A 115879-nucleotide genomic window follows, 5' to 3' on the forward strand; every position below is an offset into this window, starting at 1 on the left:
TTATCACGGCACAGAGAGAGAGACAGAGAGAGAGGGAGAGAGAGAGAGAGAGAGAGAAATAGAGAGAGAAAGAGAGGCAGAGAGAGAGAGAGAGAGAGAGAGAGAGAGAGAGAAATAGAGAGAGAGAGTAATAATCATCAGGAGGTCTTAAGTAGGGCAGAGAGTTGACCTAAATTGAAAGAGAAATCTCCTGCTAGTCTCCAGCTTAAACAGCATCCCTGAAGACCAAATTGAATGTGCTGAGGGAGAGAAGAAAGAGAGAGAAAGAGAGAGAGAGAGAGAGAGAGAGAGAGAGAGAGAGAGAGAGAGAGAGAGAGAGAGAGAGAGAGAGAGAGAGAGAGAGAGAGAGAGAGAGAGAGAGAGAGAGAGAGAGAGAGAGAGAAAGAGAGAGAGAGAGAGAAGGAAGGAAGGAAAGAAAGAGAGAGTGACTGGTGATAGACAACTATGAGAAAAGGAGAGACAGTGTGAAACAGAGGTGCATGCATTTGAGATGCTTTGGGTGGGAACTAAGGAGTCCAGGAGTTACATTGAGTTAGAGACTGGTCACTACAGCTTTAGAAGAGATGCAGAAATCAATGTCCACCCACAACAGGTAGTGGGCTCTGTCATGGAGCTCCATGATGGAGCACTGGAACAGGTAGTGGGCTCTGTCATGGAGCTTGGGGACAAAGAGTGGGTTCTGTGGTGGAACAATAGCATGCCCTGTGATGGAACTATGTGACAGAGCAATAGTAGGCCCTCTGTGACAGAGCAATAGTAGGCCCTCTGTGACAGAGCAATAGTAGGTCCTCTGTGACAGAGCAATAGTAGGCCCTCTATGACAGAGCAATAGTAGGCCCTCTGTGACAGAGAAATAGTAGGTCCTCTGTGACAGAGCAATAGTAGGCCCTCTGTGACAGAGAAATAGTAGGTCCTCTGTGACAGAGCAATAGTATGCCATCTGTGACAGAGCAATAGTAGTTCCTCTGTGACAGAGCAATAGTAGGCCCTCTGTGGCAGAGCAATAGTATGCCATCTGTGGCAGAGCAATAGTAGGCCCTCTGTGACAGAGCAATAGTAGGCCCTCTGTGGCAGAGCAATAGTATGCCATCTGTGGCAGAGCAATAGTAGGCCCTCTGTGACAGGGCAATAGTAGGCCCTCTGTGACAGAGCAATAGTAGGTCCTCTGTGACAGAGCAATAGTAGGTCCTCTGTGACAGAGCAATAGTAGGCCCTCTGTGGCAGAGCAATAGTATGCCATCTGTGGCAGAGCAATAGTAGGCCCTCTGTGACAGAGCAATAGTAGGCCCTCTGTGACAGAGCAATAGTAGGCCCTCTGTGACAGGGCAATAGTATGCCATCTGTGACAGAGCAATAGTAGGCCCTCTGTGACAGGGCAATAGTAGGCCCTCTGTGACAGGGCAATAGTAGGCCCTCTGTGACAGAGCAATAGTAGGCCCTCTGTGACAGGGCAATAGTAGGCCCTCTGTGACAGGGCAATAGTAGGCCCTCTGTGACAGGGCAATAGTAGGCCCTCTGTGACAGAGCAATAGTAGGCCCTCTGTGACAGGGCAATAGTAGGCCCTCTGTGACAGGGCAATAGTAGGCCCTCTGTGACAGGGCAATAGTAGGCCCTCTCATGGAGCAAAGGAACAAAGTGATAGCTGCCCTTGTGTTAGAGCCCTGAAACCATTATGCCATCCGAGATTGGAAAATGAGAAAAGATTTTCCACTATGAGGGTGAACGGCCTTCAGTTTGATAAAAAAAAAAAATCTAATTGTCTGTATTTCTGCCATGTTTTTTCCTCAGGCACAGTAAATGGCATAGCAACAAGACAATTGCAAAGAGCATACAGTATCTGTTCTCAGCACATCGACAGCAAATATCGTAGATTAATCCTTTATTATTTCAAATCTGCTGTAGGGATTCCATGATTGCAGCAACAATGCAATAGACACAACCCATTGGACACAGATGTCAATTCAATGTCTATTCCACGTTGGTTCAACGAAATTTTAATGAAATGACATGGGAACAATGTTGATTCAACCAGTGTGTGCCCATTGGGAGGGTACTGGGTCTAAATCATGCATTCATATTTCAGATGGATTTCAAGGGGGTTATTCTGTCAGGGCCAATACATGATTCCTTGGCTCCAGTATCTGATGCAGTCATGTGCAACAATTGAGTCCTGTCGACATCTTGGAGGAACAAGAAAAACCATGAATGCAATAATGTACAACATAAAAACCCAATCTACAGTACATGGAGCTCCATTGGACACGACTCTTCTTCACCACATTGTATGCTTTCTTTTTTCTCTCCCTAGCAGAGCACACACACACACACATACACACACACACACACACACACTCACACACACACACACACACAAACAAACACACAGACACTGGTGTCCTATTTAACTGTCACCAGCAGCCTCTGAATCTGTGCAGAGAAGTACCGCAACTTTGCTGTCTCAGCCGCGTTGCCATGGTAATCCCGGAGAGGCGAGAGCTCTAGTCCCTGTTCTCCAGATAGAAGAGAGCCTGCGTTACCAATCAATGCTTTTTGTCAAAAGATGGGCATGAGTGTGCAGCATTGTGGACTAGACATTATTAAAAAGCCAAGACAATCGTGTTGTTTGTAGTTCAAGATGGAGGAGCTGTCAGTATCTCTGTGTTGCTATGTGTGCTATGAGAGAAACAGTCATCCCTGTATCCGCCTGATCCGTCTATGTCGTATTACTCCCCAACTCTATGAGGTTTTCAAAATCAGAGGCGGGGAGGGAAGAGAGGGAAGAGAGGGAGGAGAGAAAACAATCCAAGAGCTGTAATGTGCTCTCTGGCCCTGAGGTGCAAAAACAAAATGAAAACCCAAGTCCAATATCTCTCCCGAGGGGGATATGTTTTTTTATTTCTGCATTTTTGATGAGCCTCTGCGAAGTACTGTATAATGGTGGAGCCTAGGGAGGTATATAGACAGAAGGATATTGAGGCATAGACAAGTCATAAAAGCATGATAGTGATGGCTAGATCAAGGCCAGGGGCGTCGATATGACAAACTACTCTAATTAAGTTGTTTCATTCACTGCTTTTATGTGTCTGGGGCATTCCTTTGAATGTTGAATGAATGGTTGATAAGACACTGTAGGGCTTCACTTACTCTATCTTTCTCTCTATCTACCTCACTCTCTCTAGTTTTTTATTTATTTATTTCAATTAATCTCACTTCTCAGGGCTACTCTCTTTCTCTTTGTCTCTTTGTCTCTCTCTTTGTCTCTCTCTTTGTCTCTCTCTTTGTCTCTCTCTTTGTCTCTCTCTTTGTCTCTCTCTCTCTCTCTCTCTCTCTCTCTCTCTCTCTCTCTCTCTCTCTCTCTCTCTCTCTCTCTCTCTCTCTCTCTCTCTCTCTCTCTCTCTCTCTCTCTCTCTCTCTCTCTCTCTCTCTATTTATTTAAATCCATCTCTCTTCCCTTTCTGGGGTATTCCCAAATGGAGCACTAAGGCAAATTTTCCAATTAGTCGACATGTTGGGACTGCTAATGTGGGTGGGACTGCTAATGCACCCAATTATTTATTTATTTCTCTTTATATTTATTTATTTACATATTTATTTATTTCTCTCTATATTTAGCCACCCACAACATCTGAGCCAAACAAATGTGGTCAGGAAAATCTAGCCACTCATTTCTCAATGAGACCTCTCTTCCCAGTCAGAGAGTTGGCACTGATATTGAAATACTATGCTCCGCTGACAAAATACTGTTCCAATATATCTATTGTCCTCTTCAAGGTAATTTGATGGAGGTCGGCCACACATACACAAAACATAGAATGTTAGCCTAACAAAATATCTCAGCATTCACTGTCAGTATCATATAACTTGTTGCATAACGCTTGCTTGCGAATAATGTATCATTTTGTCATTGCTATGTGATTAGTAGGAACATAAATGTACAGGGAAATGGTGAGAACCAACTTTCTATTGAAGCCAATGCACAAGTGGGATATTTCTCTCTCACACATGACACACTGTAATATAATCAATTTACTACAGTGTGGGGGATGCAGTTGTGACCTTGCCATTGCACTTATGAGCTGCTGAACAGTTGAGTGAAATCATCAGAGCTCTGCAATAGGGGTAATTCTATGGGTGCGACCTGGCTGCAACACGGAACCATTAAAATAATTTTCCCTGTCAGAGAGTTGAAGACACTGTACTGGAAGGTCTTCAGGTTCAACTCTATGGTCGTTAATTACTCACTGGCTTTCAACAGAGTTTTATGTTAGCACACGTGTTGCTCTGAATTTAAAGGTGCGGATTAAGTCTATCCTTGACTAAAAACCAATGGAGGATCTCCAATAAAATAGATTTTTGGTCCAGGATTAGGTTTATGAGCCCAGGAAACCCCAAATGGTCCAAATGCCATTCAATATGTTAGGATAAAGCAAGTTATCTTTGTGAATAGGTTTTTACAGCCGTATTTAAGTAATGTTTGTCCTTGATAGATTTTTACTGTTAATTTTAAATTATGCTGCAACTTTGATGCACTTCTGCATCATCTGTTCAGTTTGTCTCTCCCCTCAGTTTAGCTCTTACTCAGCTCTTGTTTAAGCTAAGTATCTTTTATTTATTTGTATTATATTGTTTTATCCTTTTTTAGTTGTTTCTCTCAGTGTCCTTGGGTTTCCTTGGGTTTCTTGAAAGGCGCTTTAAATCCCATATATTATTGTTTGTTAGTTTGTTTATTTGGATCCCCATTAGCTTTTGCAGAAGCAGCAGCTACTCTTCCTGGGGTCCACAAAAAACACAAAAGATGACAAGTAACAAAAAACTGATTGACAAGGAAAGTCACACAAATGTAAAATACAACAATATACAAACAATAAAACAACAAACATTATGTGTGTGTTAATGTGTCTGTGTGTGCGTGTGTTTGTGTGTGTGGCCCCTCACAGTCCCTGACCTTCCATGAGATGTTTAATCCGTTTTTTAAATGTAATTTTGCTGTTTGCTTGGGTAATTGGAGATGGGAATTACATGCGATCATGAATTCGTTTTGAACTTGGGGACTGTGAAGAGACCCCTGGTGGCATTTCTTGTGGGGTATGTATGGGTGTCTGAGCTGAATGTTATTTGATTATGCAGACAATCTGGAATGTTCTATCACAGTAATATTTCTCATAAAAACTAGAAGAGAAGCAGTTAATCTCTCCTCAACCCTCAACCAGGAAATACTTGCATGCATGTTGTTGATATTAATTATGTATGTGCAGTTAAGGGCAAGGTGTGCTGCTCTGTTTTGAGCCAGCTGCAGCTTTGCTAGGTCTTTCTTTGCTGCACTTGACCATATTCCCGGACAGTAATCAAGATGGGACAAGACCAGAGACTGAACAACTAGTACTGTTGATTTTTGTGTCAAAAAATACAGAACATCTTTTTATAACAGAAATACCCCACCCCATCTTCACAACAACTTTGTCAATATGACTTGACCATGATAATTGACAATCCAATGTTATACCTAGGTGTTTAGCTTCCTCAACTTGCTCAACGGTCACACCCTTTATGCACAACTCCAATTGAGGTTTAGCTCTTAGAGAATGTTTAGAACCAAATACAATGCTTTTAGTTTTAGATGTATTAAAGACCAGTTTATTATTAAGCACCCATTCTGATACTGACTGTAACTCCTTACTTAGAATTTCAGTGAGCTCACTGGCTTTGGGTGCTGACATGTAGAGTGTGGAATCCTCCGCATACATACATAGTCATTATAGCTTCTTGTATGACCAGGATTTTCATAGCTAGGGGATACACAAATCCTTCCTCCTTCCTTTGTTTCTCATTCCCACTGAAATACATGAGAGGGTTTCATGGCTCCTTGGTTCCTTATTTGGTCATCATCACACTTCTGCTCCTCTCTGTTATTCCCCTCTCAGTGTGAGGTCATCACACAGACATGACGGAGAATATGATCCTTCCACTTCCAAGATGGCTCCCCTCTTGGCGGACGTGTGGCATCTCTCAACCCCCAATCCACAATACAAATCTACAGAAGGCAGCTGTCTGCTGACCCCAAATACATTCCACTCTGCATGCATATACACAGACACAGAAACAGACACACATACATACACACACATACACACACATACACACCACAAACGCACACACACACACACCCTACGTCATTGCCTGAACTTGCCTGACACTTTATGTGGAGCCAGTTCAGCCTCAGAGTCCACACCTCTGCTGTTTAGTGAGGTCTATCAGAGATAAGGGCCTCAGAGTCCAGTCCTCTGTTGTTTAGTGAGGTCTATCAGAGATAAGGGCCTCAGAGTCCAGTCCTCTGTTGTTTAGCCTCAGACTGAGTCAGTAATGAAGTGGCACACTATCAGACATCAATTAAGCTCATCTCTGTCTGGCTGGAGAGAGAGAGAGAGAGAGAGAGAGAGAGAGAGAGAGAGAGAGAGAGAGAGAGAGAGAGAGAGAGAGAGAGAGAGAGAGAGAGAGAGAGAGAGAGAGAGAGAGAGAGAGAGAGAGAGAGAGAGAGAGAGAGAGAGAGAGCTATAGCCTCAGATAATACAATTTAGTGCTAGAGAGGTCAAAAAGTATATTACTATACAGCTATTATACTGTAAGAAGTCATCCATCTATTACATGCCTACCTGTGTGGTATGAATCAGTCATGATACTAATTTTGTCAAAGATAGGGGTGTTATGGGTGCTATAACCGAGATGTTTCATTACTAGTGTCTATCTTCAGTATCGGTGGAATAAAACAACAATCGTTATAAGCAATTGTTGTGACAAACAGCTTTTCTGTTGCCCTGAAGCACCCCCCATAGACTTCAGTTCTACACAAAATAAATGGAAAACTATTCCTATTGAGATCACTATTATAGAGCTATCATGTCTTATTCTGGCAGAGATATTCATGGGGGCTTATTCTCTCTAAGACGAAGAAGATGGTTGGTCTAGAGAATGTAGGTCAGGCCATGAGAGAGAGATCCTGTGAATGAGAAGAGGAGACGAGAAAGAAGGAAAAGTTAACTGATCTTCAATTAACGCTAATATAGCCATTACAATAATTGTTCCTGGTCCCTTTGTGGGGTAAATTACTGAGTCTTTGTCTGTTCTTGTTCCCACTGGTTATTCCACTCAGAGAATAGAGAGAGAATGTCAACCATTTTGATTTTGAGTACAGTACAATGATACATGCTGCCCAGAAGCAGTAAGACCTTTCTTTATTGCCCTTAAGTAATAAATAAAAAAAACTCAACAACTATGAAACAACAGTGTTACTACATAGTATAACAACAATATCAAATATTATCTAGAAATCTATCACCGGTGACAATACAGGCTAGGAAAGATGACAAGTGAAATGTGACCACACATCAATGTCAAATGTACTGTATATATCGAGTGACATGTCCTGGCGATTGCAGCCATAAGACACCAGTGACGACATAATGCGCTCCGCTTAATGTACGGTTCAGTGCTCGGCCAAGTTTTACATGAATTTAACACAAATACTCCCACGGCTATAGAATATCTTCTGCCCGCAGTAATGTAACGTGACTCTCTCAACAGCCCCTCACAAACTGATACCTCAGCTGAATTTCATCCCACAGGGCAAACTGAAGGTTTGATGCTCAAGCTTCAGTACATATAAGGCTGGCAGAGATTCAAACACTACCCTGTGGAGAGCTGCTTCTGGGGATCTGTGGGGCGAAGCTGCATAGGTACAGTTTGAAGTGAAAGTGAAGTTCTGTCCCAAAGCAGGAGTGCTAGAATAATACTGTAAGAGGAAAAAGAGAATCTAAGTGATAGGGGTAAGTGAGTAGTAGCAGTTTCCCACACTGTCACTATAAATAGGTATGTAGGTGTTACTACTAACCCTGACTTCATCCCAGTCAAACTGCATGGCTAGGTTGGAAGTAGGAAAAGTTAGTAAAACTAAAGAAATGGCTTATGGGCTGACTATAAACAGCTAGGTCAGCATTTGTGTTCAGTAATCAGGTGATCTCCACAGGATGAGCTCCATAGCAGGAGTTCCACAGGGGGAGGTGTATCGGTGGAAGCCCCATGGAGAGGCACCCCTGGGCAGGTAGCCGAGGCTGGAGGTGATGGAGATGACAGGGGATTGATTGAACAGCGCAGCACCCTGGTGCTCTGCAGGATCTGAGCTCTTATTCACTGATAGGCTTCATTCATTAAGACCCAGGAGCACAGGAGCAGAATACTGAAGACCTTAGCAGAGCGAGGTTGGTGTGGTGTGGTGTGGTGTGTGTGTGTGTGTGTGTGTGTGTGTGTGTGTGTGTGTGTGTGTGTGTGTGTGTGTGTGTGTGTGTGTGTGTGTGTGTGTGTGTGTGTGTGTGTGTGTGTGAGAGAGAGAGAGAGATAGAGAGTGAGAGAGAGAGAGCACGAGAGAAAGAGAGAGAGAGAGAGAGAGAGAGAGAGAGAGAGAGAGAGAGAGAGAGAGAGAGAGAGAGAGAGAGAGAGAGAGAGAGAGAGAGAGAGTTTGTGTCAGACGATCTTATGGGTAATCAACACTCATATGCAAGTATGCAATAAATCCTCAATAGCATTGAGGAAAATTGGCTACGTAGCAAACAGCATGTTGCTTGGGAATATTTCATGTATAGCTAAATGAATGTTTTCAAACATCATGTTTTCAAACACCATCTTTCCACAATAAGCACAACACTATCAAAGCCACATTAAACCTCCCTTAGATGTGAACGCGATTAAAGACAATCCTACATAGATCTAAGTCACTGAGCAGAAGCAGGTCTCAGGAGGACCAGTGTGTTTCGATACTCTCCGTCAGCTCAGCCAGGCATTACTTCTACATCAGTCACACACACACACACACTGATGTGCTAAACTGACATTTTGGGCAAACGTTTTAAACATGTCTTGACCTGCTGTACTAGATGGTTTTCTCAAGCTCAAAGAACCTAGGCCTGAATTTGCAAAGAGTCTTAGAGTAGGAGTGCTGATCTAAGATCAGTTTTATGTTCTAGATTTAATGTAACGTAACGCTATATGGACAAAGGGGGACCTGATTCTAGATCAGCAACATTGTTTTCGCAATGGAGTATTTGTTTCTTGACTTATGAATTTGATTTTGAACTGTATTTTGACAGTTTCTTTATCTATTCCGTACAATTGATCTTACACACAGTACTGTAGTACAAACAGGCCTATTTTTCTTCCTTTGCATATGCAAAATATATTTCCTGTTTGTTTGCATGTTTACTGTATGTGTGCTTACAGTATGCGGTTTGACATGTATTGAGTCATGTTGAAATATAGAACAAACATTTTTCCATTTGTGTTCCTTTCTTGTTTGAGTACACAAACAATATACAGTATAATAACAAGATCTTAGTCTTTACACTGAAATAGGTTCTGATAGTAATGTTTTGAATATGTCACATTAGTGTGATCTTGGTTGTCACTAAGTTAGATTCATTTGATGTGTGTGTGTGTCTCATTTGTACACAGAGTTTCATTTTGAGCAGGGAGTACATGATTTCGATTGCTGTGTTTCATTTTGCAAGATGTCTGTGAGGTTTGGGGAAATTGTGTTTTGTGTTTTGTGTTTTGTGTTTTGTGTTTTGTGTTTTGAGTACCTGAGATGTAGTTTCAGCAAACGTGTGTTAACAATTTGGAAAAACTGTAATTAAAACCTAGAGTCGATGTCCACGACCATGTGAAAATCTAATTAGCATTATACAAAAATCTCCATCAAAATCTGTCTGTTTAAACTAGAGATATCTGGTCTCAATCCACCACAAGGCCTTCCGCATCTGCGGTGGAAGGTGACCGAGCTACAGTGGTGCTTGTCAGACCATGAGACATCCCGAAAATCGGTCTTCTCACGAAAATGTCTGTAGGGTCCGAACAATTTGGCCTACAAATCTAATATGACCCCTCTATGGAAAGATGAAAAGCCTTACAAGACGCGTCTGAAAGTACGCAAATGTATGCACTCACTAACTGTAAATCGCTCTAAGAGCATCTGCTAAATGACTAAAATGTAAAATGTAAGGTTGTCCGGTATCAGTATATATGGAAGTACTTTCGTCACAAAACAAATTGGTTAAATATGGGTCAAAAATAATAATAATAATACATTCCTGATCTTTCTTATATCTGTCAGATTTACATTAATTTTTTTACTATCTGTTTTTCCATGTATGAATCTGTTATTCAATGCGTTTCTATGGGCTAATAGCAGTAAGGCCAAATTCAATGTTTCATCAAATAAATGTGTCATATTCTTTTATACCTAAAGGGGTCCTAAAATTCTAAATCAAATACCTAAATGATCCTTGGTATGACCATTTTATAACAATTCCATATGTTAGCTTAGTAGAACCCCGGCTTAGACTCTTAAGGATTAAGACATGAAAGCAAATTCAGTAGCTATACATTGCATGACTGCCTGTACCTCCAATGTTCTGACATACAGTGCATTCGGAAAGTATTCAGACCCCTTCCCTTTTTCCACATTTTGTTATGTTACAGCCTTATTCGAAAATATATTAAATTAAATGTTTTCCTCATCAATCTACACACAATACCCCATAATGACAAAGCGAAAACATTTTTTTCCAATTTATTTACATAAGTATTCAAACCCTTTGCTATGAGACTCGAAATTGAGCTCAGGTACATCCTGTTTCCATTGATCATCCTTGAGATCTTTCTACAACTTGATTGTAGTCCACCTGTGGTAAATTCAACTGATTTGACATGATTTGGAAAGGCACACACTTGTCTATATAATGTCCCACAGTTGACAGTGTATGTCAGAGAAAAACCAAGCCATGAGGTCAAAGGAATTGTCTGTAGAGCTCGGAGACAGGATTGTCGAGGCACAGATCTGGGGAAGGGTACCAAAAAATTTCTGAAGCATTGAAGGTCCCCAAGAACACAGTGGCCTCCATCATTCTTAAATGGAAGAAGTTTGGAACCACCAAGATTCTTCCTAGAGCTGGCCGCCCGGCCAAACTAAGCAATCGGGGGAGAAGGGCCTTGGTCAGGGAGGTGACCAAGAACTCGGTGGTCACTCTAACAGAGCTCCAGAGTTCCTCTGTGGAGATGGGAGAACCTTCCAGAAGGACAACCATCTCTGCAGTACTCCACCAATCAGGCCTTTATGGTAGAATGGCCAGACAGAAGCCACTCCTTAGTTAAAGGCACATGACAGCCCACTTGGAGTTTGCTAAAAGGCACCTAAAGGACTCTAACCATGAGAAACAAGATTCTCTGTTCTGATGAAACCAAGATTGAACTTTTTGGCCTGAATTCCAAGCGTCATGTATGGAGGAAACATGGCACAATCCCTACGGTGAAGCATGGTGGTGGCAGCATCATGCTGTGGGGATGTTTTTCAGCGGCAGGGACTGTGAGACTAATCAGGATAGAGGGAAAGATGAACGGAGCAAAGTACAGAGAGATCCTTGATGAAAACCTGCTCCAGAGCGCTCATGACCTAAGACTGGGGCGAAGGTTCACCTTCCAACATTACAACGACCCTAAGCACACAGCCAAGACAATGCAGGAGTGGCTTCGGGACAAGTCTCTGAATGTCCTTGAGTGGCCCAGCCAGAGCCCGGACTTGAACCCGATCTAACATCTGTGGAGATATCTGAAAATAGCTGTGCAGCGACACTCCCCATCCAACCTGACAGAGCTTAAGAGGATCTACAGAGAAGAATGGGAGAAACTCTCCAAATACAGGTGTGCCAAGCTTGTAGCGTCATACCCAAGAAGACTCAAGGCTGTAATCGCTGCCAAAGGTGCTTCAACACAGTACTAAGTAAAGGGTCTGAATACTTATGCAAATTTGATATTTCCATTTCTTTTTTTATACATTTGCAAACATTTCTAAAAACCTGTAGATTGATGAGAGAAAAAAAAACAATTTAATCCATTTTAAAATAAGGCTGTAACGTAACAAAATGTGTAAAAAGTCAAGGGGTCTGAATACTTTCAGAATGCACTGTAGAACATATAGCAAAGCATAGCATCATCTCTCCTGTGTCTTCTCCACTGATGTAGAAAGAACTTTCTATTCAACAGCCAGATTATCCTCCCGAAACAGCTTTTCAATGAGGAAATCTCTCCTCTCATTTCTTCACCAGCCAACCCACCGTGTTATACAGCGATACCAGTGGTCTATTCAGGAGAGTACAGTGTAACAGACCATTCAAATAGAAATGTATTGTATAGAAAATGCATTATTCTCTGTCATATACAACAATGAATTGTGTCAGCTTTATACATTGCATTTCTATCTGCATCGCTCCAACAGGTTGCACTACACTGAATAATCCCTATGTGTAGACTTGCCATAGTTCACAGTCTGATGTTATATAACACTGTGCGTGTGTGAGTGTATAAATTGAAGGGGTGCTTACAGCTGAATGCTGTTTTTTCTTTTGTATTTTTCAGAGTTTTTGTGGGTCTCTCCACAGAAAGCTGCTTGACACACAGTGGAGGGCTGCGGAACATGCGCTCCTCGATTGCCCATGTAGACATTTACCATGGCAACCATGCCATGGAGACAGTGTAAACTCAGCAGGTTGGAGCGGTCAACTCAAAGAGCTCACAAACACACATACACACACACACTGCGTGCACAAAAACACACACACAATTACACACACACCCACATCTGGACCAATCAGTCATTCAGATATCAAGGGTGTGTGTGCGTGCGATTGTGCGTGTGTGAGTTTGCGTGGGTAGGTAAGTACGTGCATGTGAGACATTCGAGAGAGGGAGAGTGCGTGACTATTCAATACAGTATGCATATATCTGCGTGAGTAAGTGGTTCTGAGTTGATTCGAAGTCAGATTAATGTTCTCCACAGCAGAGAACACAGTATGAGCACAATATCTGTATGGGGTCTGTGCAGGGGTGTACTGGCCATCTGGCATTTCATGCAAATGCCAGATGGGCTGGTCCATTTTTAGCCCAGTGGGCCTGTCTCACTTGGGTATTTTGTGCAAAATGATAATTATCTGGCAAATAATGGGGGCCTCAAAGGAAAAAATGGGCCGGTGTGGGGGCCTCAAGGAAAAAAATGGCCTGGTGTGTTAGAAATGCCAGGGCCGATTTCTGGTCCCAGCCCACCCCTGGGTCTGTGGTTGCCTGGTGGTTAATATTCAACCTCCAGGCAATCCCAAACGAACCCCACACTCTAATCCCAGGGGTTAATCCCATTTGATTTCAGTTTGACTGAACCCAGAACAGTCAACAACAAGGGTGAGACAGTGTCAGAATTCACAAGCTGATCCACAGACAGACAGAGAGGGAGGATGTTCAGTAGCTGTAGCTATCAGGCTGCCAACAATCTGTCTCCCCTGATAGATTCTGTTGTCCTTTTCAAATCGGTTAGGATTGCTATTATGACACAAAATAAGAGTGGTATGCTGTACACTCTTAGAATAAAAGGGTTCTTTGTTTGTCCCAATAGCAGAACCCCTTTTGGTTCCAGGTAGAACACTTGGTGGTGAGAAAGGTTCCACTTAGAACCTTTTAGAGACGAAAGGGTTCCACGTAGAACCTTGTATTAGTGAAAGGGTTCCACTGAACCACATTTTTTTATTTGCAGAGGGTTCTCCTATGGGCACAATTGAAGACCCCTAAATGGTTCTATGTAGCACCTTCTTTTTTAAGAGTGTAGCCCAGGGTTATTCAATTTTTGGCCTGCAGGGCCAAAGTGCTGTTGGTATTCTTTTAGTAGTTCATTAATTGATTCATGTTCTGATTGGCCACCGAGTCCACTCCCCTAGTCTCCCAGTTCTGATTAACTTCCTGATTAGAAATAGAGAAAACCAGGAGTGTTTCTTCCCCTACTCTATTCATTCACCAATGCTGAGTGGATTTGTGACAGACACTTTGAGAGGTCTTCTGCCTCTGTTGCCTCTTCCTCTCTGGTGTCACTCAAAAGAAAAAACCTCTGGAGATGTGACCTGCCATCCCATATTCATCACTGGATTAGTCTCTCGTTCCAGTTTTAGATGAGATGTATCATACTGCCACCTGCTGGTTCTAAAGTTTCACCAATATCTGATCAGCAGTGTTTATAATCATTAAGGGATACCACAAGCAATTTGAGAGAATTGGAAAAAGGAATTGAAATTGGGGAAGAAATGCTACTTTTCTCTTTAGGGCCACCATATTTATACACATTTTGTTGATGTCTTTTATTTTACTTCCTAATGATTCCTGGTCATCTGTCTTTGCCCTGCTGTAAACCACTTGACATTCTAATTTACATCATGGACATATTTTCATGAATAATTCTGAATCTGCACTTTCACATCAACGTCAATGCAGCAGATCACTCTCATCTATCCCATAGACATATCATTGGTGTAGCCTATCCACGCTCTGTGTTGAGGTGTACTGAGATCATGTTGTCTAGATATGACCTGAAAAATCCCTGAATGTTCTGAGTGTTGAAAGCCATGGCATATGGGGGTATAGTGAGATACCCAACGAGCTGATGGATTATTTTCTCATCACTCATCTTGAAAAAACGTATACTAAAAACTTGGAAATCAATCCGCCATCATTAACACATTAAATATTGAAATAGCATGGGCGACCGAGAAAAACAAATTGGTACAATTTAAGGCCATGTGGCAAACAATAATGCAGGCAGTAAGGATGGGGGTGTGAGCATGCGGGTCTGGGAAGATGAGATGTAGTCGTTGTTTGTGTGCATCTGTAAGTTGTTGTTCATATGTGTATGTCTGTATCTGGTGTGAAAAATAAAAAATTAAAAAATTATAATAGTAATATATGAACGTGTTGAAAACCAGGTAGGTGAGAAGATTGTGTTTGCTTCTGAAGGTGACCGCAGCCAAAACTTGTGGCCCATTTGGCAAAGTAGGAAGCTTCAGGGTATGCTTTGAACTTGGAACAAAATGACATCATCATTCATCATTCTCTCTTAATAAGCAATAATATATGGGGGGGCTTATAGTGATTTTAGCGCAGCTGTGATGCGGTTGGTCATAGGTATGCTACAAGGTGCTAGGTCATAGGCTACAGCAGTGTTTCCCAACTAGGGGTCGTGAGCCTGATTTGAAACCACTAGATGAGGTTGTAATGAACATAGCGGTTTCGGTTTTCTTCCTACAAATGTGGATCTATTTTTTTAACCGTTTCATCCACAAAATATTATGACCCCATCACTGAAAGATAAGACTCTCAGGAATACATATATGTCTTCTGTTTCCCTCTACAATGCCCACAAGCCTCACAGAGTGGACAAGACCAGGCACTAAATCAGACTGGGGGGAAAAGAACATCAATGATGATGTTCTTTTCTACACAGAAGATCATACAAAAGTATTGCCTGATGATCTTCTGAACTTTCCAATACCTTTCTGATGCATTTCAGTCACTTCAAACCATACTTCCTTCAGATTGAAATACTGTCAAAACTACTGTCCGACTGCTTTGTAATAAACTGTCATAGCCCCAATTTAAAAAGTAAACATTGCCCATTGATTACATCACTTTCTTTACATGGTGGGGTCGCGAAAAATTTTTGATATCAAAATGGGGTCGCGGCCCAAAAAACTTTACAGTGTTGTAATGATGCAACTCTCAGAAGTCACACGGACCTGTGTCTGACAAAGTAACCAGAAATGTCTCACAGAGTGGCATTCACTCACACGTACAGGGCACACACGCAGAAGAACCTGCTAAAACTGGAGCCAGACACTCATTTGCAAACCATTGATCAATGACAAATTTGCCTCGGCTGCCAGATTGACCGATTAATTAATGGCAAGTCGCTAGAATTCAGTATCCATGACAACACAACAGAGCCCACACTGCACATGAACTTGAGGTCGAAAGACACTTATAGGCAGTATATAAAATGATCTGATATATACAGTAGATGGCCTATAGATAGTAGAATCTGTCTGTTGACTCAACATTTGACTCATTTTCATATGGTTTGTGCGATTTCATACCATTGGGGTTTACTTCTGCTCCTAGCCATGTAATCACATCAGAACTTTGATTGAGGGATGACCTGATTTTGCATGTAAACAGGCAGTCTACAAATCATATTTTTCTGGTTAAACCTAATATTACAAATGTTTTGTCAGACAACTGTTCCTTTCAGTCCAAAATGTTGCTGAATCATCAACAATACAGCGGACTTGCCTGCTAGATGAGGCAACAGAGTGGGTGTCACAGTTCTTACGCAACCCTCCTTATGTACAGTCAGAAAGAGTCTATTAAAAGACCAGCTCCCGGATGCTGGATGTTTTTATGGGAATGACCACACCATGTGGTTGTTTCCCACTAACCTGACACATACCTCTCTCATTAGGTCAGTCATGACACAAGGCTTTATGGTAAGAGTTCTAAGATAGCATTGTGACCTAGAAGCTAGAAGAACCACGGGTCTACCCACTGGTCAATTCAACGTCTATTCCACATTGGTTCAACGTAATTTAATTGAAATTACATGGAAACAACGTTGATTCAACCAGTGTGTGCCCAGTGGGTAGCAATTGTGGTTCTCAATGTTCAGCCCATTTTTACTGATATGAACAGGTCATGAAGTAAAAGATTTATTCAGCAGATATTCAAGCCGAATGGACACATTTGCAACTATGTCATGTAGGCTATTTTATTTGCTCCATCTGATAATCAACTTGTCTTCTAGAGTATAAACCGTCTGCTAAATGGCATATTATTTATTTATTATTATTTATATTATTATAAACCGTGTGGATCCATTCACAATGGCTACAGTTCAAAAGCCTCCGCAGCTTTTCTTCTATGGCAGACCTCTGCTGGCCAATTGATGAAGAGGAGAAATGATCAAACACAAAGCCTTTGTCTGACCACATCCATCTGTCTGGACTGGAGAAGGGTCACAGGAGAGAGAAACAAGGTAACATGCGGAGAGGTAATGGAAGGAAGAGATGGATAGGGAGACACAGGTAGATGATTAAAGAGGAGGATGAGACAGAGAGAGAAATATAAGAGAATTGGAAAAGCAGAGGAGAAACAGAGAAAAGGGTGATAGAGGGTGATAGTCCCGTGTAGCTCAGTTGGTAGAGCATGGTGCTTGCAACGCCAGGGTTGTGGGTTCGATTCCCACGGGGGGCCAGTATGAAAATGTATGCACTCACTAACTGTAAGTTGCTCTGGATAAGAGCGTCTGCTAAATGACTAAAAATAGAGAGAAAGAGAAAAGATTGTTTGGAAGAGGGTGAGAGAGAAAAAACTAAAGAAGAGGAAGAGGGTGAGGATCTTGTAAGAGGTCGGATTTCTTGGGCGTAGTCTTGAATATTGTCTGAGGACTATGGCTTATGGTCTCTCTCAGTCGTGGAGGCAGATAGCCTAGCGGTTAAGTGCGTTGGGCCTGACCTTCTTGCCCTGGGTTGAACTTCTATAGCTAAACCTTGTAATGGTCAGAGGAATGTCCAAGGTTGCCTAAGCTATGTAACCTATAGCTATACCATACACAGGCACAGGAGTTTTTCCTGACAATGTTTCCTGAACAGGAACAACTCTGGACCCTAGTTATATAGACTATTGCAGGCCCAGTAGTTTTTCCTTGTCAGATCACATGATCAGGTAAAACTCCTGGCCCTAGCTATTTGTGTCCCTTCCTTGTGCTGTTGGGTGGCAGGTGGCCTAGCTGTTAAGAGCATTGGTCCAGTAACTGAAAGGTTGCTGGTTTGAATCCCTGAGCCGACTAGGTGAAAAATCTGTCGATTTGCTGTTGAGCAAGGCACCTCACCCTAATTGCTCCTGTAAGTAACTCTGGATAAGAGCGTCTGCTAAATGACTAAAATGTAAAAAATAAATAACATGTAATTGCCTCAGTGTTGAGGCAGGACAGGGAAAGGCGACAGATGCTCTCTCTGGGTGGTGCGACTGTAGCTGTCATTGAAGGGGACAATAAACCTGCTGGCCAACAAAATCCTTTAGATGATATTGGAGCATTTAAAGAACACTGTAATGTGATGGCTGTACTTGGATGACCTTTGTTAGAGTAGTGCAACTTAGAAAATAAATCTACTGCTGTGTGTACAATTATTAAACACATATATGATTTTTGCTTCTGTATGGGATTTGAGTACTCAAATACATTTGACACTCAAATCCCACAAGAAGCCTTTTGAGGAGTAGGAATTCTGTTAGATATACTGTTATAACTCAATCTCCTCTATGTGTTTTTGTGTATGTGTGTGTGTGTGTGTGTGTGTGTGTGTGTATGTATGTGTGTGCGTGCATGCGTGTGTGTATGTATGTGTGTGCGTGCATGCGTGTGTCACTTCCAGTGTGTTCTGACCGCTACTGACGTGTTCCTGTTCATTAGAGGCTGCACTGAGAATGTCCCATGCCACCGAGGGTGTAATTTTTTAATGGGAGCGCAAACAAACGCAACACCATGTGGGAATGTCTCCCACCTGGGTGTGTTCTGGTGCAGTCTGTGAGCTGTCCCAAGCTGAGGTGATTTGTGGATGCATTATTGTTTGACCAGGTCTATTCTGTACCTATGAGCTCACTGTTGGACGTTCCACTGAGATGAGAGAAAGAGGCCTACAGCATAGCCCAAAAATGCATTCATAGAAATTCTCAAACAGAAATAAACACACTGAGCTTAGAGGAGAAAACAGGCAGAGAGAAGCCACAAGTGCAAAACCTTATAACATGACTCACACAGACAGACAAGGGTATTTGGAGACGTGTGTTGTTGCCATAGCTACACTCCCACTTCCCACACCTGTCCCCTCATGCCTGCATGAGGGATGTGCTTAGAGCGCGTGTCAGTTATTTATGGAATCTTTAACGACTTGGCCGTAAACATGCATGTGCTATGGGTGTTCAGGACACTGTCTGTCCCAGGGTGGAAGTGGTTAACAAAAAACTCCAAAACATTCCCTGGAATAAATTCAGATATGGAATACATTTGAAATAAAACATTGGGGGTTGCAGTATCACATTTACGCACAGAATGACTGTTGGTAAAAACTATTGTTCGATAGAAATAACATGACTGTGATGGATGACTACTTTAGGTTTCTAATTCTTCTAGGTTCTAGGTCAATGTCTGTCCATGTTTGTCAAGGAGGACCAAAGCAAAGACAGCTGTGCACATTTAGAGAAAAGGCCAATTTGGAACTTTACAAGGAAAGCAAAGAGGAGCTTTGTTTCACAGTGAGATGATGAGAGCAAGCACATGGCTTTCTCAAAGCTTCAGTTAAAGGGTAGGAAGCAGTTTTTAGTCACCAATGTAACAACACAGTGTGGTCAGACTCAGTATCTTAGTTGTAGTCACTATCTGGTTACCTATAAGTACAAACATACTTATTTACGGAAAACATCTAAACTTCCCACAGTGCACTATTTCTCAACGTCATATGGAGGGCCTACTCTGTGCTATCATATGTATCATATATATCATATGCTAGTTCATATACTAGCTCGGTAGCTGGCTCAAGCTGGCTAACGTTAGCCACACCTCATGCTATTCACAAACTTTGTGGCTCTGTTATCTAGTGGGAACCCGTTAGCACAGCAGGCTCTGGTGCTTTCTTGCCGTGGGCTCAAAATGAAAGAGAAAATCGTCTGTTCTCCTTTTTTGTTATGTCAACTTTTCGGCATGTTCTCTGTGAAGTAGGCTACGGGAGTTTTGTAACTTTTTCCACATTGGCTTAGTGCTAGCGCGCTAGCTGACTGACATCTGGAATCTATCTATTTTGGACTTTGGCCTGGTGAAGCACCCGCCTACCCCTTACTTTGGTAGCTAACTCAGCCTGCACTCTTTCAAAAGTTTTACCATCAGATGGGCCCCAACCATCAATCTGTAAGTCTCTGCTTGTCTTTGCTTATAATCTGCAGTTATGTTTTAGTTGTGTTGTGTTAGTTGTGTTCTAGCTGGTCTCCAGTAGTTGGGCTCTAGCTTGCCGATCATAACCGTGGTGGTTGGCTAGGCTCACTAGACTAATAGCTAGTTGGCTAAACAACTAATGTTAGCTGGCTGGCTAGCTTTCTGGCTAAAAACTGCATATAGCTAACATTCTTTGATAAGTGGTTAGATGCCGTTATTTATTTCCAAAACTTTGGTTTACTTTAATGTAGCTGTAAGCTAGGTGTTGATAGCAACTGGCTGACTCATTCAGTGCTAACATTATGTTAGCAGGCTGGTAGGGCTAAAGTTAGCAGGCTAGTAGGGCTGACGTTATCAGGCTAGTTGGCTATAAACCTTGCAAGTTGATTTGTAAGAATACATTTGTAAGTTGGCTGAAAGTGTAATTAAAACCAGTAGTCATGAATGCAAACGATTTTGTTTAATTTGAAGTTATTTCTGTTGGAGTTTAAATTATAGGGAATAGGCTGGCTTGCCGGGTCCTCCATGTTACATCACACCCTTGAAAAGTCATGACTTCGGCATTCTTCGGAATACTGATCAGTTTTATGTAATAACTCCAAAAATAGAAAAGTGAGGTGTAACTTTGTATTGGGACTTTTGATACATATACTAATGCAAATCCATATGTTACATGTGGTTATGTTTATGCTACCTACCTTTTAAGCCTGCCAGTCAGTGAGAGGTGTTACTTCCCACTGGGCAAAAACTGGTTGAATCAACATTTTTCCATGTAATTTCAACCCAAAAAATCAATGTGATGACTTTGAATCAAGGTGGAAAACTGATCGCATTTTTTTGTTTATTTTTAGGAACTTTGAGGGTAAATCCAATGACATGGTGACATTTTTGGTTGATTTAACGTTGAATTCACGTAAGTCGACAATTCAACAAAATGTGAATCAAAACTTGACGTTGAACTGACGTCTGTGCCCAGTGGGTTTCAACACTTGCCCTGTTGCTATTGGTGTAAAGGCAAGCTGCCAATCATGCCTAACCATGGTTCTGGTCAAGCCACCCACACTGTACATTACTGTCGTGTTGTGCGGGACAGAGCGCTGTCCACTGTCCACCAATAGTGAACTTGGGTCACGAAGGCATTTATAATCCATATCCAGCACTTGTTCACGCACAACTGGTGAGTGTTCTTGCCATTTTCTCAAACCGTTTTTGTTTGGCAATGTTGTAAAATAAGGTTAATAGCCTAACCACCGATCAAGCAACATTATGGACTAAACTTAAAAATCCTGTTGCTGCTGTGTATTTTGTCAAATTAAGATCCTGCATATATAACTATGCAATACGTTATAACTTTGTATAGGTTTTAACCTGAGTTCGTTATATTGAAATAGTTTCAGCATAAATTCACTCTCATATGTTCAATTGCTGTTTTAGCGTGCCTATATAAAACAATTGGACAGGGGCACTGCGGGGTCTCCAATAATCTCTTAATGCTTAATTTAAACCGCTTCAGTTTTTACTGTCAGTGTTCCTCTTCTAACATGCGAAAGCATGGGGATTTAATGTCATCTTATAGGAACTTTTACTTGGCACACTGTTGTTTCACTCATGCGAGAGCTGCACACTCACAGTCGACTATTTCTCAGTCCAATGTTTGTGCAGTGCACTCAAGCGCTTGTTCTCCCTTTGTTTGATTAATTGTGTGTATAGGCTATTCTAATTTAGGACTTTGGAAAAGTACCAAAATAGGTCTAGAATATTATATTATTGACAAATGCTTTGCATGAGCCCTAATCAGTCATTTTTACCATTGGAATGAAATACACACCAATGAAATAATAGAATAAAGCATAAAGAAAATTAAGGAAGAGTTGTATACTACAAATATGCATACTGTTTCACCATCCTACTGTACATGTGCCCTTTTGAAAACCATGTGTCCATGCATTTATTGTTGTGGAAGCAGATGCCCCAACAGATTTGCTGCCTGGCTAAGTCACCACAGTGATCAGCTTAGGGCAGGCAGTTTAGCGAGAACCTCCTTCCACTAGAACTGTCTGTCTGCCTGAGGAGGGATTGGAGCTGACCATCACAGCTTAGAGCTGCCACTCTTCAAATGGGGACATACTGAAACATATCCGATTGATCTGGGCAGATGGTGCTGAGGAAGAAGTAGCCTATAATATGTCTATAAAGTAAAGAAAAGAGTCTGCATACTGCAATGCTCTGTATGTGCCCAAGTGTGATGTATCAGGCCAGCTAAACAATGCATTGTTGCTTAGGTCTTTCATCAGGTCTCAAACCTTCTCAGAAGTGATGAACTAAGGGTCAAAGCGGTGTCTAGCCTAATTAGGCTGTGTTTACACAGGCAGCCCAATTCTGAGCTTTTTTTCACTAATTGATTTTTTGACCAATCAGATCAGCTCTGAAAAAGATCTGATTTGAAAAGATCTGATGTGATTAGTCAGAGAAATGCAGCCTTTGTCACACGTGGGAGGACATATGGCACAGTTCATAATGCTGACCAGGGTTGGGATCAGTGAGTCCCATTTCAATTATTTATATGCAGGAGATTAATTGAAATTCCTCTTCAAGAATTGAAAAGTGCCATTCATTTTCAATGAGTATTTTTCTAATGTATTCTTGTTTAAAATCCTATTTAGACTTTTCATTTTAACCAGGAAAATATTATTGAATTGGAATTTCATTGTTTATACAGAGCTGTGTGATGATGTCACTTTGTAATCATGATATACATAACTGGCCCTATGCCACATGGCAATATTTCATCACAAGGGCTTTATGTCAATAACATTTAATAGCTACATGTATTACAACCATAACAGCTGCCCAAATGTTTCTACATCACCCAATTTCATCCTACAATATCAGAGTAGTGTATCTCCCATGCCCTCATAGGAGAACCAACAAAATAGAATAGCATGTAAATGAAGAACAAGAACTATACTTTAGTTCTAAACAGTTCTACCACCTGTTTGCTTATCTCTGTTTTGAAGAGCGAGGCAGACACATGCTTTGCCGCAGAGTGCAGCACTTGTCTATTGCTGTTATGACCTCCTATTTTTAGACACTCCTTGAGTTTACAGTGTTTTCAGAAAGTATTCATACCCCTTGACTTATTCCACATGTTGTTGTGTTACAGCCTGAATTAAAAATGGATTAAATGTTTGTAAAAAATCTCACCTATACCCCATACTGACAAAGTGAAGGTTTACACATTTCTTGGAAATTAAATACAGAAATATCTCATTTACTTAAGTATTCACACCCCTGAGTCAATATTTTGTAGAATCATCTCTGGCAGCGATTACAGCTGTGAGTCTTTCTGGGTAAGTCTCTAAGAGCTTTCCATACCTGGATTGTGTAACATTTGCCCATTATTATTTTCAAAATTCTTTAAGATCTGTCAAATGAGTTGTTGATCTTTGCTAGACAATCATTTTCAGGTCTTGCCATAGGTTTTCAAGCAGATTTAAGTCAAAACTGTAACTCGGCCACTCATGAACATTCACTGTGTTCTTGGTAAGCAACTCCAGTGTAGATTTGGCCTTGTTTTTTAGGTTATTGTCCTGCTGAAAGGTGAATTCATCTCCCAGTGTCTGGTGGAAAGCAGACTGAATCAGGTTTTTCTCTAGGACGTTCTCTGTGCTTAGCTCCATTCCATTAATTTTTTTATCCTGAAACACTCCCAAGTCCTTAACAATTACAAGCATACCCATAACATGATGCAGCCACCACTATGCTTGAAAATATGGAGAGTGGTACTCAGTAATGTGTTGTATTGGATTTGCCCCAAACATAACACTTTGTATTCAGGACAAAAAGTTAATTGCTTTGCCACATGTTTTGCAGTATTACTTTAGTGCCTTGTTGCAAACAGGATGCATGTTGTGGAATATTTGTATTCTGTACAGGCTTCCTTCTTTTCACTCTGTCAATTAGGTTAGTATTGTGGAGTAACTACAATGTTGTTGATCCATCCTAATTTTTCTCCTATCACAGCCATTAAACTCTGTAACTGTTTTAAAGTCACCATTGGCCTCATGGTGACATCCCAGAGCGGTTTCCTTCCTCTCCGGCAACTGAGTTAGGAAGGGTGCCTGTATCTTTGTAGTGACTGGGTGTATTGATACACCATACAAAGTGTAATTAACTTCATCATGCTCAAAGGGATATATTTTTTACCCATCTACCAATAGGTGCCCTTCTTTGCAAGGCATTAGAAAACCTCCCTGGTCTTTATGGTTGAATCTGTATTTGAAATTCCCTGCACGACTGAGGGACCTCACATATAATTGTATGTGTGGGGTACAGAGATGAGGTAGTCATTCAAAAATGTCCATTTGTATTTGTGTTTGTATTTATTATGGATCCCCATTAGCACTTCCTGGGGTCCAACAAAATTAAGGCAGTTCATACAATTTTAAAAACATTACAATACATTCACAGATTCCACAACACACTGTGTGCCCTCAGGCCCCTACTCCACCACTACCACATATCTACAGTACAAAAATCCATGTGTACGTGTGTGTATAGTGCGTATGTTATCGTGTGTGTGTATGCATGTGGCTGTGCCTATGTATGTTTTTTTTAAATCTGTTTTTTAAAATCTAATTTTACTGCTTGCATCAGTTACTTGATGTGGAATAGAGTTCCATGTAGTCATGGCTCTATGTTTTATTTATTTTTATTTATTTATTTATTTAACCTTTATTTAACCAGGTAAGCCAGTTGAGAACAAGTTCTCATTTACAACTGCGACCTGGCCAAGATAAAGCAAAGCAGTGCGATAAAAACAACAACACAGAGTTACATATGGGGTAAACAAAACAAACAAAAAAATACAACAGAAAATATATATACAGTGTGTGCAAATGTAGCAAGTTATGGAGATAAGGCAATAAATAGACCATAGTGCAAAATAATTACAATTTTGTATTAACACTGGAATGATAGATGTGCAAGAGATTATGTGCAAATAGAGATACTGGGGTGCAAATGAGCAAAATAAATAACAATATGGGAATGAGGTAGTTGGGTGGGCTAATTTCAGATGGGCTGTGTACAGGTGCAGTGATCGGTAAGGTGCTCTGACAACTGATGCTTAAAGTTAGTGAGGGAGATAAGAGTCTCCAGCTTCAGAGATTTTTGCAGTTCGTTCCAGTCATTGGCAACTAGTACTGTGCATATCCTATAGTATGTTCTGGACTGTGAAGAGACCTCTGGTGGCATGTCTTGTGGGGTATGTACGGGTGACCGAGCTGTGCGCAGGTGCACCCAACATGTCAATACCTCTCATAAACACAAGTAGAGCTGAAGTCAATCTCTCCTCCACTTTGAGCCAGGAGAGATCAACATGCACATTATTAATATTAGCTCTCTGTGTACATCCAAGGGCCAGCCGTGCTGCCCTGTTCTGAGCCAATTGCAATTTTCCTAAGTCCTTTTTTGTGGCACCTGACCACACGACTGAACAGTAGTCCAGGTATGACAAAGCTAGGGCCTGCAGGACCTGCCTTGTTGATAGTGCTGTTAAGAAGGTAGAGCAGAGCTTTATTATGGACATACTTTTCCCCATCTTAGCTACTGTTGTATCAATATGACAGTTTACAATCCAGGGTTACTCCAAGCACTTTAGTCACCTCAACTTGCTCAATTTCCACATTATTTATTACAAGATTTAGTTGAGGTTTAGGGTTTAGTGAATGATTTGTTCCAAATACAATGCTTTTAGTTTTAGAAATATTTCGGACTAACTTATACCTTGCCACCCACTCTGAAACTAACTGCAGTTCTTTGTTATGTGACTTGTTAAGCACATTTTTACTCCTGAACTTATTTAGGCTTGCCATAACAAAGTGATTGAATACTTATTGACTCTAGACATTTCAGCTTTTCATGTTTTATTAATTTGTTACAATTTCGAAAAACATAATCCCACTTTGACATTATGGGGTATTGTGTGTAGGCCAGTGACCAAGAATATCAACTTAATCCATTTTAAATTCAGGCTGTAACACAACAAAATTTGGTCAAGGGGTGTGTGTGTCTACTGTCTGTAGTTAGGGTGTATATTGTAGTTTAGGTTGCAAAATAGAAACTTTCCCCAAATTCCCCAGTTTAAAAAAATATTAAAATAAAAATTCCAGTGTGAGGATTACCAGAATCAGGAGGGAATGAGCAGTTATGTACAGAACATTTTAGCAATAACTGGAAGGGCCCATACTCTCCTCACCTATCAGACTGCTATCTCTTTCAGGTTCCTACCTCTTTGTGAAGAGCAGATGTGGAGGCTGCTGCTGAGTCATCCCATTAAGGGGGCTGTCTGAGGAATTAGCTAGTCTAGAATATCTGTGGAGCATGGTGAGAGACAGGAAGTCTGCGGTAGGGCTCGCATTTCGTGGAAAGATGTAAGAAGAGACCAGGGAGATGCTGGCATGCCCTTTCAGGGCCATATGTCATCACTGTCACCACACACAGAAGCACACCCCTGAAGTGCCCTAGAGTCCATATGTTTTTGCACTTTATGAGTTTTGTAAGTATGCGTATCGGCATTCCTGTTGGAGACTCTTGCCTTGTAGGTCAGTACATTTCTGGAATAAGATATTAGGGGCCTGAATGCCATGCTCTCTCAGACCAACAATTACAGTTGAGTGTGTTAGTGGCTAGACCAGACTCTTGTTTCAGATCTGGTCAGGTAGACTTGAGTGTGAAACCCCTCAGCTATGACTAAGTCATCTGTCATCTGTGACATGGTGGAACTCAAACCCTCTTGTTCCTGGTCAAATTTTTCAAGTCACTTTTTCAAAGTGTGTCAATCACCACTGGCACTATTCCTGGTTCAACGGTTAAAGGGGTAGTTCACATAAAAAGGTGAACTAACCCTTTAACCTTCCCTCTCAATGGATTATAAAGCTCTATTCACTGGATGACTGGTTTCTGTGTCAACACATCACTTTTTAGCTGCTGTTTTTATTCCAGAGTTTCCTTCTCATCACCACTGTTTTTTATTTCTTCATTTTTCTTTGGTCCAGGGTCAGTATGGAAGAGGCAGACCTGGTCAAGGAGCGGCTCCAAGCCATAACGGTAAACTGACATCGAGTCCTGGTTCTCTTACAGCAAATAAACTACTGAATAATACCTGTGTCAAGTACTTTAAGGTTCACAACTTTCTTTTTTAAATACTTTATCTGCAGGATAAGAGGAAAGTCCAAGAGGACATTGCTCATAAAAAGTTGGAGATTGACAAGGAGAAACTAAAGCTTCAGCACTTAAAGGTACAGTTCGGTAATTTGACCATCAATGAAGTGATAACATTACAGTTTATCTTACTGCCATATTGTCAAACCACATTGTTTCAACAACATTTGCTTAATTCGTAACTATCAAATGACAGTGAGAATACCAAGTATCAAAGCTTGCTGACAGTTTTTTGTGTGCAAAAATAACATGTCAGACATGACAGTTAAGACATAATGCTGTGTCACCCTGTCTTATTGTGAACAGAAAAAGTCATTGAGAGAACAATGGCTCATGGATGGAGCAGCAATGCAGAGCCCACAGCAGAGAGACACCTTGAGAGGAGATCAACAACAAACTAAGCTCCTCCAGAACAGCATTCACAGGTACAGTAAGCCAGGACAACTGATACTCCATTTGTGCATGTCTAAACTGATCTACAGTATGTTTACATTACTGGTTTAACATGGCTGCCTGATGGAATATAGACCTTGTTATGTTGAGATATGTTTTAACAAATGTTTCATCTTGGATGCTTCATTTGTTAAAACCTTACCCATATAAAACATTGGTACCACTTACGGTGAAGTTTTCGCTTTTAAATGGGGACACCTGTTTTATTTATTTGATTTCTATGCTCAACGGACAAGCACTGCATCACGTTGCATGCATGAACACCCTGGCAACATGTATTGGACTGTTTGTGGTGAAGGGCAGTCCATCAACTGTCCAGTTAGACCTACATTTGTCCGTAGATTGGTCTAAGTGGCAGTCAGTGCATTTCCTGAAAACCCTAAGGTGCTGGTAATAAGACAGCAGCAGAGTGAGCTTTAGGTTCACCAACTCCCGTAACTGAGATGGAAGTAACAGAGTTATTTTTTTTACCTAACAAAAACCACCTTGGATTTAAACAAACAGTGCATTTTGAAAGTATTTAGACCCCTTCACTTTTTCCACATTTTATAACGTTGCAGCCTTATTCTAAATTAGATTTAAAAAATATATTTTTATCAATCTACACACAATACCCCATAATGACAATGCGAAAACAGGTTTTTAGAATATACCTTATTTACATAAGTATTCAGACCCTTTGCTATGAGACTCGAAATTGAGCTCAGGTGCATCCTGTTTCCATTGATCGTCCTTGAGATGTTTCTACAACTAGATTGGAGTCCACCTGTGGTAAATTAAATTGATTGGACATGAAAAAAGGCACACACCTGTCTATATAAGGTTTCACAGTTGACAGTGGATGTCAGATCAAAAACCAAGCCATGACGTCAAAGAAATTGTCTGTAGAGCTCCCGAGGCAGGATTGTGTCGAGGCACAGATATGGGGAAGGGTAACAAAAATGTCTGCAGCATTGAAGGTCCCCAAGAACACAGTGGCCTCCATCATTCGTAAATGGAAGACGTTTGGAACCACCAAGACTATTCCTAGAGCTGGCCACCCGGCCAAACTGAGCAATCGGGGGAGAGGGCCTTGGTCAGGGAGGTGACCAAGAACCCAATGGTCACTCTGACAGAGCTCCAGAGGTCCTCTGTGGAGATGGGATAACTTTCCAGAAGGACAACCATCTCTGCAGCACTCCACTAATCAGGCATTTATGGTAGAGTGGCCAGACGGAAGCCACTCCTCAGTAAAAGGCACATGACAGCTCGCTTGGAGTTTGCCAAAAGGCACCTAAAGGACTCTCAGACCATGAGAAACAAGATTCTCTGGTCTGATGAAACCTAGATTGAACTCTTTGGCCTGAATGCCAAGCGTCACATCTGGAGGAAACCTGACACCATCCCTACGGTGAAGCATGGTGGTGGCAGCATCATGCTGTGGGGATGTTTTTCAGCGGCAGGGACTGGGAGACTAGTCAGGATCGAGGAGCAGATGAACAGAGCAAAGTACAGAGAGATCCTTGATGAAAACCTGCTCCAGAGCGCTCAGGACCTCAGACTGGGGCGAAGGTTCACCTTCCAACAGGACAACGACCCTAAACACACAGCCAATACAACACAGGAGTGGCTTCGGGACAAGTCTCTGAATGTCCTTGAGTGGCCGAGCCAGAGCCCGAACTCAAACATCTCTGGAGAGACCTGAAAATAGCTGTGCAGCGACGCTCCCCATCTAACCTGACAGAGCTTGAGAGGATCTGCAGAGAAGAATGGGAGAAACTCATTTACATTTACATGTACATTTTAGTCATTTAGCAGACGCTCTTATCCAGAGCGACTTACAGTTAGTGCATAATTTGTTTTTAATTTTAATGTATAATTTATTTATTTTACAAAAAATATATATATATTTGTTTTATTTTTTTCATACTGGCCCCCCATGGGAATCGAACCCACAACCCTGGCTTTGCAAACGCCATGCTCTACCAACTGAGCTACATCCCTGCCGGCCATTCCCTCCCCTACCCTGGACGACGCTGGGCCATGGGTCTCCCGGTCGCGGCCGGCTACGACAGAGCCTGGATTCGAACCAGGATCTCTAGTGGCACAGCTAGCACTGCGATGCAGTGCCTTAGACCACTGCGCCACTCGGGAGACAACTCCCCAAATACAGGTGTGCCAAGCTTGTAGCGTCATACCCAAGAAGACTTGAGGCTGGAATCACTGCCAAAGGTGCTTCAACAAAGTACTGAGTAAAGGGTCTGAATACTTATGTAAATGTAAATTTCCGTTTTTTGATTTTTAATAGATTTGCAAAAATGTCTAAAAAAACAGTTTTTGCTTTGTCATTATGGGGTATTGTTTGTAGATTGATGAGGATTATTATTTTTTAAATCCATTTTAGAATAAGGCTGTAACGTAACAAAATGTGGAAGAAGTCAAGGAGTCTGAATACTTTCTGAATGCACTGTATACAGTAGGTATTTGTCACTATTAAAAGGTGGTATAGTGTTCTGGCCATTTTGTTTCTTTAGTAAGAGTGAGGAACATCCACAAATACACTCATTCTGCCTCCCCCTTCCTGCCTCCACCCATCTCAACGGAATGGACACTTGTTAGTATTTCACAGGGTAGGTGCCAATCTGTTAGGGTCGTACCGCTTTGGGGTATAGCCATTTGGACTGTAGGTGTCAAGTGGCAGGGTTGTGCCATTCTAATGGGGTGATTTGATGCCAGTTGGGTGGGATGGCAAAGCATTGGATGGGGTTGGCAGAGGTAGGATGCCCGGGTGGTTGACCCTGAGTCTGTCTGGTGCCAGCCATGATCAGTTTGCCAAGTTACACCTCTGACAAGATAATAGTCAGAAAAGGAAATCTTCAGAAGATGAGAAAACTGTCAGTCCACTGATCCGTTCCTCATCCCTTCTCTGCCTGTCTATGAGGTGATATTACCTTTGACCCTTTCTGTCTCGGCTTGCAGGATTGAGAAAGAGATTGAGGCTCTGGAGAGGGAAGAGACGATGATATCGAAAAACGAGGGCTTCATACTGAAGAGGCTGAAAGCTATCGAGAAAACCCCTGAGGAGATAATAAAGGTACTTGGACATAACATAATTGATATTGAGATATTTCTGGCTTAGATGTTTTGCTTTGGCCACAATGAGGGTACTGTTAATCTGAGGATTTGTTGATCTGAGTTGTATCTCTAAAAGTGCTGTTTTTATGTTGTCTTACAGGAGGCAAATGAGAATTTCAAAGAAGGTAAGTCCTTTTGCTAGCTTGCTGATTGCGGTTTTCATTTAATGTATTTGATCAAGCATATTACACTATACACATACAGTGGGGAAAAAAAGTATTTAGTCAGCCACCAATTGTGCAAGTTCTCCCACTTAAAAAGATGAGAGAGGCCTGTCATTTTCATCATAGGTACACGTCAACTATGACAGACAAATTGAGAAAACAAATTCCAGAAAATCACATTGTAGGATTTTTAATGAATTTATTTGCAAATTATGGTGGAAAATAAGTATTTGGTCACCTACAAACAAGCAAGATTTCTGGCTCTCACAGACCTGTTACTTCTTCTTTAAGAGGCTCTTCTGTCCTCCACTTGTTACCTGTATTAATGGCACCTGTTTGAACTTGTTATCAGTATAAAAGACACCTGTCCACAACCTCAAACAGTCACACTCCAAACTCCACTATGGCCAAGACCAAAGAGCTGTCAAAGGACACCAGAAACAAAATTGTAGACCTGCACCAGGCTGGGAAGACTGAATCTGCAATAGGTAAGCAGCTTGGTTTGAAGAAATCAACTGTGGGAGCAAATATTAGGAAATGGAAGACATACAAGACCACTGATAATCTCCATCGATCTGGGGCTCCACGCAAGATCTCACCCCGTGGGGTCAAAATGATCACAAGAACGGTGAGCAAAAATCCCAGAACCACACGGGGGGACCTAGTGAATGACCTGCAGAGAGCTGGGACCAAAGTAACAAAGCCTACCATCAGTAACACACTACGCCGCCAGGGACTCAAATCATGCAGTGCCAGACGTGTCCCCATGCTTAAGCCAGTACATGTCCAGGCCCGTCTGAAGTTTGCTAGAGTGCATTTGGATGATCCAGAAGAGGATTGGGAGAATGTCATATGAAACCAAAATAGAACTTTTTGGTAAAAACTCAACTTGTCGTGTTTGGAGGACAAAGAATGCTGAGTTGCATCCAAAGAACACCATACCTACTGTGAAGCATGGGGGTGGAAACATCATGCTTTGGGGCTGTTTTTCTGCAAAGGGACCAGGACGACTGATTCGTGTAAAGGAAAGAATGAAAGGGGCCATGTATCGTGAGATTTTGAGTGAAAACCTCCTTCCATCAGCAAGGGCATTGAAGATGAAACGTGGCTGGGTCTTTCAGCATGACAATGATCCCAAACACACCGCCCGGGCAACGAAGGAGTGGCTTCGTAAGAAGCATTTCAAGGTCCTGGAGTGGCCTAGCCAGTCTCCAGATCTCAACCCCATAGAAAATCTTTGGAGGGAGTTGAAAGTCTGTGTTGCCCAGCGACAGCCCCAAAACATCACTGCTCTAGAGGAGATCTGCATGGAGGAATGGGCCAAAATACCAGCAACAGTGTATGAAAACCTTGTGAAGACATACAGAAAACATTTGACCTGTGTCATTGCCAACAAAGGGTATATAACAAAGTATTGAGAAACTTTTGTTATTGACCAAATACTTATTTTCCACCATAATTTGCAAATAAATTCATAAAAAATCCTACAATGTGATTTTCTGGATTTTTTTTTCTCATTTTGTCTGTCATAGTTGACGTGTACCTATGATGAAATGTACAGGCCTCTCTCATCTTTTTAAGTGGGAGAACTTGCACAATTGGTGGCTGACTAAATACTTTTTTGCCCCACTGTAATTGGAAATACAAAAATAAACATTGCTCCTTTTCTTTCGCAGAGCCAATCCATATCGCCCCAGCTAGTCCAGATGTCCCAAAGTCCTACAAACCTCAAATTTCAAGGAAGCAGTCTAGTAAGGACACACCCAAACAAAGTAAGAAACTTCATAGTAACATTAATTACAACAATAGCATGTACTGTAGATATGACAAAACCCTATTTTTTAAAATCTAACTTCAACCCCTCTCTCTCCATCTCTCCCGTCCTCGTACTCTCTGTCTCTCCTCCTTCTCTCCTCCTCCAGCCATGTTTGCAATGGAGATCAATGTCCAGAAGGACCTCCGTACTGGGGAGAGCCGGGTCCTGTCTACATCCACCGTCACCCCCCAGGAGCTCCAGCAGAGAGGGGTCAAAGTCTATGACGACGGCCGCAAGTCCGTCTACGCCCTGCGGTCTGATGGGTCTCACCTGGGGGATGGCTCTAAAGGAGTGGATGAGCTCAGCCCTATGGAGGTGGAGGAGCTGCTACGAGCAGCCACAGAGCAGAAGAAGTCTCAGAGTGGACCTCGGGAACCAGCACCTGCATTCTCCTCCAACTGTGGCCCTCGTGGCCCCCAGGAGCTCAGCCCTATGGAGGTCGAGGAGCTGCTCCGAAAGGCTACAGTGCAGAAGATGCCTCAAAGCGGGGCTTTCCCACGGGACCATCAGGTTCACCAGGAATCAGTGCCTGCATTCTCCACCACCTCCGGTAGGAGGGCCTCGGCCTCAAACAGGCCCCAACAGAGTCATGCTAAAGTCCTCCATGGAATCAACGGGAACGGGTATCAGCAGGAGTTGTATGAGCATGACGTCCTCTCCAGGAAGGAGCTCCACTACATTGATGGAGTCCACTACTCAGGGCCGAAGAGTCTCTCCTCCTCCCCTCACATTCCAGTCCGCTCTATCATCTGCAGGCAGGACGAGGAGTACTACCAGCCAACCAGTGGGTACAACCAGAACCCTTTCTCCTACGGCGGGGAGTTTCACCCCACCCACAACTCCTACCATAGCCCTAGAGAGAGCCAGCAAGGCGGGATGTTTTACAACTCGTCGGCTAAAAAGGAAACATCTCCGATCTACCAGGAAGACTCACACTTCAGTGTCCTGAACGCCATAGACACGTCTGAGCCTGTCTCTGCGATCTTTATGGGCTACCAAACCGCTGAGGATGATAGTGGACGTGGTCTGGGCTACGAAGGATCCATCCGGGCCGAGCTTGTCGTCATTGGCGATGAGGATGGGGTGGACGAGAGTAACCCTCAGCTTAACTCCTACAACCCGGAAGGATACAACAACTGGGGTTACCATCACTCTCAACCTCAACAGAAATTAATACAGTACATGGCAGAGCCCAACGCTAATTTTAACACTAACTACGTGTCACCGTACACAGCGTCAAAGAAGTTGGTCTACCCTGGTCAACAGACCAAAGAGGCACACTACCCGTATTCAGACGGACAGTTCGACAAGGACAGAACAGTGAAGTACTCAGCCCCAGGTATCAGAAATATTAAAAATATTAAAAAGAGAACGAAGCCATGCTGCTCGCTCATGTAACCAACCTGCAACTGCTGACACTAGCTAACTAACATCACTTCCTTTGCTTTCACTTTTGAGGTCTCTCATTGGCTGGCTAATGTGTTGAACTGGATGCTGGGTAGTTGGGTTCTCTGTCTTAACCATTGTAACACAGACTGACCTGAAACTCTCATTCTAATCACTATCACTGTACACATACATAGTGTATCCATACCAGAGCTTGTTGTGACGCTTCAAATCAAACTCTGCCTCTCTCTAGTGGCTGAGAGGCAGTAATGCTGTAACTTTGGTTTCCGACACAAGGCCAAAATGTGCTTGACTGCTTGTATAATATGTTAAATATTATTTGATATTTTTTATGTTTCTACTTTTGGATAACAACGATAGAATTGACTTTTTTACTGACATATTTTAAATAACTAGTGTGAAGGTACAGTGCAAATCAAATTACGCTCTGATTAAATAATTGTTTTGCACTAACTTAATATTTATTATTTTGAATGTGTGTTTTTTTAGAATCTCTTTTCTACATTGTAATGTTGTTATACCATGGCTGTCCTCTGTATACTTACAGTAATATGCATGATTGCTTGCCCTGTAACTTAAATAACAATTAACTCATTATTGACTGGCTTAATCCTCGTGTAACAATGATCTGTTTGATTATGTGAGTGTGTGCGTACATGAGTGTGTGCATATAACATGCACGTGTGTGTGTGTGAGAAAGCGGTTGCGCTTTTTGAAATAAACATGTAACAATATGCACTGAGTATACAAAACATTAAGAACACCTGCTCTTTCCATGACATAGACTGACCAGGTGAATCCAGGTGAAAGCTATGATCCCTTATTGATGTCACTTATTAAATCCACTTCAATCCGTGTAGATGAAGGAGAGGAGAAAGGTTAAAGAAGGATTTTTAAGCCTTGAGACAATTGAGACATGGATTGTGTATGTGTGCCATTCAGAGGGTGAATGGGCAAGACAAAAGGTTTAAGTGCCTTTGAACGGGATATGGTAGTAGGTGCCAGGCACACCGGTTTGTGTCAAGAACTGTAACGCTGCTGGGTTTTTCACGCTCAACAGTTTACCGTGTGTATCAAGAACAGTCCACCACCCAAAGGACATCCAGCCAACTTGACACAACTGTGGGAAGCATTGGAGTCGACATTGGCCAGCATACCTGTGGAACGCTTTTGACACCTCGTAGAGTCCATGCCCCGACGAATTGAGGCTGTTCTGAGGGCAAAAGGGGGTGCAACTCAATATTAGGAGGGGGTTCCTAATGTTTTGTACACTCAGTGTATTTCTGCTGAACTATTTGTGTGTATTTGTTCAATGTTTGCTTTATCTATCATTAATACATTTCATCGCACCGACACTATGTAGCTAATGAGATTCAGTACAAAGTGGAAGAAAGTGCATGGGAATATGTTAAGGTCTTCAGTAGAACTGTAACTGAAGCTGATGTCAAACAGATGAATAATTTCCTAGACATAACCATCACCGTGTTATTTCTAATCACTTCACATCTGAGGAGTCAAAAGAAGACGGAGAAGACATATGTTTCACCCAACAACACTCTCACCACATCTGACAGTGCTAACGACCTCTCGGTCCAGACATCAATCAGATCATTAGACATGGATGTCTCCCGAACTAAGAGGTTTTTAAAACGAATGTGTCATCCTGTAATATGCGATTGAGATACACTTATATAACTATAATTTGAGTTACATAAATGCCGATGACACATAACTGAGGACATACACCAATCTTAGCTCACCAATCTTCGCTCTCCTGTGGTTGGTTCAGACAGTGTTTTTCCTCACAACTGTGTCTGCTTGGTGAGTAGTTGGAAGGGGGGTGTTACTAAACTTCACAGAAAGGCTTGTCCCATACTTTTGTCATGAGGTTATTTCAGGACACACATTATTACAAACATAACACGACTAATCTGGATGAACCTTAATTAGTCCTAATTGATGTGATATGATATTTACATGGTACACTTTCTCTTACATTCCCTACAGCTTCAAGTACGTGTATGGAGAAACCTGAACAGTTTGTGTAGAAATACGCCATGAAAGACTCATCAGCCCTTCAAGTTCCATGACGAGAAAGGAAGAAAACCAACTTTGCACAACACATTCGACTAACACCAAGCACGCTTCTGTGAGGCCATCAATAGCTAAAACCAGAGCTTTATATTTGGATTCTAAATATAACTCTCAATATAAGGTTCTGTTTAAAACTGTAAAACATATGTTTGCTCATAATGTTTCCTTACACAGAGTATTAGAGCTTAAAATATACAAATTGTCATTTAAAGAAGGAACAACCAGTCTAAAACAGACTTTTGAAATGAATATCTGATTTTAATGCAAAATCTGCAAGTTCCATGTTCCTGAAGATATACAGTGCATTCGGAAATTATTCAGACCCCTTAACTTTTTCCACATTTTGTTACGTTACAGCCTTATTCTAAAATTGATTAAATTATTTTTTTCCCCTCATCAATCTACAGACAATACCCCATAATTTTTTGACATTTTTGCAAATGTATTAAAAAACAAAACTGAAATATCACATTTACATAAGTATTCAGACCCTTTACTCTTTACTGTACTTTGTTGAAGCACCTTTGGCAGCGATTACAACCTCAAGTCTTCTTGGGTATGACGCTACAAGCTTGGCACACCTTTATTTGGGGAGTTTCTCCCATTCTTCTCTGTAGATCCTCTCAAGCTCTGTCATGTTGGATGGGAAGCGTCGCTGCACAGCTATTTTCAGGTCTCTACAGAGATGTTTGATCGGGTTCAAGTCCGGGTTCTGGCTGGGCCACTCAAGGACATTCAGAGACTTGTCCCGAAGCCACTCCTGCATTGTCTTGGCTGTGTGCTTAGGGTTGTTGTCCTGTTGGAAGGGAAACCTTCGCCCCAGTCTGAGGTCCTGAGCACTCTGGAGCAGGTTTTCCCTGACCAAGACCCTTCTCCCCCGATTGCTTAGTTTGGCCGAGCGGCCAGCTCTAGGAAGACTTGGTGGTTCCAAACTTCTTCCATTTAAGAATGATGGAGGCCAATGTGTTCTTGGGGACCTTCAATGCTGCAGAATATTTTTGGTACCCTTCCCCAGATCTGTGGTTGCTGTTTCGGGGCTCTACGCTCAATTCCTTCATCCTCATAGCTTGGTTTTTGCTCTGACATGCACTGCCAACTGTGGGACCTTATATGGACAGCTGTGTGCCTTTCCAAATCATGTCCAATCAATTGAATGTACCACAGGTGGACTCCAATCAAGTTGTAGATACATCTCAAGGATGATCAACGGAAACAGAATGCACCTGAGCTCAATTTCGAGTCTCATAGCAAATTGAATACTTACAGTGGGGAAAAAAAGTATTTAGTCAGCCACCAATTGTGCAAGTTCTCCCACTTAAAAAGATGAGAGAGGCCTGTAATTTTCATCATAGGTACACGTCAACTATGACAGACAAAATGAGATTTTTTTTCTCCAGGAAATCACATTGTAGGATTTTTAATGAATTTATTTGCAAATTATGGTGGAAAATATGTATTTGGTCAATTACAAAAGTTTCTCAATACTTTGTTATATACCCTTTGTTGGCAATGACACAGGTCAAACGTTTTTCTGTAAGTCTTCACAAGGTTTTCACACACTGTTGCTGGTATTTTGGCCCATTCCTCCATGCAGATCTCCTCTAGAGCAGTGATGTTCTCCTGAGTGGCGCAGTGGTCTAAGGCACTGCATCGCAGTGCTAACTGTGCCACTAGAGATCCTGGTTCGAATCCAGGCTCTGTCGCAGCCGGCCGCGACAGGGAGACTCATGGGCGGCGCACAATTGGCCCAGCGTCGTCCAGGGTAGGGGAGGGAATGGCCGGCAGGGATGTAGCTCAGTTGATAGAGCATGGCGTTTGCAACGCCAGGGTTGTGGGTTCGATTCCCACGGGGGGCCAGTATAAAAAAATATGTATTCACTAACTGTAAGTCGCTCTGGATAAGAGCGTCTGCTAAATGACTAAAATGTAAAATGTATGTTTTGGGGCTGTCGCTGGGCAACACGGACTTTCAACTCCCTCCAAAGATTTTCTATGGGGTTGAGATCTGGAGACTGGCTAGGCCACTCCAGGACCTTGAAATGCTTCTTACGAAGCCACTCCTTCGTTGCCCGGGCGGTGTGTTTGGGATCATTGTCATGCTGAAAGACCCAGCCACGTTTCATCTTCAATGCCCTTGCTGATGGAAGGAGGTTTTCACTCAAAATCTCACGATACACGGCCCCATTCATTCTTTCCTTTACACGGATCAGTCGTCCTGGTCCCTTTGCAGAAAAACAGCCCCAAAGCATGATGTTTCCACCCCCATGCTTCACAGTAGGTATGGTGTTCTTTGGATGCAACTCAGCATTATTTGTCCTCCAAACACGACGAGTTGAGTTTTTACCAAAAAGTTATATTTTGGTTTCATCTGACCATATGACATTCTCCCAATCCTCTTCTGGATCATCCAAATGCACTCTAGCAAACTTCAGACGGGCCTGGACATGTACTGGCTTAAGCAGGGGGACACGTCTTGCACTGCAGGATTTGAGTCCCTGGCGGCGTAGTGTGTTACTGATGGTAGGCTTTGTTACTTTGGTCCCAGCTCTCTGCAGGTCATTCACTAGGTCCCCCCGTGTGGTTCTGGGATTTTTGCTCACCGTTCTTGTGATCATTTTGACCCCACGGGGTGAGATCTTGCGTGGAGCCCCAGATCGAGGGAGATTATCAGTGTCTCAGTATGTCTTCCATTTCCTAATAATTGCTCCCACAGTTGATTTCTTAAAACCAAGCTGCTTACCTATTGCAGATTCAGTCTTTCCAGCCTGGTGCAGGTCTACAATTTTGTTTCTGGTGTCCTTTGACAGCTCTTTGGTCTTGGCCATAGTGGAGTTTGGAGTGTGACTGTTTGAGGTTGTGGACAGGTGTCTTTTATACTGATAACAAGTTCAAACAGGTGCCATTAATACAGGTAACGAGTGGAGGACAGAGGAGCCTCTTAAAGAAGAAGTTACAGGTCTGTGAGAGCCAGAAATCTTGCTTGTTTGTAGGTGACCAAATACTTATTTTCCACCATAATTTGCAAATAAATTCATAAAAAATCCTACAATGTGATTTTCTGGATTTTTTTTTCTCAATTTGTCTGTCATAGTTGATGTGTACCTATGATGAAAATTACAGGCCTCTCTGATCTTTTTAAGTGGGAGAACTTGCACAATTGGTGGCTGACTAAATACTTTTTTTCCCCACTGTATGTGCCTTGCAAAAGTATTCATCCCCCTTGGAATTTTTCCTATTTTGTTGCATTACAACCTGTAATTTAAATTGATTTTTATTTGGATCTCATGTAATGGACATACACAAAACAGTCCAAATTGGTGAAGTGAAATGAAAAAAATTACTTGTTTAAAAAAATTCTAAAAAATAAATAACGGAAAAGTTGTGTGTGCATATGTATTCACCCCCTTTGCTATGAAGCCCCTAAATAAGAACTGATGCAATCAATTACCTTCAGAAGTCACATAATTAGTTAAATAAAGTCCACCTGTGTGCAATCTAAGTGTTACATGATCCGTCACATGATCTCAGTATATATACACCTGTTCTGAAAGGCCCCAGAGTCTGCAACACCACTAAGCAAGGGGCAGCACCAAGCAAGCGGCACCATGAAGACCAAGGAGCTCTCCAAACAGGTTAGGGACAACGTTGTGGAGAAGTACAGATCAGGGTTGGGTTATAAAAAAATATCAGAAACTTTGAACATCCCACAGAGCACAATTAAATCCATTATTTAAAAAACGGAAAGAATGTGGCACCACAACAAACCTGCCAAGAGAGGGCCGCCCACCAAAACTCATGGACCAGGCAAGGAGGGCATTAATCAGAGAGGCAACAAAGAGACAAAAGATAACCCTGAAGGAGCTGCAAAGCTCCACAGCGGAGATTGGAGTATCTGTCCATAGGACCACTTTAAGCCGTACACTCCACAGAGCTGCGCTTTACGGAAGAGTGGCCAGGAAAAAGCCATTGCTAAAAGAAAGTAGTTATGCATGCTCAAGTTCTGTTTTTTTGTCTTATTTCTTGTTTGTTTCACAAGAAAAAATATTTTGCATCTTCAAAGTGGTAGGCATGTTGTGTAAATAAAATTATACAAACACCCCAAAAAAACATTTTAATTCCGGGTTGTACGGCAAGAAAATAGGAAAAATGCCAAGGGGGGTGAATACTTTCGCAAGCCACTATAAATAAGGTATTTCCGTTTTATATTTTTAATACATTTGCAAACATTTCTAAAAAACCTGTTTTCACTTTGTCATTATGGGGTATTGTGTGTAGATTGATAAGATGTTTTTGTATTTTTTTTATCCATTTTAGAATAAGGCTGCAACGTAACAAAATGTGGAAAAAGTGAAGGGGTCTGAATACTTTCCGAATGCACTGTAAGTGCCTTTGATGTTTACTGTACTCTCCAGCCTTTGATGCTGCTGTCAGATGTATTTTCCTCATCTACTGTCGGCTACTAGCCAGCACTTTTGATATGCTAATGAACCTTTTTAGAGTGCCTTAATGTAATTTGCTGTTGAAACTGTAACCTGTGTGCATATTTGCAAAAGATAATCATGCTAACTAAATAATTAAAAAGCTAATTGTCACACAACTGTGTGTTAAGCTGTTATACAAAGGAAATGCCAATAAGTAGTTGAAACTGAGATTTTCTTATAATGTCCCTTGATAAAGGCTACATGATATTAACTTTCTTTAAGTGGTGCAGTGGTCTAAGGCACTGCATCGCAGTGCTTGAGGTGTCACTACAGCCCTGGGTTCGATCCCAGGTTGTTCCCCGTGACTGGGAAACTCATGAGGCGGCGCACAATTGTCCGTGTTAGGGGAGGGTTTGGCCGGCCGGGATTTCCTTGTCCCATCGAGCTCTAGCGACTCCTTGTGGCGGGCCGGTTGCCTGCAACCTGACTTCGGTTGCCAGTTGTACAGTTTTTCAACCGACACATTAGCTTCCTGGTTAAGTGAGCAGTGTGTCAAGAAGCATTGCGGCTTGGCAGGGTTGCATTTCGGAGGACGCATGGCTCTCGACCTTCGCCTCTCCCGAGTCCGTACGGGAGTTACAGCGATGGGACAAGACTGTAACTAACTACCAATTGGCTATCACGAAATTGGGGAGAAAAAGGGTAGAAGTAAATAAATATAAAAAAGCATAAAAAAACAAAAATATATATACAGAACAATTTCTTTAAGGCACAAAATAGATATTTGTCGATATCCATTATAAAACACAGAAACCTATATATATATATATATATATATATATATATATATATACTTTCTAGTGCCCCAAATGTCTCTCACTCAAAATATAATTATCTTCACTGACCCTATAGTGTCATGATCGTTACAGGAAGCGGCGGACCAAGGCGCAGCGTGATATGCGTACATTCTTTTATTTCAGTACACAACACGAACCAAAACAACAAAACAAACGATACGTGAAGTCCTGGGTTGAACACAAACCTTCCGGAACAAGATCCCACAATCAACTGTGGCTGCCTAAGTATGGTTCCCAATCAGAGACAACGAGCTACAGCTGCCTCTGATTGGGAACCACCCTGGCCAACATAGATCTAAACGATCTAGAATAAACACACAGAACAACTAAACATAGGAACTAACACCCTGGCTCAACATTAAAGAGTCCCCAGAGCCTGGGCGTGACATATAGAGCATTGTTTCCCAACCCTGGTCCTCCTGTACCCCCAACAGCACACAGTTTCGTTGTAGCCCCGGACAAACACACCTCATTCAATTCATTGAGGGCTTGATGATTAGTTGACAAGTTGAATCAGGTGTGCTTGTCCAGGGTTACAATAAAAATGTGTACTGTTGGGGGTACTCGAGTACCAGGGTTGGAAAACACTGCTATAAAGGAAAGATAAAATGTGATGCCAGAAAAAAATCCATATTCACAGATCTTAGTGATTATTTTACCATTCAAAAGTAATATTTTGTATTTTATTAGGATCCCCATTAGCTGCTACTAATGCAGCAGCTACTCTTCCTGGGGTCCACACAAAACCCGATAGGCAAAAAGAGTAGCTAACAGCTAGCTGTGTAGGAGGCTGCGTGGGGGAGTCTTTGTATTAATTCCCAGCTGTTGGTGCCATGCATGTAACAACAACACATCAAATAGTCAGGTTGTTGTTTTGCATCTTCATTCTGCTGCTGCTCTGAGCCAGTGTGATTAATGAGGATGAAGGAGATTAGAATGTCAAGTTGAGAGATAAAACACGTGCCATATGTGAAAAGTAGTAAGTCCTTTGAAAAGGTTGTGTGTGTGAGTGTGTGTGCGTGTGCGTGCATGCATGTATGCGCTACACTGAGTGTACAAAACATTAGGAACACCAGCTCTTTCCATTACATAGACTGAGTGCACAAAACATTAGGAACACCTGCTCTTTTCGTGACATAGACTGACCAGGTGAAAGCTATGATGACTTATTGTCACTTGTTAAAACCACTTCAATCAGTGTAGATGAAGGGGAGGAGACAGGTTAAAGAAGATTTTTAAGCCTTGAGACAACTGAGACATGGATTGTGTAAGTGTGCCATTCAGAGGGTGAATGGGCAAGACAAAAGATTTAAGTGCCTTTGAACGGGGTATGGTAGTAGGTGCCAGGCGCACCGGTTTGTGTCAAGAACTGCAACGCTGCTGGGTTTTTTCACGCTTAACAGTTTCCCGTGTGTATCAAGAATGGTCCACCACCCAAAGGACATCCAGCCATCTTGACACAACTCTGGGAAGTATTAGAGTCACCATGGGCCAGCATCCCTGTGGAACGCTTTCGACAACTTGTAGAGTCCATGCCCCGACGAATTGAGGCAGTTCTGAGGGCAAAAGGGGGTGTAACTCAATATTATTAATGTTTTGTACAGTCAGTGTATTTACCGTGTGGCTGCCCTAAGTTTGTGATATTCATTGTGTGAGCCTGTGAATGCATGTCACACACAACTGTCACCAAAGCTTCTGTTTTGTGATTGGCTGATTCCTACGCAACCGATTTGTGTCGCTGCCTGCCGCTGTGGTGACTGTGTGAGTGTCAGACAGATGCAGACAGGCACACTCCACTTCATCACTCCACCACTAGACCGGTCCGTGCCCGAATCACCGTGGAAACACCCTGAGAGGTAAGAGGGCAGTAGGACAACATGACGTTTGGTCATCACCTAGATATTCAGCATCAGGCTGATGACCATTAGAGACGGTGACCAAAGTAGGAAGTTCACAAAAATGTACTTTGCACTTGACAGTCTTGTAGAGGTTGTTACCAGTTCATTGAGTTAATACTGCTGGGACAGTGTTCTGGAAGGCAAAAAGAGTGATAAAGATGGAGAGAGTGAGAAAAACGGGGAAAGAGAGATACAGAGAGAAAAGGTGAGAGATGGGGAGTGAAAGATAGAGAGATGGAGGCCAGAGTTTGAGAAAAAGAGGGGCAGAGAGCTCTGCTTAAACATAAGTAGGTTGTGTTTTCGGTATTTGGTTGATTCTGTTCTTACTGAGGCTTCAGTGTGTGGGTGAAGTGGATAGAAACAAATCTCTGCCCCAGTGAGCCAGCTGAGCTGAGGAGAAAATAGAGTGAGGGTGGATTAAACTGTAGAAACACTCACAGCAGCACTGAGCATTCCTGCACACATTGGAGAGGTTGTCAAGTGTACCACTGGATTAAGACTGAGAGTAGTGTTTTTTAAATGAGTTTTATAGGTTTTAATGCTGGATGGAGGGCTAAGAAAAGTTGTTGTGAGTTGAGGAAGCGCTTTTGAAAGCTACTCTGACATACAGTTTCAGGAATTTTGTACAGCTGGAACCCAAAAGGTCAGAGTTTACAGGCCATTCACATTACAAGAGATAGAGATATATACGGGGTATACCATTTTAACTAATTTGGGCCACTAAAACGAACTGTACGTTGTATCGATTTCTTGACGTACGTGGTAGATATGGTGGCTTTTGTTGGGGTTATCCTCTTATTTATTTTTATTTTTTTTATTTAACCTTTATTTTATCAGGGAGTCATACTGAGACCAAGGTCTCTTTTACAGATGAGCCCTGAGTTACATAAATTACAGAAAATACACACATCAAAATATAAATACAAAATGCAAGCAGAAAGAAAGAAAAACACGGTCATAAAAAACAAACATTCATCAGATTAATTTAACACCTTTAATGGTAGGCATACTGCCTCATTTATCACAACATGTCCAAAGTGAACAACTGATCCCAAATTTTGGACACAGAACAGCAGAGGAGCATTAAAAGATTAAATAGCCAGGCCTCCCCTGGCACTCGCATCCACCTCACTTAAAGATCCATCATTTCTCCAGATTTTAATGGCTTTTTAATAGCAGTGAGTTAACTGTGTCTAGGGGTTAGTCTTAAATACATGTGCCCTCACCAAAGGCTTCACTCACTGGCACCACTCAGTTCTGGTTTATCCTTGAAACAACTGAAGCCGATTTCTCCTGGAAATATTTAGATGTTCTAATTGTCCACTTAGTTACAGAATGTTAATACTACAAACCAGACAGCCCAAGCAATGAACTTTGGGGTCAGTCATATTAAATAAATGTATGGACAAACTGACAGCTGATTAACCTATAAGAGTTAAGATAAGGGACAACACTGAAGCCCTTTGTGGAACGGAATTATAATGGACCACAATGAATAATCAGTGAGCTAATAATTTCAGAGCACCAGTGACCTTGGTCATGGAAATCGACAGGGTTCTAAAAAGTGCAGGCAAAATCAAACACTCAATAGCTGGTCTCTGAAAGAGATGGAGCCTGGGGGCGATACCTTGATGCTGCAGTAGCCGATGCATACGCGCCCAACGTATCTATCTGTATGGGGATTGGGGGAGGATGCTGTGAGAGAAGCGCGGGGGGTCGCGGGGGATGCAATGCATTTCAGTGGCGTTTATGCCAATACTTATTGCGTCTGCTCTAGTTAACTTCAGACAAATTTGCCTTTAGGATCGATAATTCCGACCGACACCCACCACACACACCCACATAAACGCGAATCTCTTCCTCCTTCAAATTAAACCGATGAATTACTCGCGACGGGTGGCCGCTTGGTTGAGTTCTCTACCTGTGAATGTAGTTCAAATAATATGTGGCCGCTTCGGTAAGTTGGAGATGATATCCTTCTGGTTGCTCTGTTGGAGGCTGCTGGTAGGTACCAGATATTTTATGCTATCCACGTATGCTGTATCTTTTCGCCACGGCCAGCTTGTTTTGATTGGCAGCATGCTCAAGGCTTGGATGGGTACATAAATCACATGGATTTTGCTCGGCTACGGCAAGTGAGTTTATCTGTCACCATTCTGGGCATTTGCTGGTCGGTGCATGTCTATTTGCTATCTACATCACCCTGCAGAATAGTGGAAATGTCTGTAATTTGCGCAGTGGGCATTTTGCGCGTGACTATTTTATCTGTCGTCCAAAATGTCCTTGGTCCTCAGCCATATGACAGGTGGTTTGCCTTTATAATAATATGCCATTTAGCAGACGCTTTTATCCAAAGCGACTTACAGTCATGTGTGCATACATTTTTACATATGGGTGGTCCCGGGGATCGAACCCACTATCCTGGCGTTACAAGCGCCATGCTCTACCAATTGAGCTACAGAGGACCACATCTTTATGAAAGAAAAGTGTCACTTTAAATTAAGGCATTTTTCACATTATCAGCAAAGCAATTCATTCTCATAAACATATTTGCTCTCTGAGATTACCTATAATTGTATTTTCACATTCTGGCTCCTTTTCCCATTGGTTGGGTATCCTGGGAAAATTGTGAACAGGTTATTCAGAGTACATCACGCAACCATTGATGCAACAAGGGAAGGGGTGTGAGGGACTCTCCTCATACTCAAAAATCAAGTCATCTTTCAGTTGTATTTTCTACCTCCCACATAACAGAACTGAGGGATTTCATCCTGCTGTAACCAGCTGTTGATATAATCATTGCGTCTGCAGATGATCAAAGCAGTAAAGCTATCTTGGCTGTGCAGACAGCAGACTTCATTTTGCAATGATTGAGTAGAAAACAGAACACATTACCTGTAGGATGTGCTGGTCCATCTGCCTACAGCAGACCACGTGGTCATGATATAACAGTACACATGGACAACACAAAGATACATGGCCATGTAGGTGAAATTAGTTGCTGATAGCCTGGCAGGTGAATCCATCCCTAGTTAATTTGACCTTCTGCAAAGCACTCAAATATATTTTCAAAGTGTACTGTACATGTAAACATTCATAATGCTATTCAGTAAAATATTTCTTTATGTGTGTGTAAAGTAAAGCTTCCCACTGGGCACAACCTGGTTGAATCAATGTTTTTTCAACGTAATTTGTCAAGGTATTGTGATGTGGAATCTAAATGAAAAATACATTGGTTTGCAAAAAGTCATCAAAACTATTGTTTTGAGGGTAAAATTTAGTTTAGTTTGTACCTTTGAAACAATGTCAGATCTTCAATGTTAAATCCACTATCAGAAAAAACAACTATAGGCCTAGCAGCACCTCCTACTGGAGAGTAGATGTATCTACAGTGATGCATTTGGTCTCCCATCCAGGGGTTTAACCAAGCCCAGCCCAGCTTTGATATTTGTCACTAACTACTACCAATGTACTACCGTGAGAATGATTATTTAGAGATTTCTTAATAACTAAATATATTCACTATTGCTATCGAAGTCATTCCAAAGGGTAGGGTTAACAGTGCAAATGAAATGTAACCATACTGTATAAGCATTTGCGAAGAAATCAACATCTATTGTTACAATTCAGCCCAGGGTTCAACTAAAAATAGACAATACATATATCCCTAGGGTTTCAAGCTTTAGTTGATGTCAAATTTAATCTTCAAGTTAATAATAAATATGTTGGATTCACATCTCCATTTCAACCAGAAAATCTAAGTTAAAGAACAGGACTAAATCAAATCAAACTTTATTTAAAGTGCATTTAAAGTTTGATTTGATATAGTCCTATTTTTTTACTTCGATTTTTGGTTGCGATGGAGACGTGAATAAAACAAATAAATGATTAATTTGTAGACAAACTGGAATTAAAGTCAGACTAAGCCAGTGGCATAAAATATATATCTCCATCAAATGTTGATATTTGGTTGCGTTGACAACCAAACACAATTCAATCTCACTTTTGCAATAAAGTAAATAGCCTTTTAACTTGTCTACAAGTTAACACATTATATGTTGGATTCACATTTCCAACTAAACCAACAAATAAAAGTTAAAGAATAGGATTAAGCCAGTGGCTCAGATGAAACTATCCAAGCATTAGATACATCTCCTTTAAAATGTTGATATTTGTTTGTGTTGTCAACCTAACACAATTCAATATGACTTTCGTAATACAGGAAATAGCCTAAAGTTAAGGCTATGTAACAGTTTTTATTCAACCTTAAAATGAGCAACTCATACATGGCCACATTTTGAGGTTACTATAACTCTAAAAGTCTTATTATGTAATCATAGAAAGTGTGCATGTTCAAGATAGCATGCAAAGGTAGCAGGTCTGTGGAGATCTTCACAATATAAATATCTGTGCAGATACTTTAACAGATATTGTAATATAATCTAAACTACAATCCAGGTCATTTGGTAGTGCTATTAGATATAGCACAGTGATAAAAAAAATTAAATTAAAAATATGCCATTTAGCAGACGCTTTTATCCAAAGCGACTTACAGTCATGCGTGCATACATTTTTTGTGTATGGGTGGTCCCAGGGATCGAACCCACTACCTTGGCGTTACAAGCGCCGTGCTCTACCAGCGCCGTGCTCTACCAGCTGAGCTACAGAGGACCACGATAACACATTAAGTTGTTGTATAAATACAAAATATCTGACATTGTATTCCCATTTTAACTTTGTTGTGTTTTTAAATGGTTGAAAGTGAAGTGATAACACATTGGGAATTCAACAAACTTCTAGCTGTCTTTTTGGGTGGGTTAATAAAGGTTGAGATCTCATTGATCAACGTCTCAACCAAAAATTAGCCACATTTCTATGTTGAAATCACGTGGTGTGCCCAGTGGGTTAGGCTATGCTACTTTTTAACACATGTCCCTGCTGTATCATTCAAGATAAATCTGGTCCATCTGGCAGATCTAGCCATTACTGGTATTGCAGAGAGCTTACTGTACATTTAATACTGCTCTATGTACATTAAATATGACCCAGAGGATAAAAAATATGAAAAGGCATCTCTCTTACAAGCTGCTCCCAGGAGGGCTTGGATTTTCATATCAGCAAGTTTCTAGGCAACCGTTCCAAAGCTATATTTATACTGTATACAGTACAGCATGTTTGCTAAGAGATTCACACCAAGTGGACTTGATCTCCAGCCAGAAAGCAGTCAGAAACACCAGTAAGATGGGAGGAATAGTTTGTATGGTGGTGCACTGGAGAAGTAAAACTACTACAAGTTAAGCGCTTCCCATTGGAAACTATACAAAGAAACCACTCCAACCATCGGCTTTAGGATTGACACACCATTATGGATGAATGACCAGTACAGGTTGAATTCAGGTCTTAGTACAGTGTTGTGGATGGAGGCTGGGTTGGATGCCCTGAGGGCTCGAATGTACTGATTCCCTGTACTGCAGTACCAGGACCCAATGTTCAAACGCTATGGGGACACAACCGAAATGGCGGAGGCGAGGTATTTCATCCTTACATAATGGATCCAATTTGTTCTTTCAGATGGGTTTATTCTGTTCTCTGCCCAATGCCATTGTCACAGTACGCAGTGCCATATGTGCGCAAACAAACAAACAAACACACACAAACATGTGCAACGCTTTCATTATGTTTTTGTTTATCTTCAGATAAAGCAACTGTCGATTCTTTGCAGATATGTGGTCTCCAAGCTTTCAAACAACTTAGGCAATAAGCACACTATGCAGCTTGACTTGAAAAATAAGTGCTGTCCAACTGGTGGACAGTAGCCTATGCCAACTCCAATGGTGTGAATTAGCAGTGTTGTTGTGTGGGTGTATTCACTATGCAATACATGTTGTCTTAGCAATAGCTAGGTATGTTGATTAGGGATATTGTGTGGGGTGTTTGTGTGCAGGCTGATTTGCACACATCCCCTAATCAAGAAGTCAGTTTTAATCACATGTAAACTGTTATTAAGGGTCACAGAAAATGGTCTGGTCACCATATTTAATGCATACATGTACTGCATGTAGACAGCTTGCATCTCTTACATGAAAACCTCATCCAAATGTTCATCTAAAGACACATACAGTATGTATGAGAACAAGCCCATCTCCCTTCACCTAGACATAAAAATGTATGTATGTTAGCAGCGTGTTCTTTTTGACATCCACGTGTTATCCCTGGCAGAATCACATGCTTGGCTGTGAAACGATCGAAATCATGCTAATTCTCACCCACTTACAGCGATGCCATGCTCGGTTTGAAGCATGTCTCATGGTGTTTTATGCTTTCAAAAGATTTCCTCCCACCCTCTGGGAGTACCAGAGTGAAGATGGCGTTTTGATGAAATGAAAGTGGCGTGGTGAAGCCCTTGTGTGTCTGCTAAATGACTAAAATGTAAATGTTAATATCAAAGAGAACCAAAATGATAACCAGTTACTGTGGTGGGTGTTAAAAGGATAACATTATACCACCTATAAGGAAAAACTATATATTTTTACATGGAACTGAGGGTACTGGCTGGTATAGGTGTTTCTTAATTTGAGATTCAATATCTAAGGAATTCCACTCGCCACCACACTTCATCAAAACTGCCATCGAAGAAAGACAAACATAGAAATACATCATACCAAGACAGTTTCAGTAGGCTATCCATTGATCTATTCAGAATACATCATACCAAGACAGTTTCAGTAGGCTATCCATTGATCTATTCAGAATACATCATACCAAGACAGGTTCAGTAGGATATCCATTGATCTATTCAGAATACATCATACCAAGACAGGTTCAGTAGGATATCCATTGATCTATTCAGAATACATCATACCAAGACAGGTTCAGTAGGATATCCATTGATCTATTCAGAATACATCATACCAAGACAGGTTCAGTAGGCTATCCATTGATCTATTCAGAATACATCATACCAAGACAGGTTCAGTAGGATATCCATTGATCTATTCAGAATACATCATACCAAGACAGGTTCAGTAGGATATCCATTGATCTATTCAGAATACATCATACCAAGACAGGTTCAGTAGGCTATCCATTGATCTATTCAGAATACATCATACCAAGACAGGTTCAGTAGGCTATCCGTTGATCTATTCAGATTCGTTATTTTTTCTCTCCCCCTTATTCTCCCCTTAACGTGTTTTATTTGACTTCCATAGAGAGCCACAGCTGGAGTGAAGAGGATAAAGGGGAATGAAGTGAGAGAGAGCTGCAGTGCCAGCAACACTCCACAAGAACAAGAATCCCACTCTGGGGCCGTAGCCATGGAGACCAGCCAGCTTTCAGAGATGGATGACCGAACAGACAATAAAATGGATTCTGGGGAAACGGAGGACCAGAGACGCCTGCTTAGTGAGAGCGAGGAAGAATGTGACCAAGAACCTTTCGCAGAATACAGAGGAACAAAAGAGAACATAAAAACGTCAGTGGATGAACCAGACGAGGATAATGAAAGTGGAGATGGAAACAGAGAGGAGGGGATTCTCAACTTTGGGACAGGACAAGATGACTTCAGTCTAACAGAGTTACTCAACTCCTCAAGTATATTTGGAAGTGAACCCATTTGTAAGGTGGAAGACCTGCTTGCAGAAGATGACATGGACAACTCTGCTCCATCAGAAATGACGGTGACACAAGAGTCCATCTTGGAGCAGCTTATCCGAGAGGAGGTCTCCTCCGACGTCTCAACGGGGTCCTGTCACGACCTTGACCGAGACGACCTGAGTGACTGTCTCCAGGTAGAAATGGCCATTGTGTCATCTGACAGCGAGACTGACGAACAATGGAGGTCCACTTTTGCATCTACAGTCAACAAGGAGGAAGGGTGTGACGGAAATGCTCAAGATGCTCTCGAGAAGGACAGAGCCACAGGGGAGGCAGAGAATGGGGCCAAGGATGAAACTGCGGATAGTCCTCACAAGCTTGAACAACCCGATTGCCCCACAGAATGCGAGATCCAAGACCAAGATATGTCCTCTGGCCAGTTCCAGGGCTTATCAGAGATTCCAGAGGATGAGGAAGAGGCCAGCCAAGGTGGGACTTGCAAAGTACGTCGTTCTACATCTGCAAGCTCTTCTGCAAGCTCTGACCCTGACAAGAAGGTTCCTCAAGACTACTGTGTGATACAAGAAATGACGAGCAAGAACGTTAGTACAGAGCATGTGGACTTCCAGGGGGCTCGGAAACAGTGGCGCCAAATGGAGGAGCAGACCAAAGGACAGGTCCAGGTCCACCAGCCCACTGTCAGACAGCAGGGGACGTGCCAGGGAGGCCACAGCGCCATGTACACACCCGTCAGGAACATCGACCGACCCAGGAGGGACCCCGAACTCGACAGCCTCGCCCTGGGCGACTTTCATCACACCCAGTTCAGCCCATGTTCAGAAGACTCAGGTCTGGATGACCTCAGCTACAGGTCCCCTTACGAGGACTCAGACAACCCTGTCGAAAGGGAGATACGACAGACCATAGAGCGTGAGGAAAACTTCAGGCGGGAGAGAGGGATCGCGAAACAGGGTCAAGCTGGAGAATCATCTGCGCATCCCAGACCAACTACTCTCTACCCCGGCAAGTACGGGAAAGGTTTTTGCCAGGAGGTGGAGGAGAAACGGAAGATGTTTGACTCTAGTGATCCCGGATGCAGGCCATTGAGGTCTCCCGACGCAAAAAACCCAACCTTCTCCATAGCCACCTCCCCCTCACCCACACCGAGGGGTGCGACCTACCACGAGATGACCGCCCAAAACGTGATCATCCTGGAGCCAGACTCCTACCCCACCAGCCCAAGGCACCGCACCCGAGGATCCCTGCTCTCCCCGGGTCCCAGCCGTTACAGCGAGTGGCCTTTGGAGACGTCAGCCAACGTCATCATTCTGGAGACGTCCAACCTGATCATCCGGAGCGCCTCAGAGTTCTGCCTGAGTTCTGCCTCCTGCCAGGAGACCCAGGAGAGCACATTTGTCAACAACCCCTTCTTCAAGCTGCGCTCGCGGAGCTCCATGTCCCTGGTGGACCAGGAGATTAAGATGGTGAAGCAGAGGGAGGAGGAGTGGAGGAGGCAGAGGAGCCAGATGCACACCAGGGAGAAGTATGACACTGTCGTGGTGTCCCCCAACCTGGAGAACCTGAGCTTTGATACAGCAGGTATGTGCTGATGACTGATGAAGAGCACAGTTAATATGGGAAAGAGTTTGTGGTTTGTAGCTGTGTTATGTTTTCATTGCATCACTAGTGGTCACCACTAGTCCAAATTCATGATGTCTCTAATCATATGAATGTATGAGCATTAATGGTTTCTCTCTCTTCTTCAGAAGTGCCACTGAAATGTGTGTCTTCCCCTTCATCACCATCAAGGACTCGAAAGCTGGACCGCTCTGCCCTGTCATGTGACCATAGGGTATGCCCTATCTTCTCCAATAACAATTAATCAACGAACAGATGCTAGCCTAGTCACCTGATCAAATGTTTGTGCTTTAGTCAACTCCCCTGTGGTGTTCGTTGTCATCCGATTGCCTCACTGAATGTAATCTGAATGCCTCACTAAATAACAATTGCATGTGTTCATGTTTAATTGTGTTCATTACATTTTCTGAAACAGTTTTTTCATTACAAACCATTTTAAACACCATCCATTTTCACCTTGAAACTGGAAACTGCATGCAGTTTTACAGGTGAAACTCTTTCCCCCAGTTCCCAGAATCACTCTCCACAGGACCAAGGAAAAAGAACGCCATGGCTCAGAGATGGGAGGCAAGACTACTTGTCAACCATGAACAAGAGTGAAGAACATCAAACCAGAATAATCCCATTCCATATTACTACAGCTTCCAACTTCCTGAACTTTGCTAGATGTTTCCAGTTCTACTATTGATACAGCTTGAATATACATATTCATTACCGGTACTGTACTTTTAAAGTTATTGTGAAATAAATATGTAATATGTAATTGGTATTGTAAGAGATATGACACAATGTAATGAACATAGATGGACTACCGGATGAGTACGTTACAATATTGTCCAGTTAAGGTCTTTACATATTTTTAAGTACTGTCTTGGTTATACAAAAGAAAGATATTTATGGTATTTTCGTATTGTATTTTCTTCTAAATAGAGTTTTAACTAAAAAGGCTATAAGAATATTATGAGAAATGTGGTAATCCAAAGCAGTAAAAAACAATTATATCGCTGGTCTAAAATAAAGTATGTATGTATATTATGCTTACCTGTATAATTAACTTCATTCAAAATGTTTAATATGATAGCCATTTATAGTATAGGATATTCAAAGCTTGACCTGACATTGCCGTTTTGAGATGCCTTTTTCAACTATATTACTGTTTTTTATGCTTCAAAATGTGATATTTTTGGTTTGCAGCTGGTTTAGTTTTACGTACTAAACTAATCCAAAACTCCAAGGTGAATACTTGAAAGTTTAAATTGCATTCTCGGTTATTTTAAGTGTTAAGTTGTTTCATGGAGATTTCGCTTTTGTTTAGTTTTTGTTATTCTCAATTGATAATTCTGCATCAAAATAAAGTTGTATTGACATTAAGGAAAATAATTGACTTTGTCCTCTTGTTACCTAGACATGTGTGTGCCTGTAAGCATGTATGGTTGTGTGTGTTGATTGGGTTATTGACTGGGAAGTCCTCACTAGCAATAACACCAATAAAATAAAACCACATGTACAGTAGTCACAGGATGGGATAGTTAACTCTACAAATTCATGCATCATTCAATTATACAGTATTATACTACAGAATAAATTCAGTTTTGGAAAGATATCTGACATGCACATAAAAGTTGAACAAAAAGTGATTTATTTTATGCATTTCAATTTACAGCATAAATAGTTACATTAAAATGCTTTTCTCAATCAACCTTTCATATTTTTTTTATCTGAAATTACAAGATCTATATTTAAAGTGGCCTGTATGAATTTAGCTGCATTACATTGAGTATAACAACTTTAAGGAAACACTTGATTCTTGCCTATATGGCATGCAGTACAGAGATTCTCTGTTCAGATTTAGACTAATTATAGTTCTCTTTTCAACAAAATGTGATTTAAATGTGATTTAAAATGTGATAGATTTACAGTACTGAGAAGTTGGGATAATAACATTAGTACAAAATCAATAGTGCAAAAATGCTTTTGGTATGTGTGTGTAAAATTGATAAGCTATCCAGTAAAAATATTTTTTGTTTAAAATATTCCCTACCATTTCCTGTCCCTCGATCCAGAGATTTACATCTGGTTCAGTGCCTTGATCTGTCTGTGGCTGAATCTGAATAAGAATCTGGATCCTTCATCATTCTAACAGCCAGTGAGTTGTCTTGTACCATGAAATGGCCATCCTCACAGTTTTGTCACAATACACCGATGGTGTAAATAAAGCTGACTAGGAATCCGCTATTCCCAATAACAAAGGCAACCATTTTGAACCATGCATCCTGTGAAAAAAGGATGACATTATATTAAATTGTCAAAAGTGCACAATTAAATCATATCCGCATATGATATCCGACAAATAGAAAGTCTCTTTGCACCAATCTGTCAAGACATAATATGAAACTGTTAATGAGTAGCTAACAAACAGCAGCTGATTAGGTTCTGGGGGCCAAGATTATACTTTGCACAATCAGTTACTAGTAAATACCATATATTTATTCATGAACAGTACAGCTTCTTGCAGTATCTAGTCAGACCAAGACGACTTCATCAAAATATCAGGTCCAGGAGAAGAGTTCCATCCTAACTATCCGTCATTGGCTTTAAACCGGAATTCTTACTGGCCCTTACACTTCAAATCACTTCAAAGCTTCACAGAGATAACTCTTAAGTCTGTGCTTATGGCCTTACCCAAGTGCTGCCCTCTGAGTGGTCAGCAAGAATCCCCTGCTGGTCATCAGGGTCACTCGTTGTGGAAACAAGGTCACAACATCACATAACAGGAAATTGGTGCTGAAAAGCTTTTTACCTTTGAATATTGAACAATGACAGCTCTTTCTACAGAATGTGATCAATCAGGTACACAACCTTTAACCTGCTATATATGTTAAAATTAATGGAAAAAGTGCATTGTCTGAAAATAAGGGATAAAATCCTATGACTTACTGGTCATTTTATATATTCAAGCAACAGACCTATCAATCATGAAACAACTCACGTGTTTTAATGTAGCCTTTTTTATGGTGCCCAAGGAACACCCTCAAGAAGAAACCCTGCCAGAACCCCCAGCCGCCAGGGGTGAGGCAGACTGCTGACCCATCCCCAAAAACATGGCCGCCACTGCATCAAAACAGGAAGTGAGCATCACATGAGAAGGGTCGTCACTAGCTTCTATAGCCACAGTCACAAGCCATGCCCATTTCTACAATTTATCTTCTTAAAATTAGATTTTAAACCTAACCTTATGCCTAACACTAACTTTAAATTAAGACCAAAAAGCTCATATTTGTTGCCAATTTTGACTTTGTGGCTGTGGAAACTGACTTTGTGGCTGTGGAATGTGACTTTGACCTGACCAGGAAATTGATGTGCCCAAGTTATAGATAGGACCAAGAGATTTTCCTGTTAAATTCAGGAAAAACTACTGGCTCTAAACAACAATTATTCAATGATGGGAAGTGGTCATAATCAGCTAACTGCGCAGTAACAGTGTCATTTAATATGATAAAATTAGGATAAGGTATGCATTTTAAGTTGACTATCAAATAGAAACAAATATATCTTCTAAAAGAACAGAAGAAGTTCCAGAAGGTGGACTAACCAGCCATAATCTCAGCAACAGTGCCGGCTCCCCAATACATCCAATTAAACACCCACCTCCTGCATAGAGAGAACAGCTAATCAGTGGTAAGAATACAGGTTAATAATAGAAGCACACATTATAACAGCCATGGAGAGGATTTACAGAAAACAACAGCACCCCATTAAACACAGCATCCATCCACACATGACATACACAGGTAATAACCAAACATCCACACCAGCAGTTTAGAGAAACCTTATTTTGCAGCATCAGCATCTTTAGAGTATGATCATGTATGAGATGTAGATGAGAGTTGGGCTTTATCTGGAGGAGTCAGGGGGAGGTCTGAGAGAGGCCATTATGGGCTGAATGAGAGCCAGGGCTGGGGCAGTACAGCCCAGGAGATGACAGGCACAGTAGCGGTGCATGGGTAAATTCACTGTGTTGTGATAATTGCGTTGTTTGCTCTATAACCTTAGTTCATATGCCTTGACACCGTGACAATAAGAAGACACAGTGGCAGAATAAATTCAACCACACCTTTGTTTCATCACAAAACCAGAGAGCAACAGCTGTCTGGTGAAATCCACAAAGCATATGGTATGCAACTAACAGTTAAATGACCTACGGCATGGTCAAGCAAGTTAATGTTTCCGACATTTTCGGACTACTAAACAACTATTGATTTAGAACCACAGAGAGTTACCGCAAGTCGCAAAGAAAACAGAAGTTGCCTCCACTATTCCAGCACCATTTCAACTTTAACATTTCAACATCATCAAATCGCCTATGCTTAGTCTAATACAGTGACAACTAAGATACCAAAAACTATTTAGTCCAATAAATGTAAGCTAGATATGATGTGGCTGTCGATGGTACTGATTTCTGTGTGTGTGTGTGTGTAATTGTGTGTGTGTGAGTGACTGAGTGCAAGTAGAAAAAACATGTTGACTCACCCTACTTGTAGAGAAAAGCCAATGCCATCCTCCTCTCTTTCATGACTCTACATACATACAGTGCACGCCTTTAGATTTTGTTGTCCTAGGCTACCTGGCTAAAATGCTTGCTTGCTTGCTAGCTAGCCTAACTTCCTTTCATGGGCAACGATGTGCCAAGCCAGCTAGTTAACATTAGCCTACTACATCTAGTTACATATTGAACTTCTGTCCTCTCAGGCCAGCGGCACAATGTATGAATTTATGATTAGATCAGAATCGCCATTATAATCATAGGCTAGCATGGAGAATTAAGTAAAACCACAAGTCCAAATCCCTATCTCCATCCATGGCTAATTTAGGAAAGGGACAATTTTAACTAGCTAGCTAGCCACCGGACGACAACAACACAACGAGATGCAACAATTCAAGTTTTTTCTGTAAATGATATGTTGGTTTTGATGTAATGTGATTGGTGTGAAGCCAAATCCAAACTGGCTTCCCTTGCATTCAATACTACAGGTGGAAACAATGTCATACTGTAACTCTGTGTTGTTTTTATTGCACTACTTTGCTTTATCTTGGCCAGGTCGCAGTTGTAAATGAGAACCTGTTCTCAACTGGCTTACCTGGTTAAATAAAGGTGAAATAAATAAAAATAAAAAATACTCTTTTTGACCAGACAGCATCAGATAGATGGCCTACACGTACTGAGACAGAGGGGCGCTGTTTCGCTCCGCTCGGATGCTTTTTCCAATTAAATACATGTGAAATACTTGTGAATTGAAGGAAAATTAGGAAACACAGAGAGACGAAAGATCAATTATTGTTTGGGGGAAGCCTGGCTTCCCTTGGCATCCATGAGTACACGCTACTGGATAGGCAACATACTGTACATAAAACAATGTTTCCACTGACAAGATATGATGCCCTCTGCTGGCAAACCAAAGTTAAAGCAGGGCATAACATAGCAAGAGTGAGGCAGAGTAAGAGGGGGACCTGTATGTTTGCTGTAGCTCACCTTACACTATCCACCTTTGTAGATGAAAGGAAGAGTGAAGGTCACACAGATAAGCAGCACTGTTAACACCATCAACCCTCGATGCACCTGAACAAACACAGGACACATACACTGTATCTTTGATGCTTATCACCTTCAAGCAGTGACATATCAATCCTGAGTGGCGCAGTGGTCTAAGGTACTGCATCGCAGTGCTAACTGTGCCACTAGAGATCCTGGTTCGAATCCAGGCTCTGTCGCAGCCGGCCGCGACCGGGAGACTCATGGGCGGCGCACAATTGGCCCAGCGTTGTCCAGGGTAGGGGAGGGAATGGCCGGCAGGGATGTAGCTCAGTTGATAGAGCATGGCGTTTGCAACGCCAGGGTTGTGGGTTCGATTCCCACGGGGGGCCAGTATAAAAAATAAAATAAAATGTATTCACTAACTGTAAGTCGCTCTGGATAAGAGCGTCTGCTAAATGACTAAAATGTAAATGTATAAGGAGACAGCTTATTGTCCATGGACAGTATATTGCCTGAGCCGTTACGTCTACAGCCTGTACATCTTTAACCTTTTACCACAGATGTTACATTTTACTTAATCAGTTTGTTGTTACATACCTGGAACCTCATTTTCTGACAGAACAGTGTTTTCTCTGGGCAATCAGGTTTGAAGTAGCTGGCTATGAAAGTGCCCGTGATTCCAGCCAACATCCAAGAAATCAACATGAGAGTGCTTGATATTGCAAAATAGATAATGTAAACAACTTTAGAGTACCCTTAATCATTCACAAATCAAGTCAATTAATGCCATATATATCAAATTGTTGACGAAAGTCTAACATTATACATTGAAATGTTTTCACCGACAGTTCTGTGAAGGGTACATTCTTATGTATTTGTTAGCCTGCTATTTTCAGTGTCCAGTCCACTCACTGTGAAATTTCATGAGGAAGGGTGATCGGGAGCCAGTGAGAATCTCTGCTGGGACATTGATGACCTTCTGCCGTGAGGATATGAGGGGTTAGCGGTCATGCCTGTGCACTTCGCCTCAAGACAATAGTCACAGAGGGGGATGAGTTAGCAGCAAGTCACTTACAGAAAGTAGGCTTCTTATACCATCAGTGACATATACTGTGACTAATATGTCAGTGAAGGTGACATACAATGGGTAGACACCATCGTTAGAAATAGGGCCAACAATTCATAAGATGCATGCTGTTGTATGACAGCATGACTGGAAGCCATTTCAGAGGCAGAATTACTAAATCATTTCGCCAACCTTCATCCAAAAAACCTTTAATCTATATTCTCCATTCTTTGACAGTTTATCATTACCGTCATAAACAGGTCATAAAGTGGCCATTGAGGGAAACATTTATTTATTTTCTCTGCAATGTATCTAAATGATAGAACGCCTCAATCTAGATCTCCACATATTCTATTGATACCACAATTTATCTGACATTTACTGTAAATGTAGTCAGTAGCAGATGCTCAGACAGAACAATGAGCCAGATGTTTCACCGGATGTATATATCTGGTTGGAATTTCCACTTACCACCAAATATGGTGATGAGAGGAAGCCCAGTGGCCTGCAGTGGGAGAAGATGGATTTTGGCCGACATTCTGCACATTTTCTAATCAACTAAACATTTTTTGTTCCCAAAACTAGAATATCTTACAAACAGAGTGCACTATGTTTTAAAGACTTTACCTTTTGCCAAAGTTTTTTAAAATTGCATTGTTTAAAAGAAGTGCAAGCGCGAATTGAGTCATTGCACACACGCACTTCACAGTAGGCGTTTCCTAATGGAATATGCAAATACCTGCTAGAACGTGCCAATAGGATCTCGCTAGCTCGTGCTTGGCTCTGCCCACCTCCTTGCTTGTTCTGCCCAGTATGATTACTTTGCTCCCTTTGGAAATGACAGTCTACGGTCTATCTTGGGTTAGTTATAAACATGCGTGGGTGTCATTAAACAATAATGTGACATATATGTTTGATGAGACTTTTCCCCAGGGGCAGTAAGACAAGCCAATCTCAAACCACAAACCCCTTGACCTCATGGAAGAAAGAAAACATTGACATTACATCATTGAGAACTAGGATATAACTAGTAAAGCCAGGAAGCTGAGAAGACCAGATCAAAGTTGTATTTTTATTTTATGTACAAAGAAAGATATGTGTGGAATACAAAATCCACTAACAGATGTAATAAAGGAAACAATTTGAAATGAAGCACATCCTGTAAAGTAATCAGATACATATACAAACAGTTGTGTAAACAGTTATGCAACTGTATGCAATAGTAGAATGACAAGGGAGATAGCCTTAAAAACAGGTTATTGCAAGGGCAGTGTATTCCCAGGTGAATCAGCTACGTGGCCTAATCAGCTAAACAAGATAATGTGAAAGTATAAGAGGGTTTCACTTTCATATCAAAACCACTCAAGACTATATCACAGACCAAAACTACTTGTCCTAAAATGTAATAGCCTTATCACTGCATTTTCAATTTCTGCAATTTTGAGACCTCATCATATTGGAGTGGAAACCGACAAGACCACACAATGAATGTATATATCAGCAGTTCTCCAAGTGGGTTCCGCAGAGGTATTGCAGGGGTTCCACGGCCAGATCTCAAAATGTATATAAAAAAAACAGTTAACAGATTTTGGCCAAGAGATCCATAGAACAAGTTTAGAGAGTGTAATATAATACAATGTAATATTATGAATCAACAATTTATATTCTTAACCCTGGGCAACATGGGCCTGGGAGGCTCACAGGGATATTGGTAGCAACAGTAATCCACCAATTAGTACTGTAATACAAAACTAAGTCAGAAACACATTCATCTTTAACTGTAAACACAGGTTTTCATTTTATGCTGTAGATTTTGATTGTGAGATACCACAGTAAGTTACATGGAAAGATATGTTGAGGAGAGAGAATGCTGAGGGAATCAGACAGAAGACCTGAACTGGGTACTGGATATGGAAATGCACCACATGAAGGCAGTGGTGTAAAGTACTACTTAAGTCATTTTATGGGGTATCTGTACTTTACTACTTATATTTTTGACAACTTTATATTTTACTTCACTACATTCCTAAAGAAAATAAATGTACTTTTTACTCCATACATTTCCCTGACACCCAAAAGTACTCATTACATTTTGAATGCTTAGCAGGACAGAAAAATGGTCCAATTCACACACATTTTCTATTAAGGTATCTTTACTTTTACTCAAGTATGGCAATTGGGTACTTTTTCCACCATTTTATTTGTATTTTATTACAATCAATATTAAAATAGTACAACAAGGATGTATGCTGGCGGGCTTGGGTTACCACAAAACACAGCTCTCAAAAATAAAATAATATGAAAAAAACTTTGACTCAACATATATATACACACTGTGTCATCCTCCGTCGCCCTAGGCTCCCTGCCTACAAGCGATCTCACTCCACACTCAGTTTGGCAAACATGGTTCTTCGCATGTGTTCTGCAAATCTGCATGCTGTCCTACACTGTCAGTGAAAGGTTGCGACGCTCCCTGGGTTGGTAGGGTGGCCATGTCCTCCTCAGCCTTTCTCTTCCTTGGGGAAAGGGTCAGTGTAAGATCTTTATCCTGTGGGACAAGGGCTTTCATTTCCTGCAATAGGCTTTGCAGATGTGAAGACAGGCCAGTCAGGTACTGTTCATCTTGAAGATGATAGGTGAGGTCTGTGATTTCTTTTAGATAGCCTGCACATTGCTTCTGCAACACCTTCAAGTTCTTCTTAGAGGACCTCTTTGGGATAAAGAATATATGTGTTTATCACAAAGGGGTAATTTATTAAACATTTTTATATAATTCTTTAGGTAGGACCGCATGCATATATATACATATACCTCGCCAACAAGTGCGTGTGAGCTATGCTCAGAGAGAGAGGGGAACCTGACGCAGTAGACAACCTCTGCCTTCACAGAGCTGGGTTTTTCACTTAGTGCTGCCTTCAGGTCTTTGGAGGACTCCTTTTTAGAGCGAACAGTACTCTCCTCAATCTAGATAGGAAATAATGTGGTTGTCAAATGTGTACTGTTATGTACAGCGTTAGACTGTCACCTACAGGCCTAAACCTTGATATAGTTCTTCATATTTACCTTAAAACCAGGAAAGCGGATAATGTGGGCAATGTTTATTAAAGCCTTGCAGTCCACCTTCTTCGTATTTTGTTTCCGTCTCTTTAAGGCATGGTCTTCAAGCTATGGAAGGTGGCAAAACATTTAATAATAATTGATTGGACTTATATAGCAATTTGAGACACCCAAAGCGCTTTACAGTGTAGGGGGAACTCACCTCACCCACCACCAATGTACACGTAACTGCCAAAATAAAGGAAACACCAACATAGTGTCTTAATAGGGTGTTGGGCCACCACGAGCCGCCACAGCAGCTTCAATGCGCCTTGGCATAGATTCTACAAGTGTATTGGAGGGACGCAACATCATTTGGTGTTTTGTTGATGGTGGTGAAAAACGCCGTCTCAGGCACCGCTCCAGAATCTCCCATAAGTGTTCAATTGGGTTGAGATCTGGTGACTGAGACACAGCCCCTATGCTCCTTGGAGACCCCTCTTTCAAAGTCACAGATCTCTTCTTCTAGTCATGGTAGCCAAAATAATGGGCAACTGGGTATTTTTATACATGACCCTTAGCATGATGGGATGTTAATTGCTTAATTAACATTTACATTTACATTACATTTACGTCATTTAGCAGACGCTCTTATCCAGAGCGACTTACAAATTGGTGCATTCACCTTAAGATAGCCAGTGGGACAACCACTTTACACATTTTTTTTTTTTTTTAATTTTGAGGGGGTGGGGTGGGTAGAAGGATTACTTTTATACTATCCCAGTTATTCCTTAAAGAGGTACCACACCTGTGTGGAAGCACCTGCTTTCAATATACTTTTTATCCCTCATTTACTCAGTGTCTCCTTTATTTTGGCAGTTACCTGTATCTCACCCACTACCATTTTGAGCCAGACGGCTCACCACACATTAGCTATCATGGTGGAGAGGCGAGGAGATACACTACCAGTCAAAAGTTTGGACACACCTACTCATTCAAGGGTTTTTCTTTATTTTAAAAATGTTTTACATTGTAGAATAATAGTGAAGACATCAAAACTATGAAATAACACATATGGAATCATGTAGTAACCAAAAAAGTTGCCAACAAGTGCTCAGCATATGTGGGAACTCCTTCAAGACTGTTGGAAAAGCATTCCAGGTGAAGCTGGTCGAGAGAATGCCAAGAGTGTGCAAAGCTGTCATCAATGCAAAGGGTGGCTATTTGATGAATCTCAAATATAAAATACTTATTTGGTTACTACATGATTCCATGTGTTATTTCATAGTTTTGATGTCTTCACTATTATTCCCTTGAATGAGTAGGTGTGTCCAAACTTTTGACAGGTACTGTATATGCCAATTAGAAGAATGATTATGGAATGAGGCCCAGTTGGGAATTGGATTTTAGCCAGGGCTACTCTTGCAATAAGTGCCATGGGATCTTTAGTGACCACAGAGGGTCAGGAAACCCATTTAACGTCCAATCTTCTTCAATTTCATTAAGGTACAGTCTATAGTTAGTTAGCCTAGTACACTTCAACATTATCGAAATGAAATTAATGTTGTAAAAGTGTATGGTAGAAATGACAGCGATCAGTCTTTGAACTTACCGCCTTCTTGTTCATTTTAGCAGCATGTTTCTCTTTAGCTTTTACTTGTCGGTCTTTCCCCTGATGGCATTCATATGTGCTTGTGCCCACAACCTGAAATGGAACTCCACTGAATGGGTGACTTTTTACCTCCCAGCTGATCTTCTTTCCTGCCAAAGGGTGTGCATCTGTTGAAGGACAAGAACCTGATATATTACTGTTGGGAAACTAACGTAGGGCGGCAGGCCAGTAACCGAAAGGTCGCTGGTTCGACACCCGAGCCGACTAGGTGAAAAATATGTTGCTGTGCCCTTGAGCAAGGCACTTAACCCTAATTGCTCCCGTAAGTCGCTCTGGATAAGAGCGTCTGTTAAATGCAAAAATAAATAAATATAAAGTAACAAAGTTGCTCTATCCAAGAACTCCTCTGTGCTTGGAATGGAATCCCTTATGCTAGGAACTATTCAAAATGATGCCTGTTCCAGCTGGCTGAGGGGCGTTATTAGATGGGTACTGTTTGGCGTTATTAGATGGGTACTGTTTGGCGTTATTAGATGGGTACTGTTTGGGGTTAATAGATGGGTACTGTTTGGGGTTAATAGATGGGTACTGTTTGGCGTTATTAGATGGGTACTGTTTGGCATAACACAGATCATTTGACCAACCTTAAATTGTCGATACTTCCCATCTTGGAAGATAACCAATGTCTTCTAAACATCCATGTCTAGTTGCAGGGGGTTCGTTTGAATGTATAAAATGATCAGAAGTCTACAACAGCTCAATACATTGGAGGTGCCATTTTTTCGGTTGCATGTAGCTTTTTTGGAAGTACATACCAGCCGTGACGGCAATAAATGACGATAGTAATCTAAACTCCATATTTGGTGAGTATCTAACATATTTTCACATTATTAAACTTGAAAAGCTGCTGAATGCCAAGTTGCATGGCTGCTTCCTGTGCTTAAAGGAGATTCGCCATATCAACGGCTCCTGTAAGGCTAGTCCTTGATCATGACTCTCAGTTCCATTACATTACAGATAAGTCATTGGATGAAGGTGTCTTCCGTACGGGGGAGTTTTGTTAAGAGCACGGCGCTCAATCTGAACATTAACATCTCGCTTGCGGTACAGTTTTGGAAGCATAAGGACCTTATCGTTCATATCAGCGAGAAACAAAATTCCAAAACAAAAGGTTAAATTGATACACACCTTGATAAGGTTAGGGTTAGCGTTCCCACACGGCCATATCTCCATGTTACAGCGCATGTTTACGGAAAACAGACAGAAGACAAGAGGCGACCACCTGTGCTAATTAGCTATCTAACATGCTCGGAACACTTGTGTGTAAGCGTAACTCGGGAAGTGTCGTTTTGTCGGCTGGAGGCACCCATAGCTGTAGGGATCTGTGCAAAACTGCTACAGTATGTGTATCTTTCTATTTGAAGGATTCTTTCTCGCTGATGAAAGATAAGAGCCAGATGTTTCGAAAGGTGTATCGCAAGCGATGATTATTGATGTTTCTAAACGTTAAAACACAGCGTAGGGACTGTAGTTCACATGAGCTAGTTGTGGGCGACGCTATTGGCTGAAAACTGTAGGGCAGGGTTCTTCAATTCCGGTCCTGGAGGGCCGAAACACTTCTGTTTTTTATTTCTACCTGGTAGTTAATTGCACTCACCTGGTGTCCCAGGTCTGAATTAGCCCCTGAATAGAAGGAGAGGATGAAAAACAGAGGTGTTTCGGCCCTCCAGGACCAGAATTGAAGAACCCTTCTGTAGGGAGAAGGCAGAATGCTGCAAGAGTGTCTGTAAGGCCAGATTCTGGTTCTGCTAAACCCCACCTATTTCTACAACTTCTCTTCTGAAAATCTGATTTTAAACCTAACCTTAACCACATTGCTAACCTTAAGACCAAAAATCAATGTATTTTCTTCATGAATCTTTATCATACAGCCAATGTTCTCTTTGTGGCTGTGGTAACTAGTGACAACCTCCATTAACCTGTTACCAAATGGTCATGGCTAGAAGGGATCGAGCTTGTCAAATTAACTTAAAAAGTTTAAATGTTATGCATTTTAGCTAACCTTTTCCGAACGTAATTCTCCTATTCTCCTAACCTGCTGCGTAACTTTTCCTAACCTGCTACGAAAAGTCAAATCTGACGTTAATTTGACCAAAGCTCGATCCCTTCTAGTCTTGACTGTTACAATCAGTTTTGCCAGGTCCAGCTAAAATTTCTAGCCCAATGACCTCTGAAAACCTGCGCACAAGGCCTGATAACTAGCCCCCCAAAACAATTTCGCAGCAAGAGAGGAGTTACCACTTGTCCATGAAACCCTTTTTCCATAAAGTTATTGAGCGAATTAAGAAGGAATATTTACATAAATTTTAACGACGTAGGCTAAGGAGGAAAATTTGGTTTTCCATCAAAATAATAATTCTTGCAAGTTTAAGAATATGTCGCAAAAGAAACCAGCATTCAGGGCTCAAACCACTCAGTTTATAATTGTAAATCAATCATGTTTGTGTATGTGCATAACTATAGATAAATCCGACGGGAGAGTTTGAGTGATGAAAGTTGGACAGAGGAGCTCAATCTCTGTGCAAGAAACACTTAGACGAACTTCCAAAAACGAATGTTTGGCTATTTTCTGGCAACTGTGCCTTCATTGTGTGAAAGATGTTAATACTACAAACCGTTATAAATGGCCTATTTGCGAGATTGACTTGTTATTTCAATAGGCATAGTCTACTGACTCAAATCTGGGTTTATAATTGCAATTCAACTCTGCCATGGTTTGCTGAGCTAGATGCCGGTAGCCTATAGCCCCTGAAAAGGACAACATCTCATTTCAGGGAAAAGTCCACAATGAAACTGACATTAAATGTGGATAATGATACATTCGCGATAGAGCTGTGACCATGATCACAATTTATAACTTCCAATTTAATTAACTAAACATGGCCATTAAGAATTGCATAATAACACAAGGCTACAACAAAAAACGGAATTATAGGCTATTTATTACATCTGTTTGCCAGCTCCAGGTAGGCTACACAAGTGGCACAAATTGATTTGCAATGACTCCAGTGATTTCAACATATTTATTGTACTGAATCAAATGGTAGACTACAGTAGCCTACAATGGCATATAAATTAATAGCCTACTTGACGGCCAACAGATGCAAATGTAGCCTATCATTGCCCACATTTAATGTCATTTTCATTGTGGACATTTGACCATGACAGAAGCACGCGAAGGAGTTCCATATCTCACATTTCAAATTTCCATTCGCCCAGCGCTCCAGACCCCAGAACTGAGCATCAGTAAACACTTTGCTTGATATGGTTAGCCATAAGAAAAGTCGACATTTGAATGCAGTTTACTTTAAACCACCTCTTACAGGATTTATCTAAAGAGCTCTAGTGCGCCTAAAGTCCTTTCCAATGCTTTGTCGCCGTTATATCAGTTCTAGCGCGTTAATATGTTTTATGGAAAAAGGGTGTCTCCATAATGACCAATCCAAATAGCCTACCTACAACTGTTAAAAAGTTGTCACGATGTGCTGCTCTGTCTCCTTGACTCAGCTGCCTCTGCAGCAGTCTCTCAACGCACACACAACCATTCATTCATTCACTCACTCACTCACTCACCGTTCACTGCCTGAGTCAGCAGCAGCAGGTTACAGTTATATATATATATATATAAGAAATGCCATGGCGGCCGCGGCACAATTTAGAAGTAGCCCAAAAACCCGCCACATCGTTTTCAAAGTAGTCCAATTTGGCAAGACTACTGCGAACATGGCAACCCTGGTTACAATCTGCTAGCTAGCGTTAGCTCATTTTAGGAGGTGGAGTAAGTAGTTAGTGTGAAGGAAGAGGCAGTCCTTTACTAAATGACCAGACCAAAAGATACAGACCTAGTTAGCTAACTATTCCCACAGTATGTCTACACCATTTTTTGTTACTGTATACCCCAGTGGTCTGGCGACACCAACTCAGCATACACAGTAAAAGCCACAGTGTTACTAGCTAGCAACGTTAACGTTAAACCATCTTTGATATAACGTTAGCCACTTCGCTCCGGGAGTAAGTAGCCTAGTACATCAGACGGTGATAGGCAACTAGCTTACCCTTTCGCCCAAAACGTTTGTCTTTGCGCAAGATTATGTATTTCAACGACGTTGTCTCTTCTTGTTTTGCTATTTCTTTAGTTATTTGGTCTTCACTATCAAACTCGCTAAATTGCAATGTTGCTGCCATTTTGAAAATGACGGGGTTATCAATGCCTCATCTGATTGGTTGGATGATGGTGCTTCCGACTTTGCAACTTGGACGAATAAAGCAAATCAGTGTGTTGTTTGATTTGATAACACTGAAAATGTTTCCTTATATTATTTTGGGATTTATCATTGGGCACATGGACAGTGAAAATAAATGACAACCATTCCAGTTTCGTTTTTTGTTTATGTGTAGGCTACTCCTGCACAGCAGGTGGTGCTATGCCTATTGACAGTGGACATGCAGCAGGCAAGAATGCCCCGTAGAAGATTGTTTACACTCGTTATATTGTTACCCTACCAAACACCGTCAAGTGTGGACTTTCACGATCATTGTAGCTGGTGTAGTTAAACATAATGGAATATCGAAGCCTTCCTCGTATTGTGGTCATTGCACTGTCTGTGCTGATCTACATTTCTGCTTTAGCAATTAATGCTATGGCAGGCGCTGGAAAGGGTGAGTCTATCATGTAACGTAGCTAACAAAAACAAACAAAAAAGAAGCTAACTCATGTGAATTCAGTGTTGTAATTTACTATGTTTTAACTGTGTAGCGCTTCCTATATGGCTTTTCATACTAAACTGTTGGACAGGAAATAAACATTTTATGGCAGCACAGTTACCCAATGCCATTATTCTGTTATTTATTCTGAAGTAGAAGCATGAAATGTTCCTAGCTTCATGTTTAGCTAGGGAAATGAAGAACCCACCCTATTACACAAAGTCAATGACAACCTTGTCCTCAGGGGAGGATGTCTGGTGCTGGAGACTACATAACTGACACAAACCCTGTAGTTTCCCCATCAGTTACACTGTACTTGTTTTGCAATCTCCTCTCTCCTAGGACCATTCCATTCGAGTACAGGGAACATTTCCAAGAAGTATGAGACCGACATAACTCCGGCCGGATGGACCTTCTCTATCTGGGGGCTCATCTACTCCTGGCTGACTCTCATGCTCATCTATATCATCTCCTTTCTCTACAGAGGGTACAGACACAACTATTCACCTACAGTGGGGGAAAAAAGTATTTAGTCAGCTACCAATTGTGCAAGTTCTCCCACTTAAAAAGATGAGAGAGGCCTGTCATTTTCATCATAGGTACACGTCAACTATGACAGACAAAATGAGATTTTTTTTCTCCAGAAAATCACATTGTAGGATTTTTTATGAATTTATTTGCAAATTATGGTGGAAAATAAGTATTTGGTCAATAACAAAAGTTTCTCAATACTTTTATATGCCCTTTGTTGGTAATGACACAGGTCAAACGTTTTCTGTAAGTCTTCACAAGGTTTTCACACACTGTTGCTGGTATTTTGGCCCATTCCTCCATGCAGATCTCCTCTAGAGCAGTGATGTTTTGGGGCTGTCGCTGGGCAACACAAACTTTCAACTCCCTCCAAAGATTTTCTATGGGGTTGAGATCTGGAGACTGGCTAGGCCACTCCAGGACCTTGAAATGCTTCTTACGAAGCCACTCCTTTGTTGCCCGGGCGGTGTGTTTGGGATCATTGTCATGCTGAAAGACCCAGCCACGTTTCATCTTCAATGCCCTTGCTGATGGAAGGAGGTTTTCACTCAAAATCTCACGATACATGGCCCCATTAATTCTTTCCTTTACACGGATCAGTCGTCCTGGTCCCTTTGCAGAAAAACAGCCCCAAAGCATGATGTTTCCACCCCCATGCTTCACAGTAGGTATGGTGTTCTTTGGATGCAACTCAGCATTCTTTGTCCTCCAAACACGACGAGTTAAGTTTTTACCAAAAAGTTATATTTTGGTTTCATCTGACCATATGACATTCTCCCAATCCACTTCTGGATCATCCAAATGCACTCTAGCAAACTTCAGACGGGCCTGGACATGTACTGGCTTAAGCGTCTGGCACTGCAGGATTTGAGTCCCTGGCGGCGTAGTTTGTTACTGATGGTAGGCTTTGTTACTTTGGTCCCAGCTCTCTGCAGGTCATTCACTAGGTCCCCCCGATTTTTGCTCACCGTTCTTGTGATCATTTTGACCCCACGGGGTGAGATCTTGCGTGGAGCCCCAGATCGAGGGAGATTATCAGTGGTCTTGTATGTCTTCCATTTCCTAATAATTGCTCCCACAGTTGATTTCTTCAAACCAAGCTGCTTACCTATTGCAGATTCAGTCTTCCCAGCCTGGTGCAGGTCTACAATTTTGTTTCTGGTGTCCTTTGACAGCTCTTTGGTCTTGGCCATAGTGGAGTTTGGAGTGTGACTGTTTGAGGTTGTGGACAGGTGTCTTTTATACTGATAACAAGTTCATACAGGTGCCATTAATATAAGTAACGAGTGGAGAACAGAGGAGCCTCATAAAGAAGAAGTTACAGGTCTGTGAGAGCCAGAAATCTTGCTTGTTTGTAGGTGACCAAATACTTATTTTCCACCATAATTAGCAAATAAATTCATTAAAAATGCTACAATGTGATTTTCTGGATTTTTTTTCTCAATTTGTCTGTCATAGTTGACGTGTACATATGATGAAAATTACAGGCCTCTCATCTTTTTAAGTGGGAGAACTTGCACAATTGGTGGCTGACTAAATACTTTTTTTCCCCACTGTACCTACAGTGGGGAGAACAAGTATTTGATACACTGCCGATTTTGCAGGTTTTCCTACTTACAAAGCATGTAGAGGTCTGTAATTTTTTATCATAGGTACACTTAAACTGTGAGAGACGGAATCTAAAACAAAAATCCAGAAATTCACATTGTATGATTTTTAAGTAATTAATTTGCATTTTATTGCATGACATAAGTATTTGATACATCAGAAAAGCAGAACTTAATATTTGGTACAGAAACCTTTGTTTGCAATTACAGAGATCATACGTTTCCTGTAGGTCTTGACCAGGTTTGCACACACTGCAGCAGGGATTTTGGCCCACTCCTCCATACAGACCTTCTCCAGATCCTTCAGGTTTCGGGGCTGTCGCTGGGCAATACGGACTTTCAGCTCCCTCCAAAGATTTTCTATTGTGTTCAGGTCTGGAGACTGGCTAGGCCACTCCAGGACCTTGAGATGCTTCTTACGGAGCCACTCCTTAGTTGCCCTGGCTGTGTGTTTCGGGTCGTTGTCATGCTGGAAGACCCAGCCACAACCCATCTTCAATGCTCTTACTGAGGGAAGGAGGTTGTTGGCCAAGATCTCGCGATACATGGCCCCATCCATCCTCCCCTCAATACGGTGCAGTCGACTTGTCCCTTTTGCAGAAAAGCATCCCCAAAGAATGATGTTTCCACCTCCATGCTTCACGGTTGGGATGGTGTTCTTGGGGTTGTACTCATCCTTCTTCGTCCTCCAAACACGGCAAGTGGAGTTTAGACCAAAAAGCTCTATTTTTGTCTCATCAGACCACATGACCTTCTCCCATTCCTCCTCTGGATCATCCAGATGGTCATTGGCAAACTTCAGACGGGCCTGGACATGCGCTGGCTTGAGCAAGGGGACCTTGCGTGCGCTGCAGGATTTTAATCCATGACGGCGTAGTGTGTTACTAATGGTTTTCTTTGAGACTGTGGTCCCAGCTCTCTTCAGGTCATTGACCAGGTCCTGCCGTGTAGTTCTGGGCTGATCCCTCACCTTCCTCATGATCATTGATGCCCCACGAGGTGAGATCTTGCATGGAGCCCCAGACCGAGGGTGATTGACCGTCATCTTGAACTTCTTCCTTTTTCTAACAATTGCGCCAACAGTTGTTGCCTTCTCACCAAGCTGCTTGCCTATTGTCCTGTAGCCCATTCCAGCCTTGTGCAGGTCTACAATTTCATCCCTGATGTCCTTACACAGCTCTCTGGTCTTGGCCATTGTGGAGAGGTTGGAGTCTGTTTGATTGAGTCTGTGGACAGGTGTCTTTTATACAGGTAACGAGTTCAAACAGGTGCAGTTAATACAGGTAATGAGTGGAGAACAGGAGGGCTTCTTAAAGAAAAACTAACAGGTCTGTGAGAGCTGGAATTCTTACTGGTTGGTAGGTGATCAAATACTTATGTCATGCAATAAAATACAAATTAATTACTTAAACATCATACAATGTGATTTTCTCGATTTTTGTTTTAGACTCCGTCTCTCACAGTTGAAGTGTACATATGATAAAAATTACAGCCCTCTACATGCTTTGTAAGTAGGAAAACCTGCAAAATCTGCAGTGTATCAAATACTTGTTCTCCCCACTGTATATCAGTCAATCAATCAATAATTCAACCATGCAGGCTTCTTAACAGCTTCTACCCCCAAGCCATAAGACTCCTGAACAGCTAATCATGGCTACCCGGACTATTTGCATTGCCACCCCACCCCAACCCCCTCTTTTACGCTGCTGCTACTCTGTTTATTATTTATGCATAGTCACTTTAACTCTACCCACATGTACATATTACCTCAATTACCTCGACTAACCGGTGCCCCCGCACATTGACTCTGTACCGGTACCCCCTGGATATAACCTCCCTACTGTTATTTTATTTTACTGCTGCTATTGCTATTTTTAATTTTTTATTAAACTGCATTGTTGGTTAAGGGCTTGTAAGTAAGCATTTCACTGTAATGTCTACACCTGTTGTATTCGGCGCAGGTGGCAAATAAAATTTGATCTATCTTTTAGGCTACTATTCTATAATATTCTATTCTTTTAGGCCACCATCCTTCTGCTGTAGTATCAACACGTAGACAGTGTAATGCACTAATGAATTTATTAGATAGGAACATTGTATAATTATGATTGTAAATGATGTAGGTATTGCAACATAATGGTGTTGATGTTGGTAGCTACAGTAGAATGTTTGTTCTAATACCAACTTTCTTTTCTATTCCTCAGGAGCTGGAGCCTCTCTGTGCTGCCGTACGGTTTCTACATGTCCTGGATAGTCAACATGGCCTTCAACATGACCTGGCTGGTCCTATGGGATAAAGAGTGCGTAACAGTCTTTTAACACCTTAACCAATGAATTCCTGTTGCCTGACTAATCTGATTGAAGTGGATGGGTGGAAGCAAAATGGCAGCATCTCCACTTACACAATGGCTAGACCGGCCCCGTGCCATCGTTCACGTGATCATTTTGTCTCTCCCCAACAGACGCAATCATGACACGCAGATTAAAATACCAAAATCAACTCTGAATCAATTATATTAATTTCCGGACGGGTCGAAACACGCATGTTGCTAGCTCGTTTGTTTTGGGAGATTAACATTGGGTTGTTGTTTAACCTGACATGCATATGGTCCTCTTTTTAGCTGGTTCTTTGTAGAATTTTGACCCGGATTCATACAAAATTGTGTGTTTCTCTACTCTGACGATTAATCCACAGATAAAAAGGGAAACCTAGTTAGTTTTATGTTAGTTAACTTTGATTAATCTCTCCCCGTTTGTCTTTCAATCATCAACATGGGTTTGTATCTTCCTGATAACCAATAAGGAGGGGATTTGCAGCGCGTCGAGCGTCTTAAATATAACCAACTTCTATTTTACCGCCTGGCTACTCAGACACTCTGTGATGAGTTTGGTTGAAATTATTGAATAACGTGTATGTGTACATTTATTTTGCAAAGCTCGCACACGTAACATGGAAGTTGTATTCAGGGTGTTACTATAACCATACCACACCTACCCACGTTGTGGGCCTCTGCCAGTCTGTAGAGAATTTTGAGAGAAGTTGAACCTCATGGGCCTAGCATTCCCCCATTTATTTTAACTCCTTTGCTCTACAATTAAAATACAAATACATAATGTATGAATACAAAGTTGTTACTACACAAGTTATATATAATTGTACCCATTTGAGATTCATTATATTGTTCTGGGTCTCTTACCAGGCCTATAGATTATCAGCTCAAAACACCAAGGTAACTTGTGGATCAATGAGAGTGGTCTTTTTTACTGTTCCTTATAGGCAGATGACTGCTGCGTTGATTGTACTGGCAACCATTGCTGTCACCAACTACTCTATGATCTTCTTCTCCTGCTATGGGCTGAGTGTTTACGGAGCCTGGCTCAGCCAGAACCACCCCAGGGATCTCTGGTGCATCCGGGTGCTGGTGAGTTAAATTTGAGGCTTAATCGAGTTAGTTGTTAGACTCACACCATCCTCATGATTGTAGCCTGGTCCCAGATGTGCTTTAGCCAATTCCAGTCGGAGTAATGTTTTTCATAGGATTCATGCATGCCATTTAATTGTATGGCAACACTTACAGTGCCTTCAAAAGTATTCACACTCCTTGACTTTTTCTACATTTTGTTGTGTTACAGCCTGAATTTAAAATTGATTAAATTGAGATTTTTGTCACTGGCCTACACACAATACCCCATAATGTAAAAGTGGAATTATGTTTTCAGAAATTATTACTAATTAATTAAAAATGAAAAGCTAAAATGTCTTGAGTCAAAAAGTATTCAACCCCTTTGTTATGGCATGCCTAATTAAGTTCAGGAGTAAAACTTTGCATAACAAGTCACATAATAAATAGCATGGACTCACTCTGTGTGCAATAATAGTGTTTAACATGAATTTTGTAATGACTACTTAATCTCTGTACCCCACACATATAGTACAATTATCTGTAAGGTCCCTTAGTCGAGCAGTGAATTTCAAACCCAGATTCAACCACAAAGACCAGGGAGGTTTTCCAATCACTCACAAAGAAGGGTACCTATTGGTAGATGGGTAAAAAAAAGCAGAGATTGAACATCCCTTTGAGCATGGTGAAGTTATTAAACTTTGGATGGTATATTAATACACCCAGTCACTACAAAGACACAGGCGTTCTTCCTAACTCAGTTGCCGGAGAGGAAGGAAACCGCTCAGGGATGTCACCATGAGGCCAATGGTGACTAAAATTATAACAGTTACAGAGTTTAATGGCTGTGATAGGAGAAAACTGAGGCTGGATCAACAATATTGTAGTTACTCCACAATACCAACCTAATTGACAGCGTGAAAAGAAGGAAGCCTTTACAGAATAAACATATTCCAAAACATGCATCCTATTTGCAACAAGGCACTAAAGTAATACTGCAAAAAATGTGGCAAAGCAATTAACTTTTTGTCCTGAATACAAAGCGTTATGTTTGGGGCATATCCAATACAACACATTACTGAGTACCATTTTCCATATTTTCAAGCATAGTGGTGGCTGCATCATGTTATGGCTATGCTTGTATTCATTACGGAGTGGGGAGTCAGGATAAAAAATTAACAGATTGGAGCTAATCACTTGAGGAAAACCTGCTTCAGTCTGCTTTCTACCAGACACTGGGAGATGAATTCATCTTTCAGCAGGACAATGACCTAAAACACAAGGCCAGATCTGCACTAGAGTTGCTTACTAAGAAGACAGTGAATGTTCCTGAGTGTCCGAGTTACAGTTTTGACTTAAATCTGCTTGAAAACCTATGGCAAGACCTGAAAATGATTGTCTAGCAATGATCAACAACCAATTTCACAGAGCTTGAAGAATTTTGAAAAGAATAATGGGCAAATGTTGCACAATCCAGGTGTGGAAAGCTCTTAGAGACTCACAGCTGTAATTGCTGCCAAAGGTGATTATATCATGTATTGACTCAGGGGTGTGAATACCTATGTAAATTAGATATTTCTGTATTTCCTTTTCAATAAATGTGCAAACATAAAAAATAAAAAAAAACATGTCTTCACTTTGGCATTATGGGGTATTGTGTGTAGACTTTTGAGAAAAAAACAACATTTAATCCATTTTGAATTCAGGCTGTAACACAACAAAATGTGGAATAAGTCAAGGGGTATGAATACTTTCTGAAGGCACTGTATATTGAGAGTAGTTGGCTAAAGCACATACAGCTCTGGAGCCAGGCCGTCCAACTGCATTTGACTTTACATAATCATTCTATTGTGATGTATTTTCCCTAGCCATCTTAGGTAAGCCACTTTTCAGTTGCTCTATCCTTCCTTTGTCCTCTTATGAGGAATTCTACAGTCGTATACTACAAGTAACGTTTTCTTAAATCTTAGGTGCAGAATGGCATTGCCCTGTATACCACATGGACAACCATCGCCACTCTGATCAACTTCACCCTGGTGTTGGACCTCTCTGGAGTGGCAAAGAACACTGCAGCCACTGTGTCTCTCTGTATCCTACTGGTGGAGGTGATCGCATGGTAAGCACAGTTTTACAAACAGTCTTTCTAATGACAATCAGGCTCATCTTTTGATTACAGTTTTGGGCATGTGATACATATATTTTATGTGTTAATTAAGTAGCTGTTACCAATGTAAATTAGAACTCTCAGCACGTTTGTGCACACAGCCACACACTCAATGTAATTGTAATGTGTTGTTTATTGTAGGTTTGGTATTGAGAACTTCCTTCTGGATCAGCATGTGAGGTACATCCTGACTATTTACCCTGTGGTGATAATTGCGCTGGTTGGAAATGTGTTCAAGCACTATGACCCTGCAGCACCAAGCGCTAACGCTATCTTCATGGGTGAGTAGGCCTCATCTTTCCGATTAGAGATCTATTACCAAGTACAAAATCAATCCTTACCTCCTATACCTGAAAACGTCTTGTAGATTTGATGGGTGTAAGCAATATCTCCACCGAGTCATTTGATAGGCTAAATGGAGTTCCCACCATATTGCTCAGACCCAACAGATTCTTTCAGATCTACGAGATGCGTCTAGCTTCATTTGGGACTGGGCTAAAATCTCTTCATGTGAAACACTTAAACGTTGTGGAACCTCCCTCTCTATTCTCTATAAATCATATTAGAAACGAATATACATGTTAAAGATATATAGGGTCATTTACTCTGTCTTCTATCACTTCCAGTTGTGCTCTTGGTGGTTTCCTGTGTGCTCCTGGTGGTGCGAGTCGCCTTGGTGTTCAGGAGAAACCAGAACCAGCCCCTGTACGCTGGCATGAGCCTGGAGGCTCTGATCTCGCCCAGCAGCCTGACCAAGAAGCAGAAGAAGATATTAATGTAGAAGACTGGTACACACCACAATACCATACGATCTGTCTTTTCACCGACGTGGCAAAGCTCAATCGCCTATAACATACATAACACATCTGCCTATATTAAACTATACACATTCGTTATTCAGTTTGGACAAGAAGCAGAGGAAGATATTCATGTAGAAGACTGGTAATCTGTTACACACCATAGTACGATCTGTATACAATACGAAGTGTCAAAGCCTATGCTGCCTATAAAACATCCTGTATTGCGCACACTCAGTATTCAAGTATTAAAATATCTGTATTCATCCAATCATAACACTCCACTACACTGTAATGCATGACACATTCAATGTTTATAATACATGTAATAAGACATTTTTGTACACTAATCAATGCACTGAATAATCGTATAATCAATTCCAGTGTAAATTACACTATTTTTACTTGATTCATTCTTACTATTTTGTATTGATTTGATAAATAAAAACATTTTGCCTAGCCTACAGTGTGCTGTATTGATAATGATATGTTCACTTGATGAAACTATTAGTCTACACACTGATGATGAGTATGAGTAGAAAGATGGAATACTAAAATAACATGGGATGTTAGTGTTTTATTATATGGCTTTATGTGGGGCTAGGACATTTTGTCCTACATCTTTATCAAATAATGACACAGGGCTCGTTTGCGTGGTGAGGCTGAAACAACCTGACTGCAGACGAAAGTCGAGGAGAGAAGTCGGTGGAAGGTGCATCTGGACAGGTGAAAGTCGGACACTGATGTGGTTTTCCAACATTTACATTTAAGTCATTTAGCAGACGCTCTTATCCAGAGCGACTTACATTTCTTCACACATTAAATCACAAAACTACAGTGCCTTTCAAAAGTATTCAGACCACGTGGATTTCTTCACATCTCATTGTGTTACAAAGTGGGATTAAAATTGGTTTGTCATTTTTTGTCATCAATCTACACAAAATAACCTGTAATGTCCAAGTGGAAGATAAATTCTAACATTTCTGAAAGATTAATAAAAATTATATGAACTAAAATATAGTCGTATTCAGCTCCCTGAGTCAATAACTGTTAGATACAACTTCTGCATCGAGTCTATAAGAGCTTTGCACACCTGGATTGTGCAATATTTGCCCATTATTCTTTTCAAAATTCTTCAAGCTCTGTCAATATGTTGGGGATCATGGCTAAACAGCAATATTCAAGTCTTGCCATAGATTTCCAAGCAGATTTAAGTCAAAACTGTAACTTGGCCACTCAGGAACATTGACTGTATTCTTGGTAAGCAACTCCAGTGTAGATTTGGCCTTGTTGTATGTTATTTTCCTGCTAAATGGGGAATTTCTCTCCCAGTCTCTGGTGTAAAGCAGACTGAAGCAGGTTTTCCTCTTGGATTTTGCCTGTGCTTAGCTCCATCCCGTTTCTTTTTATCCTGAAAAACTCCCCAGTATTTGCCTATGTCAAGCATACCCATACCATGATGCAGCCACCACCATGCTTGAAAATTAAGGAGGCAGTTACTCAGTGATGTGGTGTTGGATTTGCCCCAAACATAAGGCTTTGCATTTAGGCCAGAAAGTCTATTCCTTTCAAATCAAAATCAAATAAAATGTTATTTGTCACACACGCCGAATACAACAGGTGTAGACCTTACAGTGAAATGCTTACTTACAAGCCCCCAACCAACAGCAAGGCTTAGTGCAACATGGCAGTGTTGCCATTGTTTATAAAAAATAAAAAAAATATGTTGAGATACTCTCCAACCCCCATATCACACACTAGCATACTAAAATATGTGTTTAATTAACGAGACAAACTCAAATACCACATTAATTTTGTATAGTGGATTATGCATCCACTATACATGAATCTCTGCAAAGTTTGTTCCAGTTTCAGTCATGTCTTTGGTAACGTTCTCGTAGGTCAAACAAAAACACCCTAATGATCGGTTGACAATAGAGCCTCCCACAATGCAGCCGATGGCTGCAGAATGAAGATGGTGAAGAGCAACTGCAGAAACTTACAGTCGACTGCAGTCAAAACTTCATGACCTTTGATCACATGATATTTGTAAAGTTCATGCAGTTGACATGTAGGCGCAAGTCGGACAATTGCTATCCCCATAATGCAACACACTTTGAAAGGCGATGACCGACTTGACAAAAGTGATCCGTTCCAACAGTCTGCAAGGCAAAGTCAGATATAAGTCAAATTGGAAATTCTCTTGTAGCGTGAAATGAGCTGCAGAAAATGTTACATACAGTTGGGGAAAAAGTATTTAGTCAGCCACCAATTGTGCAAGTTCTCCCACTTAAAAAGATGAGAGAGGCCTGTAATTTTCATCATAGGTACACGCCAACTATGACAGACAAAATGAGATATTTTGTTTCCAGAAAATCACATTGTAGGATTTTTTATGAATTTATTTGCAAATTATGGTGGAAAATAAGTATTTGGTCATTAACAAAAGTTTCTCAATACTTTGTTATATACCCTTTGTTGGCAATGACACAGGTCAAACATTTTCTGTAAGTCTTCACAAGGTTTTCACACACTGTTGCTGGTATTTTGGCCCATTCCTCCATGCAGAATCTCCTCTAGAGCAGTGATGTTTTGGGGCTGTCGCTGGGCAACACAGACTTTCAACTCCCTCCAAAGATGTTGCTATGGGGTTGAGATCTGGAGACTGGCTAGGCCACTCCAGGACCTTGAAATGCTTCTTACGAAGCCACTCTTCCGTTGCCCGGGCGGTGTGTTTGGGATCATTGTCATGCTGAAAGACCCAGCCACGTTTCATCTTCAATGCCCTTGCTGATGGAAGGAGGTTTTCACTCAAAATCTCACGATACATGGCCCCATTCATTCTTTCCTTTACACGGATCAGTCGTCCTGGTCCCTTTGCAGAAAAACTGCCCCAAAGCATGATGTTTCCACCCCCATGCTTCACATTAGGTATGGTGTTCTTTGGATGCAACTCAGCATTCTTTGTCCTCCAAACACGACGAGTTGAGTTTTTACCAAAAAGTTCTATTTTGGTTTCATCTGACCATATGACATTCTCCCAATCCTCTTCTGGATCATCCAAATGCACTCTAGCAAACTTCAGACAGGCCTGGACATGTACTGGCTTAAGCAGGGGGACACGTCTGGCACTGCAGGATTTGAGTCCCTGGCGGCGTAGTGTGTTACTGATGGTAGGCTTTGTTACTTTGGTCCCAGCTCTCTGCAGGTCATTCACTAGGTCCCCCGTGTGGTTCTGGGATTTTTGCTCACCGTTCTTGTGATCATTTTGACCCCACGGGGTGAGATCTTGCGTGGAGCCCCAGATCGAGGGAGATTATCAGTGGTCTTGTATGTCTTCCATTTCCTAATAATTGCTCCCACAGTTGATTTCTTCAAACCAAGCTGCTTACCTATTGCAGATTCAGTCTTCCCAGCCTGGTGCAGGTCTACAATTTTTGTTTCTGGTGTCCTTTGACAGCTCTTTGGTCTTGGCCATAGTGGAGTTTGGAGTGTGACTGTTTGAGGTTGTGGACAGGTGTCTTTTATACTGATAACAAGTTCAAACAGGTGCCATTAATACAGGTAACGAGTGGAGGACAGAGGAGCCTCTTAAAGAAGAAGTTACAGGTCTGTGAGAACCAGAAATCTTGCTTGTTTGTAGGTGACCAAATACTTATTTTCCACCATAATTTGCAAATAAATTCATAAAAAATCCTACAATGTGATTTTCTGGATTTTTTTTTCTCAATTTGTCTGTCATAATTGAAGTGTACCTATGATGAAAATTACAGGCCTCTCTTACCTTTTTAAGTGGGAGAACATGCACAATTGGTGGCTGACTAAATACTTTTTTCCCCCATTGTATTTACCACATTATTTAATAGAAAGCTTTGGAGCAGATCACTTTTGTCAATTCGGTGACCGTCGGTGGTCAAAGTGTGTTGCACTCTGTGGATAGAAATTGTCCGACTTGCGCCTACATGAGGATTGCATGAAATTGACAAAAACCATGTGATCAAAGGTCATTAAGTTTTAACTTCAGTCGACTGCAAGTTTCTGCAGTTGCTCTTCACCAACTTCATCCTGTAGCCATTTCCTGCATTGCGGGAGGCTCTATTGTCAACCAATCATTAGGGTGTTTTTGTTTGACCTACGAGAACGTTACCAAAGATGTGACTGAAACAGGAACAAAGGGGATATGTACAATTGTATGTGATATTTGAGGCTCTCTCTCACCAATTGGTAGTACAATACACACACATTTATTTACAGTTTGTGAGTGTGTGATATGGGGGTTGGAGACATGTTTATTTCGACATTACAAATAATAACTTTTATAAACAATGGCAACAATGCCATGTTGCACTGAGCCTTGCTGTTGGAAAACCACATCAACCTCCAACTTTCGGCTGTCGCAGATGCATCTCCCCGACTTCACTCCTCGACTTTCGTCTACAGTCGGTTGCTCTCGCCTTGCTACTCAAACGAGCCCATTCTCTATGGCGCTTGAACTCCATAGAGTTCTGCACTGCAGTCATGTAGCCTACATGTTACGTAACACATGTCCTCTTCATGTAGAAGCAGCGCAACCCTGCTCACGGTTTAATCTTGTATCGTTTCTTATTTAATGAATTGCATTTCAACATGTGGTGTTTCAGTCGAATGGTGCTCTTTAATAAGGCCAGATAATGTTGCCAAACAGGTAAGATTCGCATTGCACCTGTCTACAAGAAAGTATGATAATACTTCTTTCTTATATTCGTACATATACGGTAGTCGGGTTAAAGGGCGTTGCAAAATTGACACTCCCCCCTGCTCAGATGCCAAGCCTATTCTTCAAAAAAAAAACGATACTTTGTGTCTTTGCAAATGACATTAACGCGACTGTTCACGATGCATTGACTATTTGAAGTTGGATGTAACAGGTACATAACTTTTGCTTTTCGACAGTTTGTAAGCTAAGCATAATGATTCAACACAATTTTGTGTACAGTGTGCGCATCTTGCAGATGCAGGTTGTGTGGTTGTCTGCTTGGTCCTTATACTTTAGTGAGTGGCAGACTGAGACTGGACACGGTAGATCGAGCATTTAAAATAGCTTGGTTGGCTTTTAAACCGACTGAATTCTGGACCTTATCCATAATGAGTTATGATTTAAATATGGACACTCATGCGCTGCGCAATATCAAGTGGGCGTTTGTTGACAGTGCGTTTTGGTGATGCGCGCATTGTAGACGCGAGAGAAGCTGTGGGATACATGCAGTGAACAACTGAAAAGGATTCAAACTTAGGTCTGCCGAATTTAGTTGATAGTGGAAATAATTTAAACTGGACCTGTATGTTTTGATTTTGCTTGCGCCATTGGCTACATGGTTTCCAGTTCTGGATAAAAGGCTGCCTGCCAATTGCATCAAGTGACAGCTCCACTTCTAAGAATTTCACCTTTGTGGTGACTATTATCACATTTCAAATGCATTGATCTTTAAGAAATGGATCCAATAGTCCAATTTCAACCTCACCATTTCAGCTGTCACAATGTGTCAACAATGTTATGTTACAAACTGCAATAGGCTGCTGAAATGTAACTATTTTTAGACAGCTGGAATAGCCTACAATTTCTGTTAATTGCTTACATTTTATAATATATAATAATATAATATGCCATTTAGCAGACGCTTTTATCCAAAGCGACTTACAGTCATGCGTGGTTGTGCTGTAACCATCCATGTTTTGGGGAATAGACTGGACGTGTACAACTAAATGTTAAATGTTGTTAAATGTACAGAAAGATGTGTAGCCTATGAGAGCGAAAGATGTTAGTCAAATTTCAATATGAATGTATTTGGAAACATGGGCTACTTGGAAATATGGGCTACAGTTGCCTGCATGTAAGTTGCAATGTTGTTGATGGCTGGTGACATATTCATTTTTTTTTTCAACAGGGGGTTCTCGATCGTTTTTTTCCAAAGCATCATCCCCGGTACAGTAAAGGACGACCTAAATAAGGAAAGTCAAAATGTCCCTCCAGGCAAAACAAGTCAGAGTCCTGGTCCTCAACGATATGGAACAGCTGGGAAGGACACTCTTCCGCCTGGACCAAGGTACCTGGACATTATTTCCTTTTTATGCATGGCTTAGGCTACCATGGTATTGATTTATTGAGACTGAGAATAACAAGAAAGTTTAGGTGGTATTTTAACATGAGACGTGTAGAAATATTTGCTAGTGTGCTATTTCTATAGATAGCCCATGGGGACTGGGGATTGTGGTTGCAGGCAGACACAGGCATGTCCCTCCCAGTCTTGTTGCATTGCAGTTTTTGAACATTTTATTCTTTGTTCTTTTGTAGTTCTTTTGTTGTTGTTGTCGTGAGGCGGGAGTGTTGTCTTTTTAGTTTAATATAGACCGAATTATTGTATCGATTCAGACATCTGTTGGTCGGTCATCCAAGATTTCCAGTATACAAATGCATCAACGTTTTCTAGATAGCACTCACATTATACATTATCAGTAATAACCTCATCCCAGCCATTATTCATTTTAATTCAGTGATATCTGGTAACGTGAGACTATTATGAGACATATCCAACATAGTTTGCTTCCTTAAGAAGAGATTCTGGTTTAGATGATTTAAATATTTCTAAATTATTTTCATAAGCCACAACTACAGTTGAACAGCAACAACAGGAACTAGTAGAGATCCAGTATCACTCCACTTCTCCAGTTGAGCAACTGCAGGGCTGCAGTCTCAACCACACTTGATAAGGCAGCTGCTGCTGAGCTTATTAGCAAAATAAATGTTCAAAGATCAGAAAGAACTCATTGTTATTCCTATTAATAACTTATAGTCAATGGCAGGGATGGGCAACTTTAAAGCGGTGGGGGCAAACAAAAAATCTGAACTCATCATGGGGGGCCGCAGTGGCTCGCGGGGTCTGCGCACCCACATTCATACCAGCACGTGCAGTCAGAGCCGGCCCTAGACTTTTTGGGGCCCTAAGTAAAATATTTTGTTGGCCCCTCACCTTGCGAGCAAAACATTTTAGCAGCCTCCCCTCTTGACAGCGGAGAGAAGAAATTGACCTTTCAGAGTTAATTTCTTGACATTCTTCATATTTTGCCATGGGGCATAGAGAAAATGTTGCAGTTTTAAAGCAAGTTTTCTGAAATTCTGCACATTTTGCCATGGTGGCGGAGAGGAAAATGTGTAAAAGTAAGTTGAGACAGCGACTGAGTTCCTACAAAAGGCATGCTGCCCATCCCTGGTTTTAGAATAAGGCTGTAATGTAACAAAATGCGGAAAAAGTCAAGGGGTCTGAATACTTTCTGAATGCACTGTATAAATATATTGTATGCTCAGGCCTGTTTGTACTATATGTTTCTTCTAAGGCTTTGAGCTCCAGTTCCGTCTGGGCCCTACTCTCCAGGGAAAACATGTGCATGTGCACACTAACTACCCTGCCCTGGGCAAACACTTTGACCGTCACACCTTCCAGGCCCTGGACTGGCACAACCCCACGGGAAGAGAGGACGACTCTGACAAGTTTTGCACCCTAGACCTGCAGATCGCTGGATCGTACCAATACTACTTTGGTCACGGGTGAGAGTTAACACTATTGTAATACAGACCAGTATTCATATTGCATTTCTACATGAGCCACAACATCACTGGGCAACTCACTGGAGCAACTCATGCTGTATGTTCAAGTTGGAACGTTGTCAAGATTGTCCTCATATAATAATTTATTGTCCTCATATAATCCTTGAAATCCCCACTATAAATAAATATTCCAAATTTTCACCCCCAGCCATGAGGAGAAGTCAGGCGGTGGCTACATAGTGGTGGACCCAGTGCTGCGTGCCGGGGCTGACAACCACCACGTCCATCTGGACTGTATCACCATCCAGACCTACCTGTCCAAATGCCTGGGACACCTGGATGACTGGCCAGACAGACTGAGGGTGGCCAAGGAATCTGGTGAGAGAGGAGGGCGACAGGGGTCCGTCTTGATGCCAGCCTGCCTTTACGTGTGCTGGTCTTCCATCCTGGTCCTGGAGGGCTGTGTAGGGCTTTAATTGTTCCAACCCAGGACTATAATAACTGATTCAACTTATCAACTAGTCATTAACTAAATTAGATGTACAGTATTAGGTGTGTTATGCCTGTAGTTTTCCAGGATCAAGAGCGTAGAATAGTCTTGTAGTCCATCGTCTCACCAGGAAGTTTGAATCCCAATTAACAGGTTTGGCCGTAATTTTTTAGGTGACCTACGGACACCAGTTTAGTTCATGGTCCCAAGCCAATGTTTATACTACATTTTCACCTTGTCATTTTGCAATATCCCAGGCTTGTCCTCACTTGACAATAGAAAGAGGGTCCGTTTAATCATTAACAAGCTGTATGTAGTAGTAATAACATTTACATTACATTTACATTTTAGTCATTTAGCAGACGCTCTTATCCAGAGCGACTTACAGTTAGCGCATACATTATTTTATCGAACCCACAACCCTGGCGTTGCAAACGCCATGCTCTACCAACTGAGCTACACCCCCTAATACCGAAGTGAAATGGAAAGCATAGATATCATGCCATGCAAAGACGGCATTCCCTGTGTTTTTTGGATGAAACTGAACAAACTAAGTAAACAAAGAAAATTCAGCTCCAATGCTTGGATATTAACATAAGCATTTTGTTTGTTTCACAGGCTACAACATGATCCACTTCACCCCTCTCCAGACTCTAGGGATATCTAGGTCCTGCTACTCCCTAGCTGACCAACTAAGCCTGAACCCAGAGTTTTCACCACCGGGAAAGAACTACACCTGGACAGAAGTGGGAGAGTTGGTGCAGAGACTGAAGAAAGAGTGGAATATGATCTGTATCACTGACGTGGTCTACAATCATACAGGTGTGTGTGGGTGGGATGGGGGCTGAACGTGTGCCTACGCGATTGCATCTGTGTCTCCCTCTCTTTGGTTGAAGGATCATTGCAAAAGCTGCCTATTAGGTTAGAGATGTTGCATCACAGTCAGTAACTGTGAGGCCATACCTAAAGAGTAGTTCCTCTCAAAGTTCAGAGAAAAAGTACCAGCATTGTCAAAGAGCCAGGCTGGTCTCACAATTCATAGTTTAGTAGTCCTATATCCCTAAAATCCCTCTATATGTACAACGTTTTTAAAGTCTCACTCTAGCCAAAGTTGGACAAATATCTTTCTAGGTGTTTTGTGTAGTTTCCAGTGTGTTGACTAAGGCCTTTTTTTGAATCAGTGATGTGTGCCTGTTGCTGTTAACATCCCGTCAAGCGAGTGTTTATTGAGACGGTATAGTTCTAGTTACCTTACTGGTTGCCATAGCAGAACTCCTAATATCACAATGAGTTTGCATACTGCATGTCTCTTACTGAACGTAGGCTAGGGAAAGGTCACAGTCTCTAAAATAATGATGAGTCATGGTCCTCGAGTCTAGTGCGAGCTTTAAAGATGAGTGGCGTGTTAAAAATACCCTCCCTAGATAATTCTGCACCACTTGGTTATGGCTGCTGGTGAACCTAGTCTGTGTGTGTGCAGTTGTGCAGCCAAGCTGTTGCATAACAGTTCAGACAGACTCTGTGGAATCTATGTGACTAGCATGCTAAGCTAAAAGAGAGAATGCTTTCGCTGACTCAAGCTCCTATTGGTTAGATGTGTTTTGAATAGAACCTGCGTCAAAGTGACTCATTGCCATTGGTTTCAGCAGTGGTTTCTTTTGTCTTCAGTGTTTGAGTGCAGTGCAGTGCTTGCATGGAGGTAGTTGAGTTGTTTTTCTATTGTCTACTAGTTTCTGTTCAGTGCAGTTGTATCCTTTTTGGTTTGCAAGTGTCTGTAGTAAGGTTTAGTGTAGGTAGCCTGCTTCAGAACCCTAGGGAAGGCTTGAAGAACATAAGGGCTTGAGAGCAGCATTCTATGGCCAAGACCCAGTATTGTGAAAGGTCAGATGGTCAGAGTAACCTTATCTCCATGGCAGTTTAAAGGTCATGTGCTGACTGACGCCAGCAACTTGCTGAACTCTATGGTCTGTGGTCAGTGCACCTTACAATGATGTACCAATGGGTCTGCGCTGCTGTGATATGATGTAACACTTTGAAATGGTTACCTATGTTAGAGTTCCCCTTTTCTGTCACGTGCTCATATTATAAACAGGCACACACTATGGTTAGAATGTGTATTATCTGAGAAATAACCTAGATCAAAATGTGAACATTTCAGTGTTTACATAAAAACATCATATTTTTCATGCAAAAATATTAAATAAAAAGTCTGTAGGGTTTATTAGAGTGAAGAGATACCACTGGCATTTTGATCATATGCCCATCGATGATCCTACCACTGATAGAAGGTTAGTTTTGACATCATCAGGGGAGTGTCTGCATAGAATCAATGAACCTTCATTCCCCTCTGTAATATTCCTTGACAAAGGCCTTAATGTCCTTCATAACAGTGCTGATTTCAGTGTGGTAACTGTTGCTTTGTGCACTTCCCCTCGCCTGTGCAGCTGCCAACAGCCCGTGGATCAAGGAGCATCCTGAGTGTGGCTACAACCTGGTCAACTCCCCCCACCTGAGGTCAGCCTGGGTCCTGGACCGGGCCATATGGCACATGACCTGCAACATGGCTGATGCTAAGTACGCCGCTATGGGCCTCCCCGCCCAGGTCCAGAACGAGGGGCACCTCAATGTGAGTGTCTGAGGTTCACTTTCTCAGCTAGGGTTGTGAAATTCCAACCTTCCCAAAAGTCCCATGTTTTTTTTAGAAATCCCGGTTGGAGGATTCTTGGAATCAGTAGGGAATAAGCAGGAAGGGAATCCTCGAACCGGGAACTTAAAGGCCCAGTGCAGTCAAAAACAAGATATTCATGTGTTTTATATACAGTGCCTTCGGAAAGTATTCAGACCCGTTGACTTTTTCCACATTTTGTTACGTTACAGCCTTATTCTAAAATTGATTAAAACAAATTGTTTTCTTCTCATCAATACCCCATAATGACAAAGCAAAAACAGGTTTTTGAAAATTTTGCTAATTTATAAAAATACGAAAATCTGAAATATCACATTTACATAATAACTCAGACCCTTTACTCAGTACTTTGTCATGTGCCTTTTACTGAGGAGTGGCTTCCATCTAGCCACTCTACCGTAAAGGCCTGATTGGTGGAGTGCTGCAGAGATGGTTGTCCTTCTGGAAGGTTTTCCCATCTCCACAGAGGAACTCTAGAGCTCTGTCAGAGTGACCATCAGGTTCTTGGTCACCTCCCTGACCAAGGCCCTTCTCCACCGATTGCTCAGTTTGGCATGGCGGCCAGCTCTAGGAAGAGTCTTGGTGGTTCCAAACTTCTTCCATTTAAGAATGATGGAGGCCACTGTGATCTTGTGGACCTTCAATGCTGCAGACATTTTTTGGTACCCTTCCCCAGATCTGTACCTCGACACAATCCTGTCTCGGAGCTCTACGGACAATTCCTTCGACCTCATGGCTTGGTTTTAGCCCTGACATGCACTGTCAACTGTGGGACCTTATATAGACAGGTGTGTGCCTTTCCAAATAATGTCCAATCAATTGAATTTACCACAGGTGGACTCCAATCAAGTTGTAGAAACATCTTCAATGGAAACAAGGATGATCAATGGAAACAGGATGCACCTGAGCTCAATTTTGAGTCTCATAGCAAAGGGTCTGAATACTTATGTAAATAAGGTATTTCTGTTTTTAATTTTTTATAAATTTGCACACAAAAAAATAAATTATGGGGTATTGTGTGTAGATTGCTGAGGAAAATGTTTTATTTAATCAATTTTAGAATAAGGCTGTAATGTAACAACATGTGGAGAAAGTCAAGGGGTCTGAATACTTTCCGAAGGCACTGTACATTTCCACACTATGAGGTTGGAACAATATTGTGAAATTATGAAAAGGATGATAATGCCCTTTTAGTGTAAGAGCTGTTTGAAAAGGTCGCTTGAAATATCAGTCTGTTTTGGTGAGATGGAGTTTTGGCCTGCCTGGTGACATCACCAGGTGGTAAATTAGTCAATAGACCAATAAGAAAGAGTTACATATCTCTCTACCAATAACATCTAGTTTTCAGTTTTCCCCTCCCCACTCAGACCACTCCCAGACAGTCCTAGCAAAATTCTTACTTGAGAAATTGCTATTTATGTTTATTTTTGACTATTTTAATTGAAAGCAATCACAGTAATGTACTTAATTGTTACCCAGAAATTATTTGATATTGAGATAAAAACTGCTGCATTGAACCTTTAAGGAATGTTGACAGATATCTTTTACCCTGGCCACAGCACTATAATGGTTGTTGTCCAGAGTTTTTCCTGGTCATGCCATGATGTGGTCAGGAAAAACTCCAGGGCCTTACACATAACACCTCATGGGATTTGTCTTAATGAAATTGTGAGCTCCTTTTGTGAAGACCTAAACCTTTATTTTTTTGTTTCACCTCTCTAAGGCGATCCGCGATGTTTTGTGGGGGCAGGTGTTCCCTAAGGTCAAGCTGTGGGAGTTCTTCCAGGTCAAAATCGAGAACACTGTGGAGGAGTTCAGGACCCTGCTCACAGAAGGCGAGAGCATTCAACTGAGCACTGTTCAGTACTGTTTTTATCTTTCTGTTCATGATATCTGCTGTGCCATTATAATAACTGGGGTGTATTCACAAGGAACCAAAAAGGAAGCAAGTAGGCCGAAACGTGGAGAGACCTACCTACTTACCTGAACTTGTCTCGTTTTCGTTGCAAAATGTTTTATACGGTTTGCTACGGTGTGCACTGATGAATACACCTGTGCTTTATAAACACCTTATGTCAGAGGGTCGTTCGAAAGAGTAACCATCTCCTCTTCTCATGAGCTCCACCTGTCCAAACAGTGACCGTGTATGGATTCGCACGAGAAGTAGAGCCAAGTCACAGTCAAACAGGCATCTACCTCCACCTCAGTGGGAGTTTGCCCATTTCTAATGTGAAACAAAATGACTCAATAAAAAATAAAAATCATGGGCCTCCCGAGTGGTGCAGCGGTCTAAGGCACTGCATCGCAGGGTTCGAACCCAGGCTGTGTCACAACCGGCCGTGACCGGAGTCCCGTAGGGCAGTGCACAATTGGCCCAGCGACGTCCGGGTTAGGGTGGGCTTTACTTGGCTTATCGTGCTCTAGCAACTCCTTGTGGCGGGCTGGGCGCCTGCAGGCTGGCTTCGGTCGTCAGTTGAACAGTGTTTCTTCTGACACATTGGTGCAGCTGGCTTCCGGGTTAAGTGGGCGGATGTTAAGAAGCGCTGTTTGGCGGGTCATGTTTCGGAGGACACAAGACTCGACCTTCGCCTCTCCCGAGCCCGATGAGACAAGATCGAAGTTGGGTAGAAAAAGGGGGTAAAATACAAAAAATATATATAAATATAAATGGGGAGAAATTGCAAATGTGTTGATTTATCATTATCCAATTTTCCTTTTTTGGCAGCTATAATTTCTCAATAGCTGTGTTTTGGTATTGAGGATATGCTTGAATGTGTTGGTATTGATGAAGTAATTGTATGTTGTGGTATTATGTGATTGTCCTCAGGAGCGAAACCAGACCAGAAGAAGACTGGGGGTAAACAGGGACTTAAGATCATCCAGGACCCCAAGTTCAGACGCTTCGGAAATAAAGTGGACATGGATTCTGCTCTGGAGACCTTTGTGCCTCACAGGTTAGTGTGTGCGTGTTATCATGATGAACTGATGATAATGACTTAACATCAGTTAATTGAGTAGATTATTTCGATCCCCAAATCTAAAGCCAAGTCTCGTCCTGCACATTGTCAATTCTTTTCCCTGTCCAGCCGCAGTCCTCAAGCCATTCTGGAGGCCTGTAACTGGCTGTGGGGGAGACTGGAGGAGATCAATAAAGAGCAGTACCAGCAGATGCTACACCACCAGGAGCAGGTAGGGCATCAGTAGCTTTGGTATGTTCCATATGTGTGTCTGAGTAATGTAGTCCATCCGTTTTACAATTCTTTGTTCTGCTTCTTGTTTTCCAAACAGGCTGCTAACTGCATCGTGGGAAATGTAGTTTATGAGCGCCTGGCTGACCACGGACCCAAGCTGGGCCCCGTCACCAGGAAAGACCCTATTGTTACCAGGTAGGCTATGTGTGCTGACTGCTTGTAGATGTTAAAAGGCTTGATGAATTAGTTTACTTCACTCATATTAATATAAAAACAGATTTAGAAACAAGGTCTACAGTATTATGACTGTAATGGCAAAGAAGGAGATGAACTTTATTCCTTGGCATTGAAAAAAGTGGGTTCCATTCGTGACATTAGCGATTATATCATGCTATGCTTATTTAAACAGGAGTGCCCTCCTTAGCAGTCATGCACATGTAAATACAATTTGGGTCCTTTGTTTACACATTTTATTGTGGATCCAAATAAATAAATGCGTTTGTATGTTGACAGATACTTCACCTTCCCGTTCGAGGAGAAGAGCCTGGAGGATGACCTGCCGATGATGGACCAGCCAGACAAGGCCTGTCACTTCCTGGCTCACAATGGCTGGGTGATGGGAGACGACCCTCTTAGGAACTTTGCTGAGCCAGGTCCGCACTTTTTATTTGACATTCATTCACTCCTGCCCATTGTGCCGGCTGGCACTTAGGCAGCAACAAAATAATCTCCACTTCTGACACTCTTCGGCTGTCTTCTCCACTGTGCCCCAGCTCTGGGGATGTTGGAGCTCAGTCAATTGTTTTAAATTATAATAATTAAAAAATGTGCTTTTATCTAGATCAACTTACAATACGTGCATTCAGCTAAGGAAGAGGATAATACTTTACGCTCACTTTTTCCGTCAGGGCAAAGATCTGTGTCTCTCTATGGGTCAATGACACGCAAACCGTGTGGAGATACGTGATCAAGTCACTCTGAATAAGAACAACTGCTATCTTACCAAATATTTAGCCTAAGTGATATAGATGAATGTAAAGATGAATGCATAGTTTAGACTTTATAGACAAAAAGCTGGAAATAGTGATGCTGGTTCTGTGGTAATATGATAATTCCACAAAGGGGAGCCAGTGAGCTGGAAATATCATTCCCAGTGTTACTAAAGGCCCAGTCCCTGAGAACTTAAAGAAAACAAATGCCTTTCCATCTTTCCAGGCTCCAACGTGTACATCAGGAGAGAGCTGATCTGCTGGGGCGACAGCGTCAAACTTCGCTATGGCAACAAGCCCGAAGACTGCCCCTACCTGTGGGCCCACATGCAGAAGTACACAGAGATCACGGCCAAGCACTTCGCTGGGGTCCGCCTGGACAACTGTCACTCCACCCCTCTGCATGTGGCTGAGGTACTGTACATAATTCCATTCAGTCTGAGCCATTGAGTTTGTTATTACACTCCATGTAGCCCATACCATCTATGAAACCCATATCGTTACTGTATGGCCAATTAATATGAGTCAGGTATCTTCCAAGATAATTGATACAGTAGATGTATGAATAAAGTTAGGGATCATTCGCTGTAAAGTGACAAAACAATGTCATAACTGAAACCACTCTCCTTCCGTAGCACATGCTGGCTGCAGCCAGGGCGGTCAGGCCCAACCTGTATGTAATCGCTGAGCTCTTTACGGGCAGCGAACTGATTGACAATGTGTTTGTTAACCGCCTGGGGATAACCAGTCTTGTCAGAGGTACCGGACGTTGACATGTAGTGGACACAGCACTGGAGTGGTGGGGGTTAAACCCCAGGTTACACTTTATTTTACATATCTGGTGTTTACTAGACTTTCAATTGAAAATGTTTATTTAAATGACGTAATAATTGCATTTTGGTGTCTTTTGAGATTTATTGAAAAACATCCATTTGTATCATCTGGTACCAGTTTCTTCAAAGCAAGTACCAGAAAGTATCGTTGGTTACAACTTAATGTTTGAGTAAACACCAAATACCATCTAAGGACTGTAAAATAGTGTTACCAAAAATGTTTTGTTTTGGCATGACACTAAATCTCTGTTTTTGTCTCTTTCTGTGTGTCTCTCTAATATCTACCATTTACAACCCACATTTCATAATTCCTATACCTCACTTGACATACTATCTTGCTATCTGCTAAACATTTTTGCATTGTACATATCACCTTTCGCTTACTTCCCGGTCTGAACACCTCATTGACCTTTTGACCTTTACCATTGGCATCCTCCTCACCCCTTTCTCGGTTCTCTTCTCATATTTCTGTCTCTTTGTTTGGTTTGTGTTTGGCATGTTTTCTTTTGCACCTTGAACCCCCCATGACCCCTCTTCCATACTAACCTGCTCTCCTGCTTAGCTTCGCCGTACCTCCCTACATTTCGACTTCTTCTCCCTCTCCTTCCCCTCCCTCCACCCTCTCTCTGTGCTTTAACCCACCGTTGACTGACCTGTGGATGTGTACATGTAGTACATGTTGGACGTGGCTCGTGTGTTGAGGCCCAGTCTGTACGTGGTGGCTGAGCTGTTCACGGGCAGCGAGGACCTGGACAATGTCTTTGTGACTAAGCTAGGCATTACCTCGCTCATCAGAGGTAGGATTGCACACCACTAGCCTGGTCCCAGAATGGTTTGTTCCGTCTTGCCAACTCCTTTGGTTCTTGTCATGAATGACCATATGAGTTGGTAAGACACCACAAACAGATCTGAGACCAGGTTAGCGCATATGTGAATGAAATTTTTTACCAACGGGCATTCTCAATTCCTGCATGTTGACACCATTTGTATGTGATTGAAAAGACTACAAACTAATACGGTGGTGTAACTGTGAACCCCTCCCTCTCCCTCCCTTCCTGGCCCCTCCAGAGGCAATGAGTGCAGGGGACAGTCACGAGGAGGGCAGGCTGGTGTACAGGTACGGAGGGGAGCCCGTCGGGGCCTTCGTCCAGCCCAGCCTCCGCCCCCTGGTGCCGAGCATCGCCCACGCCATGTTCCTGGACGTCACCCACGACAACGAGTGCCCCATTCAGGTACCTTATTCTTAAGTGCCCTATTTAGGTAGCCTATCCTTCTGCTATTCAGGTACAGCACGGTGTTATAGTGACCATTGCTAGTTCATTGCTGTAAATAAAATATCTAGGCTCGATTTCAATATGCACAATAGCTAGCATACTACTGCTTAAAATGAAGCAATTATATTGGGCATGCATTCTAAGTGGTATGCTAGTGTGTGCATTGCAGGAAAGTTATCCTGCAACAAGGTGATCAAATGCTATATCTGTAGGGGCTTCACACTGTTGGGAACCTGGTTGATTTCAGTATGAACTTTGGGTTTAATTGCAGTACTATATGAAACTCCAGTGAGACGGGGGAGCGGTACCCCTTTGTTTGCTGTCTCCATGTTCACTCTCTGGGAACATTTCCCCCTAGTGAAAAAAAGAGAGACAACCACAAACCTGGGTGTGTGTCAATTCCTTTGTTGTTGTCTATGTTCCAGCTCCGCTCTGCGTACGACTCGCTCCCCAGCTCTGCCATTGTCTCAATGGCCTGCTGTTGCTCTGGCAGCACCAGGGGATATGATGAGATGGTGCCCCACCAGGTAACACACACACATTTTCTTTGTCATAACAGTATAATGACTTTTATCCAGATATTTGTATATCTTAAATGCATATACACCGCTATAGCGTCACAATATCTTAAATCACTTTAAGTATAAAGCCAAGGAGTTTTGAATGATGGTAGCTAGGTACCCCTGGTATCATATGAAAACAGAAGACATGGCAAAATGTGTAGAATTGCAGGAAATGAGATTTAAAACTGGAACATTTCTCTCCGGCCCATAGCAGAATTTGTAGAATTGCAGGAAATTATGTTTAAAACTGCAACATTTTCTCTCTGCCAATAAGAGGGTGTGAATAGTTTGGGGTAGCGAGGTGGTGGTTTGTTACTACGCCAATAAATGACAATATCCATCCGGACCTTTGCCACCTAGGACATTTGTGTGACTGGACCTTCTCAAATAGTACTTGAGTACCCCTGCCTGGACTAGACTCTTTAGTGACCATCTCCCCTGCCTGGACTAGACTCTTTAGGGACCATCTCCCCTGCCTGGACTAGACTCTTTAGTGACCATCTCCCCTGCCTGGACTAGACTCTTTAGTGACCATCTCCCCTGCCTGGACTAGACTCTTTAGTGACCATCTCCCCTGCCTGGACTAGACTCTTTAGTGACCATCTCCCCTGCCTGGACTAGACTCTTTAGTGACCATCTCCCCTGCCTGGACTAGACTCTTTAGTGACCATCTCCCCTGCCTGGACTAGACTCTTTAGTGACCATCTCCCCTGCCTGGACTAGACTCTTTAGTGACCATCTCCCCTGCCTGTCTGCCTGTAGATCTCAGTGGTCAAGGAGGAGCGTTTCTACCCCAAGTGGAACCCTGAAGCCAAGGCCTCGTCCCCCGGGGAGGTCAACCTGAAGACGGGTATCATCGCTGGCAAGCTGGCCCTCAACAAAATGCACCAGGAACTGGCTTCCAAGGGCTTCAACCAGGTGGGTGTGTGGGGGAATGGGTGTTCGTCTTACTCAATCCCAAACCAAATCCTCGCCCATATCCATAGGCCTTTTGAATGGTTATTGGCAACATGGTGAATTGTGATTGTAGACTATTAGTAGGCTGGATTAAATAGATATGACATAGCAGTTACTCCTATTTAGTCCTTTGAGATGTGAAGAGGAGTCGATAATAACCAAGGGATCATTTTGGCATTGGCCCTACAGTATGTGTGTGTGAATGTATAAATGTATTTGCATGATAAGAGTTGTTTGTAACACTACTTGTCCCCTGTCCCTCTCCTAGGTGTACGTAGACCAGGTGGACGAGGACATTGTGGCAGTGACGCGTCACTGTCCCAGCACCCACCAGTCTGTGGTGGCCGTGTGTCGCACTGCCTTCCACAACCCCAAACACCACCAGTACAGGAAGGAGGTTCCACCAATGTTCATCCCTGGTGTGATGCTTCGCTGTTACCATAAACAGGACACTGTCCTCAGAATGGACCTATATAGAAATACAATTATACTAGAGTGGCCTATGTCATTCATCTTCGGAACTCTAGAATGTGCTGATAATGGCAGCCATCTTGGTCAGGGATAATTTCGAAACCAGTATGATTGGAGAAAAAAATTTCAAGAGAGGCACAGGAGATGACTTGAGAACACTACTGACCTGGATGCACCTACTTTTTTAACACAATCCCCTTCATCTCTCTCCAACTCCAGGTAAAATTGAGGAGGTGGTTCTGGAGGCGCGTATCATCGACAGGCAAGCCGGCACCTACAAGAAATGCGAGAAGTACATCAACGGCATGCCGGAGTACACCGTGGAGATTAAGGAGCACATCCAGGTAATGTGATGCTGGGGAACGTGGGTAATAATTACAGTTGTTTAGGCCCCCTGTCACAATGGGCTTGAGCGGTAAAGATCGCTGTGTGACAAGTCTTTCCTCTCAAACAAAACAAATCCATTCTCAGACTGGGTCTTCAAAAACAAGAAGCTTCAGTGGCATCCGGTTACATTTCACAAGCTGGTATTGTGTCTGTATTCTGTCTGGCTTGTTTGTCAGTTTCTATTGAATGCCATTTAGTTTACATAGCTATTTCCTCAGTGTTAGCTGCTTAGCTCGCTTGAGCAAGGCACTTACAGTGAGGGAAAAAAGTATTTGATCACCTGCTGATTTTGTACGTTTGCCCACTGACAAAGAAATGATCAGTCTATAATTTTAATGGTAGGTTTATTTGAACAGTGAGAGACAGAATAACAACAACAAAATCCAGAAAAACGCATGTCAAAAATGTTATAAATTGATTTGCATTTTAATGAGGGAAATAAGTATTTGACCCCCTCTCAATCAGAAAGATTTCTGGCTCCCAGGTGTCTTTTATACAGGTAACGAGCTGAGATTAGCAGCACACTCTTAAAGGGAGTGCTCCTAATCTCAGCTTGTTACCTGTATAAAAGACACCTGTCCACAGAAGCAATCAATCAATCAGATTCCAAACTCTCCACCATGGCCAAGACCAAAGAGCTCTCCAAGGATGTCAGGGACAAGATTGTAGACCTACACAAGGCTGGAATGGGCTACAAGGCCATCGCCAAGCAGCTTGGTGAGAAGGTGACAACAGTTGGTGCGATTATTCGCAAATGGAAGAAACACAAAAGAACTGTCAATCTCCCTCGGCCTGGGGCTCCATGCAAGATCTCACCTCGTGGAGTTGGAATGATCATGAGAACGGTGAGGAATCAGCCCAGAACTACACGGGAGGATCTTGTCAATGATCTCAAGGCAGCTGGGACCATAGTCACCAAGAAAACAATTGGTAACACACTACGCCGTGAAGGACTGAAATCCTGCAGCGCCCGCAAGGTCCCCCTGCTCAAGAAAGCACATATACAGGGCCGTCTGAAGTTTGCCAATGAACATCTGAATGATTCAGAGGAGAACTGGGTGAAAGTGTTGTGGTCAGATGAGACCAAAATCGAGCTCTTTGGCATCAACTCAACTCGCCGTGTTTGGAGGAGGAGGAATGCTGCCTATGACCCCAAGAACACCATCCCCACCGTCAAACATGGAGGTGGAAACATTATGCTTTGAGGGTGTTTTTCTGCTAAGGGGACAGGACAACTTCACCGCATCAAAGGGACGATGGACGGAGCCATGCACCGTCGAATCTTGGGTGAGAACCTCCTTCTCTCAGCCAGGGCATTGAAAATGGTTAGTGGATGGGTATCCCAGCATGACAATGACCCAAAACACACGGCCAAGGCAACAAAGGAGTGGCTCAAGAAGAAGCACATTAAGGTCCTGGAGTGGCCTAACCAGTCTCCAGACCTTAATCCCATAGAAAATCTGTGGAGGGAGCTGAAGGTTCGAGTTGCCAAACGTCAGCCTCAAAACCTTAATGACTTGGAGAAGATCTGCAAAGAGGAGTGGAACAAAATCCCTCCTGAGATGTGTGCAAACCTGGTGGCCAACTATAAGAAACGTCTGACCTCTGTGATTGCCAACAAGGGTTTTGCCACCAAGTACTAAGTCATGTTTTGCAGAGGGGTCAAATACTTATTTCCCTCATTAAAATGCAAATCAATTCATAACATTTTTGACATGCTTTTTTCTGGATTTTTTTGTTGTTATTCTGTCTCTCATTGTTCAAATAAACCTACCATTAAAATTATAGACTGATCATGTCTTTGTCAGTGGGCAAACGTACAAAATCAGCAGGGGATCAAATACTTTTTTCCCTCACTGTAACCCTAATTGCTTCTGTAAGTTGCTCTGGATAAGACTGTCTGCTAAATGATTAAAATGTAAAAATGTAAATGTAGAACCATGTACTTTTTCCTGTTTAGTCAAAGCAAAACATTTGGTTATGTTGTGTATAGACCAGCAAAAGTCGATTCATAATTGACCTCAACTCTCCTCTCAATCGGCCATTGTGGACGTTCTTTTATGTGGTAGTGAAACATTATTCACCCCTGTTCTTCTATGTCCCCTGTCACCCCAGCTGAAAGACAGTGGCGTTGTGAAACACGCAGGCGTGACGTCTAAGGGCAGCAGTGAGTTTGTCCAGGAGATCGTCTTCGAGCGCCTCACCCCCGGCAGCGTCATCGCCTTCAGGTCAGAGGTCATGATGAGCAGCCCAGTAAATGTTGAATTTCAAAGTATACTCTACTATAACACACACCAATGTTAGTGAGGGATGGGGATGTTCTCTGGCCAGTTTGGACCCCTATTGTCCACTCACAGCTCACAGATAATATTGTTGACTCTGCACCCCTTCGATAGCTCAGTTGGTAAAGCGGAGGACTGTAGGTAAAATAACAGTGATCCTTAGGTCGCTGGTTCAAATCCGGCTCGAAGGAGGAAACCTTTTCCTCTAGCTTTTGGCTGACTTTTCATGGCAGGAATCCAGGAATCTCTCCAGCCCTGCAGATTGTATGTCACCTAGCCTGGTCCCAGATCTGTTTGTGCTATCTTGACAACTCCTGTGTTCATTGTCAGGCCAATGGCACAATCAGATCTGGGACCAGGCGAGATGTCTCCCTCTCTGAGATGTATATGTGTTTCCCTCACCAGGGTGAGTCTGGACCCTAAGGCCCAGGAGCTGGTGGGAGTCATCAGACATCACCTGATCCAGTTCAGCCCCAAGTACAAGCCTGGCAGTCTGCCTGACCAACACACACCAACCATACTGGAGACACCACTGGCACAGTGAGTATACATCATACAAACACACACACAAATGTACCGTTACACACACACACACACACACACACACACACACACACACACACTGCATTGCAAACACACACAGTGCATTCGGAAAGCTATCAGACCCCTTCACCTTTTCTACATTTTGTTACATTACAGCCTTATTCTAAAATGGATTAAACACTTTTTTTCTTTAATTTTTGCAAATGTATAAAAAAAAAAAACGGATACCTTATTTACATAAGTATTCAGACCCTTTGCTATGAGACTCGACATTGAGCTCAGGTGTATCTTGTTTCCATTGATCATCCTTGAGATGTTTCTACAACTTGATTGGAGTCCACCTGTGGTAAATTCAATTGATTGGACATGATTTGGAAAGGCACACACCTGTCTATATAAGGTCCCACAGTGCATGTCAGAGCTAAAACCAAGCCATGAGGTCGAAGGAATTGTCCGTAGAGCTCAGAGACAGGAATATGTCGAGGTACAGATCTGGGGAAGGGTACCAAAAAATGTCTGCAGCATTGAAGGTCCACAAGATCACTGTGGCCTCCATCATTCTTAAATGGAAGAAGTTTGGAACCACCAAGACTCTTCCTAGAGCTGGCTGCCCAGACAAACTGAGCAATCGGGAGAGAAGTGCCTTGGTCAGGGAGGTGACCAAGAACCCGATGGTCACTTTGACAGAGCTCCAGAGTTCCTCTGTGGAGATGGGAGAACCTTCCAGAAGGACAACCATCTCTGCAGCACTCCACCAATTAGGCCATTATGGTAGAGAAAGGCACCTAAATGACTCTCAAACCATGAGAAACAAGATTCTCCTGTCTGATGAAACCAAGATTGAACACTGGCCTGAATGCCAAGCGTCACGTCTGGAGGAAACCTGACACCATCCCTATGGTGGTGGCAGCATCATGCTGTGGGGATGTTTTTCAGCGGCAGGGACTGGGAGACTAGTAAGGATCGAGGGAAAGATGAACAGAGCAAAGTACAGAGAGATCCTTGATGAAAACCAGCTCCAGAGCACTCAGGACCTCAGACTGGGGGCGAAGGTTCACCTTCCAACAGGACAACGACCCTAAGCACACAGCCAATACAATGCAGGAGTTGGTTCGGGACAAGTCTCTGAATGTCCTTGAGTGGCCCAGCCAGAACCTGAACATGAACCCGATCTAACATCTCTGGAGAGACCTGAAAATAGCTGGGCAGCGACACTCCCCATCCAACCTGACAGAGCTTGAGAGGATCTGCAGAAAAGAATGGGAGAAAATCCCCAAATACAGATGTTTTTGCTTTGTCATTATGGGCTATAGTGTGTAGATTGATGAGGGAAAAAAACAATTTAATCAATTTTAGAATAAGGCTGTAATGTAACAAAATGTGGAAAAAGTCAAGGGGTCTGAATACTCTTTCCGAATGCACTCACCAAGTGTATTGGAAAAGCGTTACGCTTACAATGGCTAAAAAGGAATAGTATGTTTGTTTTTTCCTGGTAGTAATATATTTATATAGTGATTCATTGTGTCCATACAGTATGTGTTGAGATACTGATCAACAAGACTCTGTTGTCTCCAGTTGTGCTCTCAGCTGGGTGTGTTGTAATGCTATGTGACTCCATCTTCTATCCCCATTCAGGATCATGTCTAAGCTGACTCTGGGCGACATGAACATGCTGCTGTTCCGCTGTGACTCTGAGGAGCAGGAGGACGGAGGAGGCTGCTACAACATCCCCTCCTGGACCAGCTTCAAGTACGGTGGCCTGCAAGGTACAGGACAGTTCACAGTGAGGTGGTCCAGTCAGCACCAGGGTTGGGGTCAATTCCATTTCAATTCGGTCAATTCAGAGTAAATTTGAATTTGAATTTTACAGTTTACTTCCTGAATTGACTGAATTGATCCTAACCCTGGTCAGCACACATTGTGGAAGTTGCCCCTAACCACTGATACAGGGTCAGATATTTTTCCATCCCCCATAATGGTTAGGATTTGGTTTGGAAAGCTGATCCTAGATCTGTGCCTACAAGCAGCTGTACACATATTGTTGAATGAAACTGGACTTAGAAATTGAAAACGGGATTCATTGTTTTCATACAGGTCTGCTGTCAGTGATGGCGGACATTCGTCCCAAGAACGACCTGGGCCACCCAGTGTGTGACAACCTTAGACAGGGTGACTGGATGATCGACTACGTCAGTAACAGACTATTGTCCCGCGGTGGCGCTCTGGGAGAGGTGACAGTAATTCAAACTGAATGAATGAATCCCATTTAGATTTTTCATAGGCCTTATGATGGTAAGAAGTAGACAGACAAGACCGTCTGATGAACTTGACAATCATTATTGTAATTGGAAAGAAATTAATCAATTAATAACTCTGCCCAGCTAAGGTCTAAGACATGAGTTTTAAATCGACCAGTGTGGTAGCAGTATGATAAAAGGAAGATGATTATCATCATTGTCATCATTTTCGAGTTTGGTTTTATCCAGATAACATGTGTTGTCTCGGTTGTTTCCAGGTGGGGAAGTGGTTCAAGGCGATGTTCCATTATCTGAAGCACATCCCTCGCTACCTCATCCCCTGCTACTTTGACGCCATTTTAGTGGGAGCCTACACCACGGCTCTTGACACCACCTTCAACAAGATGTCCAGGTACAAGCTTAGGATCTTAATTTGATCACCCTGTTGCAGGAAATGCACACCTGTAGGGTATTCAAGGTTAAAAAATGCTTCTAAAGTTTGTAATTTCCCCTTAAACATTTCAGACTTGATTTGCCCTAATTATGTATCAACCCCTACAAAAATGTCCATTCATTATATGCCACACAATAATTCAGATTTCCTGTAGCTGCAGGATTATTTTCCTCCTGTGAGAAACTGGTCAAATTAAGATTCTACACCTGGATGTCTCACATAAACAACCCTATAACGTTTCTCTCATGCTTAACATACGCTTAGGAAATTATGCAATAGAAGAATGGAATATACTTAAATGATTAGATTTAGTGAGAATATTTGTATTAAGAAAGGCCCTGCACCTTTAACGGTATTGGTGCCGAAACCCGGAACCATACCATTAAATTTTTTTGACAACATCTTTTAACCTCTATCCTTTTTTACAACATATGTGTTTTCTCATGGTGTCTTCAGTTTTGTCCAGAAATGGTGCACAGTATTTTTTATGTAAAACCATGTTTTTCTCCTGGTTTCTGTCTCGTTCAGTTTCGTACAGAACGGCTCAACCTTTGTCAAACTGCTAGCCCTGGGCTCGGTCCAGATGTGTAGTGTGGGCAGTTTCCCGGCTCTGCCGCCCTTATCTCTGGAACTACCCGACGTCCCCTACCGCCTCAACAAGGACACTGGCAAGAAGGAGCAGTGCTGCGTCTCCCTGGCCGCAGGTCTGCCTAGAAATAACACATTTCTATTATATTCTACTATTCTACTTCTGTAAACAGTAGTGGGACGCCAACCTAATCACCATAATGCTTCTCTGTTGATATTCAGGAAACAAATAAGTGGTGTTTAAGTCTATTGTTGATCGGCAAAATGGTCTATTGTTGTCAGTCGCTTGGTATTTTAAGCTGAAACAATTCTACAAGCTTCAGTTCATGACCAATCCAGTAGCTATCAGCTGACAAAGCCCTATTTGTATCTCTGTACCATTTGAGAATTAGTGTTTGAATTTCAGCTGCATTTGAACGTCTTGTTTCTTTATTCATCTCTACCTTCATGTTTCACAGGTCTGCCTCACTTCTCCTCTGGAATCTTCCGCTGCTGGGGCCGAGACACCTTCATCTCGCTGCGTGGACTCATGCTGATCACTGGTCGTCACCTGGAGGCTAGGTGTGTATTCTCTCTGCACTGTAATAGTATCCAAATGTAACTTCTTAGCTATTAGAAAATATATAACCAGTGGTTTAAAGTACTTAAGTGAAAATACTTGAAAGTACTACTTAAGTAGCTTTTTTGGGGTATCTGTACTTTAATATTTATATTTTTGACAACTTACTTTTACTTCACTACATTCTTAAAGAAAATAATGTACTTTTTACTCCATACATTTTCCCTGACACCCAAAGGTACTCGTTACATTTTGAATGCTTAGCAGGACCGGAAAATTGTCAAATTTACACACTTATCAAGATAACATCTTTTGTCATCCCTACTGCCTCTGATCTGACGGACTCACTAAACACACATGCTTTGTTTGTAAATTATGTCTGAGTGTGCCCCTGGCTCTCCGTAAATTAAAAAAACAAGAAAATGGTGGCGTCTGGTTTGCTTAATATAAGGAATTTGAAATTATTTATACTTTTAATTGTGATACTTAGTATATTTTAGCAATTACATTTACTTTTGATTTAAAACCAAATACTTTTAGACTTTTACTCAAGTAGTATTTTACTGGGTGAATTTTACTGGGTGACTTTCACTTTTACTTGAGTCATTTTCTATTAAGGTGACTTTTTCCACCACTGGATATAACACTGGAGTACATTTGATATATTAATTGAATGTCTATTTTTCCTACAGAAACATCATCCTGGCATTTGCAGGCACCCTGAGACACGGTCTTATCCCCAACCTGTTGGGTGAGGGCATCTGTGCCCGCTTCAACTGCCGTGATGCCGTGTGGTGGTGGCTGCAGTGCATCCAAGACTACTGTACCTTGGTGCCCGAGGGCATTGCCATCCTCCACTGCCCCGTGGTCAGGATGTACCCCCATGACGACTCCGAGCCCCAGGCCCCCGGCACTCCGGTAGGTCACATCTATACACATACAGTACACACACATTATGCCTGAACGCATACACTTACACACTTTCGTTTCATCCCTCTCTCTCACACACACACCCACATGTACACATATAGACACAAACAGACATATACATAAACACATACATACGCACACACACACACACACACACACACACACACTCCATCTCTCATCTCACAAATATAGACACACATATGCATAAACGCATACATGTCCACACATACACCTACAGTGCCTTCAGAAAGTATTCATACCCCTTGACTTATTCCACATTTTGTTGTTACTGCCTGAATTCAAAATTGATTAAATATGTTATTTTTTTTATCTCAGCCATCTGCACATAATACCCCATAATGACAAAGTTAAACTTTAGCTAATTTATTGAAAATGATATATATAATTATCTAATTTACATAAGTATTCACACCCCTGAGTCAATACTTTATATATATATATATATATATATATATATATATATATATATATGCGTTTATGCATATGTGTGTCTATATTTGTGCATGTGAGAGTGTGTGCGTGAGAAAGTGAGAGAGATGGAGAGTGTGTGTGTGTGTGTGTATGTATGTGTTTATGTGTGTTTGTCTATGTGTACATGTGGGTGTATTTTTTTTTTTTTTTTTGTGGGGGTAGATCAGCTTTAATATTGCAAATAGATTGTGACTTCTATCAATGTAATTATCTGCATCATTTTCAATCCCCCATATATTTTTTGGTAAATATATATATATATTTTTCTATGTATTTTCCTGCTTTATTATTTTCCCCTAACCCTACCATCCCTCCCCTAATTGGAGTAAATTAATGGACAACAATACTTTGGCTTCTACTTCCAGCTTATACATACTATATGCATTTTACGGACACACTATATTTTACATTAGTTATCTTGTTTTTTGTTATTTTCAGTCCCACCTTTCAGCTCCCCTCAACCCCTCCCATCTAGCTCTTAACACCATAGAGTTTTGATTTCTATTTGCCATATACAGTATTTTTCAACTGTGCTATGATGTTTCACAAAAGTTCGGAACCTTTCTATTCTCATAGTTTCTACAGATTGCAAATTAAAGATAAAATGGTTTGCTAAGAGTATTATTATATTATTAATCGATTGACTATGAGATTTCATATCACCCAGCAGTGCTATTTGCAGAGTTAGCTCCAGAAAAATGTTGTAGTTCTTCAGCCATTCCTGAACCTATGACCGAAAACAAGCTACATATGGGCAGTACCAAAACAAGTGATCTAATGATTCTGTCTCTTCGCACCAAAATCTGCAGAGCTGGGGTGGGATAGTTGTATCCCCCATATATGTAGAACATTCTATTGGTTGCAAGAATTTTGTATAATAATTTAAATGGAAAAACTCTGTTGTTTTGTGTATCAGTTCATAAACTATGTGCCATGGAATCGGTACATCGAAAATCTCTTTCCAACTATTTTGCAACCTGTATGGCATAGCTGTCATTTTTTTTGGTCCTTAAATGAAACTTGTATACTTCTTTATTTATAACAATTTTCTTTAACCAGTTTTGGTTTTTAATGCAGGGCCGACAGACAAGTTCCTTACCTTCTCCCCTTTCCACTTGCCTCTTCCATTTTTGCGGAAATGCTGCAACTATATACTGAACAAAAATATAATGAGGGAAATAAGTATTTGACCCCTCTGCAAAACATGACTTAGTACTTGTTGGCAAAACCCTTGTTGGCAATCACAGAGGTCAGACGTTTCTTGTAGTTGGCCACCAGGTTTGCACACATCTCAGGAGGGATTTTGTCCCACTCCTCTTTGCAGATCTTCTCCAAGTCATTAAGGTTTCGAGGCTGACGTTTGGCAACTCGAACCTTCAGCTCCCTCCACAGATTTTATATGGGATTAAGGTCTGGAGACTGGCTAGGCCACTCCAGGACCTTAATGTGCTTCTTCTTGAGCCACTCCTTTGTTGCCTTGGCCATGTGTTTTGGGTCATTGTCATGCTGGAATACCCATCCACTACCCATTTTCAATGCCCTGGCTAAAGGAAGGAGGTTCTCACCCAAGATTTACGTTACATGGTCCCATCCATCGTCCCTTTCATGCGGTGAAGTTGTCCTGTCCCCTTAGCAGAAAAACACCCCCAAAGCATAATGTTTCCACCTCCATGTTTGATGGTGGGGATGGTGTTCTTCGGGTCATAGGCAGCATTCCTCCTCCTCCAAACACGGTGAGTTGAGTTGATGCCAAAGAGCTCAATTTTGGTCTCATCTGACCACAACACTTTCACCCAGTTCTCCTCTGAATCATTCAGATGTTCATTGGCAAACTTCAGATGGGCATTTATATGTGCTTTCTTGAGCAGAGGGACCTTGCGGGCGCTGCAGGATTTCAGTCCTTCACGGCGTAGTGTGTTACCAATTGTTTTCTTGGTGACTATGGTCCCAGCTGCCTTCAGATCATTGACAAGATCCTCCCGTGTAGTTCTGGGCTGATTCCTCACCGTTCTCATGATCATTGCAACTGCACGAGGTGAGATCTTGCATGGAGCCCCAGGCAGAGGCAGTTCTTTTGTGTTTCTTCCATTTGCGAATAATCGCACCAACTGTTGTCACCTTCTCACCAAGCTGCTTGGCGATGGTCTTGTAGCCCATTCCAGCCTTGTGTAGGTCTACAATCTTGTCCCTGACATCCCTGGAGAGCTCTTTGGTCTTGGCCATGGTGGAGAGTTTGGAATCTGATTGATTGATTGCTTCTGTGGACAGGTGTCTTTTATACAGGTAACAAGCTGAGTTTAGGAGCACTCCCTTTAAGAGTGTGCTCCTAATCTCAGCTCGTTACCTGTATAAAAGACACCTGGGAGCCAGAAATCTTTCTGATTGAGAGGGAGTCAAATACTGATTTCCCTCATTAAAATGCAAATCAATGTATAACATTTTTGACATGCATTTTTCTGGATTATTTTGTTGTTATTCTGTCTCTCACTGTTCAAATAAACCTGACTGATAATTTCTTTGTCAGTGGGCAAACGTACAAAATCAGCAGGGGATCAAATACTTTTTTCCCTCACTGTATCAACTGGGTGGTTCGAGCCCTGAATGCTGATTGGCTGAAAGCCGTGGTATATCAGACCGTATACCATGGGTATTTATTTTTACTGCTCTAATTACATTGGTAACCAGTTTATAATAGCAATAAGGCACCTCTGGGGTTTGATATATGGCCAATATACCACGGCTAAGGGCTGTGTACAGGCACTCCGTGTTGCATAGTGCTTAAGAACAGCCCTTAGCCGTGGTATATTGGACATATACCACACCCCTCAGGCCTTATTGCTTAATTATAGTACACTTATCATAATTCGGTTGTAATCCAGAGAGGTTAGAAAAATTATCTAGATCCTCTGAGGCTGTGGACTGATCCAAATTGTAGATTTAAAAGAACTTGAATCATCAGCATACTTTTTCTATTTATTTTAATTTTATTTTTTACCATTTATTTAACCAGGTAAGCCAGTTGAGAACAAGTTCTCATTTACAACTGCGACCTGGCCAAGAGAACGCAAAGCAGTGCGATTTAAAAACAACAACACAGAGTTACATATGGGGTAAAACAAAACATGTACAATGACACCTTTCTTTTTAAGCCTGAGTCAATACTTTGTATAAGCCCCTTTGGCAGCGATTACAGCTGTGGGTCTTTCTGGGTAAGTTTCTAAGAGCTTTACACACCTGGATTGTGCAACATTTGCCCATTTATTCTTTTCAAAATTCTTCAAGCTCTGTCAAATTGGTTGTTGATCATTTCTAGACAACCATTTTCAGGTCTTGCCATAGATTTTCATGTAGATTTAAGTCAAACTGTAACTCGGACACTCAGGAATATTCAGTCTTCTTGGTAAGCATCTCTAGTGTAGATTTTGCCTTGTGTTTTATGTTATTGTCTTGCTGAAAGGGGAATTCATCTCCCAGTGAACCAGGTTTTCCTCTAGGATTTTGCCTGTGCTTAGCTCCATTCCATGTGTTTCTTATCCTAAAAAACTCCCCAGTCCTTAACGATTACAAACATACATATAACATGATGCAGCCACCACTATGCTTGAAAATATGGAGAGTGGTACTCAGTAATGTGTTCTATTGGATATGCACCAAACATAACGAAAAATTAATTGCTTTGACACATTTTCTTGCTGTATTACTTGCCTTGTTGCAAACAGGATGCATGTTTTGGAATATTTGTTATTCTGTACAGGCTTCCTTCTTTTCACTCTGTCGATTATGTTAGTATTGTGGAGTAACTACAATGTTGTTGATCCATCCTCAGTTTTCTCCTATCACAACCATTGAACTCTGTAACTGTTTTAAAGTCCCCATTGGCCTCATGGTGAAATCCCTGAGTGGTTTCCTTCCTCCCTGGCAACTGAGTTAGGAAGGACACCTGTATCTTTGTAGTGACTGGGTGTATTAATACACCATCCAAAGTGTATTTAATAACTTCACCATGCTCAAAGGGATATATTTAATGTATGCTTTTTTATTTTTCCCCATCTACCAATAGGTGCCCTTGTTTTCGAGGCACTGGAAAACCTCCCTAGTCTTTGTGGTTGAATCTTTGTTTGAAATTCACTGCTCGACTGAGGGACCTTAAAAATAATTGTATGTGTGGGGTACAGAGATGAGGTAGTCATTCAAAAATGTCCATGCAACTTATTATGTGAGTTGTTAAGCAAATGTTTACTCTTGAACTTATTTAGACTTGCCATAACAAAGGGGTTGAATACTTATTGACTCAAGATATTTCAGCTTTTCATTTTTAATTAATTTGCAAACATTTCCACTTTGACACTATAGGGTATTGTGTGTAGACCAGTGTCACAAAATCTCAATTTAATCAATTTCAAATTCAGGCTGTAACACAACGAAATGTGGAAAAGTCAAGGGGTGTGAATAATTTCTGAAGGCACTGTACATTAAGCACAGGTACAGTCTAACGTGGCCTTGTGTGTTTCAGTCCTTGCTCACACAGCCCTTGTGTGATGTCATCCACGAGGCCATGACACGTCACATGCAGGGTATTGACTTCAGAGAGCGCAACGCAGGACCGAAGATCGACATGCACATGAAGGACGAGGGTGAGTTTGCCACGGTCTGGTCACCTCTGGTTTCGGTCAAACTTTGAGTTAATAAGTAGTACCAGGAGTTTTTCCAGACCAAGTTACCTGACGAGGAATAATTCTGGCCCACCTGTTATTCCCTACAAGTGGCTCTTGTTGGTTTTTAAGGTTTTTATTATGAGGTGCACATTGTCTTGGTGTTTTGCTTCAGCAAACATGGTATATTGTTATTATTCTCCTTGCTCCCAGGCTTCAACGTTGTGGCCAAAGTGCACCGTGATACTGGCTTTGTTTACGGTGGTAACCGCTTCAACTGCGGGACATGGATGGACAAAATGGGAGAGAGTGACAAAGCTCGCAACAAGGGCATGCCTGCAACACCCAGGTAAGACTCTATCCACTGCTTACCCCTCTTTCTTAATGGTCCAATTCAGCCGTTTTTATCTCAATATCAAATCATTTCTGGGTACTATTTAAGTACCTTCATGTGATTGTATTCAATTAAAATTGTCAAAAAGAAACTAAAAATAGCTTCTTAGCTAAGAGTAATTTCTCAAACAAGAATTTTGCTTGGACTGTATGGGAGTGGTCTGAGTAGGGAGGGGACAACTGAAAACGAGCTGGTAATGGCAGAGAGGTTTGGAACACTCTTTCTTATTGGTCTATTTACTAATTTACCGGTCACCAGGCAGGCCCAAATTACATCCCTCCACAACAGGCTGAAATTTCAGGCGGTCTATTCCAACAGATCTTACACTAAAAGGGCATTATCATAATTTCTACAATTTCACAGTATTAGTCCAACCACATCGTGTGGAAGAAAGTATATACAATATAGGAAAAAAACGCTTTTGACTGCACTGGGCCTTTAAACCAACAAAATAATACAATTAAACCAAACTAGGGAAAAGGGAAAAGCCAGTGTATGTTTAGTTGGGCATCTTTCTTGCTTCTCCTGAAGTTCGTAAAGATGTGATAATGCATATTCAATTCATTTGATTTGATGTGACTTGTCTCCCTGGTTGTGTGTGTCTCCAGAGATGGGTCAGCGGTGGAGATCGTGGGCCTCAGTAAGTCTGTGGTGCGCTGGCTGGTGGAGCTCCATAAGAAGGGCCTGTTCCCCCACAGCTCCATGAAAATACACAGGGACGGTGAGTGCTGCCTGGACACACACACACACATGCATACACATGCACCCACACACACATGCACCAGCCGTGCCGGCACACACACACATTGACATGTATGCAAACATATATGCGCGATGTCCCTCCCTCAGAGCCATAATTGTTTTACTAATAAGACATAATGAAAACATTTGTATTATATTATTGTTTTCCCTTGCAGGTAAGGAGGTGAAGGTTTCCTATGAGGAGTGGAACCATAAGATCCTGGCCAACTTTGAGAAGAACTTCTATGTGTCCCACGACGAGAAGGACCCCAACGAGAAGCAACCCGACCTGGTCCACAAGAGAGGCATCTACAAGGACAGCCACGGAGCCTCCAGCCCCTGGTGTGACTACCAGCTCAGGCCAAACTTTTGCATCGCCATGGTGGTGGTGAGTTGCCATCAGAGTGGCATCAGCCCATGCCCAGTTCCATTTCAATCCTTTGCATGTTTTTTCTCATAGAGAAGAATTTGAATTTCAGTTTACTGAATTGAAATGGAATTGACACCAACCCTGGTCCTTAGCCCATTTCCTTGGCTACTCCTTGGGTGTAAATAGATCTAAAGCCCTGGGTCAGTGGAAGACATATAGCATGACATAGTGGTGGAGTTTGTGAGGTATTAAAACCCCCTAATGTCGAGGTCCGCGCCCCCGCATACATCTAATTAGCATAATAAAAAAATCCCCATAAAAACCTGTCAGTTTAAGCTAGATGCGTCTCAATCCACCGCATCCGCCTATATTGCACTTCTGCATCTGTGGTGAAAGGTGACAGAGCTAGAGCAGTGTTTGTCAGACTGAGACTTCTGTAGCGTCCGAACGGTTTGGCCTACAAACTATGACCCCTCTATGGAATGATGAGACTCTGTGTTTTTCTCTACCACCCCCACAAGCGTCTTGGGACTCGTTTAAAGTCGGTACAGCTGATCTGTCAACTTCTGTCTGTAGAGTCCGGACAGTTAGGGCTACACACTAAGACCGCTCTGTGGAAAGGTGACTCTTGCTCTAGGGCGCCCACAGGCCTCACAAGACTCGTCTGAAGTTCCCCGGTACCAGTTGAAAAAATGAACGGAAGTATATATGGAGACTTGTTAGTGCCAAAAATAAGGGGAGAAATACATGTATAAAAATAAACATTCCTGATCTTATATCGCTCAGATATAGGACAAACACTTCAGAACAAACTTCCTTTAGATTCTTTTTTTGGGAACTATCTGTTGTTCCATGTAGTGAATCTGTTATTCAATGCGTTTGTATGGGCTAATAGCAGTAAGCCCCAAAATAACTTTTCATCAAATACACTACATGACCAAAGGTATGTGGACACCTGCTCGTCGAACATCTCATTCCAAAATCATGGGCTTTATTATGGAGTTGGTCCCCCCTTTGCTGATATAACAGCCTCCACTCTTCTGGGAAGGCTTTCCACAAGATGTTGGAACATTGCTGCGGGGACTTACTTAAAATTCAGCCACAAGAGCATTAATGAGGTTGTGCACTGATGTTGGGCGTTCCAATTCATCCCAAAGGTATTCGATGGGGTTGAGGTCAGGGCTCTGTGCATGCCAGTCAAGTTCTTCCACACCGATCTCGACAAACCATTTCTGTATGGACCTCGCTTTATGCACTGTGGCATTGTCATGCTGAAACAGGAAAGGGTCTTCCACAGAGTCGTCTAGAATGTCATTGTATGCTGTAGCGTTAAGATTTCCCTTCACTGGAACTAAGGGGCGTAGCCCGAACCATGAAAAACAGCCCCAGACCATTATACCAGATTCGTCCATCGGACTGCCAGATGGTGAAGCGTGATTCATCATTCCAGAGAACGCGTTTCCACTGCTCCAGAGTCCAATGGTGGCAAGCTTGTGTGCGGCTGCTCAGCCATGGAAACTCATTTCATGAAGCTCCCGACGAACAGTTCTTGTGCTGACGTTGCTTTCAGAGGCAGTTTGGAACTCTGTAGTGAGTGTAGCAACCGAGGACAGATGATTTTTACGCGCTTCAGCACTCTGCGGTCTCGTTCTGTGAACTTATGTGGCCTACCACTTCACGGCTGAGCCGTTGTTGCTCCTAGACGTTTCCACTTCACAATAACAGCACTTACAGTTGACCGGGGCAGCTCTAGTAGGGAAGAAATTTGACGAACTGACTTGTTGGAAAGGTGGTATCCTATGACAGTGCCACGTTGATACTCACTGAGCTCTTCAGTAAGGCCATTCTACTGCCAATATTTGTCTATGGAGATTACATGGCTGTGTGCTCGATTTTATATACCTGTCAGCAACGGTGTGGCTGAAATAGCCAAATCCACTAATTTGAAGGGGTGTCCACATACTTTTGTATATATAGTGTGTTTTTTAAATATATTTTTTTGATACTTCAAGGGGTCTTAAAATTCCAAATCAAATAGCTAAATGATCTTTGGGATGACCTAAAAAATAATTCCATATAACTTAGTAGAACCCCCCCGGCTTAGACAGGGCTTAGACTCTTTTGGGTTAATGAGTTGACCTGAATGGTGTTCTCTATCCTGTCCCTGAGGCTCCTGAGTTGTTCACAGTGGAGAGAGCCTGGAAGGCCCTGGGGATGGCTGAGAAGAAGCTGCTAGGACCTCTGGGAATGAAGACCTTGGACCCAGAGTAAGAGACCTCATTATCACTCATCATTAGAACCATGTGACCTGACCAGGAGAATTTAGGGCCCTGAGGTCAAATGTTCAGGAAAATCTCCTGGCCCCACTCTTTTCTTGGCACGTATACTGACATCACGTTTATTTCTCCCCTAGTGATATGGTGTACTGTGGTGTTTATGACAACGCCCTGGACAACGATAACTACAACGTGGCAAGAGGCTTCAACTACCACCAAGGACCGGTGAGTGCGCCTTACTGAGAATTGAGTTGTACTACACCTTGAATTAGCCGTTATTGTTAACCTTATTATGGCAATGCTCCCGAGGGTATAAATAAAGTTCTATTGAATTGATCTGATTGATATAATGACTTGTTTGTATTTTAGGAGTGGTTGTGGCCAATTGGTTACTTCCTGCGAGCAAAGCTCTATTTTGCCAAGAAGCTTGGGAAGGAGACCTATGAACAGACAGTGTACCTGGTGAAGAGCATTCTCTCTCAGCATTATGTCCACCTGGAGAGGTAAATACACACACTAACACACACATTTGCGCATGCGAACACACATTCTTTGAACATTCATCCATGTCTCTTCTAACCCCCTAAGGTCTAGCTGGAAGGGTCTGCCAGAGCTGACCAATGAGAATGGCCAGTACTGCCCCTTCAGCTGCGAATCACAGGCCTGGTCCATCTCCACGGTGCTGGAAGTCCTCTACGACATATAGCACCTCACTTCCTGTGGGTGAAGACTCACCCTATGATCTAATGTCCTATTGTAGTCCGGCACTGTTTTAATTCACCTACATAATGTGGTATTTGTTGTCTTGTTTTGGACCACATGTACACCCTATGCATTAACCCTATTGGGCTCTCAAGTATACAGTAATGCCTTGTGAACACCAGCACTTGGAGTGGTTGTGGAGGGCATTGGGAAAATGTAGCTCACAGCCTCATTTGACGGCTGACTTAATGTTGTCAAGGTATGATCCCTATGTTACAGTAGATACAGTGGGGAGAACAAGTATTTGATACACTGCCGATTTTGCAGGTTTTCCTACTTACAAAGCATGTAGAGGTCTGTAATTTTTATCATAGGTACACTTCAACTGTGAGAGACGGAATCTAAAACAAAAATCCAGAAAATCACATTGTATGATTTTTAAGTAATTAATTTGCATTTTATCGTATGACATAAGTATTTGATCACCTACCAACAAGTAAGAATTCCGGCTCTCACAGACCTGTTAGTTTTTCTTTAAGAAGCCCTCCTTTTCTCCACTCATTACCTGTATTAACTGCACATGTTTGAACTCGTTACCTGTGTAAAAGACACCTGTCCACACACTCAATCAAACAGACTCCAACCTCTCCACAATGGCCAAGACCAGAGAGCTGTGTAAGGACATCAGGGATAAAATTGTAGACCTGCACAAGGCTGGGATGGGTTACAGGACAATAGGCAAGCAGCTTGGTGAGAAGGCAACAACTGTTGGCGCAATTATTAGAAAATGGAAGAAGTTCAAGATGACTGTCAATCACCCTCAGTCTGGGGCTCCATGCAAGATCTCACCTTGTGGGGAATCAATGATCATGAGGAAGGTGAGGGATCAGCCCAGAACTACACGGCAGGACCTGATCAAAGACCTGAAGAGAGCTGGGACCACAGTCTCAAAGAAAACCATTAGTAACACACTACGCCGTGATGGATTAAAATCCTGCAGCGCACGCAAGGTCCCCCTGCTCAAGCCAGCGCATGTCCAGGCCCGTCTGAAGTTTGCCAATGACCATCTGGATGATCCAGAGGAGGAATGGGAGAAGGTCATGTGGTCTGATGAGACAAAAATATCGCTTTTTGGTCTAAACTCCACTCGCCGTGTTTGGAGGAAGAAGAAGGATGAGTACAACCCCAAGAACACCATCCCAACCGTGAAGCATGGAGGTGGAAACATCATTCTTTGGGGATGCTTTTCTGCAAAGGGGACAGGACGACTGCACCGTATTGAGGGGAGAATGGATGGGGCCATGTATCGCGAGATCTTGGCCAACAACCTCCTTCCCTCCGTAAGAGCATTGAAGATGGGTCGTGGCTGGGTCTTCCAGCATGACAATGACCCGAAACACACAGCCAGGGCAACTAAGGAGTGGCTCTGTAAGAAGCATCTCAAGGTCCTGGAGTGGCCTAGCCAGTCTCCAGACCTGAACCCAATAGAAAATCTTTGGAGGGAGTTGAAAATCCGTATTGCTCAGTGACAGCCCCAAAACCTGAAGGTCTGTATGGAGGAGTGGGCCAAAATCCCTGCTGCAGTGTGTGCAAACCTGGTCAAGACCTACAGGAAACATATGATCTCTGTAATTGCAAACAAAGGTTTCTGTACCAAATATTAAGTTCTGCTTTTCTGATGTATCAAATACTTATGTCATGCAATAAATTGCAAATTAATTACTTAAAAACCATACAATGTGATTTTCTGGATTTTTGTTTTAGATTCTGTCTCTCACAGTTGAAGTGTACCTATGATAAAAATTACAGACCTCTACATGCTTTGTAAGTAGGAAAACCTGCAAAATTGGCAGTGTATCAAATACTTGTTCTCCCCACTGTACATGAGCTAATGTTAAAGCACTTAAAGATAAAGTATTATAAGGGTTTGGAAGACCGACTGTTTTAAACCAGCTAACCTCATAGGCAGTTGAACTTAAACCGTGTGTCACCTGTGCTGCTACCCGGTCCCTGGTGATCCTTTTTAAAGATGGTATCAAAATGTACTGTACTATGAAATTAGTGACGACCCATTGCTTTGTGCTTCCATGCCTTTTATTAGAGTTTAGATCCCTAAAAAGAAACCTCTGGAAACTATCACTGTGACAGAAT

General features: G+C 42.0%; 5 protein-coding genes and 2 non-coding genes across 17 annotated transcripts; 6 read left to right on the forward strand and 1 right to left on the reverse strand.

The window, feature by feature from the left end:
- Positions 1 to 20946: 20946 nt before the first annotated feature.
- On the forward strand, positions 20947 to 36530 carry LOC121580815 (palmdelphin). Of its 3 annotated transcripts, none has more exons than XM_041895877.2 (10): positions 20947 to 21069; positions 26951 to 27002; positions 27113 to 27193; positions 27423 to 27541; positions 30528 to 30642; positions 30784 to 30808; positions 32524 to 32619; positions 32770 to 33804; positions 33898 to 34002; positions 36078 to 36530. In XM_041895877.2, exons 2-10 carry the CDS (start codon positions 26958 to 26960, stop codon positions 36116 to 36118), a joined length of 1662 nt encoding a protein of 553 aa, XP_041751811.2. In that variant the 5' UTR covers positions 20947 to 21069; positions 26951 to 26957; the 3' UTR covers positions 36119 to 36530. The 3 variants fall into 3 exon arrangements, with proteins under 3 accessions (XP_041751811.2, XP_041751810.2, XP_041751809.2); XM_041895876.2 differs by adding an exon at positions 26176 to 26451 and having other exon boundaries at positions 20948 to 21069; positions 32770 to 34002; XM_041895875.2 differs by having other exon boundaries at positions 20948 to 21069; positions 32770 to 34002.
- A 6681-nt stretch (positions 36531 to 43211) lies between these two features.
- On the forward strand, positions 43212 to 53954 carry si:ch211-153l6.6. Of its 6 annotated transcripts, none has more exons than XM_041895871.1 (4): positions 43212 to 43298; positions 50552 to 52535; positions 52703 to 52788; positions 53082 to 53954. In XM_041895871.1, the coding sequence occupies exons 2-4, from the start codon at positions 50657 to 50659 to the stop codon at positions 53172 to 53174; spliced, it is 2058 nt and encodes a 685-aa protein (XP_041751805.1). In that variant the 5' UTR covers positions 43212 to 43298; positions 50552 to 50656; the 3' UTR covers positions 53175 to 53954. The 6 variants fall into 6 exon arrangements, with proteins under 6 accessions (XP_041751805.1, XP_041751802.1, XP_041751806.1 ...); XM_041895868.1 differs by lacking the exon at positions 43212 to 43298 and adding an exon at positions 45054 to 45344; XM_041895872.1 differs by lacking the exon at positions 43212 to 43298 and adding an exon at positions 45054 to 45297.
- A 7400-nt stretch (positions 53955 to 61354) lies between these two features.
- On the reverse strand, positions 61355 to 68067 carry LOC121581481. Its single transcript, XM_041896977.2, has 5 exons — positions 67937 to 68067; positions 63822 to 63988; positions 62237 to 62338; positions 61985 to 62137; positions 61355 to 61883 (listed from the first exon to the last, which is right to left on the reverse strand). The coding sequence occupies exons 1-5, from the start codon at positions 68064 to 68066 to the stop codon at positions 61563 to 61565; spliced, it is 873 nt and encodes a 290-aa protein (XP_041752911.1). The 5' UTR covers position 68067; the 3' UTR covers positions 61355 to 61562.
- A 253-nt stretch (positions 68068 to 68320) lies between these two features.
- si:dkey-29d8.3 (uncharacterized protein LOC556220 homolog) lies at positions 68321 to 77546 on the forward strand. The gene is made up of 7 exons (XM_041896976.2): positions 68321 to 68540; positions 68928 to 69072; positions 72928 to 73023; positions 74001 to 74145; positions 76095 to 76240; positions 76430 to 76569; positions 76915 to 77546. The coding sequence occupies exons 1-7, from the start codon at positions 68441 to 68443 to the stop codon at positions 77067 to 77069; spliced, it is 927 nt and encodes a 308-aa protein (XP_041752910.1). The 5' UTR covers positions 68321 to 68440; the 3' UTR covers positions 77070 to 77546.
- Positions 77547 to 81886: 4340 nt separating this feature from the next.
- Positions 81887 to 114078, forward strand: agla (amylo-alpha-1, 6-glucosidase, 4-alpha-glucanotransferase a). 4 transcript variants are annotated; one of them, XM_041895866.2, is made up of 34 exons: positions 81887 to 81992; positions 83010 to 83168; positions 84457 to 84667; positions 84876 to 85045; positions 85776 to 85979; positions 87602 to 87783; positions 89567 to 89678; positions 90671 to 90797; positions 90930 to 91032; positions 91132 to 91229; positions 91548 to 91687; positions 92250 to 92437; positions 92659 to 92782; positions 93925 to 94088; positions 94556 to 94657; positions 95456 to 95611; positions 95919 to 96069; positions 96341 to 96465; positions 98624 to 98736; positions 99196 to 99330; positions 100969 to 101099; positions 101428 to 101564; positions 101849 to 101982; positions 102553 to 102728; positions 103071 to 103173; positions 103864 to 104089; positions 109107 to 109227; positions 109459 to 109594; positions 110248 to 110360; positions 110557 to 110768; positions 112920 to 113017; positions 113164 to 113251; positions 113396 to 113529; positions 113615 to 114078. In XM_041895866.2, the coding sequence occupies exons 2-34, from the start codon at positions 83084 to 83086 to the stop codon at positions 113730 to 113732; spliced, it is 4617 nt and encodes a 1538-aa protein (XP_041751800.1). In that variant the 5' UTR covers positions 81887 to 81992; positions 83010 to 83083; the 3' UTR covers positions 113733 to 114078. The 4 variants fall into 4 exon arrangements, with proteins under 4 accessions (XP_041751800.1, XP_041751799.1, XP_041751798.1 ...); XM_041895865.2 differs by lacking the exon at positions 81887 to 81992 and adding an exon at positions 82256 to 82358; XM_041895864.2 differs by lacking the exons at positions 81887 to 81992; positions 92659 to 92782 and adding exons at positions 82256 to 82358; positions 93530 to 93653.
- LOC121581716 lies at positions 89950 to 90083 on the forward strand. Its single transcript, XR_006003251.1, has one exon. It is a non-coding gene; the product is annotated as a small nucleolar RNA SNORA75 (small nucleolar RNA).
- trnay-gua lies at positions 98895 to 98981 on the forward strand. The gene is given in 2 exon segments: positions 98895 to 98931; positions 98946 to 98981. It is a non-coding gene; the product is annotated as a tRNA-Tyr (tRNA).
- Positions 114079 to 115879: the final 1801 nt, after the last annotated feature.

This window comes from Coregonus clupeaformis, chromosome 14, assembly GCF_020615455.1.
Source record: "Coregonus clupeaformis isolate EN_2021a chromosome 14, ASM2061545v1, whole genome shotgun sequence".
Taxonomy (NCBI): Eukaryota; Metazoa; Chordata; class Actinopteri; order Salmoniformes; family Salmonidae; genus Coregonus; species Coregonus clupeaformis.

Excerpts from the sequence above, each read along its gene's own strand:
- LOC121581481 (XM_041896977.2), bottom strand. The coding sequence starts at position 68,066 with ATGGCAGCAACATTGCAATTTAGCGAGTTTGATAGTGAAGACCAAATA. Across the intron at positions 63,989-67,936 it reads CAAACGTTTTGGGCGAAAGG|ATGCACACCCTTTGGCAGGA; the intron begins GTAAGCTAGTTG and ends GTCCTTCAACAG. Across the intron at positions 61,884-61,984 it reads CACACGCACTTGTTGGCGAG|AGGTCCTCTAAGAAGAACTT; the intron begins GTATATGTATAT and ends TTTATCCCAAAG.
- si:dkey-29d8.3 (XM_041896976.2), top strand. The coding sequence starts at position 68,441 with ATGGAATATCGAAGCCTTCCTCGTATTGTGGTCATTGCACTGTCTGTG. Across the intron at positions 69,073-72,927 it reads ATCTCCTTTCTCTACAGAGG|GAGCTGGAGCCTCTCTGTGC; the intron begins GTACAGACACAA and ends TCTATTCCTCAG. Across the intron at positions 76,570-76,914 it reads CGCTAACGCTATCTTCATGG|TTGTGCTCTTGGTGGTTTCC; the intron begins GTGAGTAGGCCT and ends TATCACTTCCAG.
- LOC121580815 (XM_041895876.2), top strand. The coding sequence starts at position 26,958 with ATGGAAGAGGCAGACCTGGTCAAGGAGCGGCTCCAAGCCATAACG. Across the intron at positions 30,809-32,523 it reads AAATGAGAATTTCAAAGAAG|AGCCAATCCATATCGCCCCA; the intron begins GTAAGTCCTTTT and ends TTTCTTTCGCAG. Across the intron at positions 32,620-32,769 it reads TAAGGACACACCCAAACAAA|CCATGTTTGCAATGGAGATC; the intron begins GTAAGAAACTTC and ends CTCCTCCTCCAG.
- si:ch211-153l6.6 (XM_041895868.1), top strand. The coding sequence starts at position 45,219 with ATGAATTACTCGCGACGGGTGGCCGCTTGGTTGAGTTCTCTACCTGTG. Across the intron at positions 52,536-52,702 it reads CCTGAGCTTTGATACAGCAG|AAGTGCCACTGAAATGTGTG; the intron begins GTATGTGCTGAT and ends TCTCTTCTTCAG. Across the intron at positions 52,789-53,081 it reads CCCTGTCATGTGACCATAGG|TTCCCAGAATCACTCTCCAC; the intron begins GTATGCCCTATC and ends TCTTTCCCCCAG.
- agla (XM_041895866.2), top strand. The coding sequence starts at position 83,084 with ATGTCCCTCCAGGCAAAACAAGTCAGAGTCCTGGTCCTCAACGATATG. Across the intron at positions 98,737-99,195 it reads GGCAGCGTCATCGCCTTCAG|GGTGAGTCTGGACCCTAAGG; the intron begins GTCAGAGGTCAT and ends TTCCCTCACCAG. Across the intron at positions 110,769-112,919 it reads TTTGCATCGCCATGGTGGTG|GCTCCTGAGTTGTTCACAGT; the intron begins GTGAGTTGCCAT and ends CCTGTCCCTGAG.